This window comes from Malus sylvestris, chromosome 10 (genome assembly GCF_916048215.2).
Source record: "Malus sylvestris chromosome 10, drMalSylv7.2, whole genome shotgun sequence".
Taxonomy (NCBI): Eukaryota; Viridiplantae; Streptophyta; class Magnoliopsida; order Rosales; family Rosaceae; genus Malus; species Malus sylvestris.
In genome coordinates, this window is record NC_062269.1 from 1,339,807 (window position 1) to 1,483,985 (window position 144,179).

The window sequence follows — 144,179 nt, forward strand, 5'->3', positions numbered from 1 at the left end:
GGACACGTGTCAACACCTGGCAAAAATGATTTATTTCATTTGATTATTTAAATCCAAAAATCAAGTTTTCGAATTCTATAAATAGGAAGCCAAGTCGTTCATTTTGATTCACCAATTCACATCACACCAAAACCTTGAAGTTTTGAAACTCTAAAGCTCTCAAGCAAATCCCGAAAGATCAAGAAAGTCATCTTCGTTCTTCGTCAAATACTCCTTCAAGATCAAACCCCAGCGGCCCTTGAAGAAAGTGTTCATCGTTCATCATTTGTTCATCATAAGATCAAGCCTCAACGGCCCTTTAGATCAACAACATCAACAAATCCACACATCCAACCATTCTTCAAGATCAAGCCCAAAAGCCCTTGAAGATCCATTCATCAACTGTTCATCAAGCTCAAGCCCTAAAGGCCCTTGAAGATCCGTTCATCAACAGTTCTTCAAGATCAAGCCCAAAAGCCCTTGAAGATCCGTTCATCCTTCAACCTTCAAGATCAAGCCCAAAGGCCCTTGAAGAAACTTCCTTCAACCTTCAAGATCAAGCCCCAACAGCCCTTGAAGAAACTTCCAATCGTTCAAGCCTCGATGGCCTTAGGATCAATCGCACATTCACAAATCAACACCTTATGGAGATTGAATCAGAGGATTAAATTTGAGAGAGATTGTAACCCCAAAATCATTAATACAAAATATTATTTTGTACACGTGTTCTTATTCCATTCATTGCAGGAATTTCCGTGTTTACAAATTTGGCACACCCGGTGGGACTATCTCTACCTCTCTTCTCTTTCTCTGTTCAAGAAATCAAAGCACACCTCCAAAAGCAATGGCATTAAGTAAGGGACAAGCCGTTCTTGCAACCACTAAGGGAAGGAGCCTGAGCACTTCCTCCGCGAACGGAGCATCCATTGGTGCCACAACCACTCCTCAACATGCCGCTTCAAAGTTTATGCTGTTAAGGGAGAAATGAGGGCATAAAAAACACGACCCTGTCATCAACCTAACCTCATTGGGGGCATTGAAGCATGCTGCTGAGGCGTACAAGATGACACCCCAAAACGGCTAATGAGGTTCTTCATCAGCACCCTGAATGTCTGAAGGAAAGCCGCATCTGTTGGTCGCACAAGTCATGACCATCGGCGTTACCTCCATCGAATAACAGCTGGCTCAAATGAGCGAAGCAATTGCAAAGCTCACAAGGATCGCGGAAGAGAAAGACTTGCAGATCGCTACACTCGTCAACCGACTGGAGGTGCAGGATGACGAAAACCCCAACCCTAAGGTTAATTCGTTAGAGAAGAAGTCGGCGAAGCGGAGGAGCCTGCGGTGGAGAAAGTCGAAAAGAAACCTGAGCCAGACCAAGCAACGGCACTCATGAGATTTCTTTCTATCTAACAGTTGTAGGAAATGATCACCAACACCATCAAGGCACAGTACGAAGGGAGCTCACATACCTTCATGTTGTACTCAAAGCCCTACTCCAAGAAGATTGACGCCCTGAAGATGCCAATAGGTTATCAACCACCAAAGTTCATGCAATTTGATGGAAACCCTAAGCAGCACGTCCCCCATTTCGTTGAAACTTGCAACAACACAGGGACGGAGGGAGACTACCTCGCCAAGCAGTTTGTGCGCTCGCTGAAAGAAAACGCCTTTGAATGATATACGAACCTAGAGCCTTAGTCCATCAATAATTGGGAGTAATTGGAAAGGGAATTCCTTAACCGCTTCTACAACACCTGCCGCACTGTAAGCATGTTAGAGTTGACAAGTACGAAGCAGTGGAGGGACGAGCCAGTCGTAGACTATATCAACCGATGGTGCACTATAAGCCTCGACTGCAAAGACAGACTCTCAGAGATCTCCTCGATCGAGATATGTGTCCAAGGCATGCAATGGGGATTACACTACATCCTTTAAGGCATCAAATCGCGGACCATTGAAGAGTTAGCCACCCGCGCCCATGACATGGAGTTGAGCATTGCCCATCATGGAAAGAAAGAACTGATCGCCAACTACAAGAATGACAAAGTTTTTGGACCAAAAGTGGAGAAGGTTGCGTGGAAACCCACCAAGGAAGCAATGACGGTCAACATAGCTCCCGTCAAAATCTCTACACGAGGCAAGGTGATTCAAGGTGAAGCTTTTCATGATCAAGAGATGCGTAGACGCACTTTGAAGAAGCTTGAGGATAAGACTTATCCATTCCCTGACACTGATGTGGTTGCCATGTTGAAAGACTTGTTTGATAAAAAGTGATCGACCTACCTAAGTGCAAACGACCGGAAGAGATGAATCGTACTGATAGTCCAAGGTACTGTAAATTCCACCGCTTCATCAGTCATTCGACAGAAAAGTGCTTCGTGCTTAAAGATCTCATCATGAAGCTGGCTCAGAAATGAATCATCGAGCTAGATCTTAACGATGTGGTGAAGTCAACCTGTACCACTATCATTTCCGGCTCTTTCGACTCAAAATCTTCACCTCAACCACTTGAGGCATGCTCCAAAACCATGTCATTCAAGTTAAGTGAAGTTCAAAGATGGATTCATGTCACTCCAAAGAAACTGCACAAGAAGCATACGTCTCCCCCACAAGTTCATCAATCGGAAAAGGGGCAAAACAACTCTCGTCAACCTCCAAAACTACATGAAAATGTTGAGGATGATGAAATTGCGACACGAAGATCGCCCGTTGCCATCACGACGCGATTTTTTCCTCGAAGACTTTTTCAATCACTCGATCAAGACTTATTGTTATGAAGATTGCAAGGAATGCCTTTCTAAGATCGTTTAAATTCACATGCTCCTCGTTCGTAAAGCCTAAAAGGTGACACCAAAGCTCCTCATCCGCACGAGCATAAAAGGCGACAACAAAGCTCCTCACTTGCATGAGCCTAAACTAGATACGGCAACAACGATCCTGGTCCACACGAGCAGAAAATGAGACACCAACGCTCCTGGTCCGCACGAGCCTAAAAGGCGACACCAAAGTTCCTCGTCTGCACAAGCATAAATAGCGACAACCAAAGCTCATTGTCCACACGAGCCTAAAAGGTGACAACAAACGCTCCTTGCCTGCACGAGCTGAAACTACAAACGGCACCAAGACGCTTCTTGCTTGCACGAGCTAAAACTTCAAACGGCACCAAATGCTGATTGCCTGCATGAGTTGAAACTGCAAATGGCACCAAGATGCTCCTTGCCTGCACGAGCTGAAATTGCAAACGGCACCAAGATGCTCTTGGCCCATAAGAGCATAAACTGCGTACGGTACAAAAAAAATACTAAAAAAAATAATATGTATTTGAACTACGTCTTGACTTGATCTCTTTCTTTAGAAGGGTACGTAGGCAGCTCGAGATTCAATTTCGAGTTCGGTCACATAAAAAAAATGGGTTTGATTAAAGTTTCATTAATGAAGGTCACTTTTATTACAAATTTATTTTGTTAAAAAAAAATTTGTAATTTTCTTTGTTATTATGTATTTACAAAAAAAAAAAAACAAAGGATACAATTTCTTCAAAAGAAAAAAGGAAATATATATATATATATATATATATATATATATATATATATATATATATATGTCTAGGCCCAGCAGCAACAAAAGGCACCAGCCCAGGCCCGATTCTCTCTCGGTCCATACACCCCTCAAGCCACAGGCCCTGTCATCTTTTTCAATGCCTCATACCTTCAAATTGTCTCCTTTTTTCTTCTCTCCTTCCGTGACGGATTCAACATACTCCATAACCTACAAGGTGATGTTGTTACTGCAGATGCCGTTGAATTCAACCCATAGCTCGAGACTGATAATGGGATGATTGCAATGGTTACCGCGAAACTGTCTAGAGGGAGGAACTTTCCAATGGGGTCGCAACATCGGCAAGGTCAGAGTTTAAACTTAGGGCCAAATGTCTACGATGAAGGCGGCCTGGATCTCTTCTCGAAGAATCGACGGATTCTTTTTGTAGCTCCATCTTCCTCTAAAGACAGTTGCGATTCCCTCTTTTTGTTCTCCACAGCCTCAGCCTCTGCCTCACTTCAAGTTCCTCGCAACTCGGCCCGAGTGAACTCCGCTCCACCGACTGCTCTGCATCATTCCTCTACTCCAAGCTCTTCCGCCTTTCATTTCATGTAGTAGCATGCAGTGGCTTCCATGCAGTGACGAAGCAACAAGAAGCTCCGTTTCAACTCAGCCCACGTCATCTCTATCCACTCCAAGCTTAATAAGCGGATCTCGTCGGTCCTGAAGTGCAAAAATTGTCGGTGACCTTTTGGTGTTGTTGTCACTTACAACCAAGGTTCTAAAAAACGCTAGGCGCTAGTCGGGCGGTGGGCTAGCGCCTAACGCCTAGGCGGCTAGGCCGGGTCTAAGCGAGCGCCTAGGTAGCCTAAGCAGATTTAGGTAAATTTCTTGTATATTATATGAATTAATTAAATTTACTATATCAGATGTAAATAATTATTGAATAATATGTTATTTCTTATAGAAGAACATACATATGTGAATGTTTTATGTACATATATAGTATGCTTGCCTAGAAAAAAAAACAAAATATTATCTAAATAATTTATAATTTTAATTTATATAACATTTATATATATAATAATAATATATTTCTCAAACTTGTAAGTGGATGATGACACATAACATTTATATAAAAAGCCCCCACAAGTGGGTGGTTTTCATAATTAAAAATTTAAAACCATCTGACCCTTGTAGTAGCTGTCCACCCTATTTCACATCATCCAAGGTAGACCTCAGTCATCACTCATCACCAGCTTTTTACCTTGGAAAGTGAAATGCCATTCGTTTCTTCTTCTTTACGGTTTACCTTTTCAGATCCACAAAATTTGATCTTTTAGTCTCTCTCTCTCTCTTGTTCTTTTTCCAAAAACCTCTAGCACTCTTTTAGTCTCTCTCTCTCTCTCGCTCAATTCTTTTTCCAGAAACCTCTAGCAAATCAACCATGGCTATATTCAGATGCAGATGCAGATGGGAGTTTCGATGCAGATGTGAGAGTTAGAGTTGCAGATCCGATGAGAGTTTGAGACGGCAAGAGTTGCAGAGCCTTCAACATTGGCAAGAGTGGAGACCGTGAAAACTGGAAGAGATGATCGATGACGATGGCCCAGAAAACCTCTCGAAGTCGCAGCGGGTGAGTGCACTGCAATTGAGGAAGAAAAGACGAAGTGGCTGACGACAATACTTGGTTTCTGAAATTGGTTTAAAAAAAATCGCCCAGCTTCGCCTAGCCGCCTAGCACCGCCTAGGCGAACGCCTAGAGCCCGACCGATTTTTCTGGCCGATTTGCAAGAAATCGTCTCGGATGGTGACCGCCCAGCGCCTAGGCGGCCGCTTAGGCCGTTTTTTAGAACACTGCTTACAACGACGAGAGGTTGTTCGATCCTAAGAGCTCAGCCATCCTCATCAGCATTCATCAACTACCTCAAGCTTCATCATCTTTCTCCATCATCCTTAACACCATTGAACACCCAGCTGCAAATCCAAATGACGTCGCAAACACCAGCACTGCCACAGGTCTTCTGCATCTCCTCCTTGCTGTTGAAGTAGACCAAGTCACCATCTCCTCCGCTTATGCCATTCGCAGTGATCAGCCTGTTGTCAACTCTTCTTCCCAAACGTATCGGCAACATCAATACGAACAACGCGCTTCTTGACTCAAAGCTCAACAATGGCAGTGCAATAGCTCTCATACAGCAGCCTTCATGCTGCAGCAAACGGTGGCAAAACACAGCAACGTCACCATCAAGGGAAAACTGTGACCAAAAGACACTGCACAGCAAAATCTCACCGTAGTCTTTTGCACAGCACCACACGGTAACGTCACCACCGAGGGAAAACTATGACCAAAATGCATTACATAACGAAATCCTGTTGCAGCCTTTTGCACAGTGCCACACGGTAAAAAAGTGACGCACTACATAACGAAATCCTGTTGCAAACGTCACCACCATGATCAAAGTTGGCGAAGAACTTCAGTGATCGCCATCAAACGACTAGCCGGTCACGAAGCTCGACGCTTTGCACTACCTCAAGCTTGTCACTCTAGGCGCCATGATCAAAGTCGGCGAAGAACTTCAGTGACCGTCATCAAACGACTAGCCAGTCGTGAAGCTCGACGCTTTGCACTACCACCAAGCTTGACTCCAGCTCTCCGTCCGTCTTTGTCCTTCCCTGCAAATTCACTAGCCCATCATCAAAATTTATACAAAAAAAAGGTTAAACTATGTTTACTACCCTCATGTTTTGTGATTTTCAACATTTAGTACATCAAGTTTTTTTCGTCCCAAAGTCATACTTAAAGTGTAAATTTTGGGACAATCGCATACATTCGTAGTCAAACTGTTAAGTCTTCCGTTAACTGATGACGTGTTACCCACGGGGACAATGACTGGGCGCCACGTGTCAATAAGGGTTCCACATGGATATTTAAAAAAAATTAAAAATTACAAAAAAAAAAAAAAAAAAAAAAAAAAACTCTTCATCTTCCCCAAAAAGCAACCTTCTCAGAAGAATTAGGCCCCCTCTTCTTCCCGAATCCAACAACTGCAAATCCAATCAAAATTACAATCAGAGCCATCCAAATTATCAACCCTTTTGTTCCCAAATCCAAAGAAACCCTAATTCACAAAACCCAAATCCATTTTCAAATCAAACACGCAAAACTCACAAAATCTAAAAAATGAAGCAAAAACAACCCACTAAGAACCGGATCGTGTTCACCAGCTTCTCCATCAACGACGTCTCTGTGGTCTTCTCTAGAGTCTCTACCATGGCGACACAGATAGGCCGGTTCGCACTGAGTCGGCGGTGTGAAAGGTAGGAAGTGGATGGCGATGACGACGAAGATGTAGATTTCAGGCCGGCGAAAGAGGGGACCGTGAGGGTGGCAGAGAGGGAGACCTGGTCGAAGGTGGAGTTGGAGCCATAGGGGGAAATGGCTCGGGCTAGGAGGGCCTGGGATAGAGCCACGGAAGTATACGAAGTCATGGATTCTGCTGCTGCTCTGTGGTAGGAGGAAGTGTTAACCTAGACCTTCTAACCTCTTCTCTCTCTGTGTGGCTTCAATTCCCATAACATCCATTCCTTAAAAATCAAAGGGAAATGAAATCGAAAGCCCAGAAAATGCAAGAAAACCAGTGGGACTTCGAAAGGTAAAATTGAATTTCTCCTTAATCAAAATTGAAAATCTTCAAATCCGAAACGATTGATAAGTTTTTGGGAAAAAATTTGGTTTTTAAATTGACTCTGACTCGGAGCCGTTGGAGAAACAAATTTGGAAGGTTGGAGAGAGAATAAGATGAGAGAGAGGGAAGAAGAAAGAGGAGGAACTTACACGGCGAGACGAAGATGGATTGGTTGAGAGAGGTCGGGCGGTCGAATGAGAATCGTATGGACTGGGCAGAGGGGGCCGCGGTCGCCACGTTAAAGTGGGGGGGGGGAAGCGGGAGGAGAAGCTGGAAGTGGAGGAGGCGAGGGCGCGTGGGATCTGGGTTGGGTGGTTCTGCTTTTCTTTTAGATGTTGGGTCAGCTGGGATTTAGAGAATAGAGGGAGAAGAATAAGATGTTCGAAAGAGAAGAAGAGCGTTTTCTTTTTTTTTTAATTTTTAATTTTAAATATCTACGTGGAACCTTTATTGACACGTGGCGCCTAGTCATTATCCACGTAGGCACCACATTATCATTTAACGGAAGACTTAACAGTTTGACTAACGGATGTATGAAACTGTCCCAAAATTTACACTTTAGGTATGACTCTAGGACGAAAAAAACTTGATGTACTAAATGTTGAAAACCACGAAACATGAGGGTAGTAAATAGAGTTTAACCCAAAAAAAATAATAAAAAATGGGGATAGTGGAGCAAAGTGATGCGGCACCACGTTAAAAGAAAGAAAAAATAAATAAATAAATAAATAAATATATATATATATATATATATATATATATATATATATATATTAAACTTTGGGTGCTTCATGCACCATATATATATATGGCCGACAAAAGATTAAAAAAAATGACAAAAGGTGCCTCAGGCACCATGTAAAAAAAAAAAGTATATATAAAAAAAAAGTTTGGTGCTTCACGCACAAAAGAGTAAAAAAAAAAAAAAAGAAAGGTTCATGATGGTGGTGGGTGTGAGCACCGCCGAAAGCAAAAAAAAAAAAATTAATAAAAATGATTTGAAAACTTTGAGTTTTAACAATAAGAACAAAATAAAGGGTAAAGTTTGAGTTTTAACGATAAGAACAAAATAAAGGGTAAAGTGAACAGTACCAAGATTGACTTTTTAATGTAAAAATGTGGTTTTTCGTTAAAGTGAACAGTACCATGGGCTTTTCGTTAAAGTTCTCTAAAAAAATGATGGTGGACGACATCATGTGAAAAAAAATAATAATAATAATATAAAAAAAAAATCATAAAGTCCTTTGGTGCTTCTGGCACCATGTGAAAAAAAAAGTACACTAAGTGAAACAAAGCTCATTTATTAATTTCTCTAAAAATTTACATAAATGTACATTTTACATGAGTCAAAAAAAAAAAAATATATATATATATATAATAGGAGCATTCATAAAGGTTGATCAAGTAGCGCCTCATCACTCGGCAGAACTCCAGGAAGAAGAGGCACTGGAGGTTGATTGTTTGGAACATCAACACTCAGTAAAACTCCAGAGAATGAAGGCAATAGGTGCCTTTGAAGTAAAGCCACAAACATCAGATGGTCACTCTTAATCCGACTTTCAGATTCCTGCAGCTAGTAAAACTTTCTCTTCATGCTCGTCGAGTAACTATTGGCAAGCACGTGCAACTCTCTGTTTTCACGCTTAAGCCCTCTAATCTCTTGCTTAAGACTCGCCACCTCAGCCATCAGTGACTCGACTTGACAAGTTCGAGCAAGAAGGCGTTGGCCCATATTTAATACGAGCCCGCACACTAAACACTAAAAGCCAGAGAGTCCTGAACAGCCAGCTCATCAGACCGCTTGGAAATGATCATGTTGTCCTTGGGGGTGAGAAGATTTCTAGCTACCACCGTAAAGATTATGTCATTCTTCATCGCAGAGTCCCCAACTGTAAGAGGACCGATGGGGGATAAAAAGGATGGGTGTCATATGTTGTCTAGAGAAGACATATCAACATCTTCCCCAACATTCAAATCAAGACGACGATCAAAAGGATGGGTACCATTACTGGATGTCGAGAAATTCCTATATATGTCGACCTTCATCCTCCATAGTAAAGCAAACCTGCAAAAATGCTCAACTCTTTTTCACCTTCAAAAGTACACTCCCAGCAGAGCCTCTCGAAATACTCAGTTTTCTTCCTCTCCGGGAATGCCCTTGCAAACAAATGACACCAATGCAAAAATATCTCATATCACCAGGGTCAAAAGCAAGAGTGTCTCATATCATGCTTTTTCCCTGTCTTTTCTTTTACCCTTGCTCTTACCCACAAGACAAGGAGAAAGAAGGCAATCAGTCGAAACCTGAAATCAAACTTCCAATCTGAAATTGATTGCCCTTAACCTTTGCCTGGTTGCTTACCTTGCATTGCTCTCGAGTATTCATCATCGCTGAGAAGTAATGCTCTGAATGACCATTTAAATGCAAAAGTTGCATTCCACTCCTGCATTGGGGACAAATACTGCAAGAGATTGAAGCAGAATTATCAATGATGAGCAGGAGCAAATCACTATAGCACAATGCCCTTCCTTGCAGAACCGTATAACCTAGATGGATGAGTCTAAATCAAATCCAAACTCAGCATCGTTGCCCTAATCAAAGAGCTTAAAAAGCTTCAACAGCCTTTCGCTAGCACCGTCACTGAAGAGTAAAGCCTTGTTGTGAAACGTTATCAAATCGCCACCACTTCTTCGAAAGTAAGAGTATCTCATATCATGCTTTCTCCCTGTCCTTTTCTTTGTCCTTTTTCTTACCTGTAGGACAAGAAGAAAGAGCACAATCAGTCGGAACTTGAAGTTAAACTCCCAATCAGGAATCAACTGCCTGGAACCCTTCCCTGATTACTTACCTAGCATTGCTCTGCCGGGGAAATAGACAAGGTAGTAGAAGATACCACATCTGCCTGAAGAACAAATAAGGCAAGTGAAAATGATATATTGAAGCATGTGGAGACAAGTACAAGAAAACACGTGCCGATTCATCCGCTACTTTTTTAAAAGTAAAAGTATCTCATATCATCAGGGTTGCAAGTACTCTAGATTTGGCGGACTTCTTTTGACCCTCAAATTCTTAAGTCGGCTCGCTAAAGCATGGTGAAATCACAAGTCTAATTCAAGATCAAGTGCCCACTACCCTTGAATCAAATTCAACTCTAGATAAAATGAGTAAATTCAGACATTTGGTGCAAGTTTGGCAGAAGAAACCGCCCAACCCAATGCAAGAATGAGCTTGTGGAAAGTCAACAATTGGAGGAAACCAGAAAATCCTTCAACCCAGTTCAAAATCAAAGCTGTGGAAAGTTAACAAGCGCAACAAAATATTGCTGATTCATCCACTACCAAAGCCAAAGACCATCTACCACGTGGAGCTCCTTATGGTCCAATTTCATTCAAGATCAAGCATCGACGGCCCTTGAAGAAATTTCAAACAAAGTTCAAGAACAAGCCTCAACAGCCCTTGAAGAAATTTCCAGCCTAATTCAAGATCAAGCATTGGCGACCCTTGGATCGACATCTACATTAAGGGACTTCAAAACGCATCTCCTACACATGACAGGCACATGTATACGACGCGCCTTGAAGTGGGGGCATTTGTAGACATCGAAATTTCGGTGAAATAAATGTTGACCAATAATTAAAATTTCAACACTCACGTGTCACATAAATTTTACACATAGCATGTGACTCAAGGAAAAATCGAAATAAATCATAAATGTCATCAAATAGGACACGTGTCAACACTTGGCAAAAATGATTTATTTCATCTGATTATTTAAATACAAAAATCAAGTTTTGGAATTCTACAAATAGGAAGCCAAGGCATTCATTTTGATTCACCAATTCACATCACACCAAAATCTTGAAGCTTTGAAACTCTAAAGCTCTCAAGCAAATACCGAAAGATCAAGAAAACCCTCTTCGTTCTTCGTCAAATCCTCCTTCAAGATCAAGCCCCGACGGCCCTTGAAGAAAGTGTTCATCGTTCATCATTCATTCATCCTAAGATCAAGCCCCAACGACCCTTTGGATCAACAACATCAACAAATCCACACATCCAATCATTCTTCAAGTCAAGCTCAAAAGCCCTTGAAGATCCATTCATCAACTGTTCATCAAGATCAAGCCCTAAGGGCCCTTGAAGATCCGTTCATCAACAGTTCTTCAAGATTAAGCCCAAAAGCCCTTGAAGATCCGTTCATCCATCAACCATCAAGATCAAGCCCAAATGCCCTTGAAGAAACTTCCTTCAACCTTCAAGATCAAGCCCCAACGGCCTTTGAAGAAACTTTCAACCGTTCATCCAAGATCAAGCCTCGATGGCCCTAGGATCAATCGCACATCCACAAATCAACATTTTACAGATATTGAATCAGAGGATCAAATTTGAGAGAGATTGTAACCCCAAAATCATTAATACAAAATATTATTTTGTACACGTGTCCTTGTCTCGTTTCATCGTAGGAATTTCTGTGTTTACAAAGACGACACAGTAGGATAAAAAAAATTAGGGAACTTTAACGAAAAGCACCTGGTACTGTTCACTTTAACGAAAAACCACATTTTTACACTAAAAAGTCAATCCTGGTACTATTCACTTTACCCTTTATTTTGTCCTTATCATTAAAACTCAAAGTTTTCAAGCCATTTTCATTAGTTTTCCTAAAAAATTATCATGCACATTCATTGTTGTCCATCTCATGCTTCTGAAAGTTAACATGCCAACTAAACCTTTCATATTACATTTTGCTAGTGATTTCAGCATAAATTGTAAAGGAAATGATGTCGATGGAATGAAAACTCTTGTAATTAACTTCCAACCAAAACAGTGGGAGTGTAATTAAGTTGTTGGATGAGGTAAAAAAGCATCATATAAATGTTCTGATAACTATTTGCATGTATAACATAGGTGGCCATTCATAAAATGCAAACACATTCGGAAAGTGCCAATGCTAAGGTTAGGGGAAATTTTGGAATGATTGGTTTGGTGGGAACTGTTGTGCCAGCCATCCCCGCTGCTGGTGCAAGTGAGATTAAAGTCAGTAAAAAGAGGGGGAAGAATGAGGTGCCAACTGAAATAATTAAGGTTAAGCAGGAAGAGTTGATGGAGAATCGGCCAAGAGAAGACCAGGCTAAGTTAACAGGAATAGCCTTCAGACATTCTTATCAGGTATCAACGTTATGTCCTTGTTTTTTTTTTTTTTTTTTTTTTGTGATCTTTTAGTTCTATCAATTGAAAGTGATTTATATCTTTTGACTTCTGCATTAACACCTTTTTTTCATTTATAATGTTGAGAGCTCAAGGAAGTGTGTTGCTAAATTTTAATGCATAGTGAAACTGTTTACAGTATGTTTTTATTGTTTGCAGTATGTTTTTATTACTATGCTATGAATTTGAGATAGATAAAGAGAAGTTAAGGAAGGCTTTTGAGATCGAAGATGAAGATGACATAGAAAAATAAAAAATCATGTACAAACAGGACATGTTCGTTCATCTCATGCTTTTGAAAGTTAACATGCTAACTAAACCTTTCATATTACATTTTGGAAGTAATTTTCAACATAAATTGTAAAGGAAATGATGTCGATGGAATGAAGACTCTTCTAATCAACTTCCAACCAAAACAGTGGGAGCGTAATTAAGTTGTTGAATGAGGTAGAAAACATCAGATAAATGTTCTTATAACTATTTACATGCATAACATAGGAATTTGTATTATAAAATGCAAACACATTCGCAAAGTGGCAATGCTAAGGTTAAGGGAAGTTCTGAAAATAAGTCGGTGCCAAAAGCAAAAAGCCACCTATTCCGCTGTTCTCACCTTTCCTTTTCTTCAAGGCTCACTGCGAACAGGACTTTTACGGCAAGAATAGACTTTCTCAACTTTCCTTTTCTTCGAGCCCCGACAAATGGGTCAGCAACCAATGAGTCTGTATAACCATTAAAAACCATGAATTTTTTTGTTAGTAACATGAATTGATGTGTTTTAAAAACTTTAGTCAGATTTACGAAAATTTGAAGACAACGAAAAAAGAACATGTGAATCACAAAAAACAGTAATCAAAATTATTCATTACTCTAGCAAAATTAATCAAAATTTCAAAACACCGATTTTCTTTTTATCTCTTCGTGTTGCTTCTGGTGACATGGGAATCAAAGGAGGATGGTGGTATGTTGTTGATGCGGTGAATCAGAGAGCCAAAGTTCATTGCCCGGAAATTTTCTTCATCCTTTGCCCTTCCCCTCCATCAAGGTTAGTAGGTCAGAGGTTGATTTGAAATGTGAAATCTATCCAAGAACTTAAACTGCAGCCGAAATCATATCCTTCATAAACAAAGAGATCGAACATTTCTAGAAAACCCAATTCGATGAACAAATAACTTTGATCGAATTTACAAAAGTTGAAGAGAACGAAAACTGAAAAGATGAATCACTAACCCGATGAAAATTTTTGATTTTCGGAGAAGAATTTGTTCCGAAAGCTCCAATATTTTACGAATTTCTGTCACTAAGTTTGTCCATTTTTTTCTATTTGGAATGAATTGAAACCACACAATGAACTTTTGAAAACCAAAATTAGCCTCCTTCCGATTATTCATCTCTAAATACTGGTGGTATACAGGTAGTTAGTGTTGAACCTCCCAACTTAGATCGTGGAAATCTATGGGGAGGAGAAAACTGCCCATTACCGTTGAGCAGTTTGAGAGGCTTAAGCACACCTACTTGTTTTGCTTCTTTTTTTCAATTTTCCATTTTCTTTTCCAATACTTTTTGGATTATTTATTTATATTTTCTTTATACTGTAACCTTCTTTTATACTTCGTGTTTACATATATGGTAAAGATAATATATATATATATATATAATTTTTTTTTAAATTTGTGTTTTTAAACTGCCCACTACTGCTTAGCAGTTTGTGAGGGTAAATCGTTAAGCACGTTCGTTTATATAAAAAAAAAATTAATTTGTTTTCTGTTCAGTAATGGGTTTTTTTACAAATTTGTCCTCATTTTTGAAACTTTTGTGGTTTTTTATTGTGAAGGAAGCAAAGGGCAATATTGGGTTTATATTATATTATACGTACTAGCATATGGGCACACAAAGTATGTGAGAAATTTTTTTATTTTTGTTTTTGAAATAGAAGGAGAGAGGAAAAGAGTGATAGAGAATGTGGGAGTGAGAACTTTTTTTTTAATTTTTTTTATTAGAGATATGTTATGATTACATGTAGGTGGGGCTATGAAAAAAAATAACAAAATTTGGTTGTGTAAAATTACATTTCTGCCTCATATTTCTTAAGGAAAACTAATAAAAATGACTTCAAAATTTTGAATTTTAACAAAAAACCAAGTACTATGTTTATTTAATGGTTAGGACAAAGTCCAACATCAAACTAGCCCAATAAGACTAGCCCAAGAAATGAGTTTCCAGTTTTACCCCTAATGGCAACTCTCTTCCCGTTTAATCCTCTCTCCCTTTCTCGATCTCTCTAGACTCCACCGAATCTCTGCTTGTCGATCTCCAGGTCTCAATCTCTCTGCCTAATCTCGATTTCTCTTTTGCACATAAACAATTCCTCCGCTTTTGTAATCGAATTGATCTCTGTACCTCTCTTTCGATCTCTCCACCTTATCTCTGTTTTCATGTTCAATACCATTCAAATTCACCATTTTTCGAATCACCATATTAGGAGTCTTTGAGGATGAAGGAATTTAAAATATTAGGAGTCTTTGAGGATGAAGGCATTTAAGGCTATTGGGTTCTGGGCATCCGCAGCATGAGCATTCGCAGCATTGGTGGTACTGCTAGGTACAGACACTTATCCATGACATTTCTTAACAAATTTCTCCAATATTACAGTTTCCATTAATTTCTTCATACATTTTTAAGTTCTAATCAATCTTTTTCGACCTTTAACATTCCCTAATACAATTGTTAATAAGTAAGTTCCATGTCTGCAAATAAAATAAAAAAACACATTTTTTACTTGTTATCTTTATATTTTGAAATTTCTCCAGCAATCCGTCATGATCTACCAAATATATTAGTTATTAGACATGTATATATGCAGGTGTACCCCTTTGTGTTTGTTTGCATAATTTTTTTTTAAATTATTTATATTGCTATGTGGAAATTGCATATTTTTTGTTATTGCTCCGTTGAATACGAAGTCAGTGCTTGGAAACGAAAACGCCAAAGCAAATTAAAGAAGAAACTTAAACAAGATTAATGATTGACAGCTCAATGGAGCATTTTAGGTACTTCATAGTAAAACCTATGTAGGAAATGTGGATAAATCGCCCCGAATTATGGAGGACCCGGAGTTCTCTGCAATTGTCTGGCTTAAAGAGAATTTCATGAATTTGAATATCAAAATAAAAGTTGTTTTCTAGGAATGATAATTTATGGTTTTTAGTTTGGTATTAGCATTTGCTGTTTGGACACAGGTACTGTTTTTGTGTGTTAGGTAGTGTATAATAACTTCAAGAAGGATAAAAATGGCTACTGGAAGTGGTTTGCTGGGAACCTGGCATCAAGCGGTGCTGCTAGTGCTTCATCTCTTCTTTTTGTATATTCTCTGGACTATGCAAGAACACGTTTGGCAAGTGATGCCAAGGCTGCCAAGAAGGGTGGTTGAAAGGCAGTTTAATGGTTTAGTTATGTTGGAATTATCGTGTATCGTGGACTTTACTTTGGAATGTACGATTCTCTAAAACCTGTGGTTTTAACTGGTGGCCTGCATGATAGCTTCTTCGCTAGCTTCTTGTTTTCTTGTTGGGATGGGGAATTACGATTGGTGCTAGATTAGCTTCTTACCCCATTGACACAGTGCGCCACGGATGATGATGACCTAAGGAGCAGCAGTTAAATATGGTAGCTCTTTGGATGCATTTAAGCAAATTATAAAAAAACGAGGGTGCTAAGTCGCTGTTTAAGGGTGCTAGAGCAAACATATTGGGTGCTGTTGCAAATGCCAGTGTGCTTGTTGGCTATGACAAGTTGAAAGTCATACTTATTGGCAAGAAGTATGGGTCTGGCGGCAGTGGTTAATGATGCTATGTTGACATAAGCATTAGTTATTGTGTAAGCACCAACTCTAGTTGAAGAATTTGGATAAAGGAAGTGCTTTTATGTTTCCAAATGTTTGTATGGATCTGTTATTAGAAAGTCATAGTTACAGGGATGAAGAATTTTGAGTTTTGTGTGCTTGTTATCTGATTGATCTCTGAATGGAAGTGCTTTTACGTTTTTAAACGTTCCTTTGCTGAGGAAAAAAAAAAACTATTAAGTGTAGACGGATATCACTGCAATCATTATCGGAACGTAGATTTCTAAAGGAAAAACTAGAAGAGTCTGATATATTGAGAAACGACCAATGCTTTGATAAGTACTAATTTTCTTTTGTAAAATTTGATCCGACCACTATTTGATAATTACTAATTTTCTTAATACAATCTAATTAACATTTCAGGTTGTTCTGATTGTAATTAATTATGTTAATTTTGGAGTTTTCATGTGTTAATTACAATCAAATTGGGGTTCACAAAATAAATCATGTTAATTTGATTGTAATTAATTATGTTAATTTAAGGGTTTACAAAATAAACACCATTTTTGAAATAATATTTATGAAACTGAATCAAAATAACCCACATTATTTTGGAACTATAGCAAATTACCCACACTTTTTATAAAACTGAATCGAAATAACCCACACTATTTATGAAACTAAACCAAAATAACTCACACTATTCTGCAACTATAACCAAATAACCCACACTATTTATGAAACTAAACCAAAACAACTCACACTATTTCTGGAACTATAACAAAATAACCTACACTATTTATGAAACCGAACCAAAATAACTCACATTATTTATGAAACTGAACCAAATAATCTACACTATTTCTGAAACTGAACCAAAATTGCCCACATTATTTATGAAACTATATCATGATAACCCGCACTATTTATGAAACTTAACTAAAATAATTCACACTATTTTTGGAACTATAGCAAGATTACCCATACTATTTATGAAACTAAACCGAAATAACTTACACTATTTCTGGAACTATAGCAAAATTACCCACACTATTTATGAAACTGAACCAAAATAATACACACTATTTCTGGAACTAAAACATAATAACCCACACTATTTATGAAACTAAACTAAAATAACTCACACTATTTCTGGAACTATAACAAAATAACCCACACTATTTATGAAACTGAACCAAAATAACCCACACTATTTCTAAAATTATAGCAAGATAACCCACACTGTCACAGCCCATCCCAAATATATATTTATTGATGGCGTGAATTGATGAAAATACCCTTGAACATTAGTTGTGTAATGTGGTTTAAGTGTAGCTTTGGGTTAATATTCTTAAATCCTAATTGTTTGGAACCAATTAGGATTAAGTTATGGTACTTTTTGGTGGTTGACCAATCCTAGGCCACACACACACATTCCTTATCTTCTCTCTCCCGTACCCTCTCATCTCTCTCGGACTCTCACTCTCTTTCTCCTTCGAACTCATACGGACGTCAACCAAAACCTTTGCAAACGCGACGGATCGAAGTGGAAAATGGCACCATTGTGTTCGTGAAACTCAGACGAACACATCCATACCATTTACAGGTAAGAACTACTTCGAAATCACGTGAAAACCCTAACCCTGAACGAGGTATTGTTCATGCAAAAACTTATGGCTTGTTTTTATGGAATTTGAAGCTTATAGGAAACTTTGTGATGTCCCTAGGAGGCTAGGGATAGTTCGTTTGAGGATTTTGGACGTCGAAAAGTGGAGATCGACACGTTTTAAATTTAACCGAAAAGTCGAGGTAATTTCCGACGTGTTCTCATGAATTTCAAGACCCAAATGGTTATATCGTGTTTCTACTTGTCCTTAGCTTCATTTTGGTTTAAATTTCATAAGTTTTGGTGAAGAAATGAGTGAGAACAAGGGTTTTAAAGTTTTACCCAGTTTTCCGGCAACCGGCGACTCGCCGGAGAAGATGACAACATATTCCGTCAGTTTGGACGGAATATGCTGACGCCGTCAGCCAATTTTAATGGAATCTGTTAGGTTTAACGGAATATTCCTCAACGGTGGTTAGGGAATCCATCAGGTTTGGCCGCGCATGGGGGCACGTTTTGCCGTGCCCTTGCCAGCAAGTGGCGGCGCGTGGGAGGTCCAAAAATAATTCTAAAAATATGGGGATGATCCTGAGGTTGTGTAGATTACTGTGGTATATTTATATACCCATTTTGAGCAATGTATGAGAAGTTATTATCTAGTTTTGTCTATGTGCTTTAAAATAACGTTTTTATAGTTAATTCGCATATATGTGAGACTTATCCCGAGGACGAGTGTATCCACGGACGACTCGGGGGTTACGACCCGTCGACATACCAATGAGTGGGCTTTTGTTTTCAGTATATATTTATATACTTGATATATTTCCTAGAAATGCATTTTAAAGAAAGTATGCTTTGAAATAAAATGCCAAATGCTTTTATATTTTGAATATGCATTCATGGTTGCATATATATTTAAATGTGGTGCTGTGGAGGCACATGTAAGTTTAGGTGAGTTACGTTTGGTTATGTGAATCATCGAGGATGTGATATGTGATTAAATAATGTTGAGCTCATAAAACTGCACCTAGGGTGATTGTGATTTAGCCAGAGATGTGAAGTACATGCCTGTTTATTTACGTCACCTCCCGCACTATATGCTCATATTGGATCCAACTTAAGTGCACAGTCTTGTCGTACATACCTTATTCATGGTTTCGACTCGTAGGTGACTAGCGATTTATCGCCCAGCTATTATGAGAGAATAGAGTTGAGCATAATTATATTATACCCAATCTTGTTGTATAGACCCTTTCTAGGGGTTCCGACTTATGTGTAGTATATTGTCGTATAGGTCATAGTAGTAACTCCGGCTAGATTGAGTTTGAGCTATGAATTCAGCTGTACATACTATCACAGAAGTTCCGACTAACATATCATATTTCTATGAAATTATTCTTACCTGGATTGCTTACTTTGTTATATTTTGGCATGGCATACATATGAATATGATTATGTGAAGCATGAACTGAATTGATATGATTTCAGATATATATATATATATATATGTATATATGTATATGCTTATATCTTGATTCTGGGAAAATTATACATGTTTTACAGCGAGGGGTTAGTTATGTTGATAAATGAAATGATTTTGTAAAACATTTGTTTTTGCCCACTCACGTTTTCTGTTTTGCGCCTCTCCAGGTTCTAAGTAAACTTGCTGTCAGTGGCTCGAGATCGTTGGCAGTTCTGACCTATCTAAATAATAGTAGGATATTCCTGGTACTGTTTAACTAGTACTTGTCCTAATGGACTGCACCTAAACTTATTATGCTCTGATTAGGAGTGTATACGGTTGTAACTAACTCCAATCACTTCCTATTAGTAGTGCACTCTAGAAATGTGGTTTTTAATTATTCGTATATTTTCTATCTTTATTGTTTCCGCACTGTGCACATGGCTACATCACTCTCATGTGACAGCCAGCATGTCTTGATCTCAGTCGGGGTGTGTCACACACTATTTATGAAACTAAACCAAAGTAACCCACAATATTTATGAAACTAAACCAAAATAACCCACACTATTTCTAAAACTATAGCAAGATAACCCACACTATTTATGAAACTAAACCAAAACCAAAATAACCCACACTATTTATGAAACTATAGCAAGATAACCCACACTATTTATGAAACTGAACCAAAATAACTCATGCTATTCCTGGAACTATAGCAAAATAACCCACACTATATATGAAACTAAACCAAAATAACCCACACTATTTCTAAAACTATAGCAAAACAACCCACATTATTTATGAAACTGAGTCAAAATAACTCACACTATTTCTGAAATTATAACAAAGTAACCCCCACTATTTATGAAACTGAACAAAAATAACTCACACTATTTCTGAAACTATAGGAAAATAACACATACTATTTATAAAACTGAACAAAAATAACTCAACACTTTTTTTTTTAATTTTATATAATACAATCAATTCCAAAACAAACTTTGAATTGAGAAAGTTATTGAACTAGGTACAAGAGTGATCATAAAAAATGACCATCAGCGGTGAAACCTCTGCAACCATATTCACTTCTTGAGGAATTTGGTGAAGAAGATGCCAAATGTCTTGTATGATCGAAGCAAATCTCTAAGGAATTTGAACATGTTTCTTTATGGCATGAATAATGATCTTGTAATCTCCTTCGATATTAAAATTGAAAAATGCATACGTACCGTCTAACTGCATGACAGAAGAATAATTTAATCAACCAAAAGGAAATCACCTAGCAATAATAGTGTGACCGTTTCAATTTCTAATTAGGAAACCCCAAGCAGCCTCACCATTAAAATTAGTTTTGACACTAACATCAAAGCCAACAAACAATAAAAAAAATTTCCAGCAAAGTGAAAAAAACATTAATGACTTTCTAAAATAATAAAGGAGAAACATTGTTCCATATTGAACAATCCGAAAAATGAAATCAGTTTGATTTTACTTCCTTTTTTCCTTCACCCACGTTGGGTTTTACTTACCTTTCAGGATGAAGGGTGAGACGACAAGAAAAACACAAGAAAGAAAAAAGAAAAAAAAACCAGAAGAGAGACGGCCAAAAAAAAACAAAAAAAAAAAAAACTGAAAGAGAAGGAATTGGCTAACAGAATGGCATACTTGTAAATAAAGGAAAGTTTATTTCCAACAGAAAGGGCTGATAGAATGGGATTTCTGTCAGGGGCAAGGGTGGAAAAATAATTTATTTCGTTTTGGGCTTTTAATTCAGCCCATGTGTGTTAAATGTTTATGGGGCCTAAATAAATTAGTTTCGTTCTTATAATTAAAAGAAAACTAATGAAAATGGCTTGAAAACTTTGAGTTTTAATGATAAGGACAAAATAAAGAGTAAAATGAATAGTACCAGGATTGACTTTTTAGTGTAAAAATGTGATTTTTCATTAAAGTGAACAGTACAACGAGCTTTTCGTTAAAGTTCCCTATAATTAAATGTGAAGCCTTTTTTATTAAATAATAATATAGAGTGGTTTTTTATTAAATAAAACTTAGCCCAACCCCTTTTTATTAAAGCTCCATATTTTTTATTCATGTTCTGTTTTAATTAGAGGGTTAAACTGGTAATTTCATAGGATTTTAGTTAACAATGAGTGTTTTATTAATTAATATATATATTATATCAATCTATTAAAAAAATCATTTAATGAATTTGACATCTGCTGTCAAGCTTTCAAATGATGTAAGAAATTGAAAGCTTGGTTGGAGCAATTTTGACATCTCCTTTGAAGATACTCTTAACCCCGTGAAAAAACTTGCATAACACGTCAACTGTTGTTAACATAAAGACGCATCACCTTCAACAATATTGTTATGCTTGTTAATCGCAATTCAAATTCAACTTTGATAACCGACTTGCCAAATCTTAAATTGTAATTTGTACAGATGAAAAATGTATCAAATAATCAGTTTCGGAATGCGATCAATGAAATGCCATTTTTTATCTATGGCTAAGTAGCCAAAACGATCCCTAAGATTTGCATAAATCATCACTTTGGTCCCTAACATTTCAAATCGATAAAAGTGGTCCCTGAGATTGTCCACCATCCATCATTTAGTCCCTAACATTTCAAATCGATAAAAGTGGTCCCTGAGATTGTCCACCATCCATCATTTTGGTCATTCCTTTAAAAACTCTGTTAAGTGTCCTAGAGCTCTTGGCCGGAAGTTTGGACAATTTTCAAAGCTTCGTAACTCAATCGTTTCTGAACCAAATTCGACCCATAATATATCAAAATGAAGATAGGAAAGTGTAAAATAAGATTATACCTATTTGGAAGCCCAATGAATGCAAGAGATAGCCGAAAAATAGCCTCAAAGTTGACTGGTCCGAAGGAAAACTGGAAAACTCGCCGGAAACTGGGTAAACTTTAAACGTTCATAACTTCTTCAATACTCAACAAAATCAAGTGATTCAAAATTGAAAACCATACTTCTCGATGAGACGAAGAGAATAGTACCTTTTCGATGGCTAACTCACCTTGATTTGGCCGGAAAACAACTCGAAAGTAGATGTCTTGGTCTCGAGTTAGCCACTTTCGACCCATTTTTCGGCCAAACCACGGTGATTTAGCCATCTAAAAAGTTACCATTCTCTTCGTCTCATTGAGAAGTATGATGTTTATTTTTTAATCACTTGATTTCGTTGAGTATTGAAGAAGTTATGAACGTTTAAAGTTTACCCAGTTTTTGGCGAGTTTTCCAGTTTTCCCTCGAAACAGTCAACATTGAGGTTATTTTCTAGCCATCTCCGGCAGCCATTGGGCTTTCAAATAGGTATAATATTATTCTACACTTTCCTATCTTCATTTTGATATATTATGGGTTGAATTTGGTTAAGAAACGATTGAGTTACGAAGCTTTGAAAATTGCCCAAACTTCTGGCCAAGAGCTCCGGGACACTTAACGGAGTTTTTAACAGAATGACCAAAATGATGGATGGTGGACAATCTCACGGACCACTTTTATCGATTTTAAATGTTAGGGACCAAGTGATGAGTTATGCAAATCTCAGAGACTATTTTGATTATTTAGCCTTTTTCTAATACCTCCGTATTGTAATTTGAAATTGTAGTTATAAGACAGATTCGAGTATGAGCTGACAACGTTTTTCTTTTGACGAAAAAACATTTTATTAAAGGACCGTTTTGGATTATCACTTCCATAGCACCAGTTTAGAAACCAGCAGGAAACCCACCTTTTTCTTGAATCGCTCACTGCCACAATCTCTCTGAGTGCCTCCATTTTCCTTCAAATTCTTCATGCAACTATAAACTGCCAAATAGCTTCAGAAGGAAAAGGCTTTAGGACATGGCCCTTGTTTCGTAGGGCTTTCCTGATTTGAACAGGAACTTCAAAGTGATTGTCAGTCACAATAATGAACCACATTAGGTAGTAGCTGCTTAGACAGAAATGCTTCGGATTGGTAGGATTAACTGATAACTAACATAGAAAGCTCAATGCAAGAAAAAGCTGAAGTGGGACTGTGGCAATAAGTTGCATATCAAGGATAACTACTATCTTGACCAATCACACTGTGATAAATATAACAAAAAAAAAAAAAAGACAGCCCTCAAGTCCTAGTAATCTGCTGCTCTCCAAGACACTGTTGGCCATAAACATTGGTCGAGTTTTGAGTGACATAGCATTATATATGGTATGGTTAAGGTCATAAATCAACAGATTCTATGACGTAGCAGTCCTGCAACGGACGTGCTGTTTATTGAACACAGACGACATAAACTGACTATGAAAAAGATGATTTAAACTGCATATTCAGAACGTTTAGAAACTCGTACTCAAAAACTTTCGGTTTAAAGTCAAATAACATATCTCAAGACCAATGTGGTGCCCTTGGTTTAAAATGTCACTTCTCTACCATCTACTATTTACATAGGTCATGCATTACCTTTAGGACTATAGTAGGTGTCATGGACGATAATGGCCTTTTTCCTGGCCTGATAAAATTGGTTGGTGCTGGTGGTTGACTTGTAGAATCATTTCTAGGTATAGAGAAATCCATTTCATTGTTTAAGACTATTCCAATACTTGACGATATTACATGTGCACCGAAGTATCCATTCACGGTACTAGTCATGGAGATGGCATTTTCCTGAGGATCTATGACAGACAAATGACTCGTGTAGTGATCATCAATGGGCTCCACCTAGTGTCTCAGTAGATACAGGCTTCCTCAGCTGAACTCTATAATTTTACAAATCCTTCATTGTTAGTATTCCTCCAAGCTTCGGAATATCACCAACCACTCTCAATCTAATCGATCAATTATACAAGGCTATGGGAGCAAACTTTGAAATTTGACCGAGTGTCTTTGCCAGTTTCATGTTACGGCATGTCTCACCTGTCTTCAAAAGAGTCCCGTTTAATGTAAATATATGACGAAGTCCCTCGACTACCAAGGTTCCTGATTTTGTCTTAACCATTTGCATGTGGAGGTATGGTGAAATCATAAATCCTAAACGAGCAGACGAGCAGCAGGTTTTACAAGTCTTTCCCACGGAACCCTTCCATCCATATTTCCAAGTTTCATAAAGACCCGCTAGTTCTCCTAGAATTGCTCCAGAGAGAGCACCTTTACATTTGGGAGTTTCATTTGCCAGCATCCATAATCTGAAAAAAAAAAAAAAAAAAAAAGTTAAATACGCGATGTTTGTTATCGCAATGTTTTACGCAATAGTGATTGTTTTCACTCAAGTGATAGTCAATTAAGGAAAGAAATTCAGCAAAGCACGTCAAATACAAACCTCAGAAGCAAGCAGAGGGGGCAGTTTCTCTTATATCAAAGGCTTGTGCTTCACCGCTGGCTAGCCTTCCAAGCATGAAAGCTCCGCTCCAATCCCACTTGATGTTGGCACAACCTCTAAGCACAGAGCAGCAACTACTGATGCATCAACCGCGTTGCCACCTTCGCAAAGAACATCCTTCCAATTCTAGTACATTGGCGATCATCAGTGGCGAGGTGCACTGAAATGACCCTCTCGCCTACTTTTGGTGAAACCGCTCGTAGCATCAAAGCTTGAGAGGAACACAAGTACAATGGCAACAACAACGGCATCAGATCTGCAAGTAAAGAATCAACAAGAGAAACATAATCTGCTCAACAACTTTTGACTCTCAAGTCTCAACCAAATGAAAATAAATTGGCAACAGGAGCAACATAAACACATTGTCGTGAATTCATGGTAATTAAAGATTCACTTCTCACATTTGACTCCTATTAGGGTAAGGCCTTGATTATTACTCAAGCTATGATCCATTTACATATCATAGAAAATATGGTATTATTTTGGTGGTGCTATTCATGCACCTTTTTTTTTTACTTTGTGCATGCCCTTCTTAATTTTCAGACGTTGGATCGAATGAATTGAAAAAAATCAAATAACAAAAATAAAGAGAGGTGCGTGGAGGATAAAAAGAGTGTGTGGCCACATTATCCTTTACTAGAGCTTCCCAGTGTAGTTTGTACACAAATGAAACAGTTAAATGATGAAATGGAAAACACATGTACAGGCTTGGCTTGCTTTGATGCTTTCTCTTCTTGTATTTTTTTTTTTTATAGAAAAATGTTAGCAACCTTTACACTAAATTTTATATTTGGACCTTTTCACTTTTTCAAATGATATGCATAACTTTTTTACATAAAAATGACCCTTAATGCTTTTCAAATTATATTTTCTATTTTCATCATTAATTTCTTGTAAAAAACTTTTTGTGTAATAAAATGACACATGTCATTAGAAAATGTGAAAAGTCCAAATGTAAAAGTTAGTGCAAAAGTTGCTAACACTCTTTTTATACGCTCTTTCTATATTTAGACCATAAGTTATATTTGATGTGTGAAGTTGAAATTACTGTAACACTATTACTAAGTTAGCAACCGTTCTTATTCTCACAACACTTATCATGTATAGAGTATGTGTAATTGTTAAATTTTACACGTAGACTAATATGTCACCATACCACGAACAAAATTGTGGTTCCACACTAAAAATCAATTTGCATAACTTTCTAAGCAAATAAAAATGCTCAAAAACGTAACAAATAAATGCTTCCGACTAGTGAGTGGGCGTAATTCAATCTATGAGCATCCATTTATCGGAGGACCAAGGACCCCGTATTGATGTCAGTGTATAATCATCGCAGAAGAGAAACACTTATCTCTTGTTCTCCCCATTGATTGGAGGCCACTGCTCTATCTGCCAAAGCCGATGAACCTGATATGAATATGCACACCGAAAACAAGGTGCTCTTAAAAAATTATGTATAATTTTGGATAGAATCGTAAAGGAGTATAAATCGAATTGGAATGAGAGTGAACCAAATCTTATGATTTTAGTAATAAATTTAAGCGGAATCGCATCGAACCAAATTGTTGATATTTTCCGATTCTAATTTGAGATTGAAACCAGACTAAACCGAACCGTACCCACTCTAATCGTAAGAGAAGAAAAAGAACGATGAAGTAATTCACCAATCAACACCCAAATGTCCACATTTGAATGAAACAAATCATGGAGAGTAAATTGTTGCTATGGTCCCTTAACTTTAACTCAATTGGAGCAATGGTTTCTCAACTAAAAATCCATTATTATTGGTTCCTCAACTCATCAAAACATGCAGCTATGGTCCCTCAACTAAAAATTCATTACCATTAGTCCCTCAACTTTAATTCAACTGGAGAAATGGTCCCTTAACTTTAACCCAATTGTAGCAATGGTCATTCCAGTATAACTTGTTTTGACAAAATTTTTGATGTAGTTGACGAAAATGACCATAATTACACACTTTGATGAGTTGAGGGACCCTAATTATATAAATGGTTATTCTAACATAACTTATTTTGACAAAATTTTGACAAAATTAATGAAAATGACTATAGCTACACATTTTGATAAGTTGAGGGACCAATGGTAATTGATTTTTAGTTGATGGTTCATTTCTCCAATTTGATTAAAGTTGAAGGACCAATGCTACAACATATTTTAAAGTGCAAAAACTACTTACATGACATTTTTCTTTGTTATATTTGATAAAATGTTGAAAATATGTGGATTAGGATGGTTTCTTAGTTGAATTTGGATTTAGTTTTGAGTACCAATGGAAGGAAAAGTCAAACAAATTGAAAAATTTGAAGGGAATACCTATATAGATACTATGATCAGAAGATATAATTATGAGACAGAAGTTCATGACAAAATAAGTACGAAAATATCTAATAAGACTTGAAAAAAACTCTAAAGAAAATCCATAGAGTACTTTAAGCTAACAAAAAATTTGACGCAAAATTATGCGCAATGACGTGTTATGATTCATAACACCCACCTCCCTTAATAAGATTGGTTTTGTTGTTGGTGGTGTTATGAAATTAATTAGAAGCAAATTAGCCAATGTTCATGTAATTAGTTTCCTATTTGATTTTGGATTTAATGAATTTGAGTTGAAAGGGATATGCTAATATAAACACATTTCTGGTATTTGAGCGATTGGCAACACCACACTCTCTCTTACCAAAACCCTAGACCCCCAAATTTGATCCGAATCCATCACAGCCATGGCTCGTCACAGAGACGAATATGACGACGAGATGGAGGAAGAGGAAGAATACGACCCGGACCAAGCTATAGACGAGGATGACGAGGAGGAAGAGGAGGAGGAACGAGGCGGAGGAAGTCGGCGGCCCAGTCAGAAGCGGAGGAGATCGGATTTCATAGACGATGTAGCAGAGGAGGACGATGACGAGGAGGAAGAGGAGTACGGTGAGGATGACGAGGCTTATGGTGGTGGTGGTGGTGCGAGTCGTAAGAGGAAGAACAAGAGGCCCTCTGGGTCGCAGTTTCTCGACATTGAGGCCGAGGTCGATACCGACGAAGAAGAAGAAGACGAGGAGGGGGATGATGGTACGCTCTACTGTTCCTTCTTCTACTCTTGTTTTGTTTAGTTATTAACTTTTTTGTTGGTATTTTACAGAAATTTTGTTGCTTTTTTTTGAGATTTAGGGTTCTGAATCTGGAATGGGTTGGAATTTAGGTTATAAGGTATTTTGGGATTAATGAATGTTACAGAAATTTAAGTCGGCGAATGCTGGTAATGAATTGTAATTGATTTGGGAATGGTAGTGTATTAGTATTTGGGAGAATCCTTTGATTATGGTTGTACTTAGGTTTTTACAAGTTTCAAGACTGAACAATGTCTTAATTTTTGTTCTTTTGATACTTCTCATTTAAGTTTGAACTACAGTTGTTCCATTCAGAAGTGAATTTTGGTGTTAATCATGTCGATTGATAGATTTGTTTGCTGGGATATGTTTTCATTCATAGTTCTAGTTTCTTCTTTTTCTTTTGGTTAAACTTTAGATGTTATATGGGTGTATTTGAAGTCTTTGGGCCTTATAAATAATCATCTGATTTTCCTTGTTCGTCGGATATCCAAGTAAAGGTGCAAAATGGTATCATTATGAGGAGAAATGAGTTTAGCACTATTCATGCCTCCTTTGCTGGATTTATTTTTCGTGGTCCCTGTACTTGCGGTCTTATTTTCACTGAATAATCTTTGCTAGTTTTTATGAGTTATGTCTTGTAATATGTTTCTTTTATAATTAATTGCCATATTGTTTGGGATGCTATGAAATTTCACCCTCTAGAAGACTGCCTTGTAATGTCACTATCAAAATTATAAACGATTAGGAATTATGATAAAAGAGGTCTACGAGAAGGTCTATGGGAAGAACTCAATTCGTAGGAGGCATGTGAAGTCTTTGTCCAATTTCCCTTTTCTCTACACTGGGAGCAGAAGCAAACACCAGTAGCCCTTAATCTGTTTAGAAACTCGTGTTCTTGATAGAATTAGGTTATTGGCCTTCATTTGAAAAATGTCTAGAGATTAAGTATGTCTAAAGGTCAACTTTGGCCGTTTCTTTAGTTTTCTGTTTTGGGGAGTTTGTTAACTTGACAAGAAACCATGAGAAAACAAACTTGTCCTTTTGCTAGGAAGTTCGTAAATAAGTTGTGTGGGGTGATGACTTTCACTTGAGTAATGGAGGGACAAGTGTCTCATATGTCACAACGGATAATGCTATGTATGTTCCTGTTAGAATCAAAGATAAATAAGAAAGTGCTGTTGAATTCAACTTTTTTTTTTCCTTTCAGTTTTAAGTAATTTTCTATGGAATTCTTGTCTTCCGAACAGGTTATGTAGGTATCTTTCCAAATTTAAATAATTAATTTGATTTCAATTGATTCTGTGTATGTTTTTTTTTTCCTTTTTAAGTAAGGTTTATAGAACGGCTGTAATTATCTCTTCATGTGTGCATGATGATTATTTTCCACTTGAGTTTGATGGGGATGTTGAGTAAATAAGAAATCATGGGGATTTTCTTTCCATTCCCGTGTATTGGTGATGATTGTTAAATTGTCTTTGTGCAGACTTTATTGCTGATAATGCACCTGATCTACCTGAAGAAGAGGATGGTAGAAGGATGCGTCATCGACCGTTGATGCAAGAAGATGAGCAAGAAGATCTTGAAGAGATTGAAAGAAATCTTCAAGAGCGGTATGGGAAGTCAAGTCATCGAGAGTATGATGAAGACACAACTGATGTGGATCAACAAGCTCTTTTACCTTCTGTTAGGGACCCAAAGTTGTGGATGGTGAAATGTGCGGTATGATTATTTCTCTTAACATCATAAGGTCATAGTTCCAATTTTTGAGGGAATGCTAATGATTTATGTGATAATGCTTACCAGATTGGTCGTGAGCGGGAGGTAGCTGTTTGCTTAATGCAAAAGTATATCGATAAACCTGAACTGCAGATCAGGTCTGTTATTGCTCTTGACCACCTTAAAAACTATGTATATGTTGAAGCGGACAAAGAAGCCCATGTGAGGGAGGTATGCTTTTGTTGGTATATGCATAAATTTGTGATGGTTTATGTATCGACATAAGGCCAAATTTGACATTTGCACTGTATGGAAATTCTTATTTCTTTGATTATTGTGTTTGTTTTGGTTTCAGGCTTGCAAAGGTCTGCGCAATATATTTGGCCAGAAAATAATGCTTGTCCCAATTAGAGAAATGACTGATGTTCTTTCAGTTGAAAGCAAGGCTATTGATCTTTCTAGGGATACGTGGGTCAGAATGAAGAGTGGGACATATAAAGGAGACCTTGCCCAGGTAGGGATGGTATTTTTCTTACAGTGTCCTGTGATTCTTTGTCTAACTGCTACGGTTATTTTCTATAGGTTGCAGATGTGGACAATGTGCGGCAGAGAGTTACAGTTAAATTAATTCCAAGGATTGATTTACAAGCTCTTGCAAATAAAATGGTAAAGTTTGTCGCATATTTTTTGTTGTGTTTGTCCAAGTTTTCTCTATGTACATGTGTAATCTTTTTATTTTCATTCCTATTTTATCCATTTATTGAGGTACGCTTTCATCAAATTGAATCTTGGAATTATAATTTTTTGTAATATTTCCACCTCCCCATAAGCATGTATTATCCAATCACATTGATCAGGGTAATTTGAGATGACTTGTTTATGACACAGGATGGCAGAGAAGTTGTGAGAACAAAAGCATTTGTTCCTCCTCCACGCTTATTAAATATTGAGGAAGCAAGGTAATACTGTAAAACTTTCTTACAATGGTGTCTCCAGTCAATGTATTGTTAGATTAACTTCTTACACTGTCCCTTGTAAACTTTTTTTCAGGGAACTGCATATTCTTGGAGATCGTAAACAAGATCGGATGACTGGTGATTATTATCAGACGATTAATGGCATGATGTTTAAAGATGGTTTCCTGTATAAAGCAGTATCAATCAAATCAATTAGTACTCAGAACATACATCCCACGTTTGACGAACTTGAAAAATTTCGGAAGCCCAGCGAGAATGGTGATGGAGATATTGCAAGTCTGTCAACTTTATTTTCAAACAGAAAGAAGGGACACTTTCTGAAGGGCGATGCAGTTATTGTTGTCAAGGGAGATCTAAAAAATTTGAAAGGATGGGTTGAGAAAGTTGAGGAGGATACTGTTCATATCAGACCTGAAATGAAAGAACTCCCAGTAAGAAGTACTTATTGTTGTGTTTTTTGATGCGATATCTGAATTAATTTTCAAAATTCCTACTGGTCTATTGATTTAGTGGTGTGGCTACTTGTTCTTACTGGGATTTGATTTTCCAGAAAACCCTTGCCATCAATGAAAAAGAGCTGTGCAAATACTTTGAACCTGGGAATCATGTGAAAGTTGTATCTGGCACTCAGGAAGGTGCAACTGGTATGGTTGTTAAGGTTGAGCAGCATGTTCTCATCATCCTATCTGATGTAACGAAAGAACATGTGAGTATTGTTTTCCTCTGTTTTTTGGGGAGCAAACTCATGGACTTCAGGAATAGTTTTCTTGTAAACTAGTAACGTGGAAATTAAATGATTTTTTCTTGTTTGAAGATCCGTGTGTTTGCTGATGATGTTGTGGAGAGCTCTGAGGTGACATCTGGTATTACCAGAATTGGGGCATATGAACTTCATGATCTCGTGCTACTGGAGTGAGTTGCTATTCCATGGTGACTGGTCATCTTTACTTTATCATGCTTAATTAATTAACTATAATTTGTGTTTGATGTGATGCAGTAATAATAGCTTCGGTGTAATCATACGCGTAGAAAGTGAAGCATTCCAGGTATGCACTCAGTTTATTATTTATTTTTGACAAACGTTTCAAGTATTTAATCTCAATATACAGTCTATCTCGTGCTCTTTTGTGTGTTTCATTATTATTACCTGTTTCCAGGTTCTTAAGGGAGTTCCTGATAGACCTGAGGTTGCACTTGTCAAGTTAAGAGAGATCAAATGCAAGATTGAGAAAAGTTTTCCTGTGGAAGTTAAGTATAAACACAAAGTATCCGTGAAGGATGTTGTGAGGGTCATTGATGGCCCTTGCGAGGTGAGATGAGATCTATATTGCTTGTTTGGTTTACCTCACTTTTATATTTTGTTAATCTCAGGCTATATAACCACTACTTTTGGCATAATAGGGGAAACAGGGTCCTGTGCAACACATATACAGGGGAGTCTTGTTCATCTTTGATCGCCACCACCTGGAGCATGCAGGCTTTATCTGTGTTAAGTCTCATAATTGTGCTCTTGTGGGAGGTTCACGTGCTAATGGTGATAGAAATGTAAACCCTGTGTGCTCTTTTTCTGTAGATGTGAACTTTGTATTCTTTTTAGTTAGTTTTGATTCTTGATACTTTTATCCCACTCCTATGATCTACAGGGTAACTCCAATTCACGATATGACCACCTCAGAACTCCTCCTCGGGTTCCTCAGTCCCCGAATAGGTTTTCTAGAGGAGGCCCTCCATCTAACTGTATGTTCCGGATGTTCAGTGCTCAGTGCTCTCTAATTTTTTCATATTATGCTTAAACTCTCCTTGTCCTTCTAACGACATTGTCTATACATCTTGGGCTATATTTATTTGAAAAAAGTTCGTACTTCTATGGTCCAGATGGAGGAAGGAATAGAGGTGGACGAGGGCATGATGGCTTGGTTGGGACGACAGTAAAGATTCGCCAGGGTGCCTATAAGGGCTATCGTGGACGTGTTGTTGAGGTTAAGGGACCAAATGTACGGGTTGAGTTGGAGTCTCAAATGAAGGTTGTTACAGGCAAGTCTAGAATTTCTTGTCTCCTTGGTTATTTATGTATCTTTATGGGCCATAACATATCTGTTATGCTTGCAGTTGATCGTAATTGTATTTCTGATAATGTGACTGTTACCACACCATATCGGTAATTATACATTTCACTTTAGTTCTTTTTCCTCGTCTTTAGCTTATGTTTTTTGTCAACTCTAATATAGCTGTTTTCCAGTGATACATCTCGCTACGGTATGGGAAGTGAGACTCCTATGCATCCTTCTCGAACTCCACTCCATCCATATATGACTCCTATGAGGGATGCTGCAGGTTTGTTATTTTAATTACTGTGGTTGACATTTTTTATTTATAATTAAAACGTAATCTCTGGTTTGAGTTCTGGTATTTACTTCATTATTTGGACCATATCTTATTTGGCAATGACATTATTGGACTGATATACTTATTCATCTTATGTACTCCTTGCAGCAACACCTATACATGATGGCATGAGGACTCCTATGCGTGACCGAGCATGGAATCCCTATGCACCTATGAGTCCAGCTAGGTTTGTGCCTGAATAACTATTTTTCTCTATTTATTTTGAAATATAGTTGAAGAAATAAGTTCTGCCAAACGTAGTTCATAAGAGTGGGTCAAAGATAGCTTTAGTATCAGTGAAATGGAAATCCTCACTTATATTGAGAATGTGTTGTTTTTCTTGGTGAGCCTCGTTAGCAATTGAGGTCCAAACCTAGACTTAATCTCCTGTTAAATAAGATCAAATGACTATCATGTGGTAGGTTTAAAATTTTCATTTCAATCCAAATTAAAATGGTCGTGGATATCTGTCATGGTAATCTTCTACATGTTTTCATTATCTTGATGCAACATAATGCACATTTTCAATTGTCTTATCTGTGTTACAGATATATTGTGAGGATGGGATTTATGTCTCGACTGGATAAAAAATTACTTTTGTATGAAATATAAGGTGATGTTTTTGGGCTAAAGCAGGTTGCTTTGACTTCTGGAACCTGTAGCAATACTCCAGATTTCATGGTTGTCCTGGATACAACTTGGGAGCAAATTCTGAAAGTAAATGGGGGTTATAGTGGTTTAAGCAGGAAGAAAACGCCTCACAAAAATTGGTTATGAAAAGGGGCTGATTTGGGGTAGCAAATAGACAAGACTAGAAAGTTGGAAAACAGAGGAGAATAAAGAAACGGCATGCACTCAATTTCATTATACCCTCAAAGGCGAAACAGAGAAACTTTAATCATGTTGATTATGCACCACTTGTATTTCCTTAATTAAACTCTATCATCTAGTGCTCATAAGATTGGGTTTGGATTAGGACTCTAAAATGGATAAATATGTTTCCAACCAACCACTTTTCATTGCATAATCATTATATCTGCAACTGAAGTTTTTTTATTTAGTCAAACAAGTGCCTTGTGGCCAAGTCTTTTGTTCCTGCTGATGTTTCTTTTATATTTGATGGTGAGCAAATCAGGGATAACTGGGAGGAAGGAAACCCTGCTTCTTGGGGTGCTAGCCCACAGTATCAGGTCAGTATGAATGCATGTGTTCTCAGTTTGGGTAGGGATGTCTTTATCCTTTTTTCTGCTTAAGTGGCTGTAATTTCTTGGATTTCAGCCAGGAAGTCCTCCTTCGCGGGCATATGAAGCACCAACTCCTGGTTCAGGTTGGGCAAACACTCCTGGTGGAAATTATAGTGAAGCTGGTACACCGAGGGACAGTAGTTCCGCTTATGGTACGTTTAATTTTTGTTTCTTTGAAACAAATTTTCTTAAGACATGTTTTCACTGCGTAGATCCCTTTACTTTCTCTTATATTTATTCTTAGTAGTTTATTTTATATCCCTCTTGCAGCAAATGCTCCTAGCCCTTACTTGCCATCGACTCCAGGTGGCCAGCCTATGACACCAAATTCGGCATCCTACCTTCCTGGAACCCCTGGAGGGCAGCCAATGACACCGGGCACTGGTGGTCTGGATATGTTGTCTCCTGTTATAGGTTTGAAGCTCAGTTTTTCTATTTTAATTAGATCACAGTGCTGAATTAAACTCTTATGTCCCCTCTTGTGTACTGTTTGCTAATTCACCCACTTTTAGGGGCCTCGCTTAGGTATTAGCCTAGGTGGTAATGGTATCCCTACAACAAATAACGACATCAGAAACTGTTGCTATCTATTTATGGGTACAATCATATAGGGGTTCTAGAGTATTTGGCATCCTAGAGCTCTTTAGGGAGGCTGTTGTTGGAGTTGTAACTGTTCATTGGATAATCTTTTGGAAGATTCTATTTAAACTAAAAACAAATTGCTTGGCCTTCATTTGTTTGCTCAAGTTACTCTTTAATCAACTGTCCTTTTTGTCTTAATTCAATCGAAGTAAAAGAAGATAACATGTCACCAGGGATAAATGACTGGGCTTAGCCATTCAGCCATGGTGCTGTGAAAGTGTTTGGTACAGAGGCCAATGCCTAGCAATTGCCTCGTTGGAATTGTTAGTGGCTAGGGTGAGGATGACAGGGGAGGGCTGGGTAAGTTTGTCAAACTTTGTGCTTAAACGAAATGACCTAAATATGTAGAAGGAATATCATGGAAATCTTTAGAGATAGAATCTAAAAACAAAACCTGAGAATTTTTAATGCCTAAAACTGTCAATCAGAATGAGGAAGTGGCCTATTTATTGAGCTTGTACAAACGTTGAAAAAAAATTCCTATGTCCTTGCATGGTTTGTGAAATGGGTTGTTTGGGAATGTAATTCGTTGATCAATCTTGGGGGATGGGAATGAAAGAGTCCCATGTTTGGGAATATATTTATCACACGTGTATATATAAGTTGGCTTTGCTAGAGTTCTATACTCCGCATTTGAGTTCTAATCTTACATCTTCTAGCAGGTGGGGACAGTGAAGGACCCTGGTTCCTCCCAGACATATTGGTCAATGTCCACAATTCTGGAGAGGAAACTACTGGAGTTGTGAGAGAAGTGCTTCCGGTATGTCATTAAACTATGCTCCGAATTTTTGAATTTCTGTGATGTTTACCAGCTGTAATGATATTTGGACGTGCAAAAGAAATGAACATGATGGATTTGGTGATTTTTACAAATTATAATCTGGAGGTGATTGTGCATTCACTTGCAGACTCTAGTTGAGATATTAACTAGGTGGGACAAGAGATAAGAGTAGGCTATGAAACTGTTTTGGAATTTTGTTTCGGATGCCCTTCGTATGTTATCTCTATTAACTGCCTGAGTTTTGTCGGCCTGGGGCAATGTGCTGCTATATCTATCATATTCTAGTTGATGTTTCTGATTCTAGAATGATCTCGTTCGATGTTTTATCATTGAAATAGATACTAACAGAAATACTGTTTAAGTAGCTACGTAATTATTGGAGATACTGAGTATAATGTTTCGTGGTACAGGATGGCTCCTGTAGGGTAGCTATTGGGTCGGGTGGCAACGGGGAAACTATAATAGCACTTCCTAATGAAATGGAGGCAGTGGTACCGAAGAAAAGTGATAAGATAAAGATCATGGGTGGGTCACTACGAGGTGCGACCGGTAAGCTGATTGGTGTTGATGGCACAGACGGAATTGTAAAGGTAGATGACACTCTTGATGTTAAGATTTTAGACTTGGCTATTTTGTCAAAACTAGCCCAATCATAATTCCGTGGGAACGAATAAAATTTCAATATGTAAATCATCATTGATTTTTTATAATATTTTTCTTTTTGGGAAGCGAAAGGCCTTTATTGTTCTCTCTCTCTCTCTCTCTCTCTCTCTCTCTCTCTCTCTCTCTCTCTCTCTCTGTTAGGTTTGGTTTCTGATGATTGATTCTATTTGTGGTGGGTGTAGATAGTAAGCCTCAGATAAGAGTAAGTATTTAAATAGAAAAAATTATTCAAATTAAGGAAAGATGGAAGTCAGTGCAAGTTCAAAGACAGAATATATGGAGTGCAAGTTCAGTGCAAATGGAGGCCAAAACGAGTTAGGGGTGAGGATCGGAGATCAAGAAATACCAAAGAGCGACCGTTTTCGTTACCTAGGATCTATCTTGCAAAAGAACGGAGAATTAGATGGAGATCTCAACCATAGAATACAAGCTGGATGGATGAAGTGAAAGAGTGCATCCGGCGTGTTGTGTGACCGCCGTATGCCACTGAAGCTCAAGGGAAAATTTTATAGGACGGCAATAAGGCCGGCGATGCTGTATGGCACAGAATGTTGGGCGGTGAAACATCAACACGTACACAAAATGGGTGTAGCGGAGATGAGGATGCTTCGTTGGATGTGTGGGCACACGAGAAAGGATAAGATTAGGAATGAGGATATCCGGGGTAAAGTAGGAGTAGCCGAAATTGAAGGAAAGATGAGAGAAAATCGGTTACGGTGGTTTGGACATGTGCAAAGAAGGCCTACTGACGCTCCGATTAGAAGATGCGACTATGGGACAGAGGTTCAGGGCCGAAGGGGTAGAGGAAGACCTAGGAAAACTTTGGAAGAGACTCTAAGAAAAGACTTAGAGTACTTGGATCTAACGAAGGACATGACACATGATCGAGCACAATGGCGTTCTAAGATTCATATAGCCGATCCCACTCAGTGACTTGGATTTTCCAAGTCTCCAACCGAGAAGTTTTCCTCACTCGGGAAATTAAGGGAACACTACCCCAACCTACATGCTCCACTCAGAAAGCTTCAACATACAAGCTTCAACAAAAGAAAATTCAAAGAACTTAGCGAAGAAGGCTTTGGTGTATTTAACACAATACGTTGAAATGAAGGAAAGCTTATTTATTGATATCCCCGATAAGCTACAAATATGTACATATACATGAGTCAAAATAAACACACAAGAGGGAGCCTTCACAAAGGTTGCTTAGGAGAAGTCTCAGCAGTCGGTAGAGCCCCAGAAAGAGAAGGCACCGGAGGGGGATCATTTGGAGCCTCAGTACTGGACAGAACCCTAGAAGGAGGAGGCATCAGAGGTTGATCATTCGGAGCTTCATTACGCGGTACAGCCCCAGAAGACGAAGGCAATAAATGCCTTTGGAACAAACCCACAAATCTCTGATGATCAAGTAAAACCTGACCATCAGTTTCCTTCATTTGGTCAAGCTTCCTCTTCATGTTTGTAGCATAGTCATGTGCGAGCCGGTGCAACTGTTTATTCTCATGCTTGAGCCCTCTAATCTCCTGTTTGAGACTCATCACTTCAGCCGCCAATGATTCAACTTGGCGGGTTCGAGCAAATAGGCGTTGGGCCATATTAGACACAGAACCTGCACACTGAACACTGAGAGCCAGCGAATCCTTAACAGCTAACTCATCAGACCGTTTGGAAAGTAGTCTGTTATCTTTGGAAGTGAGAAGGTTCTTGGCCACCACCGCAGCGGTCATATCATTCTTCATCACGGAATCCCCAACGGTAAGAGGACCAGTAGGGGAGACGAAGGATGGGCGCCATATGTTGTCTGGAGAAGGCGGGGCTGCCTCTTCAACAAGGTTCAAGTCAAAACGACGGTCGGAGGGGCCAGACATTTTCAAAGGTGTTGAAGAGAGAAGAGGTCGGACAAATCAAGATCTTAGAAGTGCAAGAATGAAGCTTCTACTGGTGGAGATTCAAGTGTGCTTTGGAACTTAATGCCAGCCCCTATAAAAATCTGCACTCGACGGAGCTTCAAAAATCGAAGAGGCGCCTGCTCAGAAATCGAAGAGGCGTTTGCTTTCTCAAAAGCTGGGCTGCTTAGAGATTCACGAGGGTTGATCTCAGAAATCGAAGAGGCGTTTGCTTTCTCAAAAGTTGGGCTGCTCAAAGACCACGAAGGCCGATCTCAGAAATCGAAGAGGCGCTCGCTTTCTCAAAAGCTGGGCTCCCCAGAGACCACGAGGGCCGATCTCAGAAATCGAAGAGGCACCTACTTTTCCAGCCTTGTCAGCACCTGTCACACGCACACTCAGCTTTGCGGAAATTATGGGCATTCTGTCGAAGACTTCTGGGGAAGTAGAAAACACATGAATCTTACTGTTCAATCACCCACTTCCCACACGCAACAATAGCTCATGGGTACCACAGATAATTTTGCCAAAGTTCTCTGCCAAAGTTGAGCACGTGAAGCTTGCAGCTCCCATTACATCACTCTGACCAAGAAGGGTAAAAGAATAGCAAAGAAACAGCACTAACAAAGTTTAGACCCATAAATTTTGAAGGTCTAGCTTCCATATTATTACCCACAAGGGTAAAGGAACAGTACAACTGCTGGATAATTGGAAAGTCCCTGTGTGTCAACCTCTGTGCTTCGTGGCAAGGTAGACTAGCAAACATGCCCAACCTTTACTCACATTCGAGAAAACACTCCCAATAAGATTGCTTGCTCCAAAATCGAAGAGGCACCGTCCTCCGAATCTCGAGAGCCAGACTCCCAACATGACTACTTTCTTAAAAATCGAAGAGAGGGTAAAGGAACAGTACCATTGCTGGATAATTGGAAAGTCCCTGTGTGTCAACCTCTGTGCTTCGTGGCAAGGTAGACTAGCAAACATGCCCAACCTTTACTCACATTCGAGAAAACACTCCCAACAAGATTGCTTGCTCCAAAATCGAAGAGGCACTGCCCTCCGAATCTCGAGAGCCAGACTCCCAACATGATTACTTTCTCAAAAATCGAAGAGACACTACTCCCCGAATCTTTGAGAGCCAGACCCCCAGCATGATTGCTTTCTCAAAAATCGATGAGGCATCGTTCTCCGAATCAATCGAAGAGGCGCTCGCTTTCTCAAAAGCTGGGCTGCTCAGAGACCACGAGGGCCGATCTCAGAAATCGAAGAGCCACCTACTTTTCTAGCCTTGTCAGCACCTGTCACACGCACACTCAGCTTTGCAGAAATTATGGGCATTCTGTCGAAGACTTCTGGTGAAGTAGAAAGCACAGGAATCTTACTGTTCAATCACCCACTTCCCACACGCAACAATAGCTCATGGGTACCACAGATAACTTTGCCAAAGTTCTCTGCCAAAGTTGAGCACGTGAAGCTTGCAGCTCCCACTACATCGCTCTGACTAAGAAAGGTAAAAGAATAGCAAAGAAACAGCACTAACAAAGTTTAGACACATAAATTTTGAAGGTCTAGCTACCATATTATTACCCACAAGGGTAAAGGAACAGTACCACTGCTGGATAATAGGAAAGTCCCTGTGTGTCAACCTCTGTGCTTCGTGGCAAGGTAGACTAGCAAACATGCCCAACCTTTACTCACATTCGAGACAACACTCCCAACAGGATTGCTTGCTCCAAAATCGAAGAGGCACCGCCCTCCGAATCTCGAGAGCCAGACTCCCAACATGATTACTTCCTCAAAAATCGAAGAGACACTGCTCTCCGAATCTCGAGAGCCACCGCCCTCCGAATCTCGAGAGCCAGACTCCCAACATGATTACTTCCTCAAAAATCGAAGAGACACTGCTCTCCGAATCTCGAGAGCCAAACCCCCAGCATGATTGCTTTCTCAAAAATCGAAGAGGCATCGTTCTCCGAATCTCGAGAGCCAGATACCACAGACCACTTTTTCAAAGTGCTCTGACAGAGTTAAAACATGTGAAACTGGCAGCTCCCACTACCGTGCTATGACCAAGCAGGGTAAAGGAATAGCATTACTACTTGTTGTTAGGGAGACTCCTATATATGTCGACCTCCATCCCCAACGGACAGGCAAACCTGCAAAAATGCTCGACCCTTCATCATATCTGAGAGGGCACTCCCAACGAAGCCTTTCGAAATATTCAGCTTTCTTTCCCCCCGATAATACCTCTGCAAACAAGCTATACTAGAGCAAGAATATCTCATATCATCAGGGTTAAAAGCAAGAGTATCCCATATCATGCTTTTTCCCTGTCTTTTCCTTTGGCCTTGTTTTTACCTGCAAGACAAGGAGAAAGAGAGCAATCAGTCAGCACTTGGAATCAAGCTTCCAGCTAGGAACTGACTGCCTGGAACCCCTTACCTGATTACTTACCTGGCATTGCTCTCGAGTACTCATCTTCAACATCTTATGTTTCCAGGGAAGATTTCGCATCTGCTTGAGGAACAGATAGGGCAAGTGCGAAGGATACAAGGAAGCATGTGGAGACAAGCGTAACAGCACACGTGCCGATACATCCATTACTCTGTCAAAAGCAAAAGTATCCCATATCAGCAGGGTGGAACGTACTCTAGATTTGATGGACTTGTTTTGACCCTCAAATTCTTCAGTCGGCCTTATACTCTGGAGGAAACCAGAAAACCCTCCAGCTTAGTTCAAGAATAAGCCTGTGGAAAGTTACTTCTTCAAAAGCAAAAGTATCTCATATCATCTCTTCTCATTTTTCTTCTCTTTATCCTTCATGCTGCTGCAAGATGGGGAGAAGGTGAACAATCAGTCGGAGCTCTGATTGCTTACCTTGTCTGTCACCTCTTTCAGCAGACCCCCTAGCTCGGCGACTTGGGGGACTCTTACTACATGGTTTGTATCGCGCTTGACCAAGCCTGAAACTACAAGTAAGCTTCAAGTGAAATTGATACATTACCTTGTGCATCTCCACCAGTTGAAGATACCACCCCTGGATGGAGGAAGAGTACTTCCAGAGAAGATGCCACATCTACCTATGAGACAGATAAGGCAAGTCAAGACGACACCACACTCCGATACTTAGAAGTTTCGTGATTACGAGATCATTCTCCCACAATATTTCCTAATGTCATTTGTACTAAATCATTCACTTGTACTCACTAAAGGAGAGCTTGAACCTATGTACTTGTGTAAACCCTTCACAATTAATGAGAACTCTTCTATTCCGTGGACGTAGCCAATCTGGGTGAACCACGTACATCTTGTGTTTGCTTTCGTATCTCTATCCATTTATATACTTATCCACACTAATGACCGGAGCAATCTAGCGAAGATCACAAAAAGCGACCGTTTTCGCTACCTAGGATCTATCTTGCAAGAGAACGGAGAATTAGATGGAGATCTCAACCATGGAATACGAGCTGGATGGATGAAGTGTAAGAGTGCATCCGGCGTGTTGTGTGACCGTCGTAGGCCACTGAAGCTCAAGGGAAAATTTTATAGGACGGCAATAAGGCCAGCAATGTTGTATGGCACAGAATGTTGGGCGGTGAAGCATCAACACGTACACAAAATGGGTGTAGCGGAGATGAGGATGCTTCGTGGGATGTGTGGGCACACGAGAATGGATAAGATTGGGAATGAGGATATCCGAGGTAAAGTAGGAATAGCCAAAATTGTAGGAAAGATGAGAGAAAATCGGCTCCGGTGATTTGGACATGTGCAAAGAAGGCCGACTGACGCTCCGGTTCGAAGATGTGACTACGGGACAGAGGTTCAGGGCCGAAGGGGTAGAGGAAGACCTAGGAAAACTTTGGAAGAGACTCTAAGAAAAGACTTAGAGTACTTGGATCTAACGGAGGACATGACACAAAACCGAGCGCAATGGCGTTCTAGGATTCATATAGCCGACCCCACTTAGTGGGAAAAGGCTTTGTTGTTGTTGTTGTTGTTGTTGTAAGGAAAGATGGAAGTCAAATTAATGGATGGAAATACAGCATGTAAACGGAGACTAAAATTACTATTTTCATCCAGGAAAATTGATGCCTGTTTTTCGGAGTCCAAAATGTCTAGCATCATTGTGGTTTTTATTCCTAAACCGAACTTCACTTCTCAGTTCAATTGTCTAATTCGTCTTTTCCCATTCATGTACTCATTTTTATTGTTCACTCTTATCAATTTTTAGCCGTTGGATCTAATGAATTAAAGATCAATGATAAAAAATTTACAATGGTTTGTGGGAGCTAAAAATACGTGTTACTAAATCGTGTATGTAGTGTTCAAATAGAAAAATATTGCAAAATATTTGTGTTAGGTTAAACCCCGTCCCATTCTGGCATGTCTACGTACCAAGAGCTTCCTAAGACCATCTTTATTCCTTGAGTTAAAACCTAAATTTTAAAAACAGTTTTTCTGCCCCAACTTTCTGGGTTAAATTTTTAACTCAAGATTATTAAAGAATGAATTTAGGATAATTTTTTTTTCTTAAAGTAACTTAAAAAAAATTAAGCAGACTATCATAATTTAATTTTATGAACCTTTTAACCTAAAAATATTTAGATTCCGATAAAAATTGAAAAATCACTAAATCGACACTAAAAAACTTGTGGAACATAACCCAAAAATATGAAACACATAAAAGAATTTTTTTAATTATTTTCGCCGTTAGATTTAAATTTAGATTGTCATATTTTTTTTTTTTTACCGTTTTGGATGTGATCATACTAGATCTTAACCGTTGGTCCAATGAATTTATAAATATAGAACCAAAAAAATACACATATGGTGGGCTATCCCACTAACCTAAAGAGAATTCTGGCCTAAATTTGTTCTAAAAATGAGTTTTGAGTTAAAACTCATATTGGTCTCAAGAGTTGGAACACGTTGAGGTGGGTTTAAAACTTAGATTTTGAGTTTTACTCTAAGGGTTGGAATAGGTCTAAGCGTTGCGTTTTGTTGACTGGCCGTCCCTCCCAACCCACCTGACTCTTGAGTTGCACAACTCAACTCTCTAAAATTTTTGGATTTTGAATGATTTTCAATTGGCATATGCTTCCTTGTCTTCATATATAGACGTGTGTGTGTGTCTCGAATACAACCTACATTTGCAGGTACTGAAACAAATCACAGAAACGATAATTCAAAGTACAACTTGTTCAAGCTAATTCAGACAATTACATAATATGCAACTCAAACACTTAAAAAGAAAGCACATCTCAAAACTGTGTACATAAAAAGGATGGAGACCTGTCCTGGCCTGCGCCGCCATGGAAGTCAATAAGACGATCTTCCATCACCTTCGGTGATCACATCTTTGAAGGCACCGCCGCTGGGGATCATAGGCAACACATGCTCTTGATGGGGTACTATTACATCCAACAAGTACGGACCAGGAGTGTCCAGCATTTTCTGAATTGCCTCCTTCAGATTTTCCTTCTTCGTCACCCGGGCAGCTGGTATCCCGCAAGCCTCTGCAAACTTCAGCATATTAGGGAATATCTCCGATTCATTTGACGGGTTCCCTAAGTAAGTGTGAGCCCGGTTTGCCTTGTAGAACCGATCCTCCCACTGAACCACCATTCCCAAATGCTGATTATTCAACAGCATTATCTTCACTGGCAGATTCTCCACTCTTATGGTTGCCAATTCCTGGACATTCATCATGAAACTTCCATCGCCATCAATGTCAACAACAATCGCATCTGGATTTGCAACCGCGGCCCCAATAGCAGCAGGCAATCCAAAACCCATGGCTCCTAATCCTGCGGATGTCAACCACTGGCGAGGCCTCTTGTATTTATAAAACTGAGCCGCCCACATTTGATGCTGCCCAACACCGGTGCTTATAATTGCACTCCCATCAGTTAATTCGTCGAGAACCTGAATCGCATACTGTGGAGGAATGGCTTCCCCAAAAGTCTTAAAACTCAACGGATACTTCACTTTCTGCTCATTCAACTCCTCCCTCCAAGCCGAGAAATCAAGTTTAAGCTTGCTTCCTTTGTTTTCCAATGTCCGGTTCATCCCTGCCAGTGCCAATTTCACATCCGCACAAACCGAGACATGAGGCTGCTTGTTCTTTCCAATCTCTGCAGAGTCAATGTCAATGTGGACAATCTTTGCTCGGCTAGCAAAAGCTTCGAGCTTGCCCGTGACACGATCATCGAACCTCACCCCAAAGGCAAGCAACAAGTCAGACTTATCCACAGAATAATTAGCGCACACAGTGCCGTGCATTCCAAGCATTTGGAGGGACAATTCGTTGGAGCTCGGAAAGGCACCGAGACCCATCAAAGTACTGGCAACAGGGATCCCGGTAAGCTCCACGAAGCGCCTCAACTCCTCGCTAGAGTTCAAACAGCCGCCGCCAACATACAAAACGGGCCTCTTGGACTCAGAGACCAACCTAACAATCTGGTCCAGGTGGGAGTTGGAGGGGGACTTGGGCAACCTAGACATGTAGCCAGGCAAACTCATGGGTTGGTTCCAATTGGGAACCACAAGCTGTTGCTGTATATCTTTCGGGATGTCTATCAAAACCGGCCCGGGCCGACCCGAGCTGGCCAAGAAAAATGCCTCGCTGACAATCCTAGGGATTTCTTCTACATCAAGAACAAGATAATTGTGCTTGGTGATGGATCTCGTTACCTCTACAATCGGAGTCTCTTGAAATGCGTCGGTGCCGATCATGCGGCGGGGGACCTGTCCCGTAATTGCCACCAACGGCACGCTGTCGAGGAGCGCGTCGGCGAGGCCACTGACCAAGTTGGTGGCGCCGGGGCCGGAGGTGGCGATGCAGACGCCGGGGAGGCCGGAGGCGCGCGCATATCCCTCGGCAGCGAAGATGCCGCCTTGCTCGTGGCGGGGGAGGACGTTGCGGATGACGGAGGAGCGGGTGAGGGCCTGGTGGATCTCCATGGAAGCTCCTCCAGGATAGGCGAATACATCGGTGACGCCTTGGCGTTCGAGGGCCTCCACGAGGACATCAGCGCCTTTTCTGGGCTCGTCAGGGGCATATCGGGAAGTGAAAGTTTGGGGATCGGAGGGGGTAGTGGCGGTAGTGGCGGCGGCGGCGGTCGGCTTGGGTGTGGGTTTGGGTTTGAGGGAATTGGAGATGCGGAGAGGGCGGAAGGGAGTGGATCTGTGGGGAATGGGGGAAAAGGGTAAAGTAAATCCGGAAATGGTATTTTGGGAAGAAGGCAAAGGAGGAGGAGAGGGCTTGGAGAAGGAGGAGGAAGGGGATGGAGAGATGGCCGCCATTTTTGACATGTGAGAGAGCTTGAATTGAATTGTATAAAAAAGTAGTCTTCCTTTCTTCCTTTATTGGAAGCCTGGGAGGGTGTAGTGGAGACGGAGACCGAGTGGGCTTACTGGCCCATTCGTCGATGGCCTTACAGGCCCATTCGTTGACCTAGTTTTCCATTTACTCAGTTATTTCTGTTGTTTCCATGAGGCGTAGACAGTCGGAGGGAAATGAGAACCACAAATTGGAGGTAAAATGTCTGTTTTGTGTGGCCTCAAGTTCCTTCAAACTGCCTGCCAGATTTGCAGATTTGCTTACGGTTAGGGATGGTAATGGTTTAGCCTCCATCAAAACTGTAGGGATTCAGAAGATGGATGCATATTCAATCTAAACTAACCCAAAACCAACTGAAACATTGTTTATAAGCACAGTGTGTTTCATGTTTTGCCCTTTGCTTAATTTGTGTTATTACAGGTCAACTATATCTCTTCGGTTTAGTCCGCGTGCTGATGCTTTAGACCGACTCTAATCTTTGGACCCAACCCAAATATTTAGGTCCATTGAAAGACAAAATTTAGCTTTATGAATAGTGAATGTCACCCAACCATCCAAACCTAAGTTGCACGACCCAAAATGGATTAATTGTTGTGGAGTGGTTTTAACTTAATTGTTTGTTTGCTAAGGATTGTTATTATAACTTTAAGTTATGTTATCTTGGTTTAATTTTACGAATGTTTTAACCAACCAAACTTCAATACATACACCAACCAAACTTTAATACATACATCAACCAAACTTCAATATCTACCGGTCGAAACTACCTAACAATCACCAAACAACAATAAAATTTCATTCCTCGCTTTCCTCTATATAAGGAAAACTTAAACACAATCACAAAACATATCATCTTTCATATCTATTCAGAGTGAGAAGTTTTCTTATTTCATCGGCTTCAAGACGTAGTTTGGTGATAAAAATGTTGCAACAACCTCAATGTTGGCTGATCAAGGCTAACAGACTGATATATCGGGGTTCGGATATTGGTCATAATCCACAAACTGAGGATACAATTTTATATTCACTTATATTCTGTATTTATTGACATGTATGTTCATAGAAACTGTCCAACAGAAGCAAGCAGATTCATATTCATTACATGCAGATCAAACTTAGAGAAAACAAAGAACACCGAAAGATGAAATCGAAAATTTAGGATTTAAGAACACAGAACGTCAAAAGATGAAGCTTTTTCAGTTTTCATTCCTCCATGTGGATTAGGCAACGAAGACCTTCCCCTTTAACCATGTACTCAAAGGCCTTGTTGATTTCTGAGAACGGGACTTCGTGGGTGATGAATTTTTCTAGCTCCAGTTCCTGCAACATCAATTTAATTATCGAGTGTTCACTTAAAACATTAATTTAATTATCGAGTGTTCACTTAAAATTTGGAAAAAAGATGGAAATAAAGCATGAATCGAAATTAGCCTTTTACCTTGTTCATGTACTTCTCCACAACAGAGGGAATGTCCGTTCGAGGCTTGTAGTTTCCGTAGAATGTACCCTTGAGAGTCCTCTCGGTCAGAAAGTTAACCGGATGCGTCTTGAAGACGGCTTCTTTGTGTGGTACTCCCACAAGAACGGCAACACCCCAACCCTAAAATTAATAGCAGTTTAATTATGTGTTTACTTGTTAATAATAAGATCACGCTGAAATTTGAAGGAGAGAATTTAGAAAATGGAGGCAGTGAAGAAGCTATAGTATTACATCATGGACACATTCAAATGCAGATATCATGGCTTCAACACTTCCTGTACATTCAATGCTTCTGTCCACTCCTCCATTCGTCAGCTCAGCAATCACCTCTTGAACTGGTTTTTTGTGCTCTTTTGGGTTCACGAATTCCGTCACACCAAACTTTTTCGCTGCAAACAACCAAGTTCAAATTGAGAGAGGTCTCGGGAATATTTGTCAACGCAAAAAAAAAAAGATAAATGAGAGATTATAGAAATTGTGTATTCTACCTTCTTCAAATTTGCTTGAATTCAAATCAACACCGATAATTCTTGAAGCACCAGACAACCTGGCTCCTTCGGCAGCCTAAAAACAGAAGGATCGACTTAGACAAGCATGTTTCATCATGCTTATACAAGTGAGCAAGCATGTGAAAGTGACTAAGAGACTCACTGCAAGGCCTACAGCTCCCAATCCGAAAACAGCCACAGTTGATCCCCTTTTCGGTTTTGCAACATTTAAAGTAGCTCCGAGACCTAAACAACACACATTCAAAAAATAGATAAGAAAATGATGTCAATTATCTGTTTGAACAATTTGGCTCTATGCTAATAAACAATTTACCTGTGGAGATTCCACAACTGAGGAGACAGACTTTGTCTAGAGGCGCCGAGGGATTGATCTTGGCAACGCAGCCAACATGAACAACAGTGTACTCACTGAAGGTGGATGTCCCAACAAAGTGGTAGATAGGCTTGCCTTTGATTGAAAATCTTGATTTGCCATCCCCGAGCATCACTCCCCTGTCAGTGTTTATCCTGAGGAGGTCACACATGTTGCTCTCTTCTGATTTGCAGTGAGCGCAGTCCTTGCATTCCCCCATGAATACCGGCAGGACATGGTCGCCAGCTTTCAGATCCGTCACGCCCTCACCAACACTCTCCACGATCCTAAAAGTATTAACCAGCAATCCGCATAAATTTTAATTCACGATCAATGATTCAGTTGCACATCGTTTGCCTATATGTTCTATTAATTTAGTAACAAGATTATAGAAATGTACATACCCTCCTGCCTCATGACCATAAATTCTAGGAAATAAAGGGTTTTGTCCCTGCAATATAGAAATCCATTTTAGATTAGGTGTTGTAAATATGTGAATCTTGAATCAATAAAATGAAATATGCTTAAGAGTTAGAAAAAAGAAAAAGAGCAATGGACCATTTTTCAAATCCAAATTACTGAAATGATTAGTTTTTGTTATATTGTCGATATTTGATTTTGATCAGTTGAATAATTGAAATTCAGAAACAATTATTCTGACGAATTTCTCAAAACCATGTCATACCTTGGCTTCCCAGAAGTAGACATCAGTGTGGCACAAAGAGGTAAAAAGGATCTTCAAGCGAACTTCATTTGCTTGTGGTGGTGCCACCTCAACTTCTTCAACCACCAGTGGCTTCCCTGCTTCCCAAGCTACAGCAGCTACACAAACCAGAAACAATAATAGAATTAATAAACCAAAAATTAATTAAGAAATTTACTTAATAAACAATTTCAGAAACAAAAAGGAAATTTACCTCTGCAGTGTATGACCTGACCAGCAGTATCATACATTCTTGCTTTGAATCCAATAAAAACTTGATGAAACTGAAACTCTTAAGGCTCTTTGTAACAACAGTTTGAAGTGTTTAATTTTTTTGGGTGGTGAGAAGTAAAGTCAACTTGTGTGGATATTTTCATATGGATAAGTGCAAATGGAGACCTAGGAGAAACCAAAACCATTCCTTGATTTCAATTGATAGGAGTTTAGTCCCTCGTTCTACATGCTGCAGCTTGCTACTAGGTACCGTTGGCCAATGCTTGGTATAAGACTATACTCTCCAATTAATTCATTTTCTTTTCTTGCCATTTTTTGAGAATTCGTGGGTTTTGTGCGAAATTTATAAACGGCCCTTCCATAAGATGGTTTTTCTAAAAAAAAAAAAGACAATTTATTAATGGTAAAAAACAACAACTTAAGTCAAAACACACTTTAGAACTAACTAGTTGTAATTCAGTTTAGGCTTTTTAGCTAAAATGGTCATGAGATTTGTTTAACTCCTCACCTTGGTCTTTGAGATTTGAAATCAATATAACTGGTTCCTGAGTTTGTCCACCATAAATTATTTTGGCCATTCTGTGAAAAATTGTGTTAAATTATTTTGGCCATAAATTATTGTCACATCCTGGCCTGGGACGGATCACTTCCCGGGCCTGCTCCACTACCGTAGCACGATATTATCGGCTTTGGGCTTACTATTCCCTCACGGTTTTGTTTTTGGAAACTCACGAGCAACTTCCCAATGGGTCACCCATCCTGGAAGTGCTCTGACCTCCTTCTCGCTTAACTTCGGAGTTCCTACGGAACCCGAAGCAGTGAGCTCCCAAAAGGCCTCGTGCTAGGTAGGGATGCGAATATACATTTAAGGATCACTCCCCTGGGCGATGTGGGATGTCACAATCCACCCCCCTTAGGGGCTTGATGTCCTCGTCGGCACACTTCCGGCCAGAGATTGGCTCTGATACCATTTGTCACATCTTGGCCCGGGGTGGATCACTTCTTGGGCCCGCTCCACCACCGTAGCACGATATTGTCCGTTTTGGGCTTACCATTCTCTCACGGTTTTGTTGTTGGGAACTCACGAGCAACTTCCCAGTGGGTCACCCATGCTGGGAGTGCTCTAGCCTCCTTCTCACTTAACTTCGGAGTTCATACAGAACCCGAAGCCAGTGAGCTCCCAAAAGGTCTTGTGCTAGGTAGGAATGAGAATATACATTTAAGGATCACTCCCCTGGACGATGTGGGATGTCACAATTATTATGTAAATAAATTGAAAAAAAATTGTTTTTTAGGATGTTATTGGCACTCCAAAATCTTATTATGCACTCCAAATTTTTATATTTACATTGAAAATTATTACACTTGTAAGGAGTGCACAATGAGATTTTATAGTGCTAATAAAAGCAATTTTTTTAGGGAATTCTTTTGAAATGTTATATGAACTTCTACACATTTTTCAATTTGTTATGTGAACTAACATTTTAAGCGATTTGTCATTCAACTTTCCGAAGTTAATAATTTGTCATCTAATCATAACCTCATTAAGTTTTCCGTCTAAAATAAATCACGTGCTTTGCAATGACTTGTGTTTCGGTTATTTCAGACATGTCAACATAAAAAATATCATCCTAACTTTATCCTAGATTGGAGGGTCCCCAATGACTATATTTTTTAGTCATCACTTCGAACATATAGAAGCGAGTGCATGTCGTTATCCTTTTCCTAACAGCAAATCCTCAAATCCTCATATATCAGATCAACCCTTTTTTTTTGCATTTTTTGAGAAATCCTAGAATTATTTTTGTCGAATGCAACTTATTAGAATGGGGTGAGATGTTGAAATGTTTGACATAGGTTATGTGCTTTGCACGTGACTATGATTATATTATAGGTTCATAAAATATTAATATTAACATGCACTGAGTTATAATACGTGAATTAGTAATATCGCAATTTGCGGTGCCAAGTATAACCGTGGCTCAAATTGTTTTCGCTTTTTACTTGCACATGGAAGTACCTTTCTTGATTTTAATTGGTGTTAGAGAATTTCCTATTAGTCGACCATATGGCTGTTCTAAATTTTCAAAATATTACAAATTAAACAGTCAGTTTATGAAATACAAGGCCAAAGAGGTTTAAAACTACATATATTTTGCAGAAACAGAAACAGATTGACTTGTGTTCTTTATTTATTGATATAAATGTCCATAGAAACTGTCCAACAGAAGCAAACAGATTCTCATATGCATTATAAGCAGATCAAACTTGGACGAAATTGAAAACAGAACATCAAAGATGAAGCCTTTTCAGTTTTCATTCCTCCATGTGGATTATGCAACGAAGACCTTCCCCTTTAAGCATGTACTCAAATGCCTTGTTGATTTCTGAGAACGGGACTTTGTGGGTGATGAATTTCTCTAGCTCCAGTTCCTGCAACATTAATTTAATTGTTGAGTGTTCACCAAATTAAAATTTGGGAAAACATGGAAGCAAAACATGAATCAAAATTAGCCTTTTACCTTGTTCATGTACTTCTCCACGACAGAGGGAATGTCCGTTCGAGTCTTGTAGTTTCCGAAGAATGTACCCTTGAGAGTCCTCTCATTCAGAAAGTTAACCGGATGCGTCTTGAAGACGGCATCTTTGTGTGGTACTCCCACAAGAACAGCAACACCCCAACCCTGAAATAGCAGTTTAATTATGTGTTTACTTGTTAATAAATAATATCCCGTTGAAATTTGAAAGAGAGATTTTCTTTGAAAATGGAGGCAGAGAAGAAGCTATAGTATTACATCATGGACACATTCAAATGCAGATATCATGAATTCAACGCTTCCTGTACATTCAATGCTTCTGTCCACTCCTCCATTCGTCAACTCAGCAATCACCTCTTGAACTGGTTTTTTGTGCTCTCTTGGGTTCACGAATTCTGTCACGCCAAACTTTTTTGCTGCAAACAACCAAGTTAAAATTAAGAGAAGTCTCGAGAATATTTGTCAACTCAAAAAAATGATTAATGAACTGAAGAAAAACATATTCCTCCCCATTGTTCTATTTTTGAGAGATTATAGGAATTGTGTTTGTTACCTTCTTCAAATCTGCCCGAATGCAAATCAACACCGATAATTCTTGAAGCGCCAGACAACCTGGCTCCTTCAGCAGCCTAAAAAAAGAAGGATCGACTTAGACACGCATTTTTCATCATACATAGACAAGTGAGCAAGCAAGTGAAAGTGACTAAAAGACTCACTGCAAGGCCTACAGCTCCCAATCCGAAAACAGCCACGGTTGATCCCTTTTTCGGTTTTGCAACATTTAGAGTAGCTCCGAGACCTAAACAACACACATTCAAAAAAATAAATAAGAAAATGATATCAATTACACAACTTGTATCCCTGAACAATTTGGCTCTACAGTAATAAACAATTTACCTGTGGAGATTCCACAACTGAGGAGACAGACTTTGTCTAGAGGCGCCGAGGGATTGATCTTGGCAAGGCAGCCAACGTGAACAACAGTGTACTCGCTGAAGGTGGAAGTCCCAACAAAATGGTAGATAGGCTTGCCTTTGATTGAAAATCTTGATTTTCCATCACTGAGCATCACTCCCCTGTCAGTGTTTATCCTGAGGAGGTCACACATGTTGCTCTCTTCTGATTTGCAGTGAGCGCAGTCCTTGCATTCCCCTGTGAACACCGGCAGGACATGATCGCCGGCTTTCAGATCCGTCACGCCCTCACCAACACTCTCCACAATCCTAAAAGTATTAACCAGCAATCCACATGAGTCATAATTCATGATCAAGGATTCAATTGTACATAGTCCTATGTGTTTTATTAATTTAGTAACAAGATGATAGAAATGTACATACCCTCCTGCCTCATGACCATAAATTCTAGGAAATAAAGGGTTTTGTCCCTGCAACATAGAAAACCCATTTTAGATTTGGTGTTGTAAATATGTGAATTTCGAATCAATAAAATGAAATATGCTTAGGAGTAAAATGAAAAGCAATGATCATTTTTCAAATCCAAATTACTTAAATGATCAGTTATGTCATCGATATTCAACCGCACCATATCGTCAATTTTTTATTTTGATTAGTTCTTAATTGAAATTCAAAAATGGTCATTCCAACGAATTTCTCAAAACAATGTCATACCTTGGCTTCCCAGAAGTAGACATCAGTGTGGCACAAAGAGGTAAAAAGGATCTTTATGCGAACTTCATTTGCTTGTGGTGGTGCCACCTCAACTTCTTCAATCACCAGTGGCTTCCCTGCTTCCCAAGCTACAGCAGCTACACAAACCAGAAATAATAATAGAATTAATAAACCAAAAATTAAATAAGAAACCCTTCAATTAATAAATAATCTCAGAAACAAAAAGGAAATTTACCTCTGCAGCGTATGACCTGACCAGCAGTATTAGACATTCTCGCTTTGAATCCAATAAAAAACTTGATGAAATTGAAATCTTAAAGGCTTTTTGTAGAAATAAAGGCACCTTGTGTGGGTATTTATATATGCATAAGGGCAAGTGGAGGCCGAATTACTTTATTAAATAACTGTTGATTGTTCCAGATTAGACTTTTTAATTTGCAACTACATTATATGATATACCAGACGCAAAACCAAAACCATTCCCTGGTTTTACGTGCTGCAGCTTGATACTAGGAAGGGATGAGCAACGGTTATGAGGGCGGGTAACCGCGGTTATTTACCCATAACCGTTTATGCTTATACCCACATAACCGTTTACCCGTTGGGTAATTGCCTAAATGCGGTTATACTCATACCCATAACCATTTATAAACGGTTAACCATACCCATAACCGCATACCCATTTAACTGTAACCATTTAATACCCATTTACCCTTTTTAACCCGTTTATCTTTTTTTTTTTACCATTACGCATTTTTCACTTGTCTACATGTTTTTTAACAACTTGAAAATTAAAAAAAAATTACCATAATTTCCTTTTTTATGACATTTAAACATCGTTATAGGTACATTCATCATACATTTCCGTATTTTAATTTTTTAAGTCCTTATACCATTTCAATAATTGAAATAATAGTTTACGGACGATATTTTTAACTGTTACCAATGAAGGTAATATAATATTTGCTAAGTATTCTTGGGTTACGAAAACTGTTTAGAAGACAATATTCTTGGGTATTTAACCCATAATGTAAAGTATTAACATAATATATATAATGAGCTACATTATATTATAATTAACTATATAAATCATGCACTATAGTCAATAGCATTGATCTAAGTTTTGTCCGATAGAGAATATGATTTGTGTTAATTTTACATATATAAAATAAATGGGTAAACGGTTACTCGTTTATAACTGCGGTTAATACCCATAATCACCTATTTAAATTTCACGAATAAATGGTTATATCTATAACCATTTATTTATCTAAACGGTTACCCATAACCATAACTGTGAAGTTTAAATGGGCGGGTAACCATGGTTACCCATAACCGCGGATATTTTGCCCATCCCTGATACTAGGTACTGTTGGCCAATACTTGGTACAAGACTATACTTCCCTGGCCAATACTTGGTATAAGACTATACTCCCCAATTAATTCATTTTCTTTAATTCTTTGGTTAAATATATAATTACTATAGCTTCATGATAACTGCTAATGTTAAGAAGAAACACTTTAAAATCAAATTACAAAAACAATAAAAGAGAAGCTAGTGTATTCGCAATGTTAATAATAATTTGATCAATGAGTTTTTTTTTTTTTTTTTTTTTTTTTTGCTTTGAAGCTCAAATTAATATATCAAGTATTATTATTTTCTTTCCACATACATGTTTCAATATTCTAAACACTCATGTTTCTTCTTTTGGTTCTCTCGTAATCTTTCTTAATCAAAAGAGAAGATATAAAGAAAAAATTTCCATTAATACAAGAGGTGGACTGGTGGCATTTGTCATCATTCTTTATTAATAAAATAACTTTGAAACATAGTTACCGACTAAAAACCAGGAAGATTAGTGGTATTGGACCACAATCCCGGGTTTGGCAGGAAATATCAAGAGAAATTAAACAACCAATAAAAAGGAAGATTATACTCCAATGCTCGTAGCATGATATGGATTCACAAAACTCCAAGAGAAAAATAATCCAATTAAATTAGGTCAGTCGTATCATGGAAGAATTTTCCCGAAAAATGCTTAATTATGATTCTAGCTAACTCCAACTTGGCTTCACTTGTATGTGTTTCTCTCCTGAGCGTGACCCCATGCGCATGGTTTTTTCAAATGAATATCGGCCTTTCAGTTTTTATTTTTTTATTTTTTTAATATAAATGAAAACGAGTGGTTATGATGAATTTTCAGAAAAATAGCTGCAGCAAAGAATGAAGCAACCAAAAGGAAATGAAAAAAAGATGTATGATTTGAGGATTTTGCTACAAGGTCTGCTTGCGTTCTTCATGGCCAGGTGTCAATAACAGGCACAAGAGAATAAAGCTTTTGGATTATCTGCTATCTGGGAGCACAGAAAGAATGAAGATGAAGAAGAATGGAACAATCACACGCAGAGAACGTAACTCTGCTAGATTCTCAGATCCCGGTGAGAAATCGATGGGATTTTTATGTATCTCACCGTTCGCCGGTGATATGGCGCCGCTGGCGTGGGGCGAAGAGATCGAGGGATACAGGATGCCAAGTAACGTCGTTTATGTGGGTTAACAAGAAATCAGATTGCATTTGTGCAGTTTCAAAAGTTTAATTCTTATTTTAATCACTGATTTTTATCGTGCTTTAACAAGAAATCAATTATGAAAATGTGCCTTGTGATTTTTCGTAATTGGTTGATTTTAAAAAATCATTACATTTTAGTCATTCTGCATGATCGCGTTAGTATCTTGCGAAGTTCGAGGAGATATTGATGTTAGGAGTATTAAGATCCTATGGCTGTGAATTAGACATGTGTTAAGAGATTAAAGAGTTAGTTAAAGTTTGCTATAGTGTAGCTTAGAGTGTAAGCTACCAATGCAAACTATATAAACTTTGTAACTATCATTTGTAACTAACAAGAAAGATAATACATTTATGAAATTCTCTTCTCTCTCTAAACTCCCAATCTTCTCTTCTCCTTCTTCTCTCTTTCTGCATAACTATCTTCATCAACATTCTTCAATAGTTTACATGGTATCATTTGCCTAAAGCATAGCAGCTTGGCGGTCTTTCGATCTTGGTTTCATTCGCTTCCGCTTCTACAATCTTCTCTTTGTGATCTTGTCTGGATTTGTGATCTTTTCTGATAAATTGGGGTATTTCATCTGTATCCTTTCGTCTGGTTTCGTCTTCTCAAAAGTGTGCCCACCAAGTGTTTGTGGTTAGTTCTCTGTCAAGATTCCTATGTAATTGGCAACAACGGTGACCGCTACTCAGTTACAGATTCTACAATCTCCGATTGCGTCTTTGATTTCATCAGTCTCAAACTTGGTAAATGTGAAATTGGTGAAACAAATTACTTGGCTTGGCATTTCTTGATGGAGTTGCTTCTTGAAGGACATAGCATAATTGGTTTTGTTGATGGTTTGATGCCTTGTCCTGCACAGTTTTGTCATGAATCTTCTGGTGATTCTGCTACAAGGGTTCAATCTGATGACTACAAGGTGTGGAAAATGCATGATAAAGCGTTAATGCAATTGATCACTGTAACATTGTCTTCGGCTACAATTTCTTGTGCCATTGGGAGTACTAGCTCCAAAGAACTGTGGAGTCGCCTTAGAGAACAATTCTCTACAGTCACAAGAACAAGTATATTTCAACTTAAATCCGAGCTGCAAACCATAAAAAAAGGTAATGATTCTATCACTGTGTATTTGCAAAAAATTAAAGAAGCATGGGATTTATTGTCTGCTGCTGGTGTATTTTTTGATGATGATGATATAGTGATTCTTACACTAAATGGTCTGCCTACTGAGTTCAACACCATAAGATATGTGATTAGGGGCCGTGAAACAGTGATATCATTGAAAGATCTTCGGTCTCAATTGCTTGCTGAAGAAACTCTGGTTGAAACTATTCCTCCATCACCGGTGTTATCTGCACTAATGGCACAAACCAATGGCTTGCCATCCAAGAATCAATCTTTTTCCGGTTCTGGTGGAAATTATGCTAGTTCTAATTCCAATCCATATAAGTCCTTTAATCAAAATGGTAAAGGCAGAAATTGGTTTGGAAACAACTTCAATCCAAAATATGGTACTGGAAAGAATTTTCATTCAAGTCCGGCACCTGGCATTCTTGGTACATCACCACCACAAACACAGAACTATGGCTTTCAGGCTCAAATTTGTCAAATTTGTGGGAAAAATAATCATTTAGCATCTACATGTCAATTCAGAAATACCAATGTCTCCCAAGGTTGTCAAATTTGTGGCAAGCACAATCATCTTGCTGACACCTGCAGATATCGAAATACAAGTAGTGCATCAGGCTGTCATGTATGTGGGAATCCATATCATAGTGCAGAAACATGTTTTCAGAAGAATGCAACGTCTCAAATGAGTGCTATGCATGCTGCAATAACCAATGGTACTTACTCTCCATTCTCAGTGTCATCAGCACCATCTCAGCAACAAGTTTGGCTTACTGATTCTGGTGCAAATAATCATATGACATATGAACTGGGAAATCTCTCATTGTCAACTCCATATCCTTCAAATGAGATCATTCAAACAACTAATGATGAATGTTTAACTATCTCATATATTGGTTCTAGTCTTCTCAGAACTCCAATGCAGCCTATTAGGCTTCATTCTATTCTATATGTGACAAAACTGTCTCAAAATTTATTATTTGTGCATAAGATCTGTTTGGATAATAACTGTTGGTTGATTTTCGATGTTTTTTCATTTTGGATTCAAGACAAAACCACAGGGAGGATACTCTACAAAGGGTTGTGTCATAATGGATTGTATCTTATCATCTCACCACGGTTTCATCCAGCTATCGATAAAGGAAACATTGCTGCTTTTCTAGGAAAAACAAGTTATAGTCAGTATTTGGCATAAGAGACTAGGTCATCCCTTTAATTCCGTTGTCTCTCAAGTTTTAACTTCCTCTCATGTTCCTTGTGTTGCTGATCAAGATCCTTCTGTGTGTCAAACATGTTTAGAGGGCAAATTTAGTAAACTGCCATTTTCTTCTTCAGGAGACAAATTTGTAAAACCCTTTAACATTGTCCACAGTGATGTATGGGGTCCTGCTCCTTGTGTTTCTCTAGAAGGATTCAAATATTATGTCACATTCATTGATCATTGTACAAAATATTGCTAGATTTTTCCCATATGCAATAAAAGTGATGTTTCCGGTATATTTGTTTCCTTTTACAATTTTATCTTCAATCAGTTTCAAACTTCCATTAAAACTCTCCACAGTGATGGTGGTTGTGAATATATAGGTAAAGCATTTCAAAAGTTTCTATATGATAAAGGAATAAAGCATCAATTGTCCTACCTTCACACACCAGAACAGAATGGGATAACAAAAAGAAAACACAGACATATCATTGAAACATCCATCACTTTATTACAATCTGCTTCCTTACCATCTTTGTTTTGGTCTTTTGCTTGTCAAACCTCAGTATATTTGATTAATAGGATGCCATATCCTGTATTGGGAAATAAGTCTCCATTTCAATTGTTGTACAACTCTATACCTGCAATACAACATCTGAAAGTGTTTGGGTGTTCTTGTTACCCTTGGTTGAGGCCATACACTAGTACCAAATTAGATCCCAGAACAACAAATTTTGTATTTTTGGGGTATGCATCCAAGTATAAAGGTTTTCTCTGTTATGATGTTTCTAAAAACAAAATGTATGTTTCTAGACATGTCTTATTTGATGAGACAGAGTTTCCTTATCATTCTCTGGTGTCTAAATCTCACCCTAGTTCTTTTTCACCACTACCATCACATATATCAATCCCAAATCTAGTTCCAAATCAAAGTAATGTTCTTGTGTTTCCACAGTCACCTCAACACTGGACTTTGAGTTCATCATTAGGTTCTATACCATTAGATTCAGATTCTATACCTAGTGTCATGCCAAATACTAGACTACATCAATCTTCAGCAAATCATCCTACAGTCCCAATTGTAGTTTCAAGTTCCAGTACAGACTGTTCTTTTACTGGTCAATTCATTGGTACATCAACAACACAGCCCTTATCCTCTACATTCCATGTGGTACCTGAATTCCAACCTGACCAACTGCAAGTGGTTCTCTCTATTCCTCAATTAATTTACATCCAATGCAGACACGATCAAAGAGTGGGATTGTTAAGAAAATTGCTCTACTTGCTGCTGTTCATGAAAATAGAGGTGTTGATTTGACTCAAGTGGAACCTGCAACATATAAATTTGCATTGAAATCTCCAGTTTGGTATGATGTTATGAAAGATAAGATCTCAGCTTTCCATAATCAAGGAACATGGTCCTTGGTTCCATTGCCCAAACACAAGAACTTAGTTGGGTGTAAATGGGTGTATAAGATAAAAAAGAAGGCTGATGGTTCAATTGGGAGATATAAGGCACGACTGGTGGCAAAAGGATATAGTCAAGAAGAGGGCATCAATTATGAAGAGACCTTTAGTCCTGTTGTTAAATCAACAACAGTGAGACTAATCCTGGCTTTATCAGCACATTTTGGCTGGACTTTGAGACAATTGGATGTGAAAATGCCTTCCTCCATGGAATATTGAAGGAAGAGGTCTATATGACACAACCACCTGGGTTTGTTGATCCAAAGCATGAAGATTATGTTTGCAGGTTACATAAATCACTATATGGTTTAAAACAGGCACCACGGGCCTGGAATGAAAGGCTCACTACTTTTCTACCATCTTTGGGGTTCAAGTCTACATGTGCAGATTCATCATTAATTGTGAAAACTATTGATAATTCTATGGTGATCTTGCTTTTATATGTTGATGACATAATCATCACAGGGAGTGCTACACAAACTATCATTGAAGTTATTCAATCCTTTGCTAAGGAGTTTGAAATAAAAGATTTGGGACCACTTCACTACTTTCTGAGGATTCAAATTGTGCAGAATAAGGATGGCTTGTTTCTTTCCCAAGATAAGTATGTTACTGATCTCTTAACTAAGTCTGATATGCTATTATCCAAACCTTGTGCTACTTCATGTTTGCCATACAATAGACTGCTCATAAATGATGGAAAGCCGTACAATAATCTTTCATTGTATAGGAGCTTGGTTGGTGCCTTACAATACTTGACATTTACTAAACCATACATTGCTTTTGCAGTGCATCAGGTCTGTCGATTTATGCAAAGACTAATGGAATCACTATTCAATATGTCAGAGGCCTTCTTGATATAACTGCATATAATGATGCAGATTAGGTTGGAGACCCTAATGATCGAAGGTCAACTACTGGAATGGTGGTGTTCTTGGGTTCTAATCCTATTTCATGGATGTCCAAGAAACAAAACACCATATCTAGATCATCAACGGAGGCTGAATATCGGGCATTATCTACTACAGCTGCTGAACTGGATTGGATCAAGTCTCTGCTGCATTTTCTACATATTCCAATTATTGAGAAACCCCTTCTTTTTTGTGACAATCTATCTGCGATAGCCTTGACTTGCAATCGTATTCAACATCAACGAACAAAACACATTGAGGTTGATGTCCATTTTGTTCGAGAACGGGTAGCAACACAGCAACTCCAGGTGCACTTTGTGTCTTCAACTGAGCAGTTTGCAGATATACTTACCAAAGGGCTTTCTGAACCTATTTTCCGGACTCATTATGCCAATCTTAGGCTCAATTTCTCTGCTCCTGAGCTTGAGGGGGGATGTTAGAAGTATTAAGATCCTATGGCTGTGAATTAGACATGTGTCAAGAGATTAAAGAGTTAGTTAAAGTTTGTTATAGTGTAGCTTAGAGTGTAAGCTACCAATGCAAACTATGTAAACTTTGTAACTATCATTTGTAACTAACAAGAAAGATAATACATTTATGAAATTCTCTTCTCTCTCTAAACTCTCGATCTTCTCTTCTCATTCTTCTCTCTTTCTGCATAACTATCTTCATCAACATTCTTCAATAGTTTACAATTGATTGGCGATCGCGTTAGTGTCGTGCCACTTCCACTCGAAGGCTAAAGATAGATCGAGTAGCAAAGGCGTGGAGACAAAATTGCCTTCTAGTTGAGTGTCTAGCAAGATAAGTTTTGTAAGTCCTTTTTGTATTTATTTCTCTTAGTGTTTGTCCTGGCTTGAAAGCTCGAGGATTTTCCCAATGGTGGATTTTGCCTCGTTAAATCCTACATCATGTGTGCACATTTTATTTAATGTTTTAACTGCATATGTGTAAGATAATTTGATATGTGTTGTGAATGTGGAAATTAAATTAAATTTGAATTGGATTTTTTTTTAAGTTGGAACCTGTTCACCCTGTCTAGGTTTAACTAGTACCCATCCTAGAACTTTCACCCCTCTCTATCCCACATGCATTGGGTGATTACTTTCTCTTTGAAAATGGCTTGTTTTTCTCCTTTTAGATTCCACCATCTAGTCCTTGGGCACTTCAAGGACTTGTTCTTTTTTCTCTCTTTTGATATGTACATCCATCACCAACAAACGATGTTGATTAGCAAAGCTCTCTCCCGGTATAACTTTGCAATCCTTACAAGTCAAGAACACAGAACATCAAAAGATGAAGTTTTTTCAGTTTTCATTCCTCCATGTGGTTTAGGCAACGTAGACTTTCCCCTTTAAGCATGTACTCAAAAGCCTTGTTGATTTCTGAGAACGGGACTTCATGGGTGATGGATTTCTCTAGCTTCAGTTCCTGCAACATTATTTAATTATTGAGTGTTCACTTAAAATTTGGGAAAACAGGAATCGAAATCAGCCTTTTACCTTGTTCATGTACTTCTCCACAACAGAGGGAATGTCCGTTCGAGGCTTGTAGTTTCCGTAGAATGTACCCTTGAGAGTCCTCTCAGTCAGAAAGTTAACCAGATGCATCTTGAAGACGGCTTCTTTGTGTGGGACTCCCACAAGAACAGCAACACCCCAACCCTGAAATTAATAGCAGTTTAATTATGTGATTACTTGTTAATAATAAGAGTTAATCTCGGTTTACTGAGTTTCATGGTTTTCAAAATTTAGTACATAAAGTTTTTTTTCATCCCAGAGTGGTACCTAAAGTTAAAATCTTGGGACACTTTCATACATCCGTTAAGGTTGCTGTTAAATCAATCGTTAACTGATGATGTGGCACCCACGTAGACAATGACCGGGAGCCATGTGGATATTTAAAAAAAAAAAATAATAATAAAATATTTATTAAAAAAAAACCCTAAAAGATACCGATACCTCTCTCTCTCTCCCTCCCGTCCGTAATGCCTAGAACCTTAACCCTCGCCTGCTTCAAAGCCCTCCTGTTAGGGTTGAGGTGGTTTTAGAAAAAGCTAGTATGAAAAAAAGTTGGGAGAGTTTTTGGTGTTTGGTAAACACCTCAAACCAACGTTTTTTTCAAAGTTTCTTAGTAGACAAAGGTAGGGCAAATGATAAGAGATGTAGGGGAGGGAACAATTGAAAAAAGATACTTGGCTTCTCAAGGGTATTGTTCAAATACCCTTTATTCATCCATGTCAGATTCTCAATCTAACAGCCTTAATTTTCTTAGATTGCAGACTTATGATTTGGGTGAATCTAAAATTCCTTGTTGGTTACTGAGTTGGTTACTTCTTGCAATAATCTGGAATTTGGAACATTATGCTCCATGTGATTTCAATCACAGGTTTATTTGATTAGTTGCGTTATGGCCAAGCATGAGGTGGCTCCATGTGTACTGTGTATGCTTTCATGTACTACGTATGCTCATTCCTGCTTTCGTGTACATAATGCTTTGATTAGTTATTTCTTGGTTATATTACAATATTATTTGTTCTTGTTTTAATATATATATATACAAATCACTAGTTGGTATCGATGACAAAGAATGGGGCATCTTCGTCAAATCCTACAGCTACATGGAATGCCCACAATATATCTATATTTTGTGATGTATGCATCAAGGAGGTTGAGGCCGGACATCGTCTGAGCACTCACTTTAACAAAGATGGATAGGCAAATATTAGAGCTAACTTCAAGGCAGAGACAGGGGTATGCCTAATTACCCGATCAATAAGCAAGTGAAGCTTGTCATTGCTACAATGACTCTTTATAACTACATACAGAGGTATTCTGAATAGGGGTGGGCACAGGCCGGGCCGAGCCCAATTTTGAAGGGACCGGATCAGACCTGGGTTCAAAGGAAATAAGCCGGGGATTACATTTTCTAATATAGGAACCGGACCTTACCCGGCCCAGTTGAAACGGGCCGGTTCGAGCAGGGTCCATTGGTCCTTTTTTTTTTATAATAATAAAATTTGCACAGATTTGCACATATTGCAACTGCACAGAGTCACAGAGTGCATTTATGCATATTTTGCACAAATTCACCATTATTCACATCCAATCTAAATTCAAAGTCCAACATCCAAGTTCATAAATTAACAATACATAAAAAATAACAATATTACATCGTCCAAGAGAGAAACGAGTTCATAGATTAACAATATATCCAAAATAACAATATTACATCATCCAAAATAACAAGTTCATAGATTAACATCATCCAAAATTCACCATTATGCACAGACTGCATTTATCCAGACAACTGCAAGACAGAAACGATAAAAATGTATGAGTTACTCTTGACCATCTGGGAAATTTACAATAAAACTGTATGATAAATGATATTTAGGAAATAGAGGTATTATTAATGAGAATAATATCTTTCCTTTATGTAGACAAACTTCTGGAACCACATTAACCCCAAAAACTACAAACTATATCTTTATCAATATCCCTATTTTTCAAAACATTACATAAGCATGTTAAAGTTTATACTTCATAGGTGAAACTGTGAAAGTGTTTCCCGAGAGCAAAAACACGGTTTCCAATCCATAGTTTTCATTTCTTTAGTAGTGGTCACACAGTCTGAACATTACAGCCTGAGCTCGTTTTTGTGTTTGATTTTTTTTAGCTCTGCTTTTATAGGATCATGAACCCTAGATCGATATTGATCACTGTCTTTGCCACTAAGCCTAGCATACAGAATAATAATAATAATAATAATAATAATAATAATAATATGAAATTAAAAGGGGAAAAAATCGCAAATACGAATAAATATCTATAAATATTGTCAAACTCAGAGTGGGGCTCCAAAGCTCCAAGAAAAATGATTGTGATGCTGATGTAGGCCAAGATTTTGACTAGTTTTTGCATCCAACTCAGCTTAAAAGGAAGAAGAAATGTATAGACTCACACTATCTAGTATTTAATTTCCTTAAGAACTTAGAAGTTAGAAGGCATCAAAGCTTGCCAAATTACTGCAAAATTATCAATTCAATCAGCAATCTATTGCAAAGTTAACTATAGTAACCTAGTTCGAAAACCCTAAAATCCCAAATTCCAATTTTAAAACCCTTAAATCCCTATACCCGAAATTCAAATCAATAACAAAACCCTAATTCAAAATTACCTAAATTTTAGAGGAATGATGGTTGGTACCAGTGTCCTCAACGACGGTGATGGATGGGGTGATGGCAGTCGCGATGGCGGGGGTTGCTGTCAAATAGGAGAGAATCGAAGGTGGGGGTGATGGCCTAAGTTCTCTGGGATGTTATCGAGGAGGATGATGGGTGGTGCCGTTGTGTTCGCCGAGGAGAATCAACGGTTGGTGAGCACTGTGAGGAGGATGACGATTGGAGTCGAGGGAAGAGAGTCGAGTTGTTGAGGGACTGAGAGTCTAAGAGTGAGAGTGAGAGTCGAGACGAGAGAGATAGATAACCTAGGGTAAAAATAAAACTAACGGTTCATATTAGAGATAGTAGCTTATTCATCAATCTGGTCCGTCCATTTCAATTACAAACGGACCGGTCCGGGTACCCGCGGTTTCTATGCTCTAGGAACCGGCCCGAATCGAAAATCTCAAAAGCCCGCCCCGTTTCTCTTTTTTAAAAATAGGAACCAGCCCGTACCCGCCCTGACCCGCGGTTCCCGTACCCGTTTGCCCACCCCTAATTCTGAACGTGATCGTCATTTTGATGACCCCAGGGACTTTTGTGAAGAGAGCGATAGTAGTGATGATGATGATGAAGAAAACCAAAATTATCAAGTTGAAGGATCATATGAGATAGAGGCATTAAGAAATAGAATAGCGGCAAGTTTGATGAATGCATCTAATTAGACTACTTTCAAGTACATTAACAATATTGTACTAATGAATCCTAGCTATTCAGCCTAAAATATTTCAATTGAAGTAGTCTGTCATACTAATTAATATTTAAGATAAAGTTTATAAATATTTTTCTTTTAAAATAAAGTATATTTAGTAATTCACCTTTATTTGTTAAGAAAATTAAATTAATAGCACATCTAGTATTATACCCTTTTTAATCATTTCACACATTCACAGTTGTTTTACATAAAAGTTTACCAAACACTATCATACTGCTTTTTTTTTTCTTTCCAAAAGCACTTTTACAAATAAGTTTACCAAACACTCTGCTGCTTTATTTCACAGCTGCTTATTCTCACGGCATAGCAGAATCAACTTTTTTTCAAAGCACAACAATACCAAACCAGCCCTTATTCCTTCCGTTTTCCTCAACCTCAACTTCCTTTTCCTCCACGAGCCGCTAGCCCTTCTCTTCCGCTACACTTCCTCCCCACCACGCACCGCCACCTTGTCTTCGCCATCACCTTCTCCTCCCTCTCCTGGTCCCGCCGCGAGCCCTACCTCCACCTCTGCTGCTCCTCCACCTCTACCAGCGCCTTCATGTTTCTCGATCGTGCACCAATCGACTCCTCCAACGAGAAGTTCGTCACTCCGGTTGTCGTCTTCGATGATACCTCTTGCTTTATGTACACTTTCAAGGGAGGGCTCCGTTCCACGATCCGCGTGGCATGCATGGTTAAGGAGGTCGTTGATTGCGGCGAGCTGGATGTGAGGTGGTTCGTGTTCGGCGATGACAACATAGTGTTCTTCGTGGAGAATCTGGTGAGGATGTTGTCAAAGTACGATCACGATCAGTGGTTTTACGTCGAGAGCAATACAGTTGCAGTTGCGGTCGCGGGGAGAGTGACGATGATTGAAGAAGAAGGTGATGGGGTTAGATTGGAGGGTGGCTGGCAATGAGGGTTGATTGCAGTAAGTGTGGTTGGGGATTGAAATGATGGGATTGGATTGGAGGGTATGTTTTAGGCAAGGTATTAAATATCGGTAATATCGGAAATATCGGTAGTCCGAAAACACGGAAATATCGATGGAAATATCGGGATAATATCGATATCGATAAAAATTATATGGAAACCACGGAAATTGTAAGAAAAACTTGGAAATTTTTATTGAAACTTTGCAGGATGTTTATTTAGTCAATTATCTATTAGTTTATCACAAAAAATTGGAAGGAAATGCATTGCATGATGGATTTAACATTATCAAGTTGATTATATAGCGAGCTGACAAACATTGTGAGTGTAGAAAATATGTAGTAATTAATGAAAGAAGTCTAAACACACCATAATCATTTATATATAATGAATTAGTACAATATTTTACACTTTATACATTGCATGGTAAGATACATGAGTGACTTAGTACCACATAGAGTTCCTATGAGGTTCAAATTTTTCACTATCTTCATCATCTCTATGTGTAGAGTGAGTGTATTGTGAAAAGTAGTTATCAAATGATAAATCCCCAAAATAGTTTTGCATGTAATTGTTAACATGCCACCCATATGGATCCGAGATTGGTTGACGTTGTCCATAAGCAAAATCATTTGAAGATTGAGTCTCGGATTGTTTCCATGAGTCGCTCGATTCCATCCCAACATGAATGGGATATGAAGGGTAGGGAAATGGTTGGTTATGAGTATTACCTAATATTAATAAATAATAATCCAATTTGATAATAAAATAATAAATAACAATTTTTTTTGGAAGTAGAAGATTTTGATTCAAAAATAGTAAAACTGGCAGTATGAAACCACTCCACACGGTTTTGAACTTTGGTAGTATGAAACCACTCCACCTTTTTGTCTTGTCAATGTCTTTTTCACACACACACACACACACCTTTTTTCTCACACACGCAACACACACACACACATACGCAGACCCTCAGTCTATCCTTCTCCCTCAGTCTCTCCTTGTTTCTTCTTCAGTTCTCCCCCCCCCCCATCTCTTCTCTGCAACTCACCTTCCCAGAGCCTATCCTTCTCCCTCAGTCTCTCCACCCTCAGTCTCTCGATCGATCCTTCTCCATCCTTCTCCCTCAGTCTCTCCTTGTTTCTTCTTCGGTTCTCCCCCCTATCTCTTCTCTGCAACTCACCTTCTCCCTCAGTCTCTCCTTGTTTCTTCTTTGGTTCTCCCCCCCATTTCTTCTTCGGCTGCCGTTGCGATGACGACGGAGGATCCTCGGCGATATTATGGCTAATATCGCGATAATATCGCTAATATCGCGATATTATCGATATTAGCGATATTATCGCGATATTATTACGATAATTAAGTGTAAACGTTGAAAATATCGCTATGTAAAAATAACGATATTATCGGCGATATTTCGCCGATAATATCAATATTTAATACCTTGGTTTTAGGGATTCTTTTTTTTTTTAATATTTTTTAATTATTATTATTTTTTTTTTTTTTTAATTTTTAATTTTTTTAATATTCACGTGGCATCCAGTCATTGTCCACGTAAGCGCTATGTCATCAGTTAACAGTTGATTTAACAGCAACCTTAACGAATGTATGAAAGTGTCCCAAGATTATGACTTTAGGTACCACTCTGGGATGAAAAAAATTTCATGTACTAAATGTTGAAAACCATGAAACTTCAAGTAGTAAATTGAGATTAATCCTAATAATAAGATAACGTTGAAATTTGAAAAGAGAGAATTTAGAAAATGGAGGCAGTGAAGACGCTATAGTATTACATCATGGACACATTCAAATGCAGATATCATGGCTTCAACACTTCCTGTACATTCAATGCTTCTGTCCACTCCTCCTTTCGTCAGATCAGCAATCACCTCTTGAACTGGTTTTTTGTGCTTTTTTGGGTTCACGAATTCCGTCACACCAAACTTTTTCGCTGCAAACAACCAAGTTCAAATTGAGAGAGGTCTCGAGAATATTTGTCAACGCAAAAAAAAAGATAAATGAGAGATTATAGAATTGTGTATTTTACCTTCTTCAAATTTGCTCGAATTCAAATCAACACCGATAATTCTTGAAGCACCAGACAACCTGGCTCCTTCGGCAGCCTAAAAACAGGAGGATCGACTTAGACAAGCATGTTTCATCATGCATATACAAGTGAGCAAGCATGTGAAAGTGACTAAGAGACTCACTGCAAGGCCTACAGCTCCCAATCCGAAAACAGCCACGGTTGATCCCCTTTTCGGTTTTGCAACATTTAGAGTAGCTCCGAGACCTAAACAACACACATTCAAAAAATACATAAGAAAATGATGTCAGTTACAAAACTCGTATCTGTTTGAACAATTTGGCTCTATGCTAATAAACAATTTACCTGTGGAGATTCCACAACTGAGGAGACAGACTTTGTCTAGAGGCACCGAGGGATTGATCTTGGCAACGCCGCCAACATGAACAACAGTGTACTCACTGAAGGTGGATGTCCCAACAAAGTGGAAGATAGGCTTCCCTTTGATTGAAAATCTTGATTTGCCATCACCGAGCATCACTCCCCTGTCAGTGTTTATCCTGAGGAGGTCACACATGTTGCTCTCTTCTGATTTGCAGTGAGCGCAGTCCTTGCATTCCCCCATGAATACCGGCAGGACATGGTCGCCAGCTTTCAGATCCGTCACGCCCTCACCAACACTCTCCACAATCCTAAAAGTATTTGATAAACCATAAGTTGGTTGTTTGCTATGACTCTTCCACTACCGAGTTGGTTCTTTGCTATGACTCTTCCACTACAGATGCTGCTGCTAAGAGTTGGGAATATACTCTTGTATTATCTCCTATATTTCGGGATTTATATAGACTAGTTGGTTGTAATCAGTTTGACTTGTAACTCTCTGATGTAATTCATTCCTATAAATACAAACACACAACCTCTCTCAGATTTAACTGAGTTGAGCATCATTAGTTCTTTTGTCCTTTATACTCTTATGCGTGCCTAACTCTCTTTCAGTATTAACCAGCAATCCGCATAAATTTTAATTCACGATCAATGATTCAGTTGCACATCGTTTGCCTATATGTTCTATTAATTTAGTAACAAGATGATAGAAATGTACATACCCTCCTGCCTAGGCCTGGCAAACGGGTCGTGTCAGTCGTGTTCGTGTCGTTTTCGTGTAACACCTGTTATCTTAACGGGTCGTGTCGTGTCACACCTGTTATCTTAACGGGTCCTTAACATGTCGGGTCACTTTACCCAACGGGTAAAGTGACCCGACCCGTTATGACCTGTTAAGAAAAATATTTTTTTTTTCTTAAATTTGCACAGACCACACATTGTCACATAAATAATACTTCAAAACATTAAAACACATTTGTCGTTTAAGGACTATATTTACACTCGAAAATAAGACCCTCATAAAAAATACATCCATACACTACTAATCTATTACAAATATTAAATGTGCAAGGATATGACAAATGAAACCGTTTTTGTTTTCAAGGTTGTGAAGCCTTTCTCAAAAGTTTAAACCTTGCCAATGGAACTCAAAACTTAATGAAAGTGACCCACTAGAGTGTTTATTCGTACTTTCATTAAGTATAACATAATATTTTGTGATATCCACTAGTGTAAATATTTTAAATTGAAGATCAAATTCATTCATTTTATTCATATAGGGTCAAGGAGTGTAGTTGTAAATAATCATCAAAATCGAAGTTAAAATAACCGTTAAATTGTGATTTTTCATTTATAACCGTCGAAAAGTTTTGTCCCGTTACTTAATCTTTAAATGTTTGTTTTTTGCAATTTTTTGGCGTACAAACAAGTATGACGGTTAGATCGTTGAAACTAGTTTGGTAGAATGCGTATCTCATCAAAACAATAGATTCACTAACACTTAAGAGTTTATTCTTACTTTCATTAAGTATAACATAAGATTTTGTGTATCCACTAATGTAAATATTGTAAATTGAAGATCGAATTCATTCATTGTATTCATATAGGGTCAAGGAGTGTAGCTGTAAAAGATCATCAAAATCGGAGTTAAAATAACCGTTAAATCGTGATTTTTCGTTTATAACCGTCGAAAAGTTTTGTTTCGTTACTTGATCTCTGAATGTTTGTTTTTTGCAATGTTTGGCATATGCAATCTCGAAGTATATACAAATATGTTTGACGGTTGGATTGTCGAAACTAGTTTCGTAGAATGCGTATCCCATCAAAACAATAGATTCACTAACACTTAAAGATTTTATTCATACTTTCATCAAGTATAACATAAGATTTTGTGGTATCCACTAGTGTAAATATTTTAAATTGAAAATTGAATTCATTCATTGTATTTATATAGGGTCAAGGAGTGTAGCTGTAAAAAATCATCAAAATCAGAGTTAAAATAACCGCTAAATCGTGATTTTTCGTTTATAACCGTCGAAAAGTTTTGTCTCGTTACTTGATCTCTAAATGTTTGTTTTTTGCAATTTTTGGCATATGCGATCTCGAAGAATATACAAACAAGTTTGACGGTTGGATCGTTGAAATTAGTTTCGCAAAATGCGTATCTCAATAAAACAATATATTCACTAACACTTAAAAGAGTTTATTAATATTTTCATTAAGTATAACATAAGATTTTGTGGTATCCACTAGTGTAAATATTTTAAATTGAAGATCGAATTCATTCATTGTATTCATATAGGGTTAAGGAGTGTAGCTGTAAAAAATTATCAAAATTGGAGCTAAAATAACCGTTAAATCGTGATTTTTCGTTTTTAACCGTCGAAAAGTTTTGTCGCATTACTTGATCTCTGAATGTTTATTTTTTTCAATTTTTGGCATATACAATCTCGAAGTATATATAAACATGTTTGACGGTTGGATCGTCGAAACTAGTTTCGTAGAATGCGTATCCCATCAAAACAATAGATTCACTAACATTTAAAGATTTTATTCATACTTTCATCAAATATAACATAAGATTTTGTGGTATCCACTAGTGTAAATATTTTAAATTGAAGATCGAATTCATTCATTGTATTCATATAGGGTCAAGGAGTGTAGCTGTAAAAAATTATCAAAATCGGAGTTAAAATAACCGTTAAATCGTGATTTTTCGTTTATAACCATCAAAAAGTTTTGTCTCGTTACTTGATCTCTGAATGTTTTTTTTTGCAATTTTTGGCATATACAATCTCGAAGTATATACAAACATGTTTGACGGTTGGATCGTCGAAACTAGTTTTGTAGAATATGTATCCCATCAAAACAATAGATTCACTAACATTTAAAGATTTTATTCATACTTTTATCAAGTATAACATAAGATTTTGTGGTATCCATTAGTGTAAATATTTTAAATTGAAGATCGAATTCATTCCTTGTATTTATATAGGGACAAGGAGTATAGCTGTAAAAAATCATCAAAATCGGAGTTAAAATAACCGTTAAATCGTGATTTTTCGTTTTTAACCGTCGAAAAGTTTTGTCCCGTTACATAATCTCTGAATGTTTGTTTTTTGCAATTTTTGGCATATGCGATCTCAAAGCATATACAAACAAGTTTGACGGTTGAATCGTCGAAACTAGTTTCGTAGAATGTGTATCCCATCAAAACAATAGATTCACTAACATTTAAAGATTTTATTTATACTTTCATCAAGTATAACATAAGATTTTGTGGTATCCACTAGTGTAAATATTTTAAATTGAAGATCGAATTCATTCATTGTATTTATATAGGGTCAAGGAGTGTAGCTGTAAAAAATCATCAAAATTGGAGTTAAAATAACCGTTAAATCGTGATTTTTTGTTTATAATCGTCAAAAAGTTTTGTCCCGTTACTTGATCTCTGAATGTTTGTTTTTTGCAATTTTTGGCATATGCGATCTCAAAGCATATACAAACAAGTTTGACGGTTGGATCGTTGAAACTAGTTTCGCAAAATGCGTATCTCATCAAAACAATATATTCACTAACACTTAAGAGTTTATTAATATTTTCATTACGTATAACATAAGATTTTATGGTATCCACTTGTGTAAATATTTTAAATTGAAGATCAAATTCATTCATTGTATTTATATAGGGTCAAGGAGTGTAGCTGTAATAAATCATCAAAATCGGAGTTAAAATAACCGTTAAATCGTGATTTTCATTTATAACCGTCGAAAAGTTTTGTCCCGTTACTTGATCCCTGAATGTTTGTTTTTTGCAATTTTTGGCATATGCGATCTCGAAGCATATACAAACAAGTTTGACAGTTGGATCGTTGAAACTAGTTTCGCAAAATGCGTATCTCATCAAAACAATATATTTACTAACACTTAAAAGTTTATTAATATTTTCATTAAGTATAACATAAGATTTTGTGGTATCCACTAGTGTAAATATTTTAAATTGAAGATCAAATTCATTCATTATATTCATATAAGGTCAAGGAGTGTAACTGTAAAAAATTATCAAAATCGGAGTTAAAATAACCGTTAAATCGTGATTTTTCGTTTATCACCGTCAAAAAGTTTTGTCCTGTTACTCTATCTTTGAATGTTTGTTTTTTGCAATTTTTGGCGTATGCGATCTCGAAGTATATACAAACATGTTTGACGGTTGGATCGTTGAAACTAGTTTCGTAGAATGCGTATCCCATCAAAACAATAGATTCACTAACACTTGAGAGTTTATTCATACTTTCATCTAGTATAACATAAGATTTTGTGGTATCCACTAGTGTAAATATTTTAAATTGAAGATCGAATTCATTCATTGTATTCATATAGGGTCAAGGAGTGTAAATGTAAAAAATCATCAAAATCAGAATTAAAATAACCGTTAAATTGTGATTTTTCGTTTATAACCGTCGAAATTTTTTGTCCCGTTACTTGATTTCCGAATGTTTGTTTTTTGCAATTTTTGGCGTATGCGATCTCGAAGCATATACAAACAAGTTTGACGGTTGGATCGTTGAAACTAGTTTCATAAAATGCGTATCTCATCAAAACAATAAATTCACTAACACTTAAGAGTTTATTCATATTTTCATTAAATATAACATAAAATTTTTTGGTATCCACTAGTGTAAATATGTTAAATTGAAGATCAAATTCATTCATTGTATTCATATAGGGTCAAGGAGTGTAGCTGTAAAAAATTATCAAAATTGGAGTTAAAATAACTGTTAAATTGTGATTTTTCGTTTATAACCGTCGAAAGGTTTTGTCTTGTTACTTGATCTCTGAATGTTTGTTTTTTACAATTTTTGGCGTATGCAATCTCGAAGTATATACAAACATGTTTGACGATTGGATCGTTGAAACTAGTTTCGTAGAATGCGTATCCCATCAAAACAATAGATTCACTAACACTTAAGAGTTTATTCATACTTTCATCAAGTATAACATAAGATTTTGTGGTATCCACTAGTGTAAATATTTTAAATTGAAGATCGAATTCATTCATTGTATTCATATAGGGTCAATGAGTGTAGCTGTAAAAAATCATCAAAATCAGAGTTAAAATAACCGTTAAATCGTGATTTTTCGTTTATAATCGTCGAAAAGTTTTGTCTCGTTACTTGATCTGTGAATGTTTGTTTTTTGTAATTTTTTGCTGATGCGATCTCGAAGCATATACAAACAAGTTTGACGGTTGAATCATTGAAATTAGTTTCGTATAATTCTGTTTGGGCCCAAAATAACAGTTTGGGCCGAGGGAGGAATCACTCTCGGCCCGGGAAGCCGTACGGCGAAAGGGTCATGGAGCGTTCAGCTCATGGGCTTCCAAGCCTAGATCGGTTAAATCAGAATGCAAGTCGAGTCCTAATACAATAGGGACTCTCGACGAGATCAGTAAACTAGAAGGCGAATCCGGCTCAGTTAAGGACTAGATTCGTAGTCCTAGCAGAGATAGGACTGATCGAGGTAATGTTAATCCGGAGAGGGAAACCTAGTTCGAATAGGATTGGAACTCGGGCTCGGTGTTCTGCTACTATAAATACAAGACATTCAGCAACGGAAAGAGCCCACAAAATCAATACAAAATTGCCCTGCGCAAACTCTCACAACTTGTGATTTTTCTTTTTCCTTTTTCGCTGACACATCTTCCGTTGGCATCAACAGCACTGTGGAAGCAACCGGTGATTTCTTAAGTCGGCATAGATAGCTCTGTCACCGTAGAGTCGGTCGGTCTCGCAGTATCTTCCGTTGGCATCAACAGCACTGCGGCGAGAACGATTGATTACCTATCCAAGTCTCGGTCGAGAAGGGTTTCTAAATCCTTATTGGTCGAGGTCATCTCATCAGCCTTCTCGGCGAAGTGAGGTGTTACAGTTATTACATTCGGCACATTGAAAGCCGAATTTGATATTGAACTTCGTAAGAATAGTAACCTTGTCTTCAGGTTCGAGAGCCCAAGAGGCCGAGACGTGTTCCTTTCTCGGCCGCAATCGCAAGACGCAGAAGTCAGTAGCGCGACCCAACGCAACATCAACAAATTTACTCCTCGGCCGAGCTTGGCCGACGAGTTGGCACGCCCCGCATTCACCAAAGGACGTAGTTAGCTCATTAATTACTCGGCCTGCGCGCCACGTAGGCTTTGTAGTTTCTAGGGTCAACAAATTCGTATCCCATGAAGTTCAATGGTGTGTGTGTGTGTATATATATATATTTATTTATTAAGTAGATTTAAATCTATTTATTTTGTATGTATAATTATTATAGTTTTTAGGGGTATAAAATTTAATTTAAAATTTAATATATATATACATATAAATATAACTATTATAGTTAATATTTTGGGGGTATAATTATTATAGTATATATAATTATTATAATTATTATAGTTAATTTAATATATATATATATATAATTATTATAGTTTTTAGGTATAAAATTGTTAAATTAATATATATAGTAATTAGAGTATTTTTTTTAGGGTTATAAAATTATTAAATTAATATTCTACTTATCGTGTTACCCACGTGTATACCCGAAACAACCCGTTATCTTAACAGGTGCTTATCGGGTTACCCGATAACGACCCGTTTCGTTATCGTGTCGACCCGAACACCTGTTAATTTCGTGTCGTGTCGTGTCGGGTTATCGGGTCGTGTCAGGAATTGTCAGGCCTCCTGTCTCATGACCATGGAATAAAATATCGAAAATATCGGCGAAATATCGCCGATATTTTCGTTTTTTTTAGTTACCGATATTTTATTAGGTATCCAATGAGTTTTCGTCAAAATATCGCGATAGGAAATCCAAAAGTAACTTAAAATTGTTTGAAAAGTCTCAATTTTGAAACTAGAGGGATTCGAACCCCTCCCATTTAACTCTTTAACGCCTTAACCACCGTATCACTTATGTTGCTGCGATAATATGCCAAAATATTTATATATATGGTTTTGTTTTGAATTCTTTTTACAAGAAACAAATTTGCACATATTCCAAATTTTTTGTGGTATTATATTTTAAATTGTGTCAATTAATTACTTAGTCAATGACATGTGGTTTTTAATTTTTCTATTTTTTATTTGGTGACTTACATGGTAGGGTTGGAAAAAATTAATATTAACATGCACTCAGTTATAATACGTGAATTAGTAACATTGCAATTTGCAGTGCCAAGTATAACCGTGGCTCAAATTGTTTTCGCTTTTTACTTGCACATGGAAGTTCCTTTCTTGATTTTAATTGGTGTTAGAGAATTACCTATTAGTCGACCATATGGCTGTTCTAATTTTTTAAAATACTACAAATTAAACAGTCAGTTTATGAAATACAAGGCCAAAGAGGTTTAAAACTACATATATTTTGCAGAAACAGCAACAGATTGACTTGTGTTCTTTATTTATTGACATAAATGTCCATAGAAACTGTCCAACAGAAGCAAACAGATTCTCATATGCATTATAAGCAGATCAAACTTGGACGAAATCGAAAACAGAACATCAAAGATGAAGCCTTTTCAGTTTTCATTCCTCCATGTGGATTATGCAACGAAGACCTTCCCCTTTAAGCATGCACTCAAATGCCTTGTTGATTTCTGAGAATGGGACTTTGTGGGTGATGAAATTTTCTAGCTCCAATTCCTGCAACATTAATTTAATTATTCAGTGATCACTTAATTAACTAATAAATTAAAATTTGGCAAAACATGGAAACGAAATATGAATCAAAGTTAGCCTTCTACCTTGTTCATGTACTTCTCCACGACAGAGGGAATGTCAGTTCGAGGCTTGTAGTTTCCGAAGAATGTACCCTTGAGGGTGCTCTTGTTCAGAAAGTTAACCTGATGCGTCTTGAAGACGGCTACTTTGTGTGGTACTCCCACAAGAACAGCAACACCCCAACCCTGAAATTGCAGTCTATATTTGTTAATAATAAGATCACGTTGAAATTTGAAAGAGAGATTTTAGAAAACGGAGGCAGTGAAGAAGCTATAGTATTACATCATGGACACATTCAAATGCTGATATCATGGCTTCAACATTTCCTGTACATTCAATGCTTCTGTCCACTCCTCCATTCGTCAGCTCAGCAATCACCTCTTGAACTGGTTTTTGTGCTCTTTTGGGTTCACAAATTCCGTTACACCAAACTTTTTCGCTGCAAACAACCAAGTTAAAATTGAGAGTCTCGAGAATATTTGTAAACGCAAAAAAATGATACATGAGCTGAAGAAAAACATAGCTCTATGCATCGTTGTCCTTTTTGAGAGATTATAGGAATTGTGTATGTTACCTTCTTCAAATCTGCTCGAATGCAAATCAACACCGATTATTCTTGAAGCACCAGACAACCTGGCTCCTCGGCAGCCTAGAAACAGAAGGATTGACTTAGACACGCATTTTTCATCATATATATACAAGTGAGCAAGCAAGTGGTGACTAAGAGACTCACTGCAAGGCCTACAGCTCCCAATCCGAAAACAGCGACTGTTGATCCCTTTTTCGGCTTTGCAACATTTAGAGTAGCTCCGAGACCTAAACGTGTTCAAAAAATAAATAAGAAAATGATATCAATTACACAACTAGTATCTGTTGAACAATTTGGCTCTATAGTAATAAACAATTTACCTGTGGAGATTCCACAACTGAGGACACAGACTTTGTCTAGAGGTGCCGAGGGATTGATCTTGGCAAGGCAGCCAACATGAACAACAGTGTACTCACTGAAGGTGGTATTTGGATTAAAACATAGTTTTTGGCCCAAGGATGGAGTCGGCCCAAAAGGAGGCCTGAAGGAATAGAAGATCAAGGCCCGGCCGAAACTTGGGAAAGCAGGAAAGGGCCTTTTTTGACTTGATACAATTCATAAGGGCCACTTGCCTACCTACCCAAGGACCAAGTGGTGTAGACTGATCAGACTGCACAGCCCATAAAGTACTTTATGGTGGCATTACATGTAATAAAACTGATGAGTCATCACCCTCAGACCGCATTCGGGCAAAGCTGTCGCTACAGGAGCCAAACTGAGTCGTCTATAAAAGGAGGAAGAGAAGACAGGAATAAAGACACTCAATCAAACAAACAAAAGCACAAACTCTGCTCAAAAAGCCAGATTTGCCTTTCAAAACAAAGCTGTAATCAGCCTAAGCCTTCATCCCCCGCGGGATAATCTTTTCTCCCAACCTCAGTAATAGCTCTGCTACATTGTTCAAACTTGTTGTAGTATCGATTCACCTTTTGTATTCTCCTTTCCCCTCTCCCCCTCTAAGCTTTCAGACCTTTGACAGAACTACAAAGATAGGGACCTACAAGACGATCATCCTTAATTGATAAGGTTTAATCTTGTCCGACCTGCTTTGCTCTATCTTTGTCTTCTCTTTCTTTAAAGTCTAGCAATATGTTGTATATTTCCAGTTATATGCAAGTTGTTTCTGGTAAAATCACAATGACAAAGCTTTCTCAGTACTTGGATCCGATTTGAATATATCTTCAATGCTTAAATCAGATCCAAGTCCTAAGCCCTCAGGCATGTAAATCTGATTAGTTTAAAAGTCCTTGGCCTTAAGGCATAAAAAAGAACTTTATGTGGACTTAACCCATCCACGACAATCCTTGATAAACGAGAAGTCCGAAGTTACTTGGGGCGCAAGTAATCGACCTACCTCTTGGTTTTATTTCTATTATATCATGATTATCATAGAACGCTTAAGTATAGAATGGATTCTGATAGGAAGCCTCAAGGCCTACACCTAAGGCCCCACAAAGGCACTTATTTGGATTTATTCTATTCTGCGGTCTAGATGATTTGAGTATAAGAACGGACTCTAATGGGAAGCCTCAAGGCCTACGCCTAAGGCCCCACAAAGGCACCTATTTGGGTTCGCTCTACCTCTCAGATTCGGATAATCAGAAATATAATAGTTATAAGACCCCGACAACCATAAAGACCAAATATAATATGCTCAAGTACTGGTTTAGTTTGACAGGAAGCCTCAAGGCCTATACCTAAGGCCCCACAAAGGCACCTGTTATATCTAACACGGTTTCTCGGGCATATGCATATTCACAACTAAAACTTGATATCTATTCGACATCTGCCATAATGAAGATGGCAGTGGCACGCCTGAGTACTAAAATGTTAACCTTGATTGTGAGCTTCAAGGCCTACACCTAAGGCCCCACAAAGGCACCTCTCAAAGTTAACGTTGCCCTTCTCTTTCAGCCTTGCCCGAAGAATTTTGCCCGACGAGTCTTGCCCGACGAGACTTGCCCGACAAAGCCCGACAAAGCCCGACAGGAAAGCAGAAGCCCGACAGCAGCCCTCAACCAGCGCCGAACCTCCAGGGGAGCTGTGTGCTCGCCGGCCAGGAAACATCCCCGACGGGAATTCCTGCCACGAATAGGTGGAAGTCCCAACAAAGTGGTAGATAGGCTTGGCTTTGATTGAAAATCTTGATTTGCCATCACTGAGCATCACTCCCCTGTCAGTGTTTATCCTAGGGAGGTCACACATGTTGCTCTGTTCTGATTTGCAGTGAGCGCAATCCTTGCATTCCCCTGTGAACACCGGCAGCACATGATCACCAGCTTTCAGATCCGTCACACCCTCACCAACACTCTCCACAATCCTAAAAGTATCAACCAGAAATCAACATAAGTTTTAATTCATGATCAATGATTCAATTGTACTTTGTTTGCCTACATGCTCTATTAATTCAGTAACAAGATGATAGAAATGTACATACCCTCCTGCCTCATGACCATAAATCCTAGGAAATAAAGGGTTTTGTCCCTGCAATATAGAAAACCCATATTATATATGGTGTTCTAAATATGTGAATAATCATTGAACTGAAATATGCTTAGGAGTGAAAAGAAAAGCACTGGATCATTTTTCGAATCCAAATTACAGAAATGATCAATTTTCGTTATATCGGCGATATTTGATCGCGCTATGCCACTAATATTTGATTTTAATCAATGAAATAATTGAAATTCAGAAATGTTCATTTCGACGAATTTCTAAGAATAATGTCATACCTTGGCTTCCCAGAAGTAGACATCAGTGTGGCACAAAAGAGGTAAAAAGGATCTTCAAGCGAACTTCATTTGCTTGTGGTGGTGCCACCTCAACTTCTTCGATCACCAGTGGCTTCCCTGCTTCCCAAGCTACAGCAGCTACACAAACCAGAAATAATAATGGAATTAATAAACCAAAAATTAAATAAGAAACCCCTCACTTAACAAATAATCTCAGGAAAAAAAAAAAAAAAAAAAACCTTACCTCTGCAGCGTATGACCTGAGGAGTATTAGACATTCTTGTTCAGAATCCAATGAAAACTTAATGAAATTGAAATCTTAAAGCTTTTTGAAAGAACAGTTTGAAGTGTTTAATTTATTGTGGTGAGAAATGAAGGCCCCTTGTGTGGTTATTTATATATGCATAAGGTCAAGTGGAGGCCGAATTACTTTATTAAATAATGTTGATTGTCCCAGATTGGACTTTTTAATTTGCAACTATATTATACGATATACCAGGCGCAAAACCAAAACCATTCCTTGATTTCAATGGTAGGTACTGTTGGCCAATACTTGGTACAAATACTGTACTCCCCTGGCCAATACTTGGTATAAGACTATACTCCCCAATTAATTCATTTTCTTTGATTCTTTTGTTAAATATATAATTACTATTACTTCATGATAACTGCTAATGTTAAGAAGAAACACTTCAAAAATTGAACTATAAAGACAATAAACGAAAAGGTAGTGAACTAGCAACGTTAATATATAGGTCTGTAATAATAATTTAATAAATAAGTTTTTATCCTCAAACCGTCCTCTAAATGTGTTCGACCAAAAAAAGAGTTTTGAGGAACTTTCCTTGAATAAATATTTTATGTGTTTTGTTTTGAAGCTTGATGAGTCAATATTATATTATATATTTTATCCTATTTTTAGTATAATTTGGTAATTATTTTGGTAGAATTTTGATACTTTGTTTTATATTTTCAATGTAGGACATTCGACTTTCTCTGGAGCAAAACATGATCAAATGGACAAAATTTGGAGTGATTCAAATTGGAGGACGTTCGTGTGTCTCTTGGCTTGTTCGTGTCAAAATTTGGGATTTTTTTACTAAGCAGTTATTTTTTGGCGATTTATTAAAGAAGCAGTGCGCATTGTTGAAAAGTGACGTTTCTGGGCTTAAACTGCGTTTTTGGAGCCCAAGATGACTTTTCATGGCCTTCTGAAGAAATGTTCAGAATAGTCCAAGCTTTAAATCCAGTTGTATTGGGCCAGTTTTGGAGCTGATTTGGGTCCAAAACGTGGCTGTGCATAATTATTCATTCAATCCATGCGGAAAACGACATTGCTTGAACCAATACACTATAATAACCTTGTACTCTTGCAAGTATTTTTAAGTATTTTTATCCCTACTTTTGCAGGTGATAAATATCCTATCAAGAAATTGACGCTGTTGCCAGGAATTGTTTTAAATAACTTATGTTTATCAACTCTTAATTAATTGTTTTTTTTTTTGTATATGTATATATTTTTAATTTACTTGATTTTAATTTTTTTTTTAAGGTAACAATTTGTTGGTTTTAAGTGCATTGCAATAATGGATTGGTTTGGAGCCTCACAAGAAGCACCTACAGTCTATGCTCTTTGCAATTTGAATACGCATGATATTATGTATTGTCCTCCGCGGCAATTTTTTCCAGAGTTTGTGTAGCACCGTATCAATATGAAGAACAATTTTCAAAGACCTAGGTGCACTTCCTACTCAAATTTTTACAATCCATCATGACCACTGCATCAAAATTCTATATGGGTAAGTAATCAATAGACTTTTGAGCAGCTCAGTGGGTCACAGAAACCTTCTTGGGAAGACCAGATCACTAAATTGGAGGAGTCCACTAGGTTGAATACGGAGAGCAGCACCTAAAAGATGCATAATATAATAAATTCAATCGACAATCTAGCGCAGCAAATTGGGCAGCTCACATATCAATTGGCGGAACAAGAAAACGATTTCAATTCCAATGTCCATAATCAACCAATTGCAAACCCGCAGGGTTCAAAGGAGTGCTCGGCAGATCAAACATTGAGATGGGAAAAAACCAACGATACTTGGATGGAAGAATATGAAATAGAAGAGCCATCAGCCGGTGACATATGCCCAACGGTGGAAACAGCGCCAGCTGACCTTGAACTTTCCCCTGAATCTGTTTTTACCCAAGTTATTAAGCCACCTATGCTTTTTTTCCAAAGACTGCAGCAGACCACAATAGATTAGCACACTCAAGATTCTATGCAGACACATGCAAAAGTGCACGTTAATCTGTCGCTACGGGATGCAACTGAGAAAGCTCCAATGCAATCACTAAATTTCAATTTATCTGAGGCTGCAAAGCAACCAACAAAGCTACATGAAGGCATTGAAATTGACATGTTCGAAGTGGTTGTTCATACAAATTCAAAATCTGATCCAACACATGACCAGCACGTGACAAATACCAGATTTCGATACGGGGCAAATAGCTAAAGATAAAATAATTTTTGCTGCTGTAACAGACAGTGCACCTGCACAGCCAATCAAACTCAAAGAAATTCAAGATGAGTCCTACCAACATGATAAGTTCTACATGGGAATGAAAAAAAAGTGTAATGGCAGTCCTATTCTTTGTCAAGAAATTTGGCCAGTGCAAGAATTGTGGGTGTTAAATACAAGATTTAAGTCAGTTCAACGGAGATGCAAGCCTTGCTTGAAGGGACTCTCTTTGATTACAAGAATTCATTCACATAGAAGAGCAGACATTAAGGACTCAACCACAACATTTAAATACTCGGTCAATAAACATCAAGTCACTCATTACCTAATATTGCCCGATGATGCTATTAAAGATTGGTTGACTCTACAAGAACAAGTGACGTGATCACCAACCTTCCAATCTGTCTAGCTATAGACGTTAACTAAAGCGCTAATTGGAAGGCAACCCAATTTTTCTAACTCTTTTCTTTTTATGTCGTTTATTTTATTTTCCTGTTTTTATTCCTAATTACAAAAATAAAAAATCATAAAATTGAAAGAAAAAAATTTGCAATTTTTAATTCTTGTTATTTTTCTTTACTTATCTAATTAGGTTTTTGATTTTTGATTGCAGGCTGCATTCGGAACTGATTCGGTCTAATTTCAACTACTCGTGGATTCATACATTCCTCCATTCATCTCAGTATGCATTGAACCATCCATTCATCACAACAAAATTCATCATCACATTCATAAGAATTTAAGAATATTCATGGGAGTCAAATTCAATACAAATGCAAGCACAGCATACAGAAGGAGCACAGATGAGGTCCAAGGATACTCACAGTGGGGATGCTGAGAAGACCGCTATGCTAATGGACCCCTTTCACTCTCTCACTCTCCCACTCTCTCACACTTCATTTAAAAATATAATTACATTGAAGTTTGGGGGTGGGGATCCAAGCAACACAGAGAAGAACAATCATTAGGACCATCCATATGCACATATTTTTGCTCAACATACATCAATGGAGACATGCACAAACACAGAGGACAATTATGAGCAAGCGAAAATCATATTCATACATGACGCACAAATAAGAGGAAGGGATACATATCTATACCTTTCCGTTCTAGATCAGAAAGACTCCAAACATTTACCGTGGTTTGCTATGATGGATCGGCATTCTGCAGCTCCTACACTGGGAGCACACATGCATTATATAATTTTCATTCATTTGTCCCTACTCTAAGCATTTGAGACATAATCGAAGGGAGTTGGGGATACAAATTACCCGTGAATGTGTCGGAATCAGAGATGGATGTGATATGCGGTGTCATCTTTGCAGCTGCTAGTATTGCTGCTCAAGGTGCTGGATTTCTGAAGGCAGCAAGATAATGAAGGAGGACATTGCAGAAGAGTGGTAGTCTGTAGATGCACTTGGATTCCTTATTCAGAGATTAAGTTTGGGGGTATAGTGCGACTCTGGGGTATGGTTTGGGATTTTGAGAGAGAAATGGCTCTAGGCTCGAGGATGAGAAAAGAAGAATCTAGAGAGATAAGCTCTCTGAAGCCGCTTGAGAGAGAAATGAGAAATGGGAGCACGGTGCTAGGGTATTCTAAATGGACAAGGATTGTCTACTCTCCTTGTTGCCGTGCCCTCCTGTTTTGTGTGGTCACGGTTAAGCCACGTTAATATTTTATATTATTTTTTTTATAAAGATAATAAGATAAAAATGAATAGTAATGTAAAATCTTGACGTGACTTAACTGTAACCACACAAACAGGAAGGTATGTGAGGGCACGGAAACAAGGAGTGCAGACAATCCTTGTCCATTCTAAATAGCTAAATGAGCATCCGAATAAGCTTAAACAACCTGGCTGGGACGTTTTGGGTTTGGGCTTGGTAATCACATGGGTTGTTTCATCTTTTGCTGGAATAAGCCACATCATGGCCCCCAGTCAAATCAGGCTCAAATTTAGGCTACATTTGCTCCTAGTTCAGCCGTGCAACAGCTTCATTTTCAAGCCCAGGTAATATCTTTCTTTTTCTTTGGTTTTCACAAAGCGTAATGAGTCATGCATGTTTATATTTGATCTAAATGTCACAGACAGATTGCATGTTTGATATACGTTCTAGCTTGAATGCCACAAGTAGAATATGCATAAGGAAAACCTAACCTTCAAAGTTGCATGTGTAATTCATAAGTAATTGGTAAAACTACATAGAATTGTTAAGGGGACGACAGAACCCTAGGCTTTTACAATTTGGTTTTCAAAACGTTTTCTTTTGTATTTACTTTGTTAATTTCTTTAATCATTTTAATTAATTTCGTTTTTATTATTTTTAAATTCAAAATCAACCTCTTCCAATCCTTGTTTTCAAATAATTAATTAAAATTTGGTATTTATATAAATTATTCATTCAATCCTTGCGGAAAACAACCTTACTTGAGCCGTTATACTACAATAACCTTGTACTCTTGCAAATATTTTTAAGTGTTTTTATCCCTACTTTTGTAGGTGGTAAAAATCATATCAAAGCTCAAACTAATTTGTAAAGTATTATTATTTTCTTTCCACATACATCTTTCAATATTCTACTCCTCATCTTTCTTCTTTTAGTTCTCTCTTGTAATATTTCTTAATCAAAAGAGAAGATAAAAAGAAAAAAAAAACTAATTATAGAAGAGGAGGACTGGTGGCATTTGTCATCTTTCTTTGTTAATAAAATAACTTTGAAAACATAGTTACCGACCAAAAAAACAGGAGGATTAGTGGTGTTGGACCACAATCCCGGGTTTGGCAGGAAATATCATAAGAGATTAAACAACCAATAAAAAGGGAGATTCAACTTCAATGCTCGTCGCATGATATGGATTCACAAAATTACAAAAACAAATAGCAAGGTTTTGTGTGTTTTACCACCTATGTATTCTTCCGTTTGTTTTGAGACTCGCATTCGCTACTTATGCTGACTAGACGAGATGATTTCATCAACTGCATCTACATTTGCCTTTTAGATATGATGCGTCATCTACTTGAGTATTTACACACTCAAAGGGGGAGTGTTGTGATATACATTCTATATTATTACATATGTGATTGTGTAAATCCTAAGTAGAGATAAATTATAGGAATCCTTCGGGATCTTGAAGATCTTTCCTATTAAAATTTGTATTACTAGGAGAGCAAAGTTTCTCCCATCTTTATTACTATAAATAAAGGCTCAAGGCATGCTAAGATTCCATTCGAAGTAAGGTGACAGGATTCGATGTTGTACCATCTTCAACTCTTCTCTGGATCCGGAGTTTTTGAAGAGAATGTCCCATCCTTAAATATCATGATTGGGTTGACTAGCAGTAACTTTAACTGTCCTAAAGTAGCGAAATTTCTTGTTGTATAAGTGGTGACTTGCATGAAGTAAAACAAGAAAAACCTTTTTCTGCCTACCTTGCAGTGAATGAATGAGCCCCATGCCTCTTATCCCACTTTTGGAAAGGCACAAATAATTCCTCAAAGGCACAGATAATTCCTCAAGCCTATTCTCCATCTCTTGCTCTATATGTTGTGCCCCTATCTCTCCCTCAGGGAGGACAAAAACCAACCCCTCATAAAACAAGAAAAACAAAATACAAGAAAAGATGGGGAAATACACCTTAACCCTCTTGAAAAATACAAGAAGGGAACAAGACCGACCCTCTTGAAAAAAGAAAATACAATAAAAAGAGGAGGTGGACATAGGACCAAACCTCTCTAAAATAAAATCTAAAAGTTAAGAACTTGCAAAACAAGCTGCAAAATAAAAAAGGAAAGTCCAAAAAAATCAGGTAAAAAGAAAACCACATCAAGAAAGGGAGACAAACATGTAGGTTGGCGTACCCAAGAAATCTAATTGTAGAAAAGGAAGAATCTCTACAAGAGGAGCAGCATGCCAAACAAGTGAAGATGAAAGAAGCCCTAAATTGGCCAATTTATCAGCAACTGCATTCCCTTCTCGAAATGTATGAGAGTAACGAAATACCATGTGTTGCAATTGGGAAATAGAGTTCTTCCAACGAGTTTGGAGCGACCAAGGAGGAGAAAATGAACCAGAAGTAAAGTAAGATATCACGCTAGAAGAGTCACTTTCAAGCCATAAATGTTGCCAACCCTGCACGTGAGCCAACTCCACAGCAAGAATGATAGCATGAAGTTCTACATAGAAAGAAGTACGATGCCCCAAGCTCAGTGTGAAACCACCAAGAAAATACTGTAGAATCTCGAAATACCCCACCACAAGCCGCAAGACCCGGAGGCCATCTGTATTCACTTTGACCCAAGAAAATTGAGGGGGATGCCAAAGAACAGAAACTGTAGAAGGAGCTTTACAGGACTTAGCCGCAATTCCGAGAGAGATTAAAAGTTACTTATCCAAAATACCAGGACATGACCAGCAGTGAATTAATAACGTTCATTCAATTATAATACATGAATTAATAATATCACAATTTGTAGTGCCAAGTGTAACGGTGGCTCAAATTGTTTTACTTGCACCCGGAAGTACCATTCTTGACTTTAATTGGTGTTAGAGAATTTCCTATTAGTCGACCATATGGCCGTTCTAGATTTTCAAAATATTACAAATTAAACAATCAGTTTATGACATACAAGGCCAAAGAGGTTGAAAACTATATATATTTTGCATTTCCACAAACAGAAACTGATTGACTTGTATTCTTTATTTATTGATATACATGTATGGTCATAGAAACTGTCCAAACAGAAGCAAACAGATTCTCATATGGATTACAAACATATCAAACTGGAGAAAACAAAGAAAACCGAAAGACGAAATCGAAAATTTAGAATTTAAGAACACAGAACATCAAAAGATGAAGCTTTTTTAGTTTTCATTCCTCCATGCGGATTATGCAACGAAGACCTTCCCCTTTAAGCATGTACTCAAATGCCTTGTTGATTTCTGAGAACGGGACTTTGTGGGTGATGAATTTCTCTAGCTCCAGTTCCTGCAACATTAATTTAATTGTTGAATGTTCACCAAATTAAAATTTGGGAAAACATGGAAGCAAAACATGAATCAAAATTAGCCTTTTACCTTGTTCATGTACTTCTCCACGACAGAGGGAATGTCCGTTCGAGTCTTGTAGTTTCCGAAGAATGTACCCTTGAGAGTCCTCTCATTCAGAAAGTTAACCGGATGCGTCTTGAAGACGGCATCTTTGTGTGGTACTCCCACAAGAACAGCAACACCCCAACCCTGAAATAGCAGTTTAATTATGTGTTTACTTGTTAATAAATAATATCCCGTTGAAATTTGAAAGAGAGATTTTTTAGAAAATGGAGGCAGAGAAGAAGCTATAGTATTACATCATGGACACATTCAAATGCAGATATCATGGCTTCAGTGCTTCCTGTACATTCAATGCTTCTGTCCACTCCTCCATTCGTCAACTCAGCAATCACCTCTTGAACTGGTTTTTCGTGCTCTTTTGGGTTCACGAATTCTGTCACGCCAAACTTTTTTGCTGCAAACAACCAAGTTAAAATTAAGAGAGGTCTCGAGAATATTTGTCAACTCAAAAAAATGATTACTGAACTGAAGAAAAACATATTCCTCTCCATTGTTCTCTTTTTGAGAGATTATAGGAATTGCGTATGTTACCTTCTTCAAATCTGCCCGAATGCAAATCAACACCGATAATTCTTGAAGCGCCAGACAACCTGGCTCCTTCAGCAGCCTAAAAACAAAAGGATCGACTTAGAAACACATTTTTCATCATACATATAGAAGTGAGCAAGCAAGTGAAAGTGACTGAAAGACTCACTGCAAGGCCTACAGCTCCCAATCCGAAAACAGCCACGGTTGATCCCTTTTTTGGTTTTGCAACATTTAGAGTAGCTCCGAGACCTAAACAACACACATTAAAAAAAAAAAAAAATAAGAAAATGAAATCAATTACACAACTTGTATCCTTGAACAATTGGGCTCTACAGTAATAAACAATTTACCTGTGGAGATTCCACAACTGAGGAGACAGACTTTGTCTAGAGGCGCCGAGGGATTGATCTTGGCAAGGCAGCCAACGTGAACAACAGTGTACTCGCTGAAGGTGGAAGTCCCAACAAAATGGTAGATAGGCTTGCCTTTGATTGAAAATCTTGATTTTCCATCACTGAGCATCACTCCCCTGTCAGTGTTTATCCTGAGGAGGTCACACATGTTGCTCTCTTCTGATTTGCAGTGAGCGCAGTCCTTGCATTCCCCTGTGAACACCGGCAGGACATGATCGCCGGCTTTCAGATCCGTCACGCCCTCACCAACACTCTCCACAATCCTAAAAGTATTAACCAGCAATCCACATGAGTCATAATTCATGATCAAGGATTCAATTGTACATAGTCCTATGTGTTTTATTAATTTAGTAACAAGATGATAGAAATGTACATACCCTCCTGCCTCATGACCATAAATTCTAGGAAATAAAGGGTTTTGTCCCTGCAACATAGAAAACCCATTTTAGATTTGGTGTTGTAAATATGTGAATTTCGAATCAATAAAATGAAATATGCTTAGGAGTAAAATGAAAAGCAATGATCATTTTTCAAATCCAAATTACTTAAATGATCAGTTATGTCATCGATATTCAACCGCACCATATCGTCAATTTTTTATTTTGATTAGTTCTTAATTGAAATTCAAAAATGGTCATTCCAACGAATTTCTCAAAACAATGTCATACCTTGGCTTCCCAGAAGTAGACATCAGTGTGGCACAAAGAGGTAAAAAGGATCTTTATGCGAACTTCATTTGCTTGTGGTGGTGCCACCTCAACTTCTTCAATCACCAGTGGCTTCCCTGCTTCCCAAGCTACAGCAGCTACACAAACCAGACATAATAATAGAATTAATAAACCAAAAATTAAATAAGAAACCCTTCACTTAATAAATAATCTCAGAAACAAAAAGGAAATTTACCTCTGCAGCGTATGACCTGACCAGCAGTATTAGACATTCTTGCTTAGAATCCAATAAAAACTTGATGAAATTGAAATCTCAAAGCTTTTTGGAAGAACAGTTTGAACTGTTTAATTTTTTGTGGTGAGAAATAAAGGCACCTTGTGTGGGTATTTATATATGCATAATGGCAAGTGGAGGCCGAATTACTTTATTAAAGAACTGTTGATTGTCCCAAATTAGACTTTTTAATTTGCAACTACATTATATGATATGCCAGACGCAAAACCAAAACCATTCCCCGGTTTTACGTGCTGCAGCTTGATACTAGGTACTGTTGGCCAATACTTGGAACAAGACTATACTTCCGTGGCCAATACTTGGTATAAGACTATACTCCCCAATTAATTCATTTTCTTTAATGTTTTGGTTAAATATATATATACTATAGCTTCATGATAACTGCTAATGTTAAGAAGAAACACTTTAAAATCGAATTACAAAAGCAATAAAAAAAAAGCTAGTGTATTAGCTAGCAATGTTAGTAATAATAGAAACTTCATTTTAATACTTAAAAAAAAATGATTTTTAGACTATAGCCTTGTGTAAGATTAAAATTCAACTTTAGTCCCTAGTACATTTAATCATCTCATTTATTAGTTATATTTTGATGTTTTATTTATCTATTTATTTTATTTTAATGTATAATATATATTCTGATAGCAATTTTGTATGTTCTTCATTTAGGTACATTAATACATTTGAATATTTCGGTATATCCATCGATACAAACATATAGGTACATTAATTCAATATAATGCATTTCGGTACGTATATTTTGTTACACCCATTTGAGTATTGACTTTTAGGTACATTAATTCAATATACTATATTTCAGTACATACATTTCGGTACGTACATTTTGGTATTGATATTTAGGTATATTAATTCAATATAATACATTTCGGTACATATATTAAGGTTCATTATAATATATTTCGGTACAATCATGTAGGTAAAAATATTTTGGCATAAAAAAATCAATTTTATATATTTCGGCACAGTCATATCTGTACACTTATGTATTTATATATTTTTGTATCACAAATTTCTTTTAATATTTTCTAATTTATGTTCATTTAAAATTAAATAACTAAATATGTGCATATTAATAAAATTAAAATTTAATGTGGAGAGATTAAATAAAAATACACATTAAATAACAAAAATTGAATATAAATTTTGATAAAAGCACACCTCAAGGGATTAAATTGAATATGTAATCTAGCACAAGGTTTTTTCAAAAACGCCTAATAATAATTTGATCAATGAGTTTTTTTTCCCTCAAAACAGTCCTTTAAATGTATACGACAAAAAAAAAAAGAGTTTTGAGGAACATTCCTTAAATAAATCTTGTATGTGTTTTTCTTTGAAACTCAAATTAATTTATAAAGTATTATTATTTTCTTTCCACATATATGTTTCAATATTCTAAACACTCATGTTTCTTCTTTTGGTTCTCGCGTAATCTTTCTTAATCAAAAGATAAGATATAAAGATAAAATTACCATTAATACAAGAGGAGGATTGGTGACATTTGTCATCATTCTTTATCAATAAAATAACTTTGAAACACAGTTACCGACTTAAAATCAGAAGAAATTTTTTATTGTGACGGGAACACAAGTGGTACACCACGTGTTTTAATAGAAGTGGTGAGAAATTTAATTTTTTAAGTTATTAACTTTTTAACACACATATCCCACAATTTGTATAATGACACGTGATGTATCATCCTATGTACTGATCACATTAAAAAAAATCCCTCCAAAACTATTGGACCACAATCCCGGGTTTGGCAGGAAATATCAAAAGAAATTGAACAACCAATAAAAAGGGAGATTATACTCCAATGCTCGTAGCATGATCTGGATTCACAAAACTCCAAGAGAAAAATAATCCAATTAAATTAGGTGAGTCGTATCATGGAAGAATTTTCCCGAAAAATGCTTAATTATGATGCTAGCTAGCTCCAACTTGGCTTCACTTGTATGTGTAGCATGACCCCATGAAGGTGGTTTTTTTTTTTTAAATCAATATCAGCCTTTCAGTTTTTTTTTTTTTTTAATATAAATTAAAACGAGTTGTTATGATGAATTTTCAGAAAAATAGCTGCAGCAAAGAATGAAGCAACCCAAAGGAAATGAAAAAAAGATGTATGATTTGAGGATTTTGCTACAAGGTCTGCTTGCGTTCTTCATGGCCAGGTGTCAATAACAGGCACAAGAGAATAAAGCTTTTGGATTATCTGCTATCTGGGAGCACAGAAAGAATGAAGATGAAGAAGAATGGAACAATCACACGCAGAGAACGTAACTCTGCTAGATTCTCAGATCCCGGTGAGAAATCGATGGGATTTTTATGTATCTCACCGTTCTCCGGTGATATTGTGCCGCTGGCGTGGGACGAAGAGATCGAGGGATACAGGATGCCAAGTAACGTCGTTTATGTGGGTTCTCTGTAGAGGATGCCAAGCAACTATTTTTCTGAAACTTCATCGCAGCCACTCCTTCTCATTCTAAAAATATGAAAGAACGAGATTCATTTAAAAAACTGATGGCGCAATCCATGCGCAGGAGAGGAAAACTGGTTATATCCTTTTTAATATTTGATAGGATGAATTTCTTGATAAAAAAAAGGTGGTGGCGTAGTGTTATTTACACACCATATTTTACTTTTCACACACATTTCTAATTTTTGACTGTCGGATCGAATAAATTTAAAAGGATTAAAGGACATACGAACTTTAGTGAGGGGAATACAAATTTTAGAGCTCAGTGTAGGCATAAATACTCTTAGGCCAAAAAATTTTGTGGTTCTTGTGGTGACAGTGCACTTTTAATATCATCCTAGTGGTGAAAAAGTTATTAAGCAAACTTCTATGGTCATCTCCGTAGGCAATTAAGGTCCAAATCCTAACTTTCGTTACTCTTCATTAAAAGGGCACACGTGAATTTAGAAGTTATGTTCGTCCTTTCATGAGAAGAATGGTAAAAGATATTTGGTTTCCTAAAACAAGGTCTCTATTTATCAACTCCAAATTTAAAAAATGTCACTTTTTATAAAAACTTTCAAATATATCTAAAATTTCACTTAAATAGACACAAATACCCTCAAATTTAACAATTAAATAAATTAAAGGTTTTGTAGCTACTGTCTCCCCAAGCTCGGGTCCAACTTCACCTTCGCTTCTACACTCCACCACCACAACCCTATCCCCTTTGACCCCCTTATCACCGACATTGAGCGCTGCCGTGGTTACCGCAAGTGAGAGCATTGGATTTTCAATCATGCCTTCAACACCTTTTTTTCTTACTAATATCATTTTTAGCTTTAAATATAAAAATAGTTTTTAAAGTTAATTCACATATCGTTATATGATTGTATTTGTGAGACCCACGTGGCGCTACATCATCACACTAACAGAGCAATTGACAAATTTTTCACAAAAAAAAAACTAAAATGATCACGATGGACAAATTCAAAGAAAGACTAAAATGATTCATGATAGACAAATTCAAGAACACTACTATTGGTTATCATTAATTATTAAGGACCAGATTAAGGAGTTATGTCAATGTCACGAATCATTTTGGCTAAAAAAACCTTTAATTTGTTTGATTGTTAAATTTGAGGGTATTTGTGTCTATTTAGGTGGAATTTTAGATATATTTGAAAGATGTTACAAAAAGTGACATTTTTGAAAGAGTAAATTGTAGCAATATTGGTCCCTCAACTTTAATGAAATTGGAGCAATGGTCCCTCAACTAAAAATCCATTACCATTGGTCCCTCAACTTATCAAAATGTGTAGCTATAGTCCTTTTCATCAATTTTGTCAAAATAAGTTATGTTGGAATAACCATTTATATAATTAGGGTCCTTCAACTCATCAAAGGGTGTAATTATGGTCATTTTTGTCAACTACGTCAAAATTTTTGTCAAAACAAGTTATGTTGGAATGACCATTGCTACAATTGAGTTAAAGTTAAGAGACCATTTCTCCAGTTGAATTAAAGTTGAGGGACCAATGGTAATGAATTTTTAGTTGAGGGATCATAGCTGCACGTTTTGATGAGTTGAGAGACCAATGGTAATTGATTTTTAGTTGAGGGACCATTGCTCCAATTGAGTTAAAGTTAAAGGATCATAGCTACAATTTACTCTTTTTGAAATTAAGGGTTAATTTTTTGCTATATTTGATAAATATTCCTATAGCTAGTGGGTTAAAAGATTATTGAGTTAATACATTTTTAATGATGGAATCTGACTTTTGTTTCAGCATATTAAAATTGGAAATATAATTGTCAATTTTATCACGTCCACCCTAATTTTTTTTATCAATTGTGTTACTCTAATAACTTGTCAAATATGCTCTAACAAAAAATAAAAAATAACGCGTCAAATATGTTGGTTTTGGAGAAAGTGGTTTTATCTTTCCCAATAGGGAGAGAGTAGTTTTAGAGGACTGTTACATAGTTCAATCTTGTTTTAGTGATGAAATAATTTTTTTTTTCTTACAATTTCAGTGTTGATTTTGGATTTTGTCTAAATTTGCCAGCCAACGATTGACTATGCAATTTTTTTCTTGAAAAGGAACTTAAGATTATAATTCTGAAATCTTATCCATAAGAATCAGATATGTGAGATATTAGATAGTCATATCAACATACTTTTACTCTTGTATTTTTTTTTCTTTTCTTTTTTGTCAAACCTCGTGTCTTTTTTCTTAAATCAACAAGGAGTGAGAAAAATGGACTTGAAATACAAGAAATGAATTGCAACTGTTGCAACAAGAGGTTTATGTTGTGCACATGGTTGCACAAAACCTCCTTTTAATCTTTCATGATTGATTTATTCCATACTAAAAATAACATGAATTCAGAATTCTTACTTCTCAATGAATTCTTACTTGTGGTTAATACTACCTCTCATCCGATGGTTACAAAAAAACTTTGTGCAACGAAATAAGTTTTGTTGTGCAAAGTATGATTTTGTCACTCAAAATCTTGTGTGGCAAAATTTGTCACGCAGGGTTCGTTGCACAAAGCTCGTGAAGATAGGGTTTGCACAACGAAAATTAGTCTTCATTGCGCGAAGGTACTTTGCTTGACGAAATATTTAGCAATTTAAAATATAAATAAAAAAGGAAATAATTTTATTTTGCAATTTAAAATATAAATAAATAGTGTTTGGGCAACGAAATGTTAATTCGTCTCGCAAAGAAAATAACAAAAATAAAATAAAATAATTTAGTTCAACAATATAAAATATAAAATTAAATAAATAGGGTTTAAGCGACGAAATGTTGATTCGCCGTACAAAAAAAAAGTAATAAAAATAAAGAAAATAATTTAGTTTAACAGTATAAAAGGTAAAATTAAATAATAAATAAATAAATTGGGTTTAGATGACGAAATACTTGGATTTCGTCGCGCAAAATTTAAAAATAATAATAAAAAAGTATGAAAATAATTTTATTTTACAATTTAAAATATAAAATTACATAAAAAAGAAAATAAATTGGATTTAGGTGACAAAATATTTGGATTGTCGTGCAAAGGTTTTAAAAAATAATTTTTTATAAATACATTGAGCGACAATTTTTAAAATTTCATCGTACAAAGTGGATTTGCGCGACGATGTGTGTTTTGTCACGCAAAATTTAGTCGCGTAAGGGGTTTTTTTTTAACTAGTCCAAAGTATGCTAATATTCTGACTATTACCATGGTTGTTTATTAGCCTAATCCAAAGTATGCTATAATATTCTTACTGTTACCAATTTGGTTGATCCCACATGTTTAGTCAATGCTCAAAAGCGTGATGAATGGCGAACATCAAAGTTTGGATCATGGAGAAACGTTCAGTCATGTGATAATTCGCTTAGTTTAGTTTGTTGCAGTTCATTTTGCGTGGCCATGGCATAAATGGCGAAGCTAGAATAACGTTTATGGTGGGCAACTAAGCAATGACAGATGTAGGCCATCATAGAATTCCAAAAAGAGTGCTTGCAATGCCATTTTTTTTTTTCAATTTTAAGTTTTAAGTGAGACATTTTATAGTGTACATCCTCACCCTTTCTGCCATTTTAATTGTATCTTTAGGGTCAATATTGTTGTATTGAACATTAATAGATAAGTTATATATGCATAGGGTTAGGAGGTCAAATTTATTAGACGTTTGAGATGAGGGAATTCTTCTTCGTGAGCTGCCAGAATCAACTCTACAACTAAACTTTGTATCCGCCTTCTGGTGGTTTTGAATGAGGAGTGAGTAATATAATTTGTGGTGATGATGAGTTGAATATCATTTGCCGTAGTGTAATTTGACTTCATATTGAACGACGAAGACATGTGCGATTTAAGACAGGCTGATTCCTGCTCAAACTACCACTTTTAAGGCCCGAAGCTTGAGGGGAACGTGCCCCCTCTGGCCCTAAATATAATTCGCCTCTGCATGAAACAATTGAACTTGCAAAGCTTTCACTTAAAAATTTAATGGATGAAGTTTATATGAAGCAAAGCATCCGCAGGGTTTATTGACCCCCAGCGCCAATTATATATTTTCAAGCCTATATTTTCAAGCCTTGCCGGTCACCTTTAGGCTTAACACAAACACGTCGGGTTATTTTGGTTCCCATACTTTTCTAATCACCTCGAGCATTTGGGCTTCGAGGCTTCTAGAGTAATTATTCTCTATTTACATTTCAGACTCCGCATTTGTCTGCTTATTTATGTCGATGATATACGTATTACTTGCAATAGTGTTCGAACATCATCAACAAGTTAATTCAGGAAATAGCCATTTATTTTCGATAATGATTTTCGAACTTTACTTTTTGGGCATGAAGGTCAAAACATATTGTTATGAATGAGCTCCCCATTGTCTCAATCCAAATACATATTGGACCTTTTGTAAAAGACAAATGATGGATTGCAAAGACCAGTTTCTACTATCTTCCAGTGTACGAAAAAACCAAGTCTTTAATTATGGAGAAACGTTAAGACAACTCTCTTAAATGGAATTCTCAGACTTTTTGATACCTCACAGTTTAAAGATAATTGATTTGCCAACATTATAAAATATTCTATAAAAAATATGAGGTGGCAGAGAGTCCCCCTTTACCATTTCTTAGGGTGAATTGTACGTTGCCAGATATTACTGTGTGTTGAAATGTTGTTGGAGTCCCTTCTCAATCAAGTACGACAATTCATACATAAGGCTGCCATCACACATTGGATTGATGTCCGTCGTGTTCCGCGCTAATTAAAATCAAACTCATGACCATGGTCTTGAAAATAAACATAGTCCCTCCTTACAATTTATATGCTGATGCAGATTGTGGATGTATTATTGGTGAGGCCACAATACTTGGTTTAGATTTTGAGGGTAATCCGGATGGTAAACCCTTACACTTGCATGTAAAGAGCCAAATAATTAAAAACTGTAGTGAGGTATTGTGAGTAATGTGAAATCTCATCCCTGGATTTCATTATTTAAAATTACGTATTTTGTATTCGTATTCGTAGTTTCAACGCTTATATATTTGTGGCGTATAAGTAAAATGATGAAAACGGCCTTAATGAACTAAACAGAATTTTCGCGGACGTATTTGATCCTTTCATAATTTTTCAGATTTCTTTACATATTTGGATAGTACATGTCGATACGAATGCATGATCACAAATGGATTGCAATTTGGAGCTATAACGAAGGAGTTATTAACGTTTAAAGTCGGGACATTTTAGTAAATTTAACCTTCATTTCTAGAAGGCTCTAGCAAAATCTGGAGCAGTGAGGAAGTGACACATGGACGGCTGAGATGGAAAGAAAAGAAGAGAAAGAAGAGAGGAAGGAACTGCTTCCAATTGGGCCTGGAAGCTTCTGATTTTTTTCTCTTTTGATGGGTGTTCTCTATTGGATTGACCACTCTGCTCTTAAGCATAGAGTACTTCAACTGCTGGTATATCAATCCACAAGTCTGTCTAACTTATTTGCTCTCAGTAGGGATTACGCCTAAAAATTTTCGAATCACTGGTCCTATCGGTTTCCCAATTATCGATTCTTATAAACACCCAGTCTTGTGAATTCTTCTGGATTAGTGTCCACTCATTCAGTATTATAATTTCTCATTTATATATTGGAAAGGATGAATGCTCATTTGTGCTTTTGACGAATTGGCATGTGTGTATATATCTGTATTCATATGCTTTAATTTTTACTATTTACTTGGATGAAAAATATATGTAAGAGGCTATTTCCTGGATTTTAGTTATGTGTATATATACAAGGTTTTGAACATTACAAGGCTAAAGTAGTAATTAAAATTCTTATTACTTTCAATTCTTTTATGGGTGTGTTGATCAAATATCACGTCCTTAGGTTTGGGTTAAAAGGTCAATTCTTGCTAATTGTTGAGTAGGATATAAATAGAGGTTAGAAACATGATTTATGGATTGTGTGGAAGTGTTCTGAAGTTCTAATTTGAATTAAATGAGTATGGGTTCTAAAATTGCATAAAACTTAACTATGTTTTCAAGTAGCTTACTTTAGTTCTTGTTTTCCCGGGCTTTGTGATTTTGTTTGGTCCAATTTTATGTATTTTAAAACTAGGCATGTCCATGATTAAACTCATCTGATTTCACTAAATTCCATTGAGTTTTGAATCTTTTGATTGATCAAAACCAAGTCTTGCAAAGCTGCCAGACAACAGCAAGTTTTGCATTTCCAGTTTTGGGACCCCACTTTATATCTGGCATAAGTTCCAATTTAGAGCTCTGTTTCCTACAAATCTTATATGGTTTTTAAAAGTACATAAAACGAGCTTCAAAACTCTTTTAAGTTTGTACCATTTGGTCTAGTTTTGAGTGTTTAAAAGTGAGCGTTAACTTGGTGATCAAAACAGTTATTTCTACAGCTTTTGTGGAGAGGTGAGTGTTGTTACCTTACTCAACTCTTCCGCAAATTTCTTTTAAATTACCATTGCCTTATATCAGTGTTGTTATTTGAATTATAAGTTGTACTAAAATAATGTCTCTGCTAGGCATGTTTATAATTTGTAATTAGTCATTTCATTGCTTAGTAATATCCATGATTGTTGTGTGTTACCATTCGTTCATGCTTTTATAAATTGGATTGGGTTCGGGTGTTCCTAGAAACTTTGGAGGGTGTGAGTTAACAAAACTAGCTAATACGTGGAATCGTAAATCATAGGGGTTGAAGTAGGGGTAGGTTGTGTGTTGTTCTAACTGCACCATGTAGTAGTGGTACATGGATGGTCCTGCTTGGTGAATCCGCGATAGGGGACCATATGTATTTCAGGGGTGATCATGCTTGGTATATCCATGATGGGTGATCACTGCCTGCACAATTAGACTATGTTTATGGTTCTGCTTGGTTTATCCACAATGGGGGACCATATGCATTCTAGGGGTGATCATGTTTGGTATATTCACGATGGGTGATCACTACCTGGAGTTAGGATGTGGTCCTACTTGGTATATCCACGATGGGGGACCATACGTATTGAGGGGTGATCATGCTTGATATATCCGCGATGGGTGATCATTGCCTGCAGGATAAGATTATGCTTATGGTTTTGCTTGGTATACCCACGATGGAGGGACCATAGGCATTCTAGAGGTGATGAGGATTAGTTGTACTTGGTACATTTCGATAGGCGATCATATTTTAGTTGGATATCATTTGATTATATAATGTGAATCTATTGAAATGTGATTAGTGATCGATGTTTATTAGTTGTGATTTGACTTGTGTATTGATGATATTTGTGAAATGTGATTTGAAGTGCTTGTTGAATTGTTGGATGAAAAGTAATTTGACGCATATTTGAAATGTGATTTGATTTGTATAATTGGTATGATGTGATGGAATGTGAGGGCTAGTAGTGGACCGTTAACCCGTTGTCATGGGGTTTGTTGCTTCGAAGCTTGTTTCATAACCCATTTCATTGTTTCATTCCTTGCTTCGTTGACCCGTTCTAAATTTAGTACTTGTGCTTTGTTTCATTTCGTTAGGCCTTTGCAAATTGAGCACTTGGTTCATGTTTTGTTTCTTCGAGCTATTGATATGTTCCTTGGCCTTCCGCTCGGTTCCGTTGAGTGATCCGGAACTAGGTATCTGCTGGGGTTCAGTTGACGTCTAGATTTCGTTGAGAGGTCCGGAATCCCTCGTGCTCTGTGATTCTGTTGAGTAGTTCGTAATCGTATCCTGTCTTGTATTTCATTGAGTGGTCTGATCCATTGTACTCCACGATTTCGTTGAGTGGTCCGGAATCGTATCCACTCGGATTCCGTTGAGAGGTCTAGAATCCCTTTTACTCTGCGATTTCGTTAAGTGGTCCGAAATCGTATCTTGGTTTGGATTTCGTTGAGTGGTCCGAAATCCCGTTTGGTATTTTGGTTCAGTTGAGTGGTTCGGAACCCGATGTTGTTGGATTTCGTTGAGTGGTTCGAAATCCCATTCTTCAAAGATATAGGCTTCGGCCGAACTGTGTCGCTCTAACCCTGCATTTTGGTGCGTTGTAAATGTTATTGATTGATATGACTGTGGAATAGTGTTGGAAAGCATATGTGTGTGAATGGCATAATTGTGTGCATTGCAAGATCACAATTGTTGTTTGGCTTATGGTTGATGTGTAGTGTGGTACTCTATATTTTCTGCTAGAAGTGTTTTACGGAAAGTTTAGAGTTAATAAATGACGAACTACGAATGACTTGATCCTTGTTTAGGGTACGTAAGCAGTCTATCGAGAATGTTAGATGCAGCCATAAAGCATATGAAAAATTACTATGCGACTCGATTCTTGAGTTGTGCTTTGCCCATATTTCGGAGGCAAGGTATGTTAGATACGGATTTTTTAAGATGTTACGTGTTGATTATGGACATATGTTGGGATTGGGCCGTGACAAGTAAATTGCATGTATTTTTAAAACTGAAGCATATATGTGATGTAGCTGTAGAAAATAAAATGATTGATTTTTCGTTTTTATTGTCTGGGAACGAAATTTTTTTGTTACTGTTTGACAAATGTTTTTGTCTGCATAGACTATCTTCTCGGTACTCTCTCTCATACTCAATTCGTCCAAAAAAGAAAACAGAGTCAATTGGTGATGTTAGAGCCCGGGGTCAAGCAAAGAGCCAAACTGAGAAAAACAGGAGCGGGTGCAGACGGAGCATGCTCAGGTGAGTGCTTGCCTTTTGGAGAGAGCCCACATCCGGCCATTAGTCATTTCATTGTCAAGTCTGAAACAACCAAATGCGACAAAACCATTGCCGCCTATTTACAGACACTGCAATCCCCCCCACTCTCCCACTCTCCCATTCCTTTTATACATGCATGACCCCAACAACTACAACCCCCCCCCCCCCCCCCCACCGCAAAAAAAAAAAACCCCCAACCCTAACTAAGCCGAGTGATCTTTTTCTTTCATTTGTTTTAGAGTGAATGAAATATCCATACTTGTGGTGTTAATATATTTTCTTCAAACTCTATATGTTGTGTTGAGATATTTTCTAACGATTCATGATGTGCACAATTAAAGAAATATCAATTTCTTTAATGCATTTTCATTTGAAGAAAAACTTTCCAGGAAAGGGTTTATTCTTCATTGATGAGGTACAATGGTTATATAAAAGTTAGAGGAGGAGGATCACAATCCTCGCGTCCAATAATCTAATATGTTGGGTGGACTATTTCATCAATAGAAAAACGAACACTAACTTTAGTCTCCCTTTCATAATGAATCCTTTATAATCTTCACTTAATAATAATTAATGTTGTAGATTACAAAGAGAAGAAAATTAGCCAAATGACGATTCATATGAAGATGACTTTCTTTGTAGAAGCTCTCATTTTTAACCAATTTTAAATTAATATCTTTGTTAGAAAGCTAGCTAGGTAACTTTTTTCGCAGAAAGCTTGGAAACTTTATACAAGAAATAGGCATCTTTAAGCAGATGAAAATTGAAAAGGTACATATATACAGTGAGGTGAGATCCAGCGTGTTATCCAATGGGTGATATAGATATTTATTTGTCAAAACTTTCCACAAAGGCCATTTACATACTGTTTAGAAATAAACAAGAGTGAGGCCATATCATTGGATTTGAAGATTGCAGATTCTCAATGATCTTGAGCCTCATGAATCCTGATAAAAGGCAAAAAGAGTTGTTTTCTTGCAATGGGTTGGGGTTCGAGTCCGGTTGGCCATCCAACAAGGCGAGTTTCTCCATATACAGATACTGTAAATCTCTTTTTAACTTCTATCAGCCATGCATTTTTACCATTTTAATATCATTCAACAACCTCAAGACTAAAGACCGTAGAAAACGCAACTTAATAATCATAAAGGACCACCCCCCCCCCCCCTTCCCCCTCCTCTCTTACGATTAACATATGTTCACCTTCATTATAAATGAAACTCTTCGTTGTCTTTATTATCATCTAAAGATTATACTTGGAAATTGTATATGGAAGTTCCGAGTTTGGATATTGTTAAAATGTTTTGGACATGTAAAAATTTTATATTATAACCCCACCGGTTATAACCCCACTGGGGATGTAAACACCACTTCATGTCAGATCCCAACATGCTGTGGAGCCAAAAATAATATATAAAATCTTGAAAATGACACGTGGACTTTTACCCACAAGATATGATAATGCCCTCATTAAATTGGAGCGGCCCACATTCCTTCCACGCGCAGTTCAACTCTCAAGAAAACCTGAGCTGCTAACTACAACTTCTCCAAGCTCATGACTATGACAATGAGAAAAGTCAAAGGTATTAAAGATATGACAAATAACCAAGTCCTATCTTTAAAGTTTTCCTTATTGAAGACCAACTCAATGAAGTAAGGAATCACCATCAAATCAAATCAAGGATTAGACGAGCTAATTCCAAAACATTATTAATTAAATAATAGGATTAAGTACCTAAAACTCCATAACATTTTAGTGTCATTCCAAATTGGTCTTAACTTTTTTAAACATTCCAAACAAGTACCCAACTTATTAAAACTATCACATCCGTTAAACCCTAGTTAATTTTTCAAACATAAATTATATTCAAAACCTACCAACTAGGTATATATATCATGGATAATATTAATATTAGTTGCCTCAAAATCTAAATTTCAAACATAGATTATATAATATGAAACCCAATGATCAAACAAAAGAGAATGCTTTGAATAATGATATATTCTTCTCAATAAGAGGAACTTATAGGTGTACAACCCTAACATAAAAGGAAAGAAAACTAATTACAAGTGATTACATGGGATTACATATCAATTAGGGATCCTACCTAAAATACAAAAGTCAACACTCCCCCTCAAGTTGGTGCATATATGTCGCTCATGCCCAACTTGTGTAAGAAACTTGAAAACTTGTGACTCAAAACAGCTTTTGTGAGGATATCTGCCAACTGATCTTCTGTTCTTATCGCCGGTACTTCAATTATTTTCCCTTCCAATTTTTCTTTGATGAAGAACCGATCAATTTCAACATGCTTTGTTCTATCATGTTGTACCGGATTATGTGCAATGTCACGAGCAGCTTTATTATCACAAAATAATTTCATAGGCTGATCATGTTGTATACCCAAATCACTTAATAGAAGCTTAAGCCACAAAATTTCACAAATCCCCAAAGCCATACCTCTGTATTCTGCTTCTTCACTGGAACGGGCAACCACATTCTGTTTCTTACTTCTCCATGTAACCAAGTTACCCCCAACAAACGTAAAGTAACCTGATGTTGAGCGTCTATCATCAATGGAACCTGCCCAGTCTGCATCAGTATAACCTTCAACACTAAAGTGATTATTCCTCTTAAACAAAATTCCTTTACCCGGACTTCCCTTCAAATATCGCAATATTCTCATCACGGCATTCATATGTTGTTCTCCAGGATCATGCATGTATTGACTCACTACACTCAAGGCATAAGCAAGGTCCGGTCTTGTGTGTGCCAAATACATCAAACAGCCTACTAACCTTAGGTAACTTCCTTTGTCAACTGGTACTTGATTAGGATCAACACTAAGCTTCAATCCTTCTTCTAATGGTGTAGCTACTGGCTGACAAGCTGACATGCCAGTTTCGTGCAACAAATCAATAATATACTTCCTCTGAGACAAAAAAATTCCAGAACTGCTTATCGACACCTCAATCCCTAAAAAATATTTCAGGGATCCAAGGTCCTTCATTTCAAATTCTGTAGACAGGTATCTTTGCAAGGCCGCACATTCTTCCGGATCATTACCTGTTACCACCATATCGTCTACATACACAATAAGTGAAGTAAGCTTCCCATTCTGTCTTTTCAGGAACAAAGTATGATCAGAGTTACTTTGTCTGTAACCAAATGCTCTCATAGATTTTGTGAATCTTCCGAACCATGCTTGAGGGGACTGCTTCAAGCCATAAAAGGATTTCTTCAACCTGCACACTTATCTTTTGTATTTATCTGGAGCATTACATCCCGGTGGAAGATCCATATAAATCTCTTCTGTTAAGTCTCCATGCAAGAAGGCGTTCTTCACACCAAACTGTTGTAAGGGCCAATTAAGATTTGCAACCAAGGATAACAAAACACGAACTGTGTTGATCTTGGCTACAGGCGCAAATGTATATGTGTAGTCGATTCCATATTTTTTAGTGTATCCTTTTGCTACCAGTCTTGCCTTGAAACGATCCACCGTCCCATCTGCTTTGTATTTCACAGTATAGACCCATTTGCATCCCACAGGTTTCTTGCCAGCTGGCAAATCTGTGATCTCCCACGTAGCATTCTTCTTCAAAGACTTCAACTCTTCATTCATTGCTACTTGCCAATGTGGATCAGTTAAAGCCTCCTGCACACTGTTAGGAATAGATACAGTAGATAATTGATGCACAAACGACTTATTTGATTCTGACAGGTGACTGGTAGACACATAATTACTTAACGGGTATAACACATTAGACTCAGGGTTGGGCTTACTCACCGGATACCTAGTTTTGCATTTAGGGTCGGCTTCATAAGTAAGTTTAGGAATACCTCGGTTGACGCGATCAGGGAGACGACGTGTTGGTGGTGCATCCGGGATCGAAGACGATTGATTATGGTTATTGGGACTCAAGATCGACTGTGAGGTAGCTGGCGACACAAGGCTGTCCAGTGGTGAGGAAACTGGCAGTGAGCTATCAGCCAATGAGTTATCTGGCGATGTCAACTCGTCCCTTTCAAGGTTTTCAATATTGTTTCCATGTGAATGATCACCACTTGTCTTCAAGACATTACCACTTAATTCCAATTCATTCACATCATTATTTTTATGTGAATGATCACCACTTATTTCCAAGACATCACCACTTAAATCCAAATCATTCACTCTATCTATATCTGGAATAGTATAATCAAGAGTTTGAACTTCTTTCTGATTCTCCCCCTGAAGGGAAGACTCGGGATTGGCAAAGTACATATCATTCTCATGAAACGCAACATCCATAGTGACAAACAACTTATTCGTCGGTGGGTGATAACAACGGTATCCTTTTTTCCTTGATGCATACCCCACAAACACACATCGTAAGGCTCGAGGTTCAAGCTTACTTCGTTGTTGTTTATGAAGATGAACGAAGGCCACACAACCAAACACATGAGGTGGAAAATTAGGGACTGCAAGAGCCTCAACATGTGAAGAAAGTGCCTGAATGGGTGTCTGAATATCAACCGATTGGGATGGAACACGATTAATGAGATACGCAGCTGAGGTGAGAGCTTCTCCCCAATAGGATAACGGGAGACGAGCATCGAGTAAAGAAGCACGAACAACCTCCAGAAGCTGACGGTTCTTGCTTTCGGCAACCCCATTTTGTTGTGGAGTGTATGGACATGTAGTTTGATGAGCAATCCCATGATAATCAAGAAAGGCACGAAGTTCAGAGTTAACATATTCGCCACCATTATCACTCATGAGAACCTGTATTTGTAACTTATATTGTACTTGTACCATTTTGTAAAACTGTTGAAACAAAGAAGTAACTTCACCTTTGGACTTCATCAAACAAACCCAAGTCATACGTGTGTAGTCATCAATAAAAGTAACGAACCAATGAGCACCATCAAATGTAGTAGTTTTAGATGGACCCCAAACATCAGAATGAATTATCATAAATGGAACAGAACTTTTATTCAAACTAGATGGAAACGAAGCACGATGACTTTTAGCTAGTTCACAAACACCACATTTAAAGCTAGAAACATCATGCTTAACAAATAGGCTAGGAAACAACCTCCGTAGATAGCCGAAAGAAGCATGTCCAAGTCGACGATGCCACAACCAAACCTCCGAAGCTTTATTCCTATCCCCTGGATTTCCGTCCACAGCAAGAGCTTGAGTCAACATTCGAGAACTGTTTGATGTCAGCTCCAAGTAGTAGAGCTTCCCTTTCCGAATACCATAACCAATCGTCTTGCGAGTCCGAATGTCCTTAAAAACACAAAAAGAAAGCCAAAAAATCACAAGACAATGCAGGACGACTGTTATTTGAGCAACAGATAATAAATTATAGTCAAGAGAAGGCACAACAAGTACGGTATCAAGACTAAGGGTATCTGAAAGGGAGACAGTTCCTTCCCTGATAACAGGGGCAGGATTACCATTGGTGACACTGACGACAGTTTTGGTGGATGGTTTTAGGGTTTCTACCTGTCTAGAATCACAAGTCATATGTTCAGTAGCACCAGAATAAATTATCCACGCATTATTCGTAACAAATGCAGAAACTTTGAAAGCCTTACCATCATTACTTGTATGTTCAGAAGCTACCTTAGCCTCGGCAATCAATGCACGCGATTTGTTACAGCAGAGATCACGAGTCTCGTCCCAATTATTAGGATAGCCAGGACATTGGCTAGGCCGGCGATAGAAGGAATCGCCAAAAGTTGTGGACCAGTCACTATTAGTCCTACTCTTGGTTCGGTCAGATCGGTTTGGAAGTGCACAAGTACGGGCTGCCATTGTGAGTTGGGTGCAACGTTTTGAGGTGCTAAATGCAACAACAGCTATGTAGACCCAAAAACCAATAGTGGCCCAAAAAATTAAAACAAATTTCGTTCCTTTTTTTTTCCTATCTTCAAACAACACCTTCACCTTTTTTGGAAACGGACAGCACCTTCACTTTTTCTTTTCCTTCAACTAACGTGTTTCAACCCCCTTTTTTCTTCTTGTTTTTTTTTTTTTTTTTAACTTTTCGTCAATCACACTTTGTTCTTACTTTTCCGCAACCAACAACAATTCAATGTGATATGCAGCAGAGAATTGTCAGGCAGCGGTGGTTTGCAACAGGTCGAGCAGCAGCAAGTGCGAATCAAACAGGGGTGAACATATCTGGTACTGGTGCGGGTCGGGGATCAGGTGGGTCTACCGTGGGTGAGTAGCAGGTGGGTCTAACAATGGGTTCACGGGTCTGGGCGAGTTTCAGGCAGCGGCTAGATTTCTGGGTTTCAATCTCGGTTCGTGGGCACGTGATGTAGCAGCGGGAAGTGGTGGGTGGGTGCACAGATTGGCTCGGTGAACTTGGGTCAGCAACGACGGCATCGCTCGTTGGTCGGATGGCGCGCTGCACACTTGGCTACGCGGCGGGTGGTCCTGGGTTCTTGGGTCAGCAACGACGGCGTCGCTCGCTGGTCAGATGGCACAACACAACTGGCTGTGCGGCTGGTGATTTTGTTTCTAGGCACAGCGCACTGCTTCTCCTTTTTTTTCCTAACCTGGCTCTGATACCAAGAAGAGAATGCTTTGAATAATGATATATTCTTCTCAATAAGAGGAACTTATAGGTGTACAACCCTAACATAAAAGGAAAGAAAACTAATTACAAGTGATTACATGGGATTACATATCAATTAGGGATCCTACCTAAAATACAAAAGTCAACACAAACCTGTGTTGAATTGAAAAGAAAATGGACTCAAATTGAAATTACATCATGAGGGCAATCTTTTAACAAAGAAGTGGGTTAAGAATTCAGATAGGGTTTCAAGGAGCTTGTTTCTACTCATATGATTTCTTCATTCGCCGATTCTCGACTCGTAAAGCTTCTAGTTCTTTTTTGTGGGCGATGTAGATGGTGATGGCTGCATCATGGTAATCTATACCATTTCAATAACCTCTATGACCTTCTTCTCGATGTTGGCAACTTGAGTGGTACGGTGGAGTTAGTGGCAGGTTTGGAGGTGATGGCCTTATGGGGGTGGTAGTAACCATTAGTTGGTGGATACATGGCATGGCACCCTATACATGTGGCCAACTATCCTCATTCTCCACTAAATTTTGGTAGGCTTTTGCTACATAATTAACCCCTAAAACTCTCTCTTCTAGAGAAACTAACTTAGCCCAACCCACCCCCCCTCCCCGGGCGCCGCAACTACTTTGGTCTTTTGAAGAAAGGTGTTTAATTATTTTGTAGGTACAAATTCGTTAAGACCAAGGACCACGATTTTTTGCTATCACACATGCCTTTATTGCAAACTTTCTTTGTTTTATTTTATTTTTTTTAAAATTATTTGCTACAAACGGTTAGTTTTCCTAAGTAGATATTTGAAACTGAAAAAGTGGAATATCAAGCCATTCTCAGTTTAGAAACCTTTTGCAAGATACCAAAACCCTAACCAACCTCGAAGCCCTAAACACTCGCACCACACAACATGCACACAATCGTTTCAATTAATTACAATCTAAAATTGTTTCAACTTGATCATATATGTCCTCCAAATACCTTGCACTAAGAGAGTTGAGAGCCAAAGCCTTAAGACTACTAATCTCCTAAGGGTGTGTGCGTTTGTCTTCACTAGGTTTTACTGGACTGGACTAGACTAAGAACTAGTGTAGTCCCATGTTTGTATCCGCAGAGACTAACTTTAATGGATTAGATTTTACTTGCGTTGACTAAAGGCCTCGCTAGACGGTCTTAACAAGACTCCCAAAAATCCTGGAACCTTTCGCATCCTTTACATCTCCGACTGACCACTCTCATCGCATCCTCGTCATCTCTGACCACCCCCACCCCGTCCTCGTCATCTCCAACTGCGTCATTTCTTTCTCCCTCTAACTCGATCATCGTCTCTATTTTTGCTTCTAATTATTTGGTTTTTGAATTGGATTTTTTCGATTTGTAGAGATGGCCAACTCGATCATCAGTCGGAGCAATTGCTTCCTCGTCGTCTTCTTCTCCTTCACTGCCTCGTCTTCTTCTTCTCCTTCATCCCTCGTCATCTTCTTCTCCTTCACAGAGATAGCCAACCTGAAGCAAATCCTGGTGAGGGCTTTTCCCTTTTTAGCATACAAGTTTCAATTTATGCACTTGAATTTGATTTAGTTGTGGTATGATTGTGAATTCATGACCAATGAAAATTGAGAAAGAAATTCATGACCAAAGGAGGGAAATATTGTCATTTGTATGATTGTGAATTCAATCTTTTGATTGATTGTCATGTATTTTAAAATGGATATCTTGAATTTTAGAGTTGATTGCAACTACTAGTTGCTTGAGCTCGATTACGATATGGGTTTTGAAGTAGTGTATTTGTGAGTTGAGTATTTTAGATTTAGCAATTTTATTGGCGAGTTTCAATAATTTGATTGGTTTTTGATAATTTTTGTTAACGGTATTTTGGAATTTAGCATATTTTGACATTTTAATTCATATACTAGTTAATTTTGGTTGAAATTTGATTGGTTTCCTGCTACTTTTGGGTTGGAATTGGATGTTGAAATTTTTTATGTCGGTAGAAATTGAAGTTAAAGCAAATAACTTGAATATTTTGTTATATATGAAAATGTTTTTTTTTCATTATCCTGCTTCATAGTCCGATATTGCACTAAATCAGTTCAACTTTGTTCCGAAATTAGTCCAATCCGAGATAGTTCTGCGCAACAAACTCTTGACGGTAAGAATGCCACAGGCCCAAAAAGACGATGTAGCCCAAATCAATCAAGAGAAACATAGGAAAATAAACCACTCAACCGCGACTCCCGCTATCCAGACTTCTATCACAAGTAAATAGCAACGCTTTCAGGGGTATTTTCGTACATAAACTCCTATATAAACTCTCAAATCTCAAGCTAGCATTCAGTATGCTCTGCCTTGATTCGAGACAAACTGTGTGTATGTTTGTCAAACAAAGAAAGAGAGAGGGAAAAGGAGTTAATTAACAATAATAAGAGAGGTAGAGGATGATAACGGCACAAGATTTCTACAAGGTCAGCTGCGCAATTGTTCCACTATACTTTGCAATGCTGGTGGCCTATGCCTCTGTCAAATGGTGCAAAATATTCTCACCGGAGCAGTGCTCTGGCATCAACCGCTTCGTGGCGGTGTTTGCGGTTCCGGTGCTGTCTTTCCACTTCATATCCCAAAACAACCCTTACCAGATGGACACCAAGTTTATATTGGCTGACACTTTCTCCAAGCTTTTGGTTCTTGCTTTGCTCTCATTATGGTCTATATTGTTTAAGGCGGCAGGAGGGCTTGACTGGCTTATCACGATTTTTTCTGTCGCCACTTTGCCAAACACATTGGTCATGGGCATCCCTTTGCTCAAGGCCATGTATGGCGATTTCACACAGTCCCTCATGGTTCAAGTGGTTGTGCTTCAATGCATCGTATGGTAATTTCTTTGTTTCTCATTTAGTTTTGCTCATTAATTTGGGTTTTCGGTTTTCACATTGTATGCTAGTAAATGTTAGTTGATTTTTTGGGGGAAATGATTTCGGGACTCTTTTTCGTCTTCTGCACTATTTTTTTCTAGTCATCTAATTGAAGTCATTGAACAATCAAAAAAAGCGTGCACATAAATCACTCTTTTTTGGTGTCTTGTTGGTATTATCCACACGTTCTTGTGGATTGATTGTATACATTCGTTAATTATTGTTAATTTGTGATTGATTAGGTGCTCAGTTATTGTACAAATCTTTGTTGTCTTGTTGGTAATTTCCCACAATTTTTCTTCTTATACTAATTTAGTATCCATATGCTAAATTGACAAAAAAAAAATCCATTTATTAAGTTTTAGGGTATATTATTTCGTACAAAAATAATTAAGCACAGTCTCGCTCGATTTTGGTAGGTACACACTTTTGCTCTTTCTCTTTGAGTATAGAGCAGCCACTCTACTCATCCAAACCCAGTTCCCTGGCCCCACCGCCGCAGCCATAACAAAGTTCGAAATCGACGATGACATTATCTCCCTGGACGGCCGGAACCCCCTTTGCACCGAGTCTGAAACCGATCAAAATGGGCGTATCCGGGTCCGAATCCGGCGCTCTACCTCATCAGTCCCCGGCTCCTCAGCTCTATCATCCTCGATGGGCCTCACTCCCAGACCATCAAACCTCTCCAACGCGGAAATATTCTCAATCAACACACCTCACCACCATGCAAACCTTGAATTCACTTTGGGATCTGGTGACGTGGCCTTTGGGTATCGATCTACCAGCCCTCAACTCTCCGCCGGGTACGCGTCCTCGGACGCGTATTCCCTGCAGCCAACTCCACGTGCTTCAACTTTCAATGAAATTGACACGACCACATTCTCCACCACCGCCAATACCCCGGTGTGGGCCAGGTCTCCGGCGACGGGGAGATTTTCACAGCAACCGTCTCCGACGTTTAACGGCGTGAAGATGGTATGGGAGTCACCTGCGAAGTGTCAGGGTGATGATCAGAGACAAGGATATTTCAAAGAGGTTGGAGGTACGTACGCATATCGACCTATCTACTTGTTGCTTCTTTTTAGGGTTTCTGGTTTGAAGGGGACAGGACGCTGTCGTATTGTAGGTGAAGAACATCAACGGGACATGCAGCTTTTTTCAGGGAGGTTGTACACTTTGACCACAAATAGAAACGAACCAAAATAGTGTGAAAAATAACACTTGCGTATATTTACAAATATTTTTTTTTATCAATGAAAGAAATAAAATTCAATTCAATAATACTATCCTGTCAAAAATTACTATCCCCTAGGCCAATTGGGCTTTTTTTATGTTAATTAAATATAAAATTTTTTTTCTTAAAAAAAAAACTTCTCACTCCCACATTCTTTATCACTTTCTTCCTCTCTCCTTCTACTTCAAAAACAAAAATAAAAAAATTTCTTACACACTTTGTGTGTGCCCATATGCTAGTGTATATATACACACACACTAACTACATTTTGCAACTTCTAGGATCGTAAAATTATATAAATTTATAATTTTGTTTGTCCAATGTCTAATCCTTCATTAAATTGTTGATTAATTTGAATATATATATATATATATATATATATATATATGGTACAAATGTGACTTATTAGTCATCAACATAAAAGTTTCATGTTTTACTATGTCATCAATCTAATGAAAAATCAAATAACCACCAACTAGTATTGCAATCTTATGGTGTCTCCCCTTACAGTAGATATCATTGTATAAGAGAAAAAAAAAGGCATCAATTGCTACGCTTTAATCATTTTTAGTGCAATATGAGAGAACTAAAATTTCGTGATCCATTTTAAAAATCACTATTTATCTGAGGGTTTGAAATATTATTAGCTCAAAGTTATACAAATATCATATTAAAATCATAATATAACCTGCAGGCCAATTAAATTATTTTACTATATTTATGTATCATATCTTCTCCTAGTGCAAACATGACCAACCTCAAAAAGACAGGTGGTGTCTCCACCCAAGCATAATTGAAGAGAAAAGTATACCAAACACTAAAATCATCTTGAATTTGTAGCTAGTTACATTTTACTTTGCCGGCAGACCCTTCATTGATAGGTGCCATCATTTTCTTGAGAGCACGTGTGTAATGATAAAAGAAGATGTTTGATTACTTAATCTTGGTAATAGTCACGGTAAAGAATCCTATAAATTATGATAACACCATATCATGCTCACCCAAAATTTTGATTTTCTAATTATGTTGTCTCATTGTGTTCCAACTTCATAAAATGAGGAGTATAGCTTTATAATATTTATAATAATAATTATTTTAGGGTTTCTTTGATAATTATATCATTTTTAGTATTAAATTTGTGTGGTTTATGGGAAAATTTTACGAGGAAATGGAGGGATAAATAAAAAAGACTAGAGGAGAATGTTGGGAAAGATGTTGAAGTAATGTATACACAATATAAAAACTAAAAACAAAAGAAAAAAACTTTTCTAAGTTATTTCACTTTCAAAATAAATTTTGTTTTCAATTTTCTTCTTTATTTCTTTCTTTACTTCCAAGTTCCCACCACCCTTCTTCATCATTCCTTTTCTTCATATACTTTCTCTATATACATCTCAAACACAAAAATTTAAAACTAAAAACTAAATAATTATAAAACGAATTCTCATATTGAGGCCCTATTATTCTAGATTAATCAAGAAACTTCTTATCTAAATGTATGGTTCGAATTGACAATCGAATGTGTCAATGTAAAATGTCGTTATTATCTGTCTCCAATTAAACAAATAGGGACTAAAAAATATGTATAACAAGTCAAGGTTATATTGTAGTGATATATTCATATATATATATATATATATATATATATATATATATATATATATGACTTTTTGTAATCAATAATTCCATTTTTGTAATTTGTCAACATATGAGCTTCTAGTGAGAGTCCAAATTATGAGCTCGTTTGGAAGTTCTTTAAAATGGTTAAAAATATTTTTAGTGAAAATATTTTTGAAATCAATTCTTAATAAAAAAATGCATATAGCACTTCAAGTATTTTTGAAACCCAAAAACATTTTCTCTAAAAGCTCTTTCAATAATTTTAAAAGCACTTTCAAACGACTGCTATATTATAACCATCAATTTAGAATTCTAAAGAATGATTTCACTATCGTTTCAGAGAAAGAAATTAGCTTTAGAGACTGCACCAAAATCCCAATGCCGGAGGTGACGGATACGAAGGTCGAAGCAGCTGCTAATCAAGAAATGCCAAGTGCCCCAGTCATGCTAAGGCTTATACTAATCATGGTTGGAAGAAAGCTTTCCCGCAACCCAAACACATACTCAAGTGTGTTAGGCCTTGTCTGGTCTCTCATCTCATTCAAGTGAGCAAAATTATCATCTGATACTTTTTTTAATCATCCTTCTTAACAGCTCTATTAATTACTCTAACTTACATGCTAGGGCATGCCAATTCATGATTATTTCTTTCATTTTCAGGTGGGATGTAGGGATGCCGAGTTTGGTGAAATATTCCATAAAATTGATATCAGATGCGGGTCTGGGGATGGCTATGTTCAGTTTAGGTATATCATCTTGCAACACAAACATATGCAAATGAATATAATAAACAGGAGAAAGGCTATTATTTCTAACTTTTTTTAAAAGACTATTTTTTAATTTTTTTTTTTCGTAGGACATTATTAGTCCTTCGTGTGGCATACTGTTTATTTAGTAATAAAGAGCTTATATTGCCACAATTAATATATATATTATGTGAAGAGAAATGCTCAGGGGATTTTTTTCAAAGTGAGACTCTCCATAGATTTTCTGCCACCTCGCAGTTTAACGGTAATTAATTTCCACGCCAGCATTATAAAATATTGTGCTAAAAACATAAGGTAGTAGAGACTCCATAGAGAGTATACCCATTTTCAGATAGTCTCCTTCCAGCATTTCTCTTCATATAATAGATATATTAATGTGGCAGTACATTTTTCTAAGAATCTTATTATTGCAAGGAGCTTGCACCTCAAGTCGTAAACAATATTTACGTACTCATACATCGTTATTGAGCTCGAAACATATTCTTGTCAATGCTTTCACAATGTTGGTGTTATTCATTTCTATATTATTTTTCAAAGCGCGAGCAATTAATGAATCACATGAATTGCTTGTAAGGGACAGGACAACATTTACTATCATCATGCCGGAATCTGTAAATATTAGTTCGAAATTGCACTTCTACATATACTGAGGAAACTTTGATGTTTTGGCTCTGAGTATGAAAATGGCAATATCGTTTTGAAAATTTCATGCAGGGTTGTTTATGGCCCTTCAGCCTCGTATTTTAGCGTGTGGCGCAAAAAGGGCAACAATGGGGATGGTGGTCCGATTTATTTGCGGGCCTCTTCTAATGTTTGCTGCCTCTGCCGCTACTGGTCTTAGAGGAGTAAAACTACATGCTGCCATAGTCCAGGTACTGTTTTCTTAAAGAACCTGTGTAATACACATATATATACATGAGTGAGCTCCATAAATAGCCCTGCATATATATATATATATATATATATATATATATATATATATATATATATATCGTATATGTATGCATGCATATATAAATAATCTAGCTAGTCATCTTTTGTTTTTTGTTTTTTCTTAAACAATGATTTTATAAGGGTTTGAAATGTTGAATTGATGATTGACCAGGCAGCGCTTCCACAAGGAATAGTACCATTTGTCTTTGCAAGGGAATACGGTTTGCATCCAGACATTTTAAGCACAGGGTAAGTAAATTTTAATAGATGAACGTTAAAGCATATTGATCAATAATTTCATTACGATCACTATTCAAGAATATTACTAATAACAATTCCTTTTATATGAGTTTTAACAAAATAAAAATTAAAAAATGAATGCATGTGAAGAGAAAAAAGCAGGGAAAAATGGAAACTTGGTATGAAGTTTATAAAGGTGCTGCTTAAGCCCAAAAAGAGGGAAGGAAAATAAAATATTTGAGTGCTATGGAAAATCTTGAAGTAATTATTGTTGGGGAAATGAGACTAGGCTTTTGCTAGTTTTCATTGTGTACCCTAACCTTCAAACATAAGAATAGACTAAAGAAGAAAGTAAGCTAAAGCATGAAAATCAACAATCTTCTAGTTTTCATCACTTCCCTATCGGCCTGTTTAATTTATTCACACTTCCCTACCGGTTTAATTTATTCATCAGGAGACGATCATGGCAAATGGTAGCAGCTTTGTTAATTATAGTTACAAAGTCAAATGCCACTCCTAGTTTTCTCAATCAACACATCCAATAATCGCTCACGCGTGAAATTTATTGGCGACCCTTTAAAGTGTTTGAGTGTGAAGAAATAAAGTTTAATAAATGTGGAGGGAGTAGTAGGACAGATCATAGATGATGTGCAACTGAAAAAATTGATTTGTCCAATTGGCTTCTGAAAGGGTGCGTTTGGTACGTGGGACGGGACGGGACGGAACGGGACGAGGCGTTCCGTCCCGCGTTTGGTGCGCCAAAAATGGGTGGAACGGGCTGTTCCACGGGACAGATTTTGGGTGTTTTTGCGTTCCACCTCCCCTCCCTGGAACGGGTTTGTTCCACGTCTGTGGAACACAATGTTTTACCATTTTAAGACAAATATACCCCATGTCTTTTTCAAAAATTACACCTTCGTTCCGTCCCGTTCCGTCCCGTTCCGTCCCGTTCCGTCCCGTCCCGTCTGCGTACCAAACGCACCCAAAGGGACTTCTTTTCATTGGAAGAGCAAATCACATGCACACACACAATAGTGCACAAGTCAATTTAGAGGGAGGGAGGGGGTGGGGGAGGAAGTATATATCCGAAGCTGCAAAACACTTATTTTGTTCGTGTGCAAAAACCCTAACTACAATATTAATATATATATGTGTGTGTGTGTGTGTGTCTACCTATCTTTGTATTTACTGCATGCTTGGATAAATAACTTATAATGCTATTTTGCAGGGTTATCTTTGGTATGTTAGTTTCCTTACCAGTGACGCTCCTCTATTACATACTTCTAGGCTTATATTAAATGAGGAGAAAGCAGATTATGAAAGGCCTGCATTTTCAGTGGATTAAAGCAACATGGAGTATCCAAAGCTAACTATGTTCTTAAATACATTATGTCCTCTAATTGTCTAAGGACCAAACTCCAGTGTTATGAGAAGATTAGAATGTGACAAATTATGAAGATGTTTTCAGGGCTCTACTAATGACCTGAGGGGTCTGGTGTCATAGTAGTACATGGACTAGTGGTAGCCGAAAGGAAGAAGGATATCATGGCTTATGATGAAGTTAGTAGACTTATTTTTCTTCTTGGGGATGGGTAAAGTTTCCACAACCATGAATTTTGACTCAAGAAAGAAAAAAGGCAAAATCATGTTGCTCCTACTATTTTTCTTCTATTCTTTTTATCCCTTTAATATTTACAGCAATCATTACAAAATAGTTTCGTGCTTTCTGCTAAGACGTTTTATGTGAAACCAAGGAGTTTTATCTTGCAGACGAAGTTTGTCGTAGAGAGAAAGCATGCATGATTCATTAATTATCCATGTCATAGAAAGCTGGCAGAAATGGATGCTCTCTGTATTTCTTTCACGAAATTTACCAAATTCATCGATTCGGATTTTTGAAATTTGATTCAACAGTTAAAGTTACTATAACCTTTAAAATGGCTACTGTTTTTAACCATTGGATCAAATTTCAAGGATCTGGATTGGTGGATTTGATTTGGAGATGATCCCTTTCCAAAAGCTGGCATTCTTGAATGTGGGGGAAATCCAATCACTTTAATAATGTGGGGGAAATTGCGGGGGTTCTGGGCATTCTCTGATTGAAATATATCAGACTCTGCAAATCAAAACAAGGTGTGTAAGATACACACGCTATTCACGGAGTGATAGGAATAATGTAATGACGCTATTCACGGAGTGGTAGGAACTAGGGATGGGCAAATACCCATCGGTTATGGGTAACCGCGGTTATCCGTTCATTTAAATTTCGCGGTTACGGTTATGAATAACCGTTTAGATAAATAAACGGTTATAGGTATAACCGTTTACCCGTGAAATTTAAATGGGTGGTTATGAGTATTAACCGCGGTTATAAACGGGTAACCGTTTACCCATTTATTTTATATATGTAAAATTAACACAAACTATGTTCCTTATCGGATAAAACTTAGATCAATGCTATCGACTATAGTGCATGATTTCTGTGGTTAATATAATATAGTTTTGCTTAACCACCTTAAATTTCATGGTCCATTATATATATTATGTTAATACTTTACATTCCGAGTTAAATAACCCAATAATACTGTCTTTTAACAATTTTCATAACCTAAGAATACTTGGCAAATTTTATATTACCTTCATTGTTAACAGTTAAAAGTATCGTCCGTAAACTATTATTTCAATTATTGGAATGGTATAAAGACTTAAAAAATTAAAATGCGGAAATGTATGATGAATGTCCCTATAACTGTGTTTAATTGTTAGAAAAAGAAAATTATGACAAATTTTTCTTTTTTAATTTTCAAGTTGTTAAAAAAAACACGTAGAAGGATGCAAAAGGAGTAAATGGTAAAAAAGAAAGGATAAACGGGTTAAAAAATGATAAATGGGTAAACGGGTACTAAACGGTTACGATTAATTGGGTACACGGTTATGGGTATAATTAACCATTTATAAACAATTATGAGTATGGGTATAACCGTTTAGGCAATTACCCAACGGGTAAACGGTTATGCGGGTATAAGAATAAACGGTTATAGATAAATAACTGCGGTTACCTGTCCGCTATAACCATTGCCCATCCCTAGTAGGAGTTGAATATTAGAGTGCGCAACGAACGAGATTAACAAAATAATAGGAATATTATTAAACTAACTGAGAATGCCGAAACGGCTACAAAACCCTAAGAGACTACATTGTGAATAGTTTGTTCTCTAATGAATAACTAAGCACCCTATTTATAATAAATTAACCCTAATCTCTAACAAAACCTAATTCTAACGGGCTAAGCCTATAAAACCAAACATTCAAATAAACCAAAATACTAATATTTTCCAACAGTAAGAACAAGTTAAAAAAATATAGTTTAACTTCTTTTAAGTTCATGTCAAGTTCCTTCAACTCATTCTCAATACAACCAGGGCCGGTCCAGAGATTTTTGAGGCCCGGGGCGACGTAAAAAAAAATGCCCTAATTTCATGTAAGAAAATTATTTATTTTCACACATAAGACATCGAAAAAATTATACTTAGAAAAACACTTCAAACTCAATAATTTAGAAACACAGAAAGACTAATTTATTTTGTATTGAGAGAGGGAAACAAAAAAACTGCGGGCTTACAAGTAGATAGATGATGAGTTTTGTTTTCCATTTGAACTTTGAATGTGTTTTTGAATAAATCGTGAGGTGTTTTTTTCTTATTTGCTAAACTTGTCAATACTGGACTAAAAAATAATGATGTTTTCAAATTTTTAATTAATATGTATTATTAATGAATGGGTACTAAATTAAACATTTTGATGACACGTCATATAATTTGCAAATTTGGTCTACGTATTATTCTTTGTTGAAGATTAGACTTGAATTAAAACGAATATTTAAAAATAACAACCCACATAGCTACTAGATAGTAACAAAAAATAAATTACCAACCAAACAAAAATTTGTAAAAATTGAAAAGAATAAACATGCACATAGCATTTCGAACTTATGACCACTTGTTAATTTTAAACAACAAAAATCATTGTTTCTAATTAAACTTTTTGATCCTTTAACCAAAATTTCTAAATTTATACTCTTATAAAAAAAAATTTGTAAAAAAAAGAAAGTAAATAAGCACACATGGTGTTTTGAACCCAAGACCTCCTTATTATTTTCAAATGACAAACCACCACTTCTAATTAAATTTATGTGTCTTTGAATCAAATTTTATAAATTTATACGCTTATAAAAACATATGTAAATATACAACCCTAATAATTTTGGTGCCCCTAATTTTTTTGGGCCCTGGACGGTTGCCCCTCCTGCACTGGGCCTGGGCCGGCCCTTATACAACATAGAATCAATGTTATATTAGCGACGCTTATATTAAACAGCGACTTCATATCAACAACATTTCTTAAATATTGATGCCATTAACAACATCTCAATATTGTCCATTCCGCCGAAGACGGTGACTGCAACGCAGCCAAAACCCGGAACCCACTACAATCTCTGAATGACGCCAGCAACCATCTTCTCTGATCTGGCAAAATAAATTAAGCATCTATTTGACTCTCTATGATTACTGTCATATTGGTGTGGTTCCAATTCTCTGTATGTAACTAGATTTCTTCTTTTTGTTGTGCTCTTGTTATCATGTTATGCTGTTGTTTTCGTGGGTTTTGGTTGCTTTAGTACTGGTTTGGTACGGATGTGATTTAAAAAAAAATAGATATAAAAAAAAGTTGAGCTCAAAAAGATGTTTGGTAAACACTTAAAAACAGCTTATTTTCACAGTTTTTGATGAAAAAAAAGCCGAAAACTTGAAGCAGCAAAAATAAGGTTATTCTCACAACACAGCAGAATTAGTTTTTTTTTTTTAAAACACAGCAATACCAAACCAACCCTTAGTGTCTATGTACAAGAATAAAAAGAGGAAGGACATGTCATGAAACTTGACATCAAAGGTGACAGGTATTATGTTTCGCATGTTTCCGTATTAATTCCACTGGAAGCTCTTGGATTCTGCTTTCAAATAATCTCTTTCTTCATTATTATATTTTGGGCTTATTATACAGTATTGTGAAGCCCAAAACCAAAGAATAAGAAGCCCAGAGATTAGAGCTTGTCTTGTACGTGTTTAAAGCAAGACGAGACAAATTGTTTTTTTTTTTTTTTTTTTTTTTTTTAATTTTACACTTGGTTGACAATGGTAATTAGAATATCTTGGTTGGTCGGTAACCATGCCAAAACTAAATACAGTAGGAAATTGCTTGGCCCCCACGCTATTAGAACAGCTTATATAGTATGGAGAGGATTCCTTTCTACCAGATTCACTTAGTTCGGAATCCAGGCTATTAGATTTTGATCTAACGGCTATAGTTATTATAACTTTTAAAGGGGTCTCCTGTTTGTAGCCATTGGATCAAATTTCAACGCCTTGAATCTCGGACTAGATGAATTTGATGGAAAGGGATCCGGAGAGGATCTGTATAAGTATACTCTGACGTAATATTTTGTCAACAAAATAAAGATACTTAAACAAAGCTTACACATCTCTATTTTTATTGACATTAAGGTCTCTAGTTCGGACTGTACTGATTATTTCAGTCGGATAAGATAATTTGTCATCGGCTAGTATTGACCAATTAGTCGTGCGTTTGGTACAATATCAGAATAATAGTCGTATTATTTGTAATGTGTTTGTATTGTACCAGATAAAAGAACTTATAACTATTATTTTGGGTAAATTACACAGTAACCCCTCAGGTTTGAAGTCTTGCACAAACTCATACAACATCTTTAAAACATTTCACTTTCATACGTGGCAAAAATTTTTTTTATTTTTTTAAAAGAAAAACCTAAATCTTCTAAATAAATATTATAAAAAAATAAAAAATAAAAAAACTGAAATAAACCACCCCCGTACCCCCCACCCCACCCCACCCGTGTCTCCCCCCAAATCAAAAGCCCATAAATGATAACCCCCAACCCCACCTGTCATGCCCCGATCCCGACATACGTCCAAATTGACACGTGACGTCACCAAAAACTCGTATCCCAACATACCCTGCCTCCGGAATATGGCAAATCACAACTCAAGAGTTGAATTCGCATAGAAATTTTTCGTATAGTTTATGGCTACATCTAACCTCTTCGTTAGATTGCCTACGTACCCTCAATAGGGATCAAGCCATTTGTAGTTCAACTTCGCTATAACTTGACATATAACACAGTCCGTTTAGGCCAAAAGGCATAACATTCCTCAATCAAACATTTGGACTTTACAAGCATGAATTATTCGATTCAAGCTACATAACAACCCACATGACAATCAAGGTTTCTATTTCATCCATCATATAAATCATTATGTTTCACATAATACCGCAATTCGTAGTATATAACATATCAAAGAACCAATGAAGCACAATATTATTCTCAATTCACAATGATCACTGATCTAATTGTATTAATAACAATCATATTCAACATCATCCCACAATCACCTCAAGTAACCCATTCCATGAAACAAGGATGCATGATCTTAGCATTTAACTATGTTAATCGATCAATACGATAACATATCTTTTCACAAATTTAATTAAAGAACTCTATATAATTCCCTACTTGGGTTATGAGCAACAGTACGACAAACCTAATTTATATTCACTAGGTCTAATGTGAATAATTCCCATTCACTTGAATCTAGGGTTCTAGAGTAACCTTTGGGAAATGTGCAAGAGTAAGGATTCCGGACCACTCAACAGAATCCCACCACATCGGGTTCCGGACCACTCAACGGAACCAAAATATCAATCGGTTTCTCGTAATCTACCCAGACTTGTTGCATGTAAAATCAGTGCCATCGATCACAATTTATAAATCTCAAATATAAGTTCGTAAATATGAATACATAGTCAAGTCTCTAATAACTCCAAATGAGTCACCCAGACATCTTACGACCTTTTTAATTCAAACCACAAGATTCACAAAATCCATCGTTCATATGTACATTAAAAACTAGGGCTAGAGGGACGCAGTTCGGCCGAAGTCTACATCTCTGAAGCTATCTCAATCCAAATTCAATAAACCCCAAGGTGAACACGATCCCGAACCATCTCTCAACGGAATCGCGAAGTAGGAGGGATTCCGGACCCTCATAACAGGATCCAAGTGGGTACGATTCCAGACCATCACTCAACAGAATCGCGGAGTACAATGCATAATCACCACTAAATGAAACCCAAGTTAGATATAATTCCAGAACATCACTCAACGGAATCATGGAGTAGAAGGGATTTCGGACCATATCTCAACGGAATACGAGTAGATACGATTCCGGACCATCACTCAACTGAATCCGAGTAGATACGATTCTGGACCATCACTCAACGGAATCCAAACAAGCATATGATTCCCCCATCAAATATACCAAGTACAACTAATCCTCCTCACTTCTAGAATGCATATGGTCCCCCAACGCGGATATACCAAGCAGGACCATTAGTGACCCCCTAACGAGGATTAACCAAGCGCGATCTATATATAGTATGGTCCCCTAATGCGGATTAACCAAGCAGAACCATCCATGTACCACTGCTACATGGTGCAGTAAATTCAACACACATTATACGTAGTTGTACGCATACATGCTATCGATTCCACGTATCAACCAAGCACCTAGTCATATGGAGCACAACATAAGAAATTCCCTTAATTACTATTTCTACTAAAAAAATTAATAAAGTACCTGACTCATCTTCTAACTTTCATCTCTATCCCACACTAGGTAGTAATGCTAAGTTCATATAGGTATTCAGTTGGCAATCATATCCCAATAATTATCAAACAATGTTTAGATCCCAAATTAATACAAATAATAAAGAATAATACTTATAATGGAGTTTCCCTAGAACCTCCTACCTCGTGTTCGACTATCTTTGTCAACACAAGTCCTCCAAACTTTCCAGCACAACATCTAAACCAATTTACAAACGCATGAACAAATGAAAACAAACACAAGTAAACGCATATTAGCAAGCATGGAAGCGAGTAATTACAAATTATTAACTTGTGTAGCTTAGACATTATTTTAGTGCAACTTATACTTCAAATAACAACACTAGTATAAATCAAAAGTAATTTAAAGAAAAACAGGAGAATGATTGAGTACTAAAGAAACAATACTCCTCCACAAAAGCTGCATAAAAACTGCTTTGATCAACCAAATTGAAACTCACTTTTGAAAGCTCAATCCTGAACTAAATGGTACAAACTTAAATGTTTTTGGAGACATGTTTTGTGTAATTTATAACCACATAATGTTGGTACAAAACAAAGCTCTAAATTGGAAGTAATGCCAATTATAAAATGGATCCCAAAACTAGAAATGCAGAACTTGCTGTCTGGCAGCTTTGTGACTCAAATTTGATCATAGTTTTGGTCAACCAAAACTCAATGGAATTAAGTGAAATCATATGGGTTTTTGATCATAGACATGTCTATTTTCAAAACACACAATATTAGTTCAAAGGAGCTCACAAGGACATAAAAATCAAGAGCCAAAGTAGGCTAATTGAAACATAGTTTCCCTCTACAAAATGAATAAGTTTTCTGCAATATAAAACCCATACTAGTTTAATCCAATTTACAATTTCAGGGCAATCCCAAACTATCCAAGAATCATATTCAACTTCTATTTCAATGTGTTAGCTTACCTATAACATGCTTAATTCTTCCTCTTGACTACAAACAATTCAATAAAATTAAAGTATGTACCATTTCTTGTTCTTGTCCTGCCCTCCAAAGTCGTTCATCAATCTCCACTTAGCTACCAAGCTCTTGAATCAATGTTACCACCACAACTCCCCATCAAGAACACCAGAAATTCAAGTTAAACACATAAATCTCAAACTTGTGGGAAAATAAAGCTTGAAATTCGGAAGATCCACTTACATATCCTAGAAGCACATGAAGAGAGGAGTATTATTCCCTCTTGGGTCAAGACCTATCTCTGGCGAGGTTAGCCGGAATCGGCGAAAAAACCACAAAAGCCGTCGAAGCTTCTAGGCTTCAAAATATAGGCACGTTTGATTCCAACATATAGGTTTGGTATCAATTGGAAGAGCGCTTTACTATGAATACATAGGCTTCGACCATGCGTGATTTCGTTGCCGTACAAGAAAGTTATGATTCCATGAATTTTTTTGGAGTGAAGGAGAATTAAAGGGTAGAAGAATCAGCAACCCCCTTGGTTTTTCACGTAGGAAAGAAGAAAAAGGAAGTCCTTGGCTTCTAGAAAGTTTCACTTAAATTTACTAAAATGTCCTTAGCTATACCGTTATAATTCGGACTCGCAAACGGTTTTCGCTTAAACATTCATGGTTTCAAGATCTATTCAAAAATATAAATTGTGACCTCAAAAGGTCTACAGATTTTAAATAATTAATTTCCAAACTTCAAACTTCGTAACTGGTTTAATTAAAATCTAAATTCAAACAAATTAAAATAAGTTCTTGAAAATAATATAAAATCTCAATAATACAAATATGTAGATTATAACAATGAAATCCAGGAACAAGATTTCACGCCACCCCACTCACGTCCCCCCCCAAACCAGAAGCCCAGAAATGATAACCCCCAACCCCCTACCCCACCCCACCTGCGTCCCCCACCCCAAAACTAGAAACCCAGAACACACCCCCCAACCCGCGACCCTTCCTCCCCAGATCCCCATTCCTGCAACCAGTTCGTCTTCTCCCCGCACTCGCACTCACCCTCCCTCCCCCTTCTCCTTCCCCTTCTCCTTCCTCCATGTTCATCTTTTTCCCCCGAAACCCCTTCCTGCAACCCAAAAAAAAAAATAAAAAACAACCTAGTTCGTCTTCCCCCCACCCCCGCCCCTGCACCCGCCCTCGCACCCGATACCACTTACTAACCCAATGATGGCGGGGTAGACGCGATTTGGGTTTTTTATTTTTTTTTTATTTTTTCCCTTCCCTTTCTTTTCTGGGTTGCAGTGGGAAGAAGATGAAGATGGGGAAGAAGAGAGGAGGACGGGGGAAAAACGAACTGAAGGGTTTTTTTTTTTTTTTTTCTTTCTGAGTTGCAGGGAAGAGATAAAGATGGGGGATATGGGTATGGGGGTTGTGGGGAGAAGAGAGGAAGATGAGGGAAGGTTTCAGTTTTTTTATTTTTTATTTTTTTTTCTTTCTGGGTTACAGGGAAGAAGATGAAGATGAGGGATACCCGGATATGGGTTTAGGGGTTGTGAGGAGAAGACAGGAGGATGAGGGAAGGCTTCAGTTTTTTTTTAATATTTATTTAGAAGATTTAGGTTTTTTTTTTTAAAAAAATTAAATTTTTTTTGGCCACGTGGCACATATTTGGCAAACACGTCAGCACTTAACGGATTAATGGATGAAAAATGTAACAGATGTATTATTTTGAAATAAAATTGTACGTGAGGTAGGAAAGTGAAATATTTTAAAGATGTTGTATGGGTTTGTGTAAGATCTCAAACTTGAGAGGTTACTATGTAATTTACCCTATTATTTTTTTAAGAGAAAAAAATTAATCGTTAATGAAAAAGAAAAAGAATAAAAAACAAAAAAACAAAGTTCTCAAATGCAAAAAGAACCCAATTTGATGATTAATGGAAAAGAAAAAGAAAAGGAAAAAAAAAAAACAAAGTTGTCAAATGCAGAAAGAACCCAGTTAGTGGCACTGCCACCGTTGGTTTCGTCGTATCCCACCGTTGGCTTCCTTATATCCATTGAGACCTTAGTCCACGTCAGAAATACATTCTTTGAAAACCCAATAGCCATTACACCATTATCCACATGAAATCTCTCCTAATTTTGAATTTAATCCCCACACACCAACAGAATCAATGAGCAATGAAGTCACAAACCTAGATATTCGAATTGCGATGCCCATAAATGGAGGTCGCAATGCCTAGGAACAGAGGTCGCGATGCCCAGAAACGGAGGTTGCAACGCCAAAGACGGAGGTCATGGTGCCTACTTAGGTTCAATCTGCTACCTCTAGTTCTCTGTTTGTATCTACTTGGTGTGGATCGTTCGATCAGCTACCTTTGGATCTTTGTTCGTATCTGCTTGGTGTTAATCGGAGGTTGCGACCTTCAAGAGTAGATGGCAAGACAGGTCTAAGAAAGGCGACCTTCAAGAGTAGATGGCAAGACAGGTCTAAGAAAGGCGAGTGTGATTTTTCTTTGGCAAGAGTCCGACTAATAATACCAAGGTTGCAAAGGGGATAATGAAGCAAGTGGGAAGGGTATTAAAATGGTGAGGCCGAATTAAATAATTCGGTGCTTATTTAATACCAAACTTATCAAACACCCGTTTCGTATTATTAGTACTATTCGATGATCTTATACAACATGCCAAACGAGGCCTCAAAGCTATCATTGCGGTATATATCTGATTTTTTTTATATATGCTACACCCCATGACTAGGGGTGGGCACTTGGAACCGAAAACCGAAACTGAAACACGAATCGAACAGCACTGAACTGCGACAAAGAAAACAGTTTGGTTTCAGTTTTGGGTTTTCAAATCAGCTCTGAAACCAAAACCAAAACCAAAACTGAAACTGCATGTTATGTTTTAAACTTGTAATTAGTTCAACTAGGTTACTGGACTATCATCCAATTTTTCACTTCGAGTCCTGAAGGCTGAAACTCATCTTCATCTTTTCCTTAAAAGTTAAAACTCATCTTCATCTCTTTCTCAAAACTCAAAAGTCAAAACCCATTAATGCATTGGATGTTGTCTCAATTTTAGTAGTTGTCATTTGTTGCAGTTTTGGTACATGTTAGCTGTTGTTTTTTGCTGCAATATTAGACGATATGGGATGACTGATGCTGCATATGGATATTAGATGATATGGGGTGATTGATGTTGACAAATTTTATGTTTCCTCTTTCCATGGGATTATCTAATAAGTCTAATCCCTTAATTTGAGGAAGATTGACATCTAGATGTTGCTAGATTTTATGTTCCTCTTTTTTTTTTGCAGTTTTGCCGCTGTTTGTTGCTGCAGTTTTGCTGTGTTTATACCATATTTAGGGCCTCCGTATTTAGACCTCGTACAAATACTCGAGGGACTTAAATGTAGTTATGTAATAAAGGAATGGGCAAATATGTAATAAGTGATGAGTCATTATTCTATAAAAGGACCCCTCATCCTCACAATTAGAGGAGGCCAATTTCTAAGGCTCATCACCCCCTCTCAACGCTCTCACTCTCAGAGCTCTCTCTCCCTCAGATAAATACATAATCAGTGTGGATGTAGCCCAAAATTTAGGGTGAACCACGATACATCTTATGTTATTTACATTTCATGCAGATTCACGGCCGGATTTACGTTGTTCCAAGACCTCTGGTTTTGTGCATCAACATTTGGCGCCGTCTGTGGGAATCGACACAAAAAAACTATGTCGGTTCTCTTTCATTTTTTCATCAAATCTCACACTGTCTGCCGTGAGTCTGCAGAAACCCAACACCCACACTCAGAGACACTCCCACTCCCACTCCCACTGTTTTTGGTAGCTCTTAACTCTCCAACTACCCAAAAACCCATTTCGTTTTCCATTTTCTAGTGAGAGAAAGAAACAGAAAAGATCAAAATCTTAAATAGACACAGAGCCATCTCTCTCTGCCTCTGAACTCACGCCTTTCCCCACAACCAACCAAAACAAAAACACCAGACAGATGATTCAGCTGCTGTTCGTAGTGATTTTATCAGAAATGCTTATGATATTGGCGTTTCTGTTCAAGACCCCCTCCAGAAAGCTGGTGATTTTGGGGCTGGATCAGATCAAGCAGTTGCCGCGACCCCGTCGTGGAGAAGCACGAGTTAGAGCGGCTCGAGAAGCTCAGAGCAGAGGAGGAGCTCAGGCCCAACCCAATCAAGGCAGATGTGGTGAGCTAAGAAAACCGCGACGAGGGCAGAGAGGTAAGTGTAGAGGTCTGCCTCTTCAACAAATGAGACCTACTCGGACCTCCTGACCCAGCCGACCTCACCCAACTCTAACGCCCAACTCTGCTTTTTCGAATTTTTTCAAATCCGATCCACAAACACCACCAGCTCTCTGAACTTGGCAAACCATGGTGCTAAAACTTCAATCGTCGTTCGAAGTCCAATCCACTTTCTCTCAAGGGGGATGTTGTACTTCTTTGTTTTGTTGAAACTTTTTCCATCAAGCATGGTTGATTCTTTGCTGGTTCTGCTTAGCACACTGGTCTTCGGAAACCTAGCTAGCTATGGGATAGAGAGGCCACAAAAGGGTCATATTTATATGAAGGCGAAGCACGCCGATCTTCGTGTTGTAACTCGGGGTCCATAACCGATTTCGAGCACGTTGATCATATGCGCTGCACTGAATTAGGCCCCCCATGTCCTTTGGATGGCCCGATCGAGCGGTGATGAACCATGTTTCATCGGATAGTAATCAGAACTAACCAAAAGGTCTTGGAACTTGGGACTTAAATGTTGAATGATGTTCAGCAGCAGCAGCAAAATGAGATGTTGAGGGACGAGTCGAGCTGCAACACCTACAACTATGGCTATGCCCTCTACTGGGACACCCGCTACGTCCAAGAGGGTGGCTCCTTCGACTGAGCAACAGCAGCAGCAGAAAGCAAAAGCTTGGATCAGGCTCTCTAGGTCCAACCATCCAAGTATCCAGCTAGCGAATACCCATCTTCTCCGCTGATGAAGAAGCCGGGCTTTCTAGCTGCCTCAGTCGCCGTCGCTTCTGTCGTTGCTCTCTCTGCCACTTCTTCCTCTTCAAGCTTTGTGTCTGATTCAGCTGCTGTTCTCTTTTAATTGGTTTAATTGTAGGTGGACTTGCTAACATCTCTGATACGGAAAATAGCATCAGGGCCTGGTGAAGCGGAGATCCAAGTACTTGAGGGAAGGCAGAGACAACACTATTTTGGATCCCCCATCGATGCCATCCTCGTCCTCACGGTCGGCTAAACCTAATCTGGTTTGAACACAATGATTGATGTTAGAAAAAAAAAATGAAGATGGGCTAAATGTGGGCTGTACAAGCTTTGTTGAGAGAATATTTTAGACAGCAGAAAAAGAAATAGGGAAGAAATGAATACAAAAGCAAAGCAGAAAGTGAAAAGAAAAAGGAAAAGAGAAAAGAAGAAAAGCAAAAGATCTTCATATTATTATGATTCCTTCTGTCTGCCAGATGAAGAGACAGAGAGAGTGCAGCAGAAAAACACAGGCAAAAACAAGGAATAAACACCCTACCGGAGTGATGTGGTTTACTTTGCTTATTTTAAAATGATGTAATTTATTTTTCTTATCTTTCGGAGACATCTGTATAAACCCCATCAGAGGGCAGTAAAAAAAAAATGGCAAAGCCCAAAATAAATGGGCTGGAATGTTGTGTAGAGGGCGAAGGCCCATAAGCCCAAAATAGCACTAACTAGGTCTTCAAAAGTATGCCCAGTACTCCACAATTATTCGGCAACCCGCCGTTATTACCACCAACCAAGTGACCAAAAGTACACCCAGTACTCCATAATTATTCGGCAACCCGCTGCTATTACCACTAACCAGGTGATGAAATGTACAACCCGTACTCTAATATCATTTGGCAACTAGCCATTCATGCCACCAACCAGGTGATGAGATGTACAACCCATACTCTAATTTGGCAACTAGCCATTCATGCCACCAACTAAGTGATGAAATGTACAACCTGTGCTCCCTTTCATGCCACCAATAAGGTGATCAAAAGTACGCCTAGTACTCCAAATTATACATGAGCATTACTAATGTCATTCATACATAAACATTCATGAGCATCACTCATAACAATCATACATAAACATTCATGACCATTATTCATGTCAACATTCATGAGCATCACTCATGTTAACATTCATGAGCATCACTCATGACAACATCCATGAGCATCACTCATGTTAACATTCATGAGCATCACTCATGTCAATCAGCTTCAAAAGCTTCATTTACAGAGCTCTAGCTTCAAAGTTTCACTTGTAAAGCTTCACTTACAAAGCTTCAGTGTAGGGTATACAAATACCGTCTCCGAACAACCGTCACTTCGGCCCATACATGGATTCAATTTGAAGTCTCCAGCCAACAGACTTTATTGACCGAAAACTTGGGGGACTACATTATGTACCATACATTGGGTCTCAATTGGGCCTCATGAAAAATACTTGGGGGACTTAGCCCATTATTTATGTATTAAGGAGCGACCCCTTATTCTATAAAAGGGACTCCCTCATTATCATTAGAGAACACCCATTACTCATGTACTGAAGAGAAAACCTTTATTTTATAAAAAGGACTCCCTCATTTTCATTAGAGAGCATCGCCGCCAGCTGAGCAACCGGCTTGCCGCCAACATCACTCCTAACCCATCACTTATGTATTAAGGAGCGAGCCCTTATTCTATAAAAGGGACTCCCTCACCACCATTAGAGAGCATCGCCGCCTACTGAGCACCCGCCTCGCCGCGAGCATCAACTCTAGCCCATCATTCATGTATTGAGGAACGAGCCCTTATTCTATAAAAAGGACTCCCTCACCTTCAACACCACAAGCCGAGCCAACCAAGGCAACATAAGCCACGAGCCGAGCAGCCTCGCAGCATGTGCTACTTATAGTTGAACATCATTTCAAATTGGGCATCGCCTCATATCGAACATCAATTCAAGACAACATCTAGTTACTTCGGCCCACACATGGACTGAATTTCAAGTCTCCAGCCAAAATACTCTCTTGACTGAAGACTTGGGGGGCTACTGTTTATACCATATTTAGGGCCTCCGTATTTAGACCTCGTACAAATACTCGGGAGACTTAAATGTAATTATGTGATAAAGGAAGGGGTAAATATGTAATAAATCCTTATTCTATAAAAGGACCCATCACCCTCACAATTAGAGGAGGCCAATTCCTAAGGCTCCTCACCCCTTCTCAACGCTCTCACTCTCAAAGCTCTCTCTGCCTCAGATAAATACATAATCAGTGTGGACGTAACCCAAACCTTGGGGTGAACCATAATACATCTTGTGTTATTTACATTTCATGCAGATTCACGGCCGAATTTACATTGTTCCAAGACCTCCGGTTTTGTGCATCAACATGCTGCATTATTGTTGCTGTTTTTGATGTATATTCATTAATTAATATATGAGGAAAATAAAACCGTCTTATGCATAAATATGGGTATATTTTAAATTGTACATTTTTTTTCTCAAAAACCAAATTGAAACTGTTTGAAATTGCACCAAACCGAACCAAACGGTTTGATTTTATTTTGATTTTGACTTCAAACCGCACCGAACCGCACATCGCCCACCCCTACCCATGCCATACAATTTGAGGGAAATAGATCCTTCAGGATCCCTTCGACCCAATCATCTAATCGAGATCTTTGAAATTTGATTTAACGGCTAAAGTTATTATAATTTTTAAAATGACTCTCTGTAATCGTTGGACTAAATTTCAAGAGTCCAAATTGATTGATTGATTCGGAGATGATCCCTTTTCCAATTTGAGCACGCTTAAAGCGGTAATATGGCCCCTAAAAACAATATCCCTATGCCGCCACGTGCCTTGAAATAATCAAATGTTAGCCACGTCGCAAAATCTGGCGGAAACAAAGGCGCCGATGGTACTGAAAAGCAGAAACGGTCGTGGTCCAAATCCATTCGCGGTTTTGGTTTTACAAAACTAGAGTTTGCAAGCAATAAAAACTTCAAAAATTCAAAATTTCAAAAGTAGTTATATGATTTATTAATCAAGTAACCAAGTAAACTAAAATTTTAGATTAAATTTATAAATTATGTAATGTGTCATCAATATAAAATAAGTTTTTTAATCAATAATTTAATAATATTATCAACAATAATATCATATAATTTATAAAATATAGTTTAAATAAATAATTTTTCTATCAACTTGGATGATTTCTTAGATGCGTACACAGAATTGATCACTGAGAAGTTTGTTTGGGCTGCAAAGCTTCGGTGGAAAATGGTATTTTCGTACGTGGTTTGTTTTATTCTGTCACCAATATAAATAGTTTGCATTCACTTTCTCCTGTATCCAAAACCAAACGCACCGTCTTTTGAACATCCTCAATTATACTACTTATAGCAAAAATACATCAAACATCACAAGAAAAAGAAGCTCATCCTCTACAATGTCTACAGCTGGTCAGGTTATCAAATGCAAAGGTAAGCACCGATCATAATTGATCGATTAATTTACCGCTTTGATAGATTGTCATGTTCATCACTCTGATCATGCATGATCCTACCGCTGTTTTATTTTTCTTTTTAATATAAAGATGCTTGGGATTTTCTATTTTGTTTGAAATATTGTTTATAATTGGTAATGATGAGGATGAGGATTTGGTTTTCGTGGATTTCATGAGAAGTTAAATTTTAGTTTCGAAAATTTCGAAATTGATTAAAAAGATATTAACTTGGCAGCGGACCGAATAATCTGCTGTAATGAATTTTTGTCTCTATTTTTCGATAAATTGTAGCTTTCATTACATGTTGTCAACCTTGATCTTGTTGACGGTAATTGTGGGAAAAAATACTGATTTTATCGATGTATTTGTTGCTAATCGCGTTGGGATTTGTCGGTTGCAGCCGCGGTGGCATGGGAAGCGGGGAAGCCACTGTCAATTGAGGAAGTGGAGGTGGCACCACCGCAGAAACATGAAGTTCGCTTGAAGATCCTCTTCACCTCTCTTTGCCACACCGATGTCTACTTCTGGGAAGCCAAAGTAAAAACTTTGAATGCCATTTTCTACTTTAATATCTGCGTATCGATAACTACATCATTAAGCATGATTCTTCATATGTTTATAGTACTTAGTCCATAACTTACAATTGATTAGTGAAGTTAACCATGATTTTGAGTGCTAAATCTAATGTGATGACAAATCCTATACATGGCATTTTCGTGCTTAGAATGTCAGCTGTTGGAATTGAAACATATATGTTGTGTGACAGGGACAACAACCGCTGTTTCCTCGCATTTTTGGTCATGAAGCTGGAGGGTATGTGCATCATCTCTGAATATTAAACTACATAATTTGTAATTAACTTAGTATTTGCTTTCATTTTACGCAGTTTGTTTACTTGTCTAAATTGTGTTTGCTTAACATTTTGTGTTTAGAGTTGTGGAAAGCGTAGGTGAGGGCGTAACCGAACTCCAGCCGGGTGACCATGTCCTCCCTGTGTTCACTGGGGAGTGCAGGGAGTGCGCGCACTGTAAGTCGGAGGAAAGCAACATGTGTGATCTGCTGAGGATCAATACTGATAGGGGTACCATGATCAATGATGGCCAGTCCAGGTTCTCCAAGGATGGAAAACCAATTTATCACTTTGTAGGTACTTCTACCTTCAGTGAATACACCGTTTGTCACGTTGGCTCAGTTGCTAAGATCAACCCGGCTGCTCCCCTTGACAAAGTTTGTGTTCTTAGTTGCGGAATATGCACAGGTTCGAAAGACTTCTCCCATTTTGACAGTTAAAAACTTGGAATCAGAAATTAGGGATTTTTCAACTTTTCTTCCTGGAGTAATCAATTAATTGTTTCTGTTGGTGTATGTGAAGGTTTTGGTGCCACTGTGAATGTTGCAAAACCGAAAAAGGGTTCATCTATTGCCATCTTTGGATTGGGAGCTGTTGGTCTTGCTGTAAGTCATTCTTATTGCTCCTCTGTTATGGCTCTTTTGGATAGTTTGGAGTATTGTAATGATTTTCTTGGTCATCTTGTTACATTTTAGGCTGCTGAAGGTGCAAGGGTTTCTGGCTGTTCAAGGATCATCGGTGTTGATTTGAATCCCAGTCGCTTTGAGGAAGGTCAGTCAATATGATTATACATCTATTTAACGATTAAGGACTTAGTTACGCGTCGTCATGTCTGGTTGAGATGTCATTCGCTAAATAATTTCTATACTTTATGGCAGCCAAGAAGTTTGGGGTGAATGAATTCGTGAATCCGAAAGATCATAACAAACCTGTGCAAGAGGTTAGTTACAGAAATCTCTTTGATATATGTTTGTGTCCGATTGATTAGAGCAAAGCATTCCCGTTTCCCCCATTTGGTGCTTCTCTTATTTTCAACACTCCCATTTAGTGTTAGTGATTATCAGCTCTTAGCGACTAACATTTGAGTTTGATTAAAAGGTGATTGCTGAGATGACCAACGGCGGAGTTGATAGGAGTGTTGAGTGCACCGGAAGCATCCAGGCTATGATCTCTGCATTTGAATGTGTTCATGATGTAAGTAATTCTAAACCACTTTTTGTTGTTTAATCAGCTAAGATGCTAGAATATGCAACAACATTGCTATCAGAATATAAAATCATACTTTTTCATTCTAAATTTAGGGTTGGGGTCTCGCTGTACTTGTTGGTGTGCCAAACAAAGATGATGCATTCAAAACCCATCCAATGAATTTCTTGAACGAGAGGACTCTTAAGGGTACCTTCTATGGTAACTACAAGCCCCGCACCGATCTACCAGGTGTTGTGGAGAAGTACATGAACAAGGTATATTTCTTTTACAACCAAGTTCCCGAAACCACCCTAATTTTTCGTATTTTAAGTATAATGCCCTTTGCCTAAAGGCCTAAGCTTTTAGGTTGGATATTTCTTGTGAATTTGTTGCACAACTAGTTAGTTTCGAAACTGGCAATGTGGTAAGACTGAACTTGTTTAATCTTGCAGGAGCTGGAAGTGGAGAAATTCATCACTCATTCGGTCCCATTCGCTGAGATCAACAAAGCGTTCGACTTGATGCTTTCTGGACAGTCCATTAGGTGCATCATCTGCATGGAGAATTAGAGGAAAAAAACTAGTTTTGTTATGCAAAACTAGTTTGGTTATGGATCATCAAAGCAAAGCAATACAGTCCATTAGGTCCATTTGGTGGATCATCTGCCTGCAGAATGGAGGAATTTATATATCTATCTGATGTCTATTTGAATAAGTTTTGTTATGGATTTGAGGGTTTTTGCAAATTTGGAAAGGAGAATCAACTTACGGTAATGTTGTGCGTTTAAAAATAAATTGCTTCTGCTGTGTTGTAAGAATTACTAGTTGTGAGATAGTTTGGTAAACAATATTTTTAAAAGCACTTTTAATGTAAAAACTGTGTCTCAGTGTGGTAAGTTTGTGGTAAATCTTGATATAGAAGTGCTTTGAGTGTGTAATGACAGTCGAGAGTCGTTTGACAAAAAGAAACTATACTCTCACTACATACATTATTTTGATAAAAAAATTGTTTTACAAAATTTACAATGACACGAAAGGGTTATGGAGGGGCTGGGCCCGAGGGGGTGGTCGTGGCGTGGTGGTTGCGGGATTAGTGTGGTGGCTAGGGGAGAAGGGGTGGTGGATGGGAGGCTAACGATGAGATGGGAAGGAATGTACAGTGAAGGGAGGACAAAGACTGCCATTTTGTAAAATAAGTGAGGCCATCAGTAAGATTTTAGATGAGTCCCCTAATATTGAGATTGAAATTCAACCTCTGCAGCCGCTAGCACCAACCTCCCTGCCACCCCCTGCTACCTCAACACCAGCACCGGATGCTCCCTGGCACCGCCCGCTACCCAAAACCATAAACCCTACACCAAATCACCCAATGACCTGCTTGCTTCAGGCATAATCAAACTGAAGAACCCATTACATACCTGATCCTTGCCGCCTACTTTACCATTGCTTGAGTCGATATTATACTATCTATTTCACCCTAATCTTAGTTATAATTTATTAGTTATTTTGATAGGATTTTGATATTTTGTTATGTATTTTCAATGTAGGACATTCGACTTTCTTTGGAGTAAAATGTGATCAAATGGATGAATTTTGGAGTGGTTTTAATTGAAGGATGTTAGTGAGTCTTTCAAGATGATTGTGTCAAAAATTCAAATTTTTCTACCATGCAGGTTGACAATGGCAATGAAATAAAGGCCCAGCGCACAGTTTTCAAAGATTGACATTTTTTTACGTTTTAGGTATTTTAAAGGTCAAAATGACATATTTTGAGAAAGATTCATTCTGAGGATTTGTTAGGGACGTCTCAAGCTTTAAAAAAAAAAAAAAGACATTTTGGGACCAAATCGGAGTTGATTTGGTTGGTCAAAAGATGGATTTTCTTTGCAGTCCAAATTGCATTTTAAATATGAAACCTTTTATTTCCTAACTATCTTATTTTATTATGTTTCCTAGTTTTTAGAAGACATTTTCTAGGTAGGATTTTATTTTGTAGTAGTATAAATAAGACTATTTAACCATTAAAGGGAGAAGAGAAGAATGAAAACACTACTTTGGAGAATCCAACAATTGAAGTTTATTTTGTCACACCCCGATCCTGACATACGTCCAGGATCGACATGTGACGTCACCAAATACTCGTATATCTCACATATCCCGCCTTCGGGATATTGCAAATCACAACTCGAGAATCGAATTTCAAAGTAATTTTTCGTTTACTTTATGGCTGCATCTAACCTCCTCGTTAGATTGCCTACGTATCCTCAATAGGGATCAAGCAATTCGTAGTTCACTTATCACAAAATCAGACGTTTATTCCACTAAGTTCAAGCAGAAAAGCATAGCATTCCTCACTCATTTATTATAACCTGACAACATGTAATTCCTGGACTCAGGCTATATAACCAACCCCCATGAAAACATGATTTCTCTCCCATGCAACATATAAATCATTATGTCTCATCATGATATCGCAATTCACAACATACATCATATTTAAGAACCGACGAAACACAAAATCATTCTCTAGCCGCATTAATTAATTAATTTGATCAAAGTAACAACGATTATTTCCATATTTCTAAATTCATACCTTATGAAATCATAATCGAATCGTAGAAAATCCCGAAAGAGTCACTCAGAAGTCCAACATCTTTTCTAACTCAATTAACAAGATTCTCGAAACCATTGACACAATCATATTCACTAGTCATAAAGTTCAACGAGTCTAATCATAATTACCATAACCATAACCAACATCATCCATAATCACATCAATCCATAATGCCAACCATCACATCATCAATAACACATACAACACGTCCAAATGCGGGGCTAGAGCAACACAGCTCGGCTGAAGACTACATCTTTGGAAAAGGGGATTTTGGACCACCCAACGGAACCAAGGCACCAAAGGGGATTTCGGACCATTACTCAATGGAATCCAAATCAGGATACGATTATGGACCATCACTCAACGGAATCGCGGAGTAGAAGGGATTCCAGACCACCACTCAACGGAATCCAAATCAAGATACGATTCCGGACCATCACTCAACGGAATTCAAATCAGGATACGATTTCGGACCATCACTCAACGGAATCGCAGAGTAGAAGGGATTCCAGACCACTGCTCAACGGAATCCAACAACATCGGGTTCCTGACTACTCAATGGAAACAAAATATCCCAAGGTTTCTCATAATTACCTAGACCCGTCGCATGTGAAATAAATGCCTACATCATGGAAATGGTGCATCGGGCAAACAACAACCCGGATAAGCTGCAAAGCTCGTATAAGCGACAATAATACAAAGTATGTGACAATAATGATAAAACCAACCATCAATCACAGTTTATAAACTTTGAATATAAATAATTCATAAGAAATTAATACCAAACCTTTGCAACCATCAATCACACATACATCCAACTGCTTTTCTAGATCAAACTCAAAGTTCTCGAAGCCAAAATTCACGGATACACTCAAAACTAGAGCTAGAGAGACGTCGTTCGGCCGAAGCCTACGCAAGTAACCAAATAGGAAGTGGCCCCCCAAAGCGGATCAACCAAGCAGAGCCACCCCTGAGAAAGTACCAAGTAGGTAGTGACCCCCCAACGCGGATTAACCAAGCAGAGTCACTCCTACAACTATTGGGACGTGATCACCCAATGCGGATTAACCAAGCATGATCACCCCTAAATTTGTATGGCGATACCTAGGATATAAGGATCGCCCAACTCGAATTAACCAAGCGCGATCCACAAATAGTATGGTCCCCTAACGTGGATTAACCAAGCAGGACCATCCATGTACCGTTGCTACGTGGTGCAGCCTCGGTGTCACCTAACCCCGTGACACTAGGGTAACGATCCCCTACTAGCCCTCGCATTTCTCAACATTTCAAATGTATATTTATGACACAATTCATAAACATTTCAATATGCACTTCAAATCACCTTTTCACAAATATTACCAAACCATGAATCAATTCACATTTGATAAAATAGATTGATGGCCAATTATAAAAGAATCACATTTTCATAAAAAAAACACATATATGAAACCAAGTCACTTTTTCATACTAGTAACCATACATATTATTTCTCATCTAAGCAATCAACATCGTAAGGTTCTATTCCTATGCTTCATAACCTTCTTTCTCTATCCTTTAATAAACCAACGTAAAGTTAATGGTTTTCAACTTAAAACACTGCCTCTTCACTTTTGCCACTACCCCTTTTTGACAAGTATATGCGGCAAATATATATATATTAAGAGAAATTGGTTCGTTTACTAATAATTTGAATATAAATACTAGTAAACAATATAAACTCTTAAACCCCAACCAAAAGCACTCAAATAAGCACAAAATTAACAAGGATGTTATTTCAATTAGAATTCCCTTCTAGGTCTAGATGCTTGGTAACGAAAGAAGCATTTCATATAACAGAACTCTGAATCCATAAGGTAATACCATTTACTTGTTAATCGATATAACAAAATAGTGGTTTGGTTTAACTCAATTTAATAACCTTATCAATAATAGAACTTAATAAGGATCCGCATTAACATTTGGTTGTTTACTAACAATTAAGTTTCAGCATCCACATACAACAATTTCATAGAACAAACTAAGCGTAAGTTCTCTTGGGTATTAAATCAAGCACCTTGCAAGCATACTTGAATTTATCTACTCAACCAAAAATATCCACTTGGCAGACCCACAGTTTCACACTCTTCAGCACCCAAAAATATCAATAACCACAATCATACAGATCAATAGAATTCTAAATTTATAAAAAAAAACCTCACCACTAGCTAGCACCCTTGGTTGTTGTTGTTGTTGCAATTGGATGACCACCGCTGCAAATTGAAGCGAGATTCTCCCTTTGCAACTCTGCCTCAGAGCAAAAGTGAGAGTATGGACTTCCCCCCTCAATATTTTACAATTATGGGGATTTAAGTTTTTTGAGAATCCTTTTCCTTCTTGAGACTTGGAGTCGATGAGATCATCTGGGAGTAGAAAATAGAGAGAGTTCCAAAGAGTTCCTCCCCTTATTTTCTGATTGGTCCACAAATATTACTCACCTCTCACTAGTACAAAAAATACTTTGCGCGACGTAGGACCATCGTCGCGCAAAGTCAAAAATACGTCGCCCAAAAATTAGCCAAACGAACCTTCGTCGCGCAAAGGCAGAAGGAAGGGTTTGCGCGACGTAGATCCCTGCGTCGCGCAAAGTTTTATTTATTTATTTTTTTTTATCATTTATATTTATTTTTTTAATTTTTAATAAATATTATAATTAAATTCTAAAAAATAATTAATAAACCAAGAAAAAGTAAATAATTATAGAATATATGAAAATGTATGTTTGTCCGAACAAAAAAATAAAAAACTACAAGTTTTCTAAGTTTAATACATCATGCTACTCGGTATCGTCTGGGCAAAATGGCTGGGAAGTCGAAGGTGGAGCAACATTAGGTGCTGGCATCGTCGGGATTTGGAGGCCGGACATCGCTAAGGCCTGAACAATCATATTCATCCTCTCGTCCTGGGCCCTAATGTGGTCGCCCTGGGCCGCAACCTGACCTCTTAGGGTTGTCACTTCCTCCTTCAAGGAATTGACCTCTCCTATGGACAATCTGGAAGAAGAGGCACCCGTTTCACGAACCCCTGCCTTCCCCGTACACCGAACAACCTTACCATGACGACGACCGAACTTCTGATCCAAGACCTCAGTCACAATTTGAACATCTGCATCCTTGGGTACAATGACGTCCTCGATCGGGGTGTCTGGGGGAAGCTGCGATGTTGCTTCTTGGAGAATAGCATTGCTCTTTTCCACCATATCATCCTGTAATAATAAAGAAAAAACATATAATGTTTAATAACAAAATATAAATAATATTTGAACGATTCATAAAAATAAGAAAAATAACAATTACATATACTTACATAAAGCTGGTCACTGTTCTCATTGTTGGGATGAACGTAAACATGCTTGAACAGGTCAATATGTGGGAACTTAGAACCCTCCTAAAGAAAAAAAAACATTAAGAAAATTTTATTAATCAATAATATAAAATAAATTGTATAAAATTTCAAAATTAATATACTTTTACCTCACGTCAATAATATAAAAAAAAACGTTGATGATACGAGCACCTGGGACGTTGTAGGAGTAGCCTCCGTAAGGGGTGTAGGCTCCCCAATCAACGGAGCACTCACGCTTGGAGCACTAGATGTTGATAATGCAGGAGCTGCATTGGACACACTCCGACGACGAGTGATCAACTGCGACATCTATACACTTTATGAACCATAAAAATATAACATTAGAAACTAATCCTTTCTTGCATTTGAAACTAATAAAATAGCAACCAAAGTAATATAAGTAATTAGAGCAATAATGGTGATTCCAGAAAATGGTACTAAAAATTTAAAACGCAGTCGCATTTATATGTTTCTTTGCAAAATGATAAATTGAAATGGCAGGCATTTCATCATAATTAAGCTCATCTAAATATTAAATCCAAATATGAACCTCAACAAAGGTTTCTTCGCAACATAATTTGGACTTCAAACATAAGATGATGGCTGCAAGGAATAACTCTACACACCCACTTCACACTCTTTCACTGAGTCATGAGTACACTTATGAACACAGAATTTTTTTTCATTTTTTTTCTTCTGTTTTAACAGATTAATATTGAGAGGACAAAATGGATTGGAATGCAGAAGGACAAAAGCTAATAAATAGTGTTCTTGATACTTACTTACTGCTTAGCAACAGCACAACTAATAAAAAGGTTCAGCATACAACCCTAGTGAAAATAGGATCGTTTACCGATTCATAACTAACTCCGTTGACCGATTCTCAACTTGTTTGCAGCACAAATCAAGTTCTTCAACATCGAAACCATTTTCTTCAAATAAGCTCATCAATAACTCATTAGAAAAGTAAAAAGCGTGCTGGAAAATAAAAAGGGATCACAACCAAGCTTGTCAACCAAGAAAAAAGTAAAAAGTAGCTCAATGTACGAGCGTGTGCTAGTAAAACTTTCAGTGCCATCACCCCTGACATAAAAGATTTCACTTATCTTTTGGTCCTTGCAATTCAATCTTTCCTGTCAATTACCATTACATTAACAAAGAAGTAAACTTTAATATCTTGTAACCATCTTTCAAAGGAGGAACAAATCAATCTATAATAAGGATGAACTTCAAAATACACACACATATATATGAACCTGAGCAAGGTCACCAGTAGCAGAGTCACGAAACAGCACACAAAGGTTTCTTCGCAACATAATTTGGACTTCAATGGCAGGCATTTCATCATAATTAAGCTCATCTAAATATTAAATCCAAATATGAACCTCAACAAAGGTTTCTTCGCAACATAATTTGGACTTCAAACATAAGATGATGGCTGCAAGGAATAACTCTACACACCCACTTCACACTCTTTCACTGAGTCATGAGTACACTTATGAACACAGAATTTTTTTCATTTTTTTTCTTCTGTTTTAACAGATTAATATTGAGAGGACAAAATGGATTGGAATACAGAAGGACAAAAGCTAATAAATAGTGTTCTTGATACTTACTTACTGCTTAGCAACAGCACAACTAATAAAAAGGTTCAGCACGATAATACTATCGGGATCTCCTCAATGACAACCCCGTTAGCGACTCCAAAACTCAGTGCAGAAACTTAATAATTTGTACGACAAGATTTGTAGCCCGGGACACTAGCCAAGGTGTTTGTTCATGTTTAAGTTTGGTAAGCTGATTGACAACTGATGGTTTACCAGGAATCACTAAAGGGGGTGAACAATAAACAATCCCGGTATTCTGCTTCCAACAATTTTTCGGAACAAAACACGACACAAGTGTAGACATAGAAACAAGGAGATGAACTCCAAACAGGATACAAGGACAAGAATATATCACAGCTTCACTCGTTGCAACATACGGGAACCACATCTATCCCTATTAAAGGTGGCCCAACGTGGCTCAATACTTACTGCCATCAAATTAAATACATGGAATACAAAGGTGTTAAAGAAACAAAATTTATCTTGTAAACTATACCTAAATATGTAGGACTATAAGCTATTAATTAACATAGATGTGGTAATCAAGTTAATAAGCTAGAGAGAATACCACTAAACAAAAGAACAGAAAAACACAAAACCACCTTTCTCCAATAAGTAGTTTTAATAGACATAATCAAGCCATCTTATTCACATCGGATTAAAGAACTTGCAATGATCATAATCACCATGAAGCCAATGCCAGCAATCTCCATAAAAATTTGTAGAAAACTGAAATGGTATTATGTGTTTATGTAAAGGATACTAATCATACTCACCCTGGGGTTTAAAGTTAAATACAGGAGGAAGAAATGCAGCAAGGACAACTCTGTTCCACTAAGGGTCAGTGGTCCAGTTGTTGGGGTTTAAAGTTAAATACAGGAGGAAGAAATAAATAACAAGCCTCATGGCAGCAACAATTTGCAAGTTTAGATGGCAACTCGGCATTCACAGCGTCTGATTCCTAGATTTTAAGTTGTAAATAAGTTATTATAACTATACATTCGCTACAGAAATCTAAATACTTTGAAATAAATATGGGATTATAGGAATGACGGGATTCGCGTCGGCTGCATCTCAAACTAATGTATTACAGAATTAGAGAAATTTGGTAACAGATAAATTTGTGGCAAAAACCCATCGAAAATCAAAAACCCTTACCTTGATTTTGGGACTTGATTCGCGTCGGCTTCGAGATTCCCGTGGTGGCCTGTTGTTTGGGTTCAAGGTCTGGGTTCGACAACCCAAGAGGAAAGACAGGATTTGGGGTCAACGGGGAAAGAAATAGGGAAAGAAAGAGAGGGGGATTTGGGGTCTAAGAGGAAAAAAAAAAGGGAGGGTTCAAGATTTGGGAGGGAGGGTTCAAGATCTGGGATCTACGGGGATAATTGAAAAAAGAGCGCCCATTTTTCACTGTTGTACCGCCAAATTTATCACAACTTGCGCGACGTAGTTATACAATTTGACGTCGCGCAAAGTGGTTTTGCTTGCGCGACGTACACATAAAGGGGTCGCGCAAAGTATTTTTTCAAAAAACAAAATTATTATAAAAATTACTGAAAATATGATTTTCCTCCTTTCAAAATTAATTTTTTTTTTAAATAAACCACACAAAAATATATTTTGCTAACAAAAACCCACAATAATTATATATATATATATATATATATATATATATCATTCAATTTCTTAAGTGTTATAAGTACAAAATAAATAAATTAAAATCTACTTTGTAAATATATATATCATTGAACTTGATGGGATACGCATTGTACGAAACTAGTTTCAATGATCTAACCGTCAAACTTGTTTGTAAATGCTTCGAGATCGCATACACCAAAAATTGCAAAAAACAAACATATAGAGATTAAGTAACGGGACAAAACATTTCAACGGATATAAACGAAAAATCACGATTTAACGGTTAATTTAACTCCGATTTTGATGAATTTTTACAGCCACACTCTTTAACCCTATATCAATACAATCAACTAATTCGATCGTCAATTTAAAACATTGACACAAGTGGATACCACAAAATCTTATGTTATACTTAATAAAAGTAAAATAAACTTCAAGTGTCAGTGAATCTAATGTTTTGATGGGATACGTATTGTACGAAACTAGTTTCAACGATCCAACCGTCAAACTTGTTTGTATATGCTTTGAGATCGTATACGCCAAAAATCATTAAAAAAAAAATCAGAGATCAAGTAATGGGACAAAACATTTCAACGGATATAAACGAAAAATCACGATTTAACGGTTATTTTAACTCCGATCTTGATGACTTTTTATAGCTGCGCTCTTTAACCTTATATGCATACAATCAACCAATCCGATCGTAATTTGAAACATTGGCACAAGTGGATACCATAAAATCTTATGTTATACTTAATGAAAGTATAAATAAACTTCAAGTGTTAGTGAATCTAATGTTTTGATGGGATACGCATTGTACGAAACTAGTTTCAACGATCAAACCGTCAAACTTGTTTGTATATGCTTCGAGATCGTATACGCCAAAAATCGTAAAAAAAAAACATTAAGAGATCAAGTAATGGGACAAAACATTTCAACGGATATAAACGAAAAATCACGATTTAACGGTTATTTTAACTCCGATTTTGATGATTTTTTACAACTACGCTCTTTTACCCTATATGAATACAATCAACCAATCCGATC

The 144,179-nt window shown here is 37.5% G+C and overlaps 9 protein-coding genes and 3 pseudogenes across 12 annotated transcripts; 4 read left to right on the top strand and 8 right to left on the bottom strand.

Moving 5' to 3' along the window:
• The first annotated feature begins 15,518 nt into the window (after positions 1–15,518).
• On the top strand, positions 15,519–16,410 carry LOC126586805 (ADP,ATP carrier protein 3, mitochondrial-like; annotated as a pseudogene).
• Positions 16,411–24,041: 7,631 nt separating this feature from the next.
• Positions 24,042–25,166, bottom strand: LOC126586823 (glutathione hydrolase 2-like; annotated as a pseudogene).
• Positions 25,167–27,358: 2,192 nt separating this feature from the next.
• LOC126586658 (putative transcription elongation factor SPT5 homolog 1) lies at positions 27,359–36,320 on the top strand. Of its 2 annotated transcripts, none has more exons than XM_050251579.1 (22): positions 27,359–27,806; positions 29,331–29,566; positions 29,651–29,794; positions 29,919–30,077; positions 30,146–30,229; positions 30,452–30,522; positions 30,614–30,971; positions 31,091–31,246; positions 31,355–31,452; positions 31,538–31,586; positions 31,698–31,850; positions 31,942–32,085; positions 32,184–32,277; positions 32,416–32,574; positions 32,650–32,698; positions 32,780–32,874; positions 33,034–33,112; positions 34,061–34,115; positions 34,204–34,321; positions 34,440–34,583; positions 35,471–35,571; positions 36,003–36,320. In XM_050251579.1, the coding sequence occupies exons 1-22, from the start codon at positions 27,461–27,463 to the stop codon at positions 36,246–36,248; spliced, it is 3,138 nt and encodes a 1,045-aa protein (XP_050107536.1). In that variant the 5' UTR covers positions 27,359–27,460; the 3' UTR covers positions 36,249–36,320. The 2 variants fall into 2 exon arrangements, with proteins under 2 accessions (XP_050107536.1, XP_050107537.1); XM_050251580.1 differs by having other exon boundaries at positions 27,360–27,806; positions 35,474–35,571.
• A 7,002-nt stretch (positions 36,321–43,322) lies between these two features.
• LOC126586664 (acetolactate synthase 1, chloroplastic-like) lies at positions 43,323–45,490 on the bottom strand. The gene has a single exon (XM_050251588.1). The coding sequence runs from the start codon at positions 45,453–45,455 to the stop codon at positions 43,461–43,463; it is 1,995 nt and encodes a 664-aa protein (XP_050107545.1). The 5' UTR covers positions 45,456–45,490; the 3' UTR covers positions 43,323–43,460.
• A 1,002-nt stretch (positions 45,491–46,492) lies between these two features.
• On the bottom strand, positions 46,493–48,969 carry LOC126585245 (alcohol dehydrogenase-like). The gene is made up of 9 exons (XM_050249655.1): positions 48,742–48,969; positions 48,510–48,646; positions 48,229–48,275; positions 47,786–48,111; positions 47,615–47,697; positions 47,452–47,527; positions 47,195–47,352; positions 46,922–47,083; positions 46,493–46,803 (listed from the first exon to the last, which is right to left on the bottom strand). The coding sequence occupies exons 1-9, from the start codon at positions 48,776–48,778 to the stop codon at positions 46,687–46,689; spliced, it is 1,143 nt and encodes a 380-aa protein (XP_050105612.1). The 5' UTR covers positions 48,779–48,969; the 3' UTR covers positions 46,493–46,686.
• A 1,962-nt stretch (positions 48,970–50,931) lies between these two features.
• LOC126585246 (alcohol dehydrogenase-like) lies at positions 50,932–53,259 on the bottom strand. The gene is made up of 9 exons (XM_050249656.1): positions 53,162–53,259; positions 52,927–53,063; positions 52,636–52,682; positions 52,196–52,521; positions 52,015–52,097; positions 51,852–51,927; positions 51,557–51,714; positions 51,284–51,445; positions 50,932–51,194 (listed from the first exon to the last, which is right to left on the bottom strand). Exons 1-9 carry the CDS (start codon positions 53,196–53,198, stop codon positions 51,078–51,080), a joined length of 1,143 nt encoding a protein of 380 aa, XP_050105613.1. The 5' UTR covers positions 53,199–53,259; the 3' UTR covers positions 50,932–51,077.
• A 22,614-nt stretch (positions 53,260–75,873) lies between these two features.
• LOC126585247 (alcohol dehydrogenase-like) lies at positions 75,874–79,913 on the bottom strand (annotated as a pseudogene).
• Positions 79,914–86,715: 6,802 nt separating this feature from the next.
• On the bottom strand, positions 86,716–89,195 carry LOC126585244 (alcohol dehydrogenase). The gene is made up of 9 exons (XM_050249654.1): positions 89,031–89,195; positions 88,796–88,932; positions 88,505–88,551; positions 88,065–88,390; positions 87,881–87,963; positions 87,718–87,793; positions 87,423–87,580; positions 87,151–87,312; positions 86,716–87,061 (listed from the first exon to the last, which is right to left on the bottom strand). Exons 1-9 carry the CDS (start codon positions 89,065–89,067, stop codon positions 86,945–86,947), a joined length of 1,143 nt encoding a protein of 380 aa, XP_050105611.1. The 5' UTR covers positions 89,068–89,195; the 3' UTR covers positions 86,716–86,944.
• A 12,632-nt stretch (positions 89,196–101,827) lies between these two features.
• Positions 101,828–103,470, bottom strand: LOC126586845 (uncharacterized mitochondrial protein AtMg00810-like). The gene is made up of 2 exons (XM_050251812.1): positions 102,753–103,470; positions 101,828–101,850 (listed from the first exon to the last, which is right to left on the bottom strand). Exons 1-2 carry the CDS (start codon positions 103,468–103,470, stop codon positions 101,828–101,830), a joined length of 741 nt encoding a protein of 246 aa, XP_050107769.1.
• Positions 103,471–109,198: 5,728 nt separating this feature from the next.
• Positions 109,199–116,248, top strand: LOC126586131 (auxin efflux carrier component 6). Its single transcript, XM_050250833.1, has 7 exons — positions 109,199–109,751; positions 110,211–110,836; positions 112,989–113,193; positions 113,309–113,394; positions 114,130–114,287; positions 114,521–114,597; positions 115,817–116,248. The coding sequence occupies exons 1-7, from the start codon at positions 109,318–109,320 to the stop codon at positions 115,884–115,886; spliced, it is 1,656 nt and encodes a 551-aa protein (XP_050106790.1). The 5' UTR covers positions 109,199–109,317; the 3' UTR covers positions 115,887–116,248.
• A 15,415-nt stretch (positions 116,249–131,663) lies between these two features.
• Positions 131,664–134,766, top strand: LOC126586136 (alcohol dehydrogenase 1). Its single transcript, XM_050250839.1, has 10 exons — positions 131,664–131,829; positions 132,253–132,389; positions 132,619–132,665; positions 132,785–133,110; positions 133,225–133,307; positions 133,398–133,473; positions 133,581–133,642; positions 133,801–133,896; positions 134,004–134,165; positions 134,343–134,766. Exons 1-10 carry the CDS (start codon positions 131,796–131,798, stop codon positions 134,457–134,459), a joined length of 1,140 nt encoding a protein of 379 aa, XP_050106796.1. The 5' UTR covers positions 131,664–131,795; the 3' UTR covers positions 134,460–134,766.
• Positions 134,767–139,217: 4,451 nt separating this feature from the next.
• LOC126586142 (uncharacterized) lies at positions 139,218–142,898 on the bottom strand. Of its 3 annotated transcripts, XM_050250848.1 has the most exons (6): positions 142,653–142,898; positions 141,144–142,455; positions 140,741–141,020; positions 140,059–140,203; positions 139,849–139,929; positions 139,218–139,747 (listed from the first exon to the last, which is right to left on the bottom strand). In XM_050250848.1, the coding sequence occupies exons 4-6, from the start codon at positions 140,194–140,196 to the stop codon at positions 139,319–139,321; spliced, it is 648 nt and encodes a 215-aa protein (XP_050106805.1). In that variant the 5' UTR covers positions 140,197–140,203; positions 140,741–141,020; positions 141,144–142,455; positions 142,653–142,898; the 3' UTR covers positions 139,218–139,318. The 3 variants fall into 3 exon arrangements, with proteins under 3 accessions (XP_050106805.1, XP_050106804.1, XP_050106802.1); XM_050250847.1 differs by lacking the exon at positions 141,144–142,455; XM_050250845.1 differs by lacking the exons at positions 140,741–141,020; positions 141,144–142,455.
• Between the last annotated feature and the right edge of the window lie 1,281 nt (positions 142,899–144,179).

What these genes read in the sequence shown, in the direction of transcription:
- LOC126586658 (XM_050251579.1), top strand. Translation starts at nt 27,461, where the DNA reads ATGGCTCGTCACAGAGACGAATATGACGACGAGATGGAGGAAGAGGAA. An exon ending in AAGCTCTTGCAAATAAAATG is followed by an intron (nt 30,230 to 30,451) that starts GTAAAGTTTGTC and finishes TTTATGACACAG; the next exon opens with GATGGCAGAGAAGTTGTGAG. An exon ending in ACTGTTACCACACCATATCG is followed by an intron (nt 32,699 to 32,779) that starts GTAATTATACAT and finishes GCTGTTTTCCAG; the next exon opens with TGATACATCTCGCTACGGTA.
- LOC126586664 (XM_050251588.1), bottom strand. Translation starts at nt 45,455, where the DNA reads ATGTCAAAAATGGCGGCCATCTCTCCATCCCCTTCCTCCTCCTTCTCC.
- LOC126585245 (XM_050249655.1), bottom strand. Translation starts at nt 48,778, where the DNA reads ATGTATGATACTGCTGGTCAGGTCATACACTGCAGAG. An exon ending in TTCAAGCAAATTTGAAGAAG is followed by an intron (nt 47,353 to 47,451) that starts GTAGAATACACA and finishes GGTTGTTTGCAG; the next exon opens with CGAAAAAGTTTGGTGTGACG. An exon ending in TGGAGAAGTACATGAACAAG is followed by an intron (nt 46,804 to 46,921) that starts GTAAAAGGCTAA and finishes TTGATGTTGCAG; the next exon opens with GAACTGGAGCTAGAAAAATT.
- LOC126585246 (XM_050249656.1), bottom strand. Translation starts at nt 53,198, where the DNA reads ATGTCTAATACTGCTGGTCAGGTCATACGCTGCAGAG. An exon ending in TCTACTTCTGGGAAGCCAAG is followed by an intron (nt 52,683 to 52,926) that starts GTATGACATTGT and finishes TCTATGTTGCAG; the next exon opens with GGACAAAACCCTTTATTTCC. An exon ending in TGGGAGCTGTAGGCCTTGCA is followed by an intron (nt 51,928 to 52,014) that starts GTGAGTCTTTTA and finishes TTCTTTTTTTAG; the next exon opens with GCTGCTGAAGGAGCCAGGTT.
- LOC126585244 (XM_050249654.1), bottom strand. Translation starts at nt 89,067, where the DNA reads ATGTCTAATACTGCTGGTCAGGTCATACGCTGCAGAG. An exon ending in TATGGTCATGAGGCAGGAGG is followed by an intron (nt 88,391 to 88,504) that starts GTATGTACATTT and finishes TAATACTTTTAG; the next exon opens with GATTGTGGAGAGTGTTGGTG. An exon ending in TTCGGGCAGATTTGAAGAAG is followed by an intron (nt 87,581 to 87,717) that starts GTAACATACGCA and finishes GGTTGTTTGCAG; the next exon opens with CAAAAAAGTTTGGCGTGACA.
- LOC126586845 (XM_050251812.1), bottom strand. Translation starts at nt 103,470, where the DNA reads ATGAGAGCATTTGGTTACAGACAAAGTAACTCTGATCATACTTTGTTC. An exon ending in TGAAGAAGCAGAATACAGAG is followed by an intron (nt 101,851 to 102,752) that starts GTATGGCTTTGG and finishes TCATTGTCATAG; the next exon opens with TCATGAGCTTGGAGAAGTTG.
- LOC126586131 (XM_050250833.1), top strand. Translation starts at nt 109,318, where the DNA reads ATGATAACGGCACAAGATTTCTACAAGGTCAGCTGCGCAATTGTTCCA. An exon ending in ATATTTCAAAGAGGTTGGAG is followed by an intron (nt 110,837 to 112,988) that starts GTACGTACGCAT and finishes CTATCGTTTCAG; the next exon opens with AGAAAGAAATTAGCTTTAGA. An exon ending in CCAGACATTTTAAGCACAGG is followed by an intron (nt 114,598 to 115,816) that starts GTAAGTAAATTT and finishes GCTATTTTGCAG; the next exon opens with GGTTATCTTTGGTATGTTAG.
- LOC126586136 (XM_050250839.1), top strand. Translation starts at nt 131,796, where the DNA reads ATGTCTACAGCTGGTCAGGTTATCAAATGCAAAG. An exon ending in TCAGGTTATCAAATGCAAAG is followed by an intron (nt 131,830 to 132,252) that starts GTAAGCACCGAT and finishes TGTCGGTTGCAG; the next exon opens with CCGCGGTGGCATGGGAAGCG. An exon ending in TAGTTGCGGAATATGCACAG is followed by an intron (nt 133,111 to 133,224) that starts GTTCGAAAGACT and finishes GTGTATGTGAAG; the next exon opens with GTTTTGGTGCCACTGTGAAT.
- LOC126586142 (XM_050250845.1), bottom strand. Translation starts at nt 140,196, where the DNA reads ATGTCGCAGTTGATCACTCGTCGTCGGAGTGTGTCCAATGCAGCTCCT. An exon ending in CTACTCCTACAACGTCCCAG is followed by an intron (nt 139,930 to 140,058) that starts GTGCTCGTATCA and finishes TTTTTTCTTTAG; the next exon opens with GAGGGTTCTAAGTTCCCACA. An exon ending in AGAACAGTGACCAGCTTTAT is followed by an intron (nt 139,748 to 139,848) that starts GTAAGTATATGT and finishes TTATTATTACAG; the next exon opens with GATGATATGGTGGAAAAGAG.